This window comes from Anser anser (genome assembly GCF_964211835.1).
Source record: "Anser anser genome assembly, chromosome: 1".
NCBI lineage: Eukaryota > Metazoa > Chordata > Aves > Anseriformes > Anatidae > Anser > Anser anser.
Window position 1 is genome coordinate 100841573 of NC_139720.1, and position 131439 is coordinate 100973011.

Consider the following 131439-nt stretch of genomic DNA (forward strand, 5'->3'; position numbering starts at 1 on the left):
AAATTTTCTTTAGTTTTGTCTGTTCAGAGGGAGTCTGAATGTGGCAGGGTATACCTCACTAATGACCTAGCCCCAGTGTGAGGCAGCAGTTAATCAGTGAACAGTTCTCCCCCTCTCCCCAAAAAGTCCCGAAGAAGTGAGGGTGAATAAAGGAAGGTTGCAGGTGCCACACCATGCCATGTGATAAGTGAAAAATTCTCCTGTATGCCACATGCCAAGATTATATGTGTTCATGGTACCACATCTCCAAACAGACACTGGAATCAAAGAAAAAACTGCATGGGGCAAGGAAAAGCTATTTTGAAAAACTGAGTGTGTCTTGGTGCCCAGGTTGTGAGACAAGAAACAGAGAACTTCCTGATCTGCATGTGTGTTTCATTCATTATCTTTAGCATTCATGGTCATGAAATCTTTCACGATCACGGCCTTCATACACGACTCTCTTATGTAATGCAAGTAGCCAGAAGAAGGAAATATTTGTTCATACTACTATTAAACTGTAGAAATTGTTGCCACAGGATGGAATCAAACCCCAAATCACATCAAAATTCAATGTGCAGAATGAAGAGTATTTCTGAAAGATTCTGAAAGGATTTTAGAACAGTTTTAAAACACCCTGTTTCTAGTTTAAATCCAGAGTCAATTAGCAGGAGTAAACAGAAGACAAGAGGAGGGATGGATTCTCTCTCATAAGTAGTCCCTCCAGCTTTTTTCTGAAGCCTCCCAGACCAGACAAAGTAAAAACCACAATACAGTCAGACAGACTGGGAATGGTATTTATATATTTATTTTCCCCTGTAAAAATAAAAATGAAGAAATGTTGCAGAATTTATCTTTCAAGGTCTTTCTACCTTCCTGGTGTTGGTTTTTTTTTATTATTATTATTATTTTTATTTCTTTTTATTCAGAAAGCAAGTTTATTGACACAAGGAAAACTATAAATTCTACAGTCATAACTCTTACAGCCAGGTCTGTGGGGCTTCAGCTTCCCTACTACTTTCAGTATTAATGCCTCAATCTCATGTTAGAAATGCAATGCAAGTTAAAAGATGACAAATACCCCAAAATGACATCTTAAATGAAATAAAAATTATATGATTACTTGTAACTATTATTTTTATATATTAACTGTAAAAAATAGCTCTGAAGAGCTTTTTATTAGAGTTTAACAATCAAGATAACAACTCTAGCTGTCCTTAAGACACACTCCTGTGAAGGCAGGCACCTTACATATCCCAAGCACTCGATTTAAAAAAAAAAAAAAATTGAGAAGACAGAATTTTTACTGTAATAGAGCTCCCTGGGAATGTTTGCTCATTTCTGAAGCTGATCAGATCACTGAAAAGTGTTGTTTTTAAGAGAAGTCTGATTGTGAACTGTATCGGGGGTTTCAGTTGTGTAAAGTATCATGGCTTTAGTGAAATCTTCCCAGTAAACAGATTTCTGGGCTGGTAGCTGCCGAGCAGTATTTCTGACTGCTCACACTCCTCCTGAATGGTCGGCTTACAACTTCCCAAACACACATCCATGTACATGCTTGTGCTCCCTTTAAGTGTTGTACCTGGACTTCATAATTTTGTACCATTTCCTCTATGATGTAAACACGCATGGCAGTACTTCGAAAATGTCTGTCTTTAGAAGACCACCAAGGAAGCCTCACAGATAGGAAAGAAAAAAAAGAAAAAAGAAAAATATAAAAAAAGAAAAAAAAAAGAAAAAAAACACAAATGGAATAATTGCAAAGATTTATTTAGCGCATTCTGTGCTTGGCACTTAGAAACAGAGTTCCGTGCATAGGGCAAATCTTTATACACCTTTTTCTTCATACATATTTTACATACCATTTTTATTGCCCTCTTTTATATTCATAATATTGACTCCCCCACTAGGCATATAAATACATTTATCTACAACACCTCACAACAAATCTCAATAATATCTGTATTCTGTTACTTGGTATTTGCATTTTCACACAACTTAAATGCATAGCTTGCACCAAGCTACAATTGTTTTCTTATTTTTTAAGGATTTGAAGAAGAAGAAAAAAAAAAGGAAAAAAACAGAAACGAAAGTTGTCGAAAGGTAATGATCTATTTTCTATTTGCTTAAACAGAGGTCACATGGCAGGCAGGAGGTTGGAGAATACTCAACCTCATTGTTACTGAAATGCTAATGGTTTTCTATGGCAACTCTTGCATGCAAGGTAAGGGAGGCCAGCTGTACTGCTGTAGAGCAGAGCTCTCACTTCTCATTGCTCTTCCCTGTGAGCTCAGTCTGGAGAATTTCCTCCCATTGAATTGAGTGCTAGAGGACACATGTTCCCAACAGATGCTGTCATTCTTTTGGTTTGGATGCATCCCTTTGGGTAATGTCAACAAGAGCTGAGCTCTCTCTCCCCCTGTGCATCTTTCCAAAGATGCTTGTGTGAAGCTTCCAACTCTGCTTATGTCTGAGGTTCACTTAGAAGTTAAAACTTTTCTCTCTCCTCTCTCTCCCATCTCTCTCTGCAGGCTGAGTGCTGGTAGACTTGACCCTCACAAAGAAACCAGCTGTCAGGCAGAGCTGTCATGAAAATACAGAAACCTTTTTGGGAGGAGAAGCTCCAGTTCAGCAGTGCCAATCCTGTGCTACAGTAGGAGAAGGGGTCACGGGCTACTGATGGCTTCAGAAACAGGCTGAGTGGCTCCAGCAGTGCGGAACAGTTCGGGAAGGGAAAGGCCTTTAAAGCTTTGGCCCCTCATGAGCACTGCTGCTTCGAGAGGACAAAATCTTGGGAGACTGCCTTTGTTCAACACCCAGAGAAGGCAACACGAGGACACAGCTCCCTCCACACCAAGAGCTCACACTAGAGTTAATGCATAAACTGTATATTTGGCTGCTTCACTCCAGCTTCTCACGAAGTCATGCCCTTCTCTCTGCAATGTCCAGAAAGAGCAGATGCTCCATGGCAGCTCCATTGGCCCTGGGTTACAACAAGCTGCAATGGCTGTCAGTGGAAGCTTTCCACAAGGCTTGGTGGTGCATATCTAGATGGTTGTGTTCTTATTTATCATTACATTAGTTCCTCTATAAGCTTGAAGGCAAAAAGGTACTGGGGTGGGTATGCCCATGGAAGCAATGAAGGTCCAACTACCTTCGATGCCATGGAGAGGCACAGCTTGTTAGACCATGTGCACAGACATCTGTGAGGAGGAGCCCTGAACAGCACCGTACTGTCTGTTGTCACAGGCATTGGCTGTCTGTTGATTGCCAGAGGGGGGGCTGATCATGTGCATCCCATGCTCCATCCCTGTTGAAAGGTATTGCCTCTCTCCGAAGGCCCCCCCAGATGGGGAAGAGCAGAGTAAAGTGCTTTGGGAAGTGGTGAGTTTCTCTGGACTTGCCGCCAGCCTTGGGGAAGCTGGGAAATTGTATCCATAGAGGTTGTAGGGATTGTGCAGGGAGAAGGCATTGTAGGAGCTCTGCTGCATGTGGCTGCCACCAAACATGTGTGAGGAGGAGGAGGTGGATGCAGGGTTGCCTGCTTGCATGACATACTGAAACTGGGAGCTGGGGAAGGACCCCAGCTGGCTGCCGTAGGCCTCCATCTTGCTGTTGCTGGGCAAGGAAGAAGGAGTAGGCATTCCTGAGATCAAAGATGGAGTCCTCTGAGGCATGAAGGTTTCGGAGGGCTGTGAGGCAGAAGCAGTGCCGCTCTGCAGCCGGTTGTAGCTGCTCTCACCGAGGCCCGGGTAGCTTTGCAGGGCAGCCATGTTGCTTCGGGCACACGGGGGGTAGTCGGACAGGTTGAGGTTGCAGAGCTGACTCTCCCGGCAGCCAACGTTGAAAGTGTTTGGGGCCAGATGAAAGGCTGGAGGGGAGCAGGATGGAGAGAGAAGGTGAGAGGAAGCAGAGGGTGACGGAGTCCCTGTGCTGGAGGTTGTTGGGGAGGTGCCTGTGCTGCCTCCTGCAAAACAAAACACATGGGAGTATGTTCAGAGCCTGGGATCACATGTGCAAAACAAGACAGTCTCATTAAGAAACAGCTTAGTTTAATAAAGAAACAAGGGTGGTAAAATGGCCGCTGGAAAACTCAGGCTGTCTTGGCAAGGGCCTTCATTTTATTAATAGCATCCCTTGGTCTTTCCTGCTGCTTTTTTTGTTATGATTTTGCTTTTCAATGGGGTTTTCTTTCCTTGTAAAATAGGAGAAGGAAGCAAGCAAGCCACAGAGCATTACAAGCAGGGGGGAAATCCGCAAGGAAGTACAGCTCCATCAGTCAAGAGATCTGCCTCGTCTCCTCTCCTGGTCTCCAGGAAGACCACCAGTCAGCAGACTGTATGGCCCCTCTACAAACATGCTTTATCATCTGCTCTGGGGGCTTGTGGCAGGAAGTGACTGAAAACATGTTGGACTTCTACACTGTTCAATAGCTTTCTTGGATGGCTCATGGTGCAGCGGTACTGATTTAAGCCAGAAGTAACACTAAAATGAATGGACACGGTTTCGAGCTATAGCCTGTTCCATGGAGCCAATGAAGGGGATGTGTCAGGATTTTTACTCTTGTTTTAACTTTTAAATGGATTCCATATGATGTATCACTGATGTTAACAAAAAATTGATATATATGCTTGTCTGTGGTTTCTATGTATATATATAAAATACATTATTATTGGTAGAGTTATAATGGTAGAGTTAATTATTTTGCACAGCAGGGATGTTCACGTGTTCTTAGTTGGGGAAAGCAAGAGTATGTAATACCACCAGTAAAAAATGGAAGGTATGTGATATGAAGAAGCTGATGTCACAATTCTGAATTTGAGAAGAGATTATTACAGCCAAGATTATGAGTTAGAGAAAGTTTCTTTGGCCAACCAGGAAAATCAGTTCTCTGCTTAAGGGAATGATTTCTGGTATGAAACTTTTTTTCTTTTTTTCTTTTTCTTTTAATTTTTTTTTTCAGTTGAATAATTCTCTTTGTATGAGTTTCCATTTCTGCATTACAGCAACTAACACTGAAGGTTCTTGTAAAAGGAGCAAAGAGGTGCTGGTGAAGTGAGTTGACTGGTGGATCAGTAGTATCAGGGTAACTAGGAAAACAACTGGTAAGACAGCATTTTGGGTAAGGCAGCATTTTGGAAAGGCTAGAAGATGACAGGTGAGAGACTAAGGGATTAGAAAAGAGTGGGTGACTGAAATTTAACCAAGGCAGAGGTTGCACATTGATGGTCCATAGTAAGGGGCAACTTTATCGTGGGTTGCCTTGTGGAAACAAAGCAGGATTTTGAGACTAGTCTAGGTCTGATGCAAAAAGGGGGAGGAACTGAGAACAATGGTGTGTGATGAAAGGAGACGGGGTGATGGTTGGGATGAGATGCACTAGAAGGACAGGTTCTGTGTCACTATATGGTGGTGAGAATTATATCTGATTCTTTCTAACACTTCTAGGATAAAACTTAATGGGTCATTAGGGTGAAAATGTAGCTTTCAGAAATTAATATTTTTTTTTTTTTTTGAAACGAAAGCCGTAAAGAAGAAGAAAGGCAGCCTTGGGTAAGCACAGCCTGGACTGGCTGCAGTGACACAGGTAGCACCAAGAAAATGCAAGTTTCTGTGCTTCTGAGTCAAAAGTAATCATTCCCATTACCAGCCATAGGGATGAATACTTATTGCTATGCCACTGACTCTTTTGTCTTCTTTGTCAGAAGCCTAAAAGAGAAACATTGTGTCAAATCTCTGGTAGAACTAAAAAGAAATTTTCAAATTTCAAATATCATCATGAATTCTTTATATTCTCTTCTTGACAATGCTGAAATGCTCGAACCTGCTACTGCATTATAGCTCCAGAGTTCAAAGATGTTTTGTGTGTTTCTAATTGTGTATTGATTATAAAAGGTACAATTCCCTGGTTAATTTAAAGTCTCTGACAGACGATCTCTGATTAATTTTTTTTTGTGGTAGGTTAAGAGAGTACCTCCTTCAGCCTTTTTCCCTGTCTCTCTGTTATGGATGTTCAACACTGCAACAGGGTCGGCAGAAGGGAATGTGTGCCCCTACACAAGCAGTTTCATTATGAAGTCTATTTTAGTTCTGGCAAGAGGGAGGTAAAAAGGAGAGCATCAATGCCAAGGGAGTCTGAAGAAATTGCTCATGGAAAATTATCTGGGATTTCTCATATGAATGACACCACACTAGTCAATTAACCCACAACTTATCCCAAACTCCTTTGTCTGAAAGGTGCACATAAACCACACTTTGGACTCCACCACAGTGTACTTTCCTTGCTAATATTTCCAGACATCAGTTGCTATCATCATCTGCAGAGCTTCCTCCCTTCAGGGACTCTCATTCCATGAAGTCCTTACTTAGTGCACAGGAGGTGAGCAAGCACAAGCTGAAGCTACTTCAAGGCCATGCCCTGTACAACAGCAGAATCTCATCAGACAACTGCACAGAAGAGCTTTAGAGTAGTTTGAGAAATTACTGCCCTTCAGCTGATTGCAGGTAACTGCACACATGCCCAGACGGTTAGAAGAACAAGCGAACCCAGTCAGTTTAGCCTGCCTTCTATGAACAACTCTTAAACCTAAACATTGGTTAAAGAGCTTTCCTTTTAGCACCACTCACACTGAGCTATGCAACACCTGGCTGCTGCTCATCTCAGCTGAGTTAGCCTCTCAGTCCTCTACTCCAACTCGATCACTGCCATTATCTGACTGTATCAGCTGCCTCCAGCTGTTGGTATGGTTGGGCTCAGACAGACATAATTCAGTATTCCCTGTCTCTGTAAGGACAGGTGTGGCTGAGGGTTCTCAGAGCCTGTGCCATAACTTTCTAACAAGTGTGGGAACCCCAAGATGCTTTGTCTTTAGGATTTTACATTTTCATGTACAAAGTGATTCTCTCTTTGAGTGTAAATGTTTCTTAAACAGCTCAGCATGCTTCCACGTACGAGCTACTTTAGCCTAGGAGGTCTACAGATGTGGGTGGCAGGTTCAGCATGGCCAGCTTAAAGCCTGGAAGCTATATTCAGCCCAGCAGGACAGTGTTTGGCACACAGCCTCAGCTCCACCATCTTCTTCCCCCCAGATGTGAGCACGGCATAGCCTGAAGGCCAGACAGTTGGGAGCCATCAGTGCTGCCCTAGAGAAACCACAGCCCCTTCTCTGATACACACTTGACCGGCTGATATCTTCACCACATGATAGGCATGTGCCTGAGCACCTGATGGTGCAGGATAGGGGCTGTAGCTACTAGTCATTCATTTGGCTTGCAGTTCTCCTGGCACTTTGCTTGAGCTAATAAGCCCTCCTGAGAGGCAGCTTATATTCACTTGGGCACAGAGCCATGCTAATACAGCTCTCCAGCTTTCCAAATGGAGCTGGCTGGGAGCTGGCATGTGTCTGGCCAGCATGGAGCACAGACAGGGGAGCCTGCCCATGTAGATGTACCCTAAGTTACTCCTGAAATGTCTGGACATGTACATATACATAAAGTGTTTTTGTAAAGCATAGGAGAACTCAACTCTTCATGGGTTTTCACAATGTTCTACTCCTGGACACAGCAGTAAATTAATGTGGTGGTATGCATGCAGGAAAAAAAATTTGAACAAAGAAGTAAAATTCCTTTCCCATTCTGTGTACTCATGTGTGTGTGCACTCTAAGTATAGCTTACAAATCTTTCTCTCCATCTTCCAAGTTCCTGTACCTTTGGTGGAAGAACAAAAATTAAGTTATTTGTCCAAAGATGGAAATCTGAGATTGTTATAAAGGAGAGATTGTGCAGATTGCCAGGTGATCTGACAGACTGATAGATTACGAGGCCAGAGGGAGCTACTATAAATCAACTGATCTCATGTCCTTTAAGATCCAGGCCTCATACTAGCCTGGATTTAGTCCTGTTTCATGCAGCACATGCCTCAGTCCTGGTTGATGCCTACTTGCATCTCCAGGTGTCTAAATACCACCAAATCAGGTGTCACTCCTGCTCCCATGTTTCCTGACAACTTTTGTCTTGCAAGCATAACTGACACTCTGAGGTCTTCCTCCCATTCCTGTCTTTCCTGAACTCCAATCTAAAAGCCTCAGGAGGACTGAAAGGTCTTTCTTATGCCACCACTACCCTTTCTGATTTCCCCTGTCACCACTTTGGAAAACTAACAACTTTGATGTCTCCTCCTAGGTCTCTCACTGAGGAATGGCAGGGCCACCTGGTACATGACATGCTGCAGTCTCCTTTCATTCTTTCCCAGTATCAAGGACTGAAAACTTCCCTCTTCCAGGGGAAGGAGAGCCATTTCTGTGTTCACAGTGTAGCTGCCTTTTTTCTCTCTAGAGCTTTTGGCCAATTATCAAATTATGAAACTGCTGGTAAAATCTTTAAGAGGCTCAAATGAGACCCAAAAGCAATAGCATGTTAAATTGTTGTGTTGGTAGGGGAAACAAAGACTGCTTTGTACTTCTTTGAGATATATCTCACAGAAAGAATGGTTACAGTGATAGAATTAAAGGGGAAAATACGTATTATATGGGACAAAAGTCAGGAATGAAAGGAAACTTTAAGTTCAGTAAATCAGAGAAGGATTTTTTAATAAATTTGCCTCAAATTATGGGAATCACTGGAATTAATGGTAAATCTAGAACAACTGAGAATTATATTTTACTTCTCTTTAGCTGTTATGGTTTCTGCAATACAAACTGACCAGTCAGCAAGTTAGAGATAAGACTTGACTCAGACATTCTCCAAAATAAAGTACTTTCAAGATCTAATAGTGAAAACCAACACTTTTTTCTAATGTGGACAAACACTATGAAAAGTTACAATTCAGGATTTCTGTTTTCAATTCGCATTTATATCCAGAGCACCAAGACAGTTTTCCCAAGAGCGAAAACATCCCTTTCCAAGTACCCACAGGCTAACTTTAGCACAATGGTTTCTCATATAAATATAGTTCGTGGGGCCAGCTCCACACAGTCTCAAAAGACTTGTTGGATGTGACTTTGTCTTGTGCATAGACAGCTTTAGAGCAGTATACACACCATTTTTCTGAACTGAACATCAGTTCCTACCGAAATATTTCCTGTTTCTTTTCTTCAGATACAGACAAATCAGGACTGGAGAATGATGAGCCCCCCAGTTTAGCAGAGAAAATTGCTCACCAGTGATAAATATGCACCGTTTCTCACCTGTACAACTGACATCTGGGCAGACATTGATATGTGAGTCACAGAATGGAAGCTATCCCAGAAAATGACTTTGAATTAAAAAGGATGATGAAAAGGACTCCTTATGACACACACCTTTCAGAAAATCACTACAGTAGCAAAGAACTTTGCAGAATATGCTGCAAATTTGCAGCTGAGATTAACTGACATCATGGTGATTCCTTTGGTGGTAACAAAAGTTATCTTAAACTGAATTGAGAACCTCTTCCTCCATTCTTGGTGGAGTCCACGTTGGTCCAACATAGGCCTTGGAAGCTCCAGCACATTAGACAATAAAAAAATTGGTAAAAACAATAAAACCCTGGAAGCATAGTGGATCAAAATTTCTGAATAGAGAAAAAAATGTCATGGCGCTGTGTCAAGCTCAAAGCACATACCATATTCTACTTTTAACAAAATAACATGCCACTCTGAGGAAATGGTGCAAACCTTCAAATTACCTTTGTCCTCCTTTGTTTCATGTGAAATCTGATCGACATTCATGGAATAACAGAGATTTAGGCATCAGTAATTAGGCTTCAGGGTAAACGCCTCTCTGGAATAAGAGCTTGCTTCAGGCTCCTTTCAGGTCATCATGGAGTAGCACAGACTTTGACTCACAGACACTCATGTCACAGCTGGGAAGGTATTTTAACTTATTTTCACTGTGAAAAATGAGATCTCGGAGCACCAGAAACACCCTTTCCCTAAAGAAAAACTGTCTGCATTTCTACCAAGATGGAGCTGGAACCATTTGTTCCCTGTTGCTTTGTTTAAATGAGGCAATCTACTAGCCATGTGAAGTATGCAGCAAAAACCAGCACTCCATCCCAATAACTCTGGCAACAACTGCTGTTTTCAGTCTCCTCTTCAAGGTCAAAAGAATCAAGAAGATAATTGAGACCAAACCCATACATCTGACCCCTGCCAATAGCCTAGACCATTCACAATTGATTTCAAAAAGGAAGCAGCATCCAGATTGTCTTGGTGGCACTGCTGAAAGAACTGATGGCTGCAGTCAGGAGGCAAGTGGCCAAGCAGATGTATTCATGGGCTTTTCAGCTTCCTTTGACATCAGCAGTTCCACTCTCTTGGGAGACACTATTTTGGGGATCTGGGGTCTCAGACAAAGCCAAGAAGAACTTTCTGCCTTGAAGTGCCTCTGATGTCAAGTTCTGGAGGGCTCAGGCTTACCTCCACTTTACACCAACACACGTTTGTGCATTCGTGGTATTGTTTGCAGATGGGTGCAATTAGGGCAGCTCTCTGAACACTACGCCAAACAAGAACAATATACCAAAGGAGAAATGAGTAACAAGCAGTACAGACAAACGTTGGCAAGACAGTGGTGATGCCTGCAGAAACAGGGTAATGTTTATAGACAGAGAAGCTGGAAAAGCAGCAACACCTCAGCTCAGATTATCTGTCTCCCATCTGCTAATACATCATGCAGCCTTAAGATCTGTCTGAACTGACCACTACTACAAGAAAATACTGTTCTTTTCCAGAAGCAAATAGGTGAATTGAACCTCTTCCACATGGAGGAGAGGGAGCCTTTTGTGCATATCCTTGTTGGCATGAGACTGCAGCATTACAATGTTCTCTCAGAGGAAGACCGTAGGAGCTGTCCTCAAATGCCAGTTTGTACACATGTGCTGCTGTATCCTACCAGAGACATCAAGAGCTCTCCTATGAAAGAGGAGCACACCCCTCTTTGCCTCTGCCCTGCCCTATTAGACATATTTCAAGCTTTAGATGCTAAGCTCAACAACCATTAATGATTTTACAGACTGCCTAATGGGTGGCCTACCTACCTGAGATCTCCAAGATAAGATCAATGTAGATGCTCAACTTGATGGAGAACAGATTGAATGTACTGAAAGCAAGCAGTAGAGGGGCATCAGCAAAGGCAAGTGAGGAAACCCCACTTGAAAGAAAAGCTGCTTTGAGAGTTCAGTAGTTGGAGCTAAGATGTTTGACTCTCGTGGATTTGGTGTACATGTATCAAAACAGTGGTTTAATGGATAAGTTAATTTTATGTTCTGTAAACCTGCGGATATACCACATCATGTGACTCTCATACTTGTCCTGAAGTCCTACTTAGGATGCAATTCTTCTCATCAGTACTTTTAATTTTACTTTTTGCCGAAGTCATCAGCTTTCATAGGAAGGATTGGATACTGATCACTATTCTAATATTGTCACAGTGTCTATCTGGTCTCTATGTCCTGGCAAAACTTATAGTCACTGATAGTGATCTGCTCATCTCAACATCATGTGGGAAACTGTATATCGTATAGGAGCCAGCAATGTCTCTTTTTACTCTTGGAAAGTGACACAACCCAGAGTTACTGGAACTCCTATTTTCTTTTTTCCCACTCTCTCTCTGTCTTTTTTTTTTTTAATGTTCCCTGTTAAAATCAAGAAACTGAGCCACATATTTTTAATAATGAGAATCTGGATGAGGTTCAATCTAAATTTTGAAAATATATTCCAATTAAAGACTTTAATAGATTCTTGGCTTTCCCCACATCTCATTGCCATGTGTATTCAATAATCCCAAGCCCCCTTTTTCCCTAGTAATAAGTAGTAGACTGCAGAGCGGGTGACATCATTCTCCAGAAGGTCAGCCTCTCCTAAACTGCTGTTTTCTGATCATCTGTAAGGTTTTGTTTGGGGGGACTTTTATATAGACTGGCTGCAGCTCTGCTCTGACTGTGTCAAACATGGTACTTGTTCTAGTAAACCTGTGATGACTTCTGCATTGCATGCTCCAAAAGAGAGGTTTGGTGCTCAGGAGGGTTCACTGACAGAAATGATATTTTCTCCTCATTGGTAGGGTAACACAGTGACTGCAACGACCACAGACCTGCAGAGGCTTGCTGATGCTCTTGGCTACACCAGTGAGAAATGGAAATAAAGTTTGTGGACCACTAGTGCCAGCCACACCAGACATCTGTGTTACTGGTTGTGGTATCAGGCTCTCCAGCTTGTGCGGCAGCTGAAACCTATCATTGTGTAAATTAGAAAGTTATTTAATCCTTGTACGAAACAGCTGCATACAGTGCTCTGAGTATCAATTCTCTGTGTCGCTGTGGCCCTTGCTCAACATATAGCTCAGGCCAAATGAATGAGCAAAACACTAGGATGCATGTTTAACAAGAGAAAGGATAATGTGGAAAAAATTATAATACCTTTAGATAATTGTATCATGTGGCTGCATCTGGAATATTCTGTGCAGACTTGTTTTTAAAGAAACGATTAAGGACCTGGAAAACCTCCCAATAGAAGAGAAATGAAATGACTGGCTCTATTCACTGTGAGAAGCACGGAAGAGGGACATAAAAACCTATAAAACAATTATATTAAGAAGGTGGATGGGAAAGAACTTGTATTCTGCTTATCTCATTACATCCCATAAAAAGGGATGAATATTCAATTACAGTAGAAAAATCAGAGTCACCTGAATGAAGTGTTTCCCAAAGTTGTGCTATAAAAACATGGAAACCTCAATTACAGGAATCTATCAAGGATGAGTGACACGCAGCTAACACATATTCTTTACTCAGCAAGATAATATAGGCCACGAGGGTTTAGCTCTGATCTTTTTGATTAACTGTGCAAAGTGAGCTTTCATTCTCAGGCATATTCTCTAGCCAACACATTATTCTACCTTTCTTTCCACTGAATTAATTTCTTTCCATCCTTTAAAAATTCAAATGGTAGAAGACCATAGTATAACATTAGTTCCCAGCCAGGAAATTGTCTCCCAGCTGCTTCCCACTTTTTTTTTTTTTTCCTTCTACACCAAAGATTGCATGTCCCTTTTCATCACAGTGTTACATACATTGTACCTTTGCCTGTGCAGTGTCTTATCCACCATGACCTCCAAATTCTTGTCAGTGCCAATGCTTTCCAGCACACTCAGTAGATATGTACACCCTACGTTTTGTTCCTAGACACTTGATATTGTATCTGGCTGAACTTAAAGCCATGCTTTGTTTGAATATGTGCAGGTTACCAAGCTATCCCTATTGCTCTTCATACCCCTGTCCTCATCATTACTGATGACTTTGCAGTCTTTATGAGATTTGCACTTTTTAGCAAATGCAGTTTTATTTGGCTCTGGACCAGTTAGTCCAGGAAACAGTCTTTGCAGAGAAACACTGGGACTGCCCTCACTGGATGGTGTTTTCATGTTTATCATCAGCTTTCACATTTATTCATCAGCTTTGAGATCAGCCTGCCACTCATTTCTTCAAATACACTAATGATAACTTTTTCAAGCTGGCACACGTGGCATTAAGTTAAATGTTCTCTAAAAATTCTTCACACCGTTTATTTCTAACAGGCAAGTCAGATAATCAAATAAATTATATTTATTTGACAAAACTGTTTTAGGAAAGGCAGATAATACTTTTTATTTCATGAAAAAAAATATGGAAGGGGAAAAGATAAGAATCCATAGCAATCCTCAGCATGTAAAAATCCATCTGGAAAGCAGCAAAGTCACCATATCTATACTTCTGAAGTCCCAAGCTTCTGCCCCAGAAAACATTATTTGTCCTACCACAGTAAGGGGGACTCTCCATCCCCCTTAATCAGGGCTGAATTCCAGAGTCCCTGCAGGGAATCTGTTCCAGAACTCCACTAGACTTCATGTAACTGGAGCCTGTTACTTCTTCTTCTATCCACCACAGGCAGCATTTTATTTCAGTGCTATGATGTCCTCCCCCACCCCCTCTCCAGCCCGTACAGCCATGACTTTCTCTTCATTGGTAATGTTTCCTCCTAGGCACATGGCCATTTTTACTGCTCTCATCTTGGCTCGCTGCAGTAAGCATGCACTCCTCTTGAGTTGCAGTGGACAGACACATCTAGGCTTCATGTATTTATGCTGGCCTTTGGTGGCTGTCCCAGCAGCCAGGTATTAAAATAGGGTGTGTTTGTACCTTGGCTTTGCACCGATTGCTGAGACCAAGGGTCAGCATGGCACGGCAGCCACTGGAGAGGGGAGCGCTATGATGCAGGGAGCATTTCTAATGCATTATCTTAAGGTTCTTTTGCTTGGCTAAACGCAAAGCTCAAGAGCACTGTTTTGTAGTAAGTTATTACGTTTTGAGACCGACCTGTGGACACAACCTTAGTTAGGGGCTGCCCTATTCCTAGTGGTCTGTAGTGCAGTGGTGGTGGTCTGCACTGCTCTGGCTGGTCACAGGGTACTGGCTTGCTTCCTGGTTTTTCAGCTGCCAAACTATATTAAAACAAGCTAAAAATACATTAAATATTTTCCTTTCCTAATATTACCTTACCACGTAAGCAAGAGCTGGACTTGCCACTAGGATGTTATCTGATAACCAAAGGGAGGGGAGGGGAGCTGTGCAAGCCCAAATAGGAGGTGAGACAGGCCGGCCAGCCGCCAGAGGAGGGAGGCTGCTTCAGCAAGGGTGATCAGAAGGAGAGGCTGTTATGTTTCTATTTAGGTGGGTGATGAAAACCTTTCTGAATCCCGTCTTTAACCCATCTCTGACCACAAACCCCACCACAAGTGCTCCTCTCCACACATTCCCCTGAGATTCTGCAAAATATCTCCTGCCCCATGCTGTGCTGGATCTTCTCCTGATCCTGCCTGCCCAGTGGGCAGCCCCCAGCCTCTCTCTGGATTAGACCATGTCATCCCCAGGTGGATGCAAGGTCTGGAGGGAAGCTTTAGTTTGATGTCCAGCTGATGCTGAAGAGGCTGCAGAATGTGCTCTGCTACACATGGCACCCATTTATTTTTGACTCTTTAACCTCACAGGTGTTACATCTAAAGACACTTCGGGTTTGTTTCTTTTGTTGCATTTATACTGGGGGAAAGAAAAAACAAAACAAAACAAAAAATATGTTGCACCAATACTCTGCTCACAGTGATGACCGTGTTTTGAACTAGAAAGAACTGCAATGAAGTCAGTGAGTAAATCCTATCAGCACAAAACAAAAATGGTATTGCAGCCTGAAACTAGAGATGAAAGCCCTGTTTAAGAAATGAGAGATACAAAGGGCAGAAGCTATGAAAAGACACAGTACGAACAACTGGAAAATACTTGGCCTACCCAATAATTCTTCCCAGCCTCATACTGACAGTCTTTCCAGCAAGGCCCCCAGGTTTTGAAAGCAAGGCAGTGTGATCTTGGCGGGATGCGTACAGGGCACATTTCTGGTCTCCTGAAGCTTCCAGAGGACATACATTCCTTCCCCTTGGGTTCCCACTCAAATGGCAAACTCTAATTGTAAACGGTGAACAACATGCCTGACATGCTGGAACATTGCCTCTGTCTCTCTCTGCTCTCTTTGTGCTTATCTCAACTCATGCCATGCATGTGGACTGGTTCACCCAACACTGTGCTCCTTCCTGCTCCATGTTTGAGCTCTGAGGACACCAGGGAGGTGATGCAGCTGCATCACACCTTACAATGTACAGCTTGTCCCGCGTTTCCTAGCTGACATCCATCCTCTGTGCTCTGTGTCCTTTCACGGCCATTAAGAGCTCAACGAGGTGTGTGACCCCTCACCCCAGCACAAAGAGAGCTCACTGCTCTTGCACCCTCTTCCCCTGCTCTTTTTGCAGCTCTTTGTGCAGTTCTTTGCATGCCCTTTGTATGCTCACCTTGCTGCTTCTGCATAGTAGTGAAATCTTCAAAGGTGAGGGTGCGCACAGGGGGCCTCCAGAAGGCATAGGTCTCCATGATGGCCTCCAGCCCTGTCCTGTGGAATGGAAATAAAGTAAGGAGAGAAGAACATCAATCAGCTGGCAAGGATATTGGCACCGGGGAAGGAGGGCTCTCATCTTGCTTGACAGGCTGCCAGTGGCCACCAAAAGGCCACAGTGGCATCTGTGAATTTCACAAGCAAGCCTTCCCACACGGGTGCTGGCTGCTAGAGTAAAACAACATTTCCCCAGTCTAAGATTTCAAAAGCTCCTAACAGTCTTTCAGTGCCTTTTTCTTTTTAAAAGGATCCTAAATTTTCATTCTGCTTTGCAGGTGACAGCCAGCTCCACAAGGCACGCTTTTTCGCAGAACTGGCTTCCACACTTTATGGACGGAAGCTGTTGTACATGCAAATGTGGGAGATCAGGGATTCAGCCTACAGAATCAGAGTGTTTTTGTGAATAGCCTTTCCCTGTCACTTCCCACTTCGGGACACTGTTCTGAAGTGCTATTGGAAGTCGTCCAAAAGGGAGTCTTGTTGGTTTGGGATTTTGACTGGAAATGAAGTAAGAGGCTTTTTGTAAAAAAGGTGGTGACATCTCTGCTTTGGGTCTCTAACTCACTGTAGATAAGGTACCAAAGAGAAAAAGCCAAAAATCAAGTGAGAACAAGTTTTCCTCTTAAAGGTCCAGGGTCTTGGGTTTGGTTTTGTTTTCACTGCAGAACGTTAGCTCTGCTGGAAGTGTCTAACTCCACAGGCTCACTGAGGACATAGCTGCGTTACCAGAAGATCCCCATGTTCTTTATGAGACAACACACTGTCTCTTCTTCCCAGGAAAGGTTCTTCTTTGCAGACACTGAATTTTGCTCTGTTTCCCATTCCTTGCCTTTCCCTGCATCTTTTCCCATAGGAGGTTATAGCCCTTGCATGGGCTTAGCACAACTAGAGATGCTTTGTCAAATGCGAGAACATATCCTCTTTCAATGCAAAAGTCTCTAACATCCGCAGAGCCGCCCATCAGATGTTGAGCTGATACTGGAGCTGTCTTTTGCTTCTGAAAATGTCTTTCTGCACGTGCCTCTACTCACTCAGTTAACTTTCCAAAGTCTCCCCGGAAGCTCAGATGCTTTAAATACATTGGAGTTGGCAAACCAAACTCTGTATTTTAAGAGGAGGTTTAGAAGTGAGGTTGTTGCATGGTGTTTATTAGCTGCTAAGCTGTTAGAAGTAGAAACAGAAGACATCTCTGCATAGCAGTCTCACACTAGCACTGAGCACATTACAACAAAACTATTTGGTTAATACAGTGGCCTCTGCCAGCTCATGGAGCTTGGAGACAACAAGGCAGTGCAGAGCGTGAGCCTGTATGCTAAGCTGGGCTCTGTGTGCAGAAGCAGCTCTCAGACTACCAGTACCACCCCCAGGATTTCCTCTGCTCCCCAAGTAAGGAAGCTGCACATGTGCAGGCTCCAGCTGCTTCTTGACATGCACAGCCAGGAAGAGACGGGTACCGATCTGCATCCTTTTGAAACAAACCCCAGCCCAAATGCCGAGGGAGGATTTTCTGGTACCATATAACCCTTGAGCATAAAATGCCCTGAGCAAGTCAATGTAGCAAGATCGACTGCTGAAAGAATCTGCCTTGATGGTTAAAAAGGAGTAATCTGTCCTGAAATGAAAGCTGAAAGCTCCAACCCTGCAAATCCAGCTGTTCTGCATCTGCCACAGGGGTGGTGCAGGGGAGCAGAGAGGCCAGCTCACCAAAGCCAGTTTGCACAGTCTGGTTCAACCATGGATCCCTGTGCACATAACCTATCACTGCACCAGTAGCTGACTTCTAGCTCTGCTCTCATCTAGATGGAGATATAAATACACCTTTCTCTTTTGGGTATAGGTACAAACAATAGATACAAACACCATTAAACTTCTTGGCCTGGTTAATGGTTGGACTTAATTATCTTGAAGGTCTTTTTCAGCCTAAATAATTCTGGTATATGATTTTGCTCCCTTCCCATAAAAAAAAGCCCCTCATGGGCTGTGGCTTAGGGAAACAATAAGCTATTGCCCCTGCCTCTTCTTGGAGCCTGCATCATTCACAGCTCAAATTTAAAATTCCTAGCTCTCAGTCTACAGCTTTCCCTTGTATCAATACAGTTCTCAGAAGAGAACTGTATTTCTAAAAGAAAATGAAAAAAATAAAAGTCAGGAGATAATAAAAAGAGATAAAAGAGTAAATGATAAATAATATACTACTTTCAAGGATCAGAATCCACTCTTTCTATTCCTGCACAGGATGTCAGGGAAGAGAGGGATGCCACCTGGGACCCATCTCCTACTCCTGGACCTCCAGGGTAGCAGGTCTGAAACAGCCCCTGTGCCACATATATGGCTACTGGCCCCCCACATCCCCTCTGTAGCTGCCAGCCTCACCAGATTCATAGCTTGCCCTGCAATGCTCTGGGCAGCTCTACAGCCACCAGTATCTGAAGAATGGCCGCCAAACTCCACAGCAGGCTTAAAGACACCTCTTCACTCTTCCTTCCCCAAGTGAGAGCCCTTTGCTCCCACAGAAGTGTGCACAGGATTGTACATCTTGAACACACATGACAAAACACCCCAAGTGTGTGGGTGACAGCTCAAAGTTATGTCCAATTCTCCTACAAATGAATTTAAGCCCCTCTATAACTAGATTATCTTTTTTATCTTTTCCTTTGTGCAGAAGAAGTGTTGTGGGTGTTTTTGAAATATTACCTGAGCAGAACACATACGTACTGAACTTTCAGATTCTTCCATGGATCAGACAAGATCCAAGAGTCAGCAGCCTCATGTATTGACCTGCTATGCACCTATCACCCCATTTAATGGAGTCTTGCAGCAAAGGAAAGCGCAGCTGTACAAAAACTTATTGGGTGAGAGTGCACACCACTTTAACCCAACTATTTTTGCAACTCTTCAGCATCAATCTTAGCAGTTTCTTTTGGGCTTTGGTGAGAGCTGCTGGTACCAAGCGCGCTGAACATTATCCATGTGGCATCCACTTTCTCTTCCAAAGAACTGCACTGAAAAATTGACTTCAAACTGTCTATCAGGCCATAAAGCTTCCCTTCTCACACCATCTTTATGAAGGAAGTAAAAAAGTATCAGAAGAGGACTCAGTGCCAGCTTTATTTTAATAAGGTCAGTCCTTTAAAAGGTATCCAAAATTTGCTCTTTTTCGTTCATTTTTTTAAATTTATTTTTAGTGCTATAAAGTTTTAATAATAGGCAATAAATGAAACAGTTCCATTGTCTGAAAAATGAAAAAAGATGTACAAGCTATCTGTGCACTTCCATAATCCATCCCATACGGCCGACCTTGCCATTCCTGCTGCATGCAGGATTCAGGTCATCATTTCATAGTTCAGTGGGGAAGCCAAACTGTTGGCTCCAAGCATCCTCCTCACTCTCCTACCCTAGACAAAAGCTCTAAAAGCACTTCCAACACAAAAAACTTTTATTCACCTCAGCTGCCCACATCTGAAAGGAAAACGCTGTTGCTTGCCTTCAGCTTACTTTTTTTTCTTCCATCACCCTGCTGGGTTTTCAGACTGTTGCCCCTTCTGGCTTCCTCCTGGATAAGGAGCTCTCCTAAGCATCCCACTGTCGAATGAACTTTACTCAGTCTCCAAAAATAGGCTCTGGCATTAAACCTGCACCCCCACTACCCAAACATTTGGCTAGCTGATCCCCATATGTCAAAAACACTGCTTCTCAATCTCTTGAAGTTCAGGAAAGCAAACAAGTAATACCTGGCTTGTAAGTACATTGCCCCCTTAAAGAAATATCTCTTTTATCTAGGCATCCTTTCACCACCAAGACCAGGTCTCTTGCTTTACTTTTACAGATGCCTCATCCAATAAGAGGTAACTGAGACTAGGCTTTCTCACACAGGCTAGCTCCCTAACCCACCAAGGCTGATGGCTAAGTTGCTGAACAACATTTGTTAGTCTTAATTAGTTTTATAAACAGTATGACCCCATAATTTCTGCATCAGGCAACGACAGTAAAACAGTATCAGAATAAGAAACGAGTGAAGGAAAATCATCCCTCTCTGTTTCATGGAAAAGCCTCACCACAAGGAAGAAAGGCAATGTCTTAGGGAAGAAATAGCCCAAGAGTTCCTCTTCTCTCATCATGCTTTGTTTTTCCCAGTGTTTGCGTTTCCTTTTAATTTGCTAGCAAACTCTAACCATGGCTCTGTTTCAGCAGACCAATATGGCTGGGATAGGATGCCCTGGAGCAGTCTCAGGTATTCTGTGGCCCCTACTGCTGCCACACTGTTTTTTTAAACTTATACAGAAAACCTTCTGGACATATACACCACTTCCCTTCTTCACAAATGGTCCCTTTCTCAAATTACCCTGTTTCTTTTTCAAAGGAGGCCTACACTTTCAGTGGGATTTTCTCCAGCTACAGTCTGATGCTCTGTAGCTGACCAAAGTTGTGAGGATGCAGGAAGCTGCAGAGCATCTTGATGATTACTGTAATTGACCAGTGATTCTGATGAGATAAAAATTCATTAGGGGAAGAGGAACCATCCAGCATAGCTAAGAAAAATCCCATTTAGTGAAGCCTTTCCACACGCAGCTTGGATCCTAATGATTTTCTCCCTCCTATGTGTACACCGACATACATGTGTCCTCTTTAAAGGCAGCAGCTGAATGTTACAGTGTCCTCTGCTAGCTGACAGCAGCAGTGCAGCCTTAGCCAGACCACTGCTTGTGAGGCAGGCGTCTGACTGCTTATATATGCTTGCAAATACCTTTGCCTGTTTTTTCTTCTGAAAGCCTCAGGCTTCTCTCTTTGATGTGTAATACCTTAAAGATTTTAATTCCTCTTTACATCAGCAGAGAGCCTTACTGAGCCCTCCCCACAGCTGCAGCCATGTAGCAATTTCCTGCCCTTTCTTAAATCAATGAGCTACAAAGATCAGTAATTCCCAACCTTTTCAGGAAACTGTCCAAATTCACTGGGCTAGGACCTTATTAATGCCTTCCATGTTCATCTAGCCCACCATGTACCTGGAACTGCATCAATCCCTCTTCTAAGCACAGCTTCCAGTGCAGCTGCATCTGCACACAGGGAAGACCTTGTACAGGGGGCACACGCTACTTCCCCCACAGAGGGAAGGAGAGCAGCGTAAAAGGCACATGTGCCCAAAGTATCAGAACTAATACGGCAGGGATTAAGTAAGGATGGTTATGTCTTTTCACATAGCTGCTTTGAGATGAGAACAGAGGGCTGACATAGGAAGTCGCCTAGGTCAGTAGGACATTCTCTTTGTGAACATGGACAGTGTACTATTTAAATGGGTGATTGGGGGGAATTGCCCACTCACTGAAGGCTTCGTATAGCAAATCATGAATGAGGTAGCAGTCCTGGTGAAAGCACTCAAGAGGACCATGCAAGTAAAGGCTGAATTATAATGCCCCTGGGGACAGCAAATGAAGGCTGTACACACAATTTGCACTCTGGTCTGCGTGCTCAGAGCCTTGCTTTACAACCCTAGTGTTCTTGTAATGTAGTCATATATGCCTAATTTCATCATTAATTTAATGTTTAAAGGCTTCATCATGCTGATTTAAAGGATGCCCACAACATTTGTAAAACTGAAATATTTAGATCTGTTGCACACTGTTGGAGTCATGAACGGCAGAGAAAGCTGAAACTTTTTGTTTGGGCTTTCTTATTCCTTTTTTTTTTTTTTAATAACACCATAATGTCTTCTAATAATATAAAAGCTTTTTCAATTAAAGTTCCTGCTTTACTATTGTGTTATTAAAATACAAATTATTCTAATAATGTTTAAGGTATTCCACTTAATCTTTTCATAAAAATCCTGACAAAATTAAGCAACACAAAGTGAAAAACTTTGACATCACAAGAGAAAAACTGAAATGGTTTAACACTAGAACATTGTTGCCCTTTTATCCCACAAATCTATGAGAAAGTCATTTTCAGAAAGTTATTTTTTCTTCTAATATAAAGTAAGCATTTGTGCTCCAAGGTTGGGAATTTCCTGTGAAAATTAACATATAAATCTGCCTTTTAGCCAGCATTATGCATAAAGGAAAAAAAAAAAAAGTAGAACCCCTTTCCTATGGCCTTCCGTATTTTGCACAGTATTATCCTGAGACCTATTTGTTTTCCGGTCTATGGTCCCCCATTTTTCCACCTCTATTCTTCATTTTATTAACAACAACAACAACAATTTCTGAGAAACACTACAGTATCTTCACAAGTTCATTCATTTTTCCTAATGTTATAATAATGTGTACTGTAGTGCCATACCAGTAATACACGTATTTATAGCTTATCAGAGAAGCTAAAGAACATTTTAATGATGTTCTAAACTACAAATGGGAAAGTTCAGAGGAATGTGACAATAATAGAAATGAGCATATATAAATACATTATTAAGCTAGGAAAAAAAATCAACAGAACATATACAGAAGAAAATAACCTTAATAGTAGCGATTATTGAAAAGATATAGAGGTAAAAGTGAACATTTAATTAAATATCTGACAACAAAAATACATGGTCACAGAAAAAAAAACAATGTTGTAAAGCAGGAAAGCAATGCTATCTTGACAGGTATGTTGTTTAAAGAGTATCTAAAATATTCTCTTGGGGTTTTGGGAATACAGGTACAAAGTTTCCCTCTGCTTCCAGGCAGAGAGAAGAGTAGCACTGGAGGAGACTTCTGAAGAGAAACAGATCAGTTCAGCTGGCTAACCTGAAAAGTATTTTCTGAGGAAGCCATCACTACATCCTGTATCTGTTTAGACAGTTAGGCAAAGTGAAACAGTTCTTCTGGTTCTTCTAAGAACCAGTCTATAGCAACCTGCTCCTGTAAAACTGTCTTAGTACTGAAAAACACCTTCCCTGGCCTTATGTACATTCCATGTATGATAATCAGGGGAAAGAAAGAAGATCATTAAGGACACACAAGTTCTCCTTACCTGTTTCTCCCAGAATCTCTGAAACCTTTAGCAAAAGGGTTTCTGTCAATTTTTAATCTGGTGATCTATAAAGGAAGAAAAAGAAAATTAGTAGATCTCTTTTTTTTTTTCCTTCAACAAATGAAAATTATGGATGATCACCACTCTTTCTGAAGCCACCTGCACATCTTCCACACTTTTTGCACCAGATTCATGTTAAAGTCACCCTTCCATTGCGCATGAGCAGATTATCCATTTAGAAAAGGAGTGGTGCCACATCGGAAAACTTGTCTTTGCTCTGGGCTCTGAGAACCCGCTGGGTGCTGGAACTGAAAAGCTGTTCCTGAGGGAGAAGCACAGGGGACCTAGGACAAAACCCTCGGAGCTACAACCCATCAACAGTCACAGGTTTCAGGAAGTAGGCATACTACTCAGGTTTGCCTGATATCTACAATATCCCAGCACTCCCAACACTCCCAAATCCCAGCAGCTGGAAGCACTCATGGACCTTCAAACAATGCTGAGGAGAAAAGGCCGAGCAAAGCACAGGCTACAGCCTCCAAAAGACAGCAGCTGGCCACCTGGTCACGTGCACAGCTGCTGTTCTGCTCAGCATCTGGGTGGCCCTTCAAGAGTTTTCTGGTCTGGAAACCATTTTTTTTCCTCCTCTAAACAAAGAAGATGGCCAGACTTAGTGCTTTTTGGGGGGGGAATCTTCCTTCCTGCTTTGTATTTTAACATAAATTCCATGTTGGCAAGAATGGAAAATAGTACTGATATGTTGACCTTGCAGCCTGTGCTATCATGCTCTTCCTCAGCCACTACTTAACCTGCTACAGCATGACAGCTTCCCTGTGTCAGCCTCACCTCATCCCAGATACTCTGTCTCTGGGGTGAAAAGGGACCAAGACACCCCAGATCATGTTGCATTTGAGGTGATTTTGCTGAAACTGCTCAAAAGGGACGAGTCTGATACAGACTGATTTGAAGTAGATTTGCAGGTGGTTTGCTTCTGTCAGAATAAAGCCCTTACTCCTGGATATTAGCCTCAGATCTGGAATGCAGCTCCTATTTTTGCAGAAGCTTAATTTGTGAACTTAATTTCCGCTAGCCTGTCTTTGCAGCTGTCCAGGGACTTGTGTGTACAGAGACAGATATGTTCTGTGGAGTATGGAGTTACAGCAGAGGGAATCCCTGTGGTGGATTTGCTAAAATTTTATGACTGTTTCCAGGGACACTTCTACCAGTAAGGCAAAGTTTTACAACCACTGGAGGACATGCATGTGGATTCAGGGGATTTAAATTGATTTTTAATAAAATAGTTTTTCCAACCTATCTGAATCTCGTTTACTGATGTCATAAAAATGCCACCCCAAAATATATTTTGGAAAAAAAAATGTCAGTGTTTTTTTACAGTAAGGTGTCTTACAGAGATTCTTCCTTTAGCATCCTACCCCTTGCCTGTGAATTTTGTCTTCTAGGTCTGGTTATTAGGGAAGAATTACAGACTTAAAAAGGCTGTCCTTTTTTCTCCTTTCTCTATCCTTTTTCCATGTCTGGTCTACAATTAAAAGTGCTCAGTATTTGTATCAGAGAGGGGAGAGGAGGGGCAAAAAATTACACAGTGCTGCAATGACAGCAAACCTCCCATTGTAGTAAAATACTTTTTTCTTCTGCTTGAATAATGTATTCCATTTTGGATCCTGACTAAAGTCAGTTCAAGGGGACTGAGAAAAATTAGGAGTAGGTTGAAGCAGTCACAGAAGCACCATAAGCATGTATGCTCTCTCTTATATGCAACAAACTAAAAACTCTAACTGATTAACTGATAAACTCTAACAACTCACTGATTAAATGTGACAATCTGCCCTGAGCTCACTTGACATGGCTCTGTCCAAGAATATCAAGTACAATGATGTTCACCGAACTCATGAGGGCATTCTCCAGAAGCTCAGATGCTGTCATGTAGAAATGTTTACCTCCCTATTTTTGATTCAAGATTCCTGTGGAGTTTGTGGCAGAAAACTGTATGAAGTATTTTCCTAGCAGACTTGCTAAGTTATTTTTCTTCTAAGCTGGTTTGTGCCATCATTCCACCTCATGACAATACCTTGCGCAAACTGGACACTACATTATTAACACAGCAAAAAGCTTCATCAACTGAGATTTTGTTTGAAATGGCTGGGAAAAAAAATCCTTTACACAAACCTTATAATGCTGTCATAGCCTCCCATATGGAGGAGGATGGCAGGAAAGAGAAATGGGAAGTGCACAGCACCTCTCACCTGAGGATAAGATAGACAGTATGTATGCACAAACAAGATAAGAGGAGCACGCTGAGCCCAAGGCATGGCAGAGGTGGTGTGAAGACTAGGGGAAACGTACAGAGGGTATGTGCGATTATGTGGATATCTGAATATGTACAATTCCTACAGAAACAATGAAGCAGGCCATGTCCTTCAAAGACCAGGACATCTTTCAAGAGGCCACTGAAGGAAAAGAGGGAGTAAACTTGTGTAATCCACACAAACCATTTCCCAAACTTCTTTCTTTGCTAGTATCTCAAATGCTCACATTTTCCTGACAATTGTTTTCCTCTCAAGGATATATTATCTTTTGATAAGATAAGGATAGACAGGGAATTCTGTAAACTAATGCTAGCGTGGACTAAATTTACATTTTGGGTGCAAAGAAGTCTAGTTCAAGAAAAAGGGCAGATCAGTCACAAAGATCAGTAGCCAGTGCCTCTGCAGATAGGATCCCACTGTGGCAATATCTTTTCCTTACATCTATAGTCAACAGTAACACTCTCCACTGGAAACTGTGCAGGATCTGAATCAAATCTGAATTATGCATGAGAACTTCATTTAATGTGCAATAGATAGACTGCTCTTGCTTATGTTCAAATGCTTTTTTTGTCAGCAAACTGATGACACTCCTTCTTTAAAACTTCTACCTTCACTGATTTAAAAAAAATAAAAAATAAAATATTTTTCTCTGTGAGATAATGGATCTGGACTGGTAGTACTATCATAAAATTGCAGTGCAATCAGGACACCGGGGTTTGTACCACAAGGAAAATTAGCAGCAAGGAAAAGCAAACACAATGCACCTCTTTGTGAATGTTCTCACACACTTATTTTGCAGAAGAAACATCAGTCACCTTACCTCCAGGATGGTTTTCTGGCTAGATACTTCATGTCTATTGACTACTCTATAGCAAACATTTTCTCTTTGTACAGAAAAACATAATGGGCTTGTGAAGTGGACAATGTAACTCACTTCTTGAGCTACATTTCTCAGAAAAAGTTAATGTCTCACAAACACAAAGAACACACTGATATCTTTATGAACACCCAACACAAAAGGAGCTTGAAGGCACACAACTTTACCTGTTGATTTTGGTAGGCTGTCACAGTGGTGAAGACAGTCTCTGGGAAGTTGAAGGTTTTCACCCCATCTCCTGAAGGAACTGGCTTTGTAGGAGAAAGTTCACTGCTGAAATCCTTTCGGATGACATGAACACGGGGCTGGTACTTATGCATTGAATGTAAGATTATCTGAAAGGGCAAAAAAAAAGAGGAGGAAGAAGAGGTAGTGGGATATTTGTTTGCTTTTTTGGGTTTTTTTGTTTTTCTAAAATTTCTGCACTACATCCAGAAGTATGAGGAAGCAGGGGAGGATTAAGAGCTAATGCAAAAGAAGTTACTCTTGTCTTACAAGAACGTATGAGACAAAGTTCATGCTATGTGCAGATGCTGCGTCAAAGCGGACCATTTGAGAGAGAAAGGGAATCTACTGCTTTAGAGGGCCAAGCAACATTTTAAAGAAAAGCACTGAAATAGGGAAAAAAGCTCAGCCATGGAGAGTAGCTACAGCTATGTGTGGCCATCAGGCCAGAGGAGCATTACAGCAAGAGCAGCACCCTTCTCAGTCTGAGATGAGTGAGGCTGGGGCAGGAGGTGCTAACATTAGCTTCTAACTTACATGGCCTTGATCATCAAGTTCATTGTTGGTCAGCTTGAGTTTGTCAAAACTGACCACCTGCCTCATCCAGGTGTCTCCAGAAGCCAGCGAGTCAGGGTGGATGTAAACCCTCGGGGGCACTGGGGAGTCAGCATTGCCAGCCACCATCCACTTGGAGCTGTGGTACACATACCTAAAAGAAAAAGGGGTGATGGCTAAGGAAAGTTGTCACTCACTCACTAGAGGAACAATTTTAGGGCTTCTCCTCCCCTGCCACCTTACCACACACACCTCAAGCTCTCATTTGCAGTCAGGGGGGAATGTGTTTTATTGCAACCTCCTACCTTCTAAATGAAAGCCAGATTACCCCTGAGCCACTTGTTCAGACCTGATTCCTTATTAAAACCACCTTTGCAGTTATTTTCCCTGTAAAACTCTGCCACATGTGCCTTCTCAACTCCTTAACCCTGTCTGATCCAGAGGATAGAGAATACTGGTAAACAAAGTCCTCTCTGAAAATATTAATAAATGCCTCGTAATTTCTGGAAATCTGCACTGGCTGCCATGCCAGAGTGTATAAAACACGTGTGTTCATCCAGACAGGACAAAATCCTATGGATACCACAACAACAACTGATAAAACAGAATTTCTAATTTAAAATGTTACAAAATAGGAAATTCCATTTAGTATTGCAAAAGTAAGGATTAGAGAAAAAAAATTAAATGATCTTTTGTGTTCCTGACCTAACCACCATCCAATATGTGCCATAAATTACTTTCCTACAGCTTTCTCTGGAGATTTTGTTTTTCCTTCTGTCCTGTGGCTCCTTCAGCTTAAGGTATTTCACAAACAGTCCTGCTAACACTTCTAGGTCGTGCCCTACGCTGCCCTTCCTTGGGTCTCTACTCAGCTCTGTGAAGCTATTTCAGTCCTTACCTACAAACAGTGACTCATTTCCTGTATTTTCAAAAGAAATGCAAAGAAATAAATCCATGCCTTTCAGTGCTAGCTTGTTCAATGTGGCTGAATAAGCTAACAAGGACAGAAACAAAGAATAAGACAATATACACATTTTCAACTTTAGCACTGAACCACACTGAAAGGAAGAGACAAAAAAAAAAATGTCTGGGTATCAGGTACCACCCTGATACCTCCCAGGAAAATCACTTTCCTGAGAAACCCTCTGGATGATCTGAGAGCAAAATGCAATATTTAGCATTTGAGGCATAGTTCTTGAATCTCTGAAGTTTGGTACAGTAAAGACTATTTGGGGAAAAGACTTGCTCTCAAGAGTCTTTTAATGAGTCTAGATAAAACACCTCTGTCTGGATAGTATTCTGGGATGCAGACCACCATGAGTTTTCCAGCATAATTTTCTATGGTGCAGAGTCCGTTAATACCAGAAAAATCTCCTCATCCCATCTTTCAGTTCAGTGGTGGCAATTCACCAGAGGTTTTCTCAACAGCTCCATGCTGTAGATCAGGATCTTCAATCCCAGTTGCTGCTGTGCTGGACAGTAAATGCTTTTAAAACAAAAATCACCCAATTCGGTTCAGGCTAGACCTGAGGTGTCCCCCATTTGTTCACTGTCCACTTGCCCATTCTTTCTTGCTGAGGTAGGTAGCTTTAGAGGATCCAGACTCCAGTGACCAAGCCCCTCAGACAGTCACTGTTAATTGTGTTATTAATAACTTCCCATTAAAAACTGATTACTATTCAAAACCACAGAGCACGATCATCTAGTTCCAAGGCCCCTGGCTTAGACAAGGACACTTTCCACTAGACCAGGTTGTTCAAAGCCCCATCCAATCTGGCCTTAAACAGCTCCAGGGATAGGACATCCACAGCTTCTCTGGACAACTGGTTCCGATGCCTCTCCACACTCATAGTAAAGTCTTTCTTCCTAATATCTAATCTAAATTACATTGCCAGATCATATTCTGCTTTTCATCCACCAATACCCCCAAGTCCTTATCAGTAGGGTTATCCTCAATCTACTCATCTCTCAGCCTGTATTTGTTCTTGGGATTACCCCAGCCTAGATGCAGGACCTCACACTTGGCCTTGTTGAACTTCAAGAGCTTTGCATGAGCCCACCTCTCAAGCCTGTCAAGGTCCCTCTGGATGGCATCCCCTCCCTCCAGTGTGTCAACTACACAACTCAGCATGGTGTTGTCACCAGACTTGATGAAAGTGCACTCAATCACCCTGTCCATGTCACTGACAAAGATGTTAAACAGCACTGGTCCAGTACAGAACCCCGAGGATCACTGGATCACCACTCTTCACAGGTCATGAAGACCTAGACATCAAGCTGTTGACTGCAACTCTTTGAGTGTGACCAACCAGCCAATTCCTTATCCACCTAGAGCTGTATCAGTCTCAGATATCAGTCCAAATGTGCAAGAGAGTATATTAAACCTCTGTTTTTTTGTCTTACAATTCTGGCCAAATCAATTAATGGTGTAAACAAACAGCGTGTCCTCCAGCATACTTTTGCAATAGTGTGTAATGGCATATGTCTTTCATATGCTTTCATTGACACTGATTCATCACAATGTTTCTATCTTTACACCTAAAAAGCTTACCTGTATCTCTTGTTATCCACAGGCACAATATCCATGGCAATATAATACTGCTGATGGGGATCCAAACCTGTAATTTTCACTCTCATGGCTGGAAACATTCTCCTAGAAAAAAAGAAGAGTAGAAATAAGGAAGAAAATTGTGAATAAAGAATCTGAAGGGGCTCTTACCCCTCTCTGACACCAGGAGCACACTACTTTACAAAACCCACTTCTTGGCACGACTCCTCTGGGTTTGGTGTACTTAGCAAAGATTGTGCTGGTGGTGCTACGTATCTTCTTTTTTTTATCTTTTTTTTTTTTTTTTTTGCATTTAAGAAAAGGAATAGCAGGATAACAACCTGTGGGTTACAATAAATCACTCCCAGTCGAGCAGTCTCTGCTCCTGACTCCTAGCAGACAGCTCTGTTATACTCCGCACAAATTGTCCCTCAGGTCAGGCCTCCTCTCTAGGTATTTCAGTACACAGATGGGCAATATACATTCTTAGTGCTGCTTTTCTATCTAGAATTATGCTTTCATGTCATACTAAATGCAGGATCATTTTTGTTCTGTGTTTTTGAGAAAATCACATTTCAGTATGGACTTTGACAGCGCTAGAAAGCAAAACCATCATCCTGAAAGATCCTCTTGCTTTTATGCTTACAGATACTTAAAAAAAAAATCCCTTAAATGAATCTGCTTATTAGGCCTATATTTCACACTTAACAAAAACACCGGCCTTATCACCGTGGTTTCCTTGAAGTCTAGTCAGTATTTTGTGAAAAATCTTTTGTAAGTGCTGTCTTTTCTGTGACATATGATCCAGTTCTGTCTTAAGATTTTTCACTTGATAGGTAAGTTATGAAAATTTTCACCAGCAAAAAATTAGTTTCCAGCCTTTCTTTTCTTGTCTGAGCGCAAGTTTAGCTGTGTTGTGTATTGGTCACTGTTCCAGAGGTGTGTATTGCTAGACAATTATTTCATAAGACAATAGCCAAGAACAATGTTAACCTCAAAATATATCAGTATTGATGTAGCTATGTCATAATTCCTTCTTCTTCAGAATTCTCTGGTTGCCAGTAATATAGATGCCATTCTATACTCCTCAACCAGCATGGCGAGTAAATCATTTATGTCATGTGTTAGGAGTTAGAGATGTACACATGCCTGCAGGGCTATGACCCCATTGACATTATGGAGACGCGGTGGGAGCATGATTGATGTGAGGCTCCTGTGATTGAATCCCCATTTTTAAAAAGGAAAAAAAAAATGAAAGACCTAGGGAATTACAGGCCAGTCAGTCTCACTTCTGTACCTGGCAAGATCATGGAGCAGATCTTCCTGGAAACTAGGCTAAGGCACATGGAAAATTAGGAGGTGATTGGTGATAGCCAACATGGCTTCACTAAGGGAAGATCATATCTGAAAAATCTAGTGGCCTTCTTATGATGGAGGTACAGCATTGGTGGATAGGGGAAGTGCAGTTAATGTTATCTACCTGGACTTGTGCAAAACATTTGACATGTACCCCATGTCCCCACTGTCTCTAAATTGGAGAGACATGGATTTGATGGATGGACCACTCAGTGGGTAAGGAATTGGCTGGTTGGTCACAGTCAAAGAGTTGTGGCCAACAGCTCAATGTCCAAGTGGAGATCAGTAATGAGTGGTGTTCCTCAGGGGTAAGTATTGGGACCAGTGCTGTTTAACATCTTTGTCAGTGACATGGACAGGGGGATTGAGTGCACCCTCAGCAAGTTTGTCAATGACAACAAGCTGTGTGGTGCAGTCGACACACTGGAGGGAAGGGATGTCATCCAGAGGGACCTTGACAGGCTTGAGAGCAAAGCTCTTGAAGTTCAACAAGGCCAAGTGTGAGGTCCTGCATCTAGGCTGGGGTAATCTCAAGCACAAATACAGGCTGGGAGATGAGTAGATTGAGGACAACCCTACTGATAAGGACTTGGGGGTATTGGTGGATGAAAAACAGAATACGAACTGGCAATGTGCACTTGCAGCCCAGAAAGCCAACCCATATCCTGGGCTGCATCAAAAGTGTGGCCAGCAGGTCGAAGGAGGTGATTCTCCCCCTCTGTTCTGCTCTTGTGAGACCTCACCTAGAGTACTGCATTCAGGTCTGGGGCCCCCAACGTAAGAAGGACATGGACCTATTAGAGAGAGTCCAGAGGAGGGCTACAAAGATGATCAAAGGGCTGGAGCACCTCTCCTATGAAGGGAGGTTGAGAGAGCTGGGGACGTTCGGTTTAGAGAAGACTCCAGAGAGACTTTATAGCAGCCTTCCAGTACCTAAAGGTGGCCTACAGGAAAGCTGGGGAGGGCCTCTTACTCAGGAAGTTTAGTGGTAGGACAAGGGATAATGGTTTTAAACTAAAAGAGGGTAGATTTAGATTGGATATTAGGAAGAAATTCTTTACTATGAGTGTGGTGAGGCACCAAAACTGGCTGCCCTGGAAAGTTGTGGATGTCCCATCCCTGGAGCTACTTAAGGCCAGATTAGATGGGGCTTTGAGCAACGTGGTCTAGTGGAAGGTGACCCTGTCCGTGGCAGGGGCATTAGAATTAGGTGATCTTTAAGGTCCCTTCCAATCGAAACCATTCTATGCTTCTATATTATATTTGTGACTAATGCAGTATTTCAATGTCTTAATAAAATCTGTGGAAGAGAGTTGAGTGATGTGCAAAAGGAATCAAGAGCCTCAAAGTAGAGCACTGAAAGAAATCCTGTGTTGTTTCACTAACTGTTTACTCAAACCTGAAGTCTACCTTATTTTCTTCTCAGTCCTTATCTGAGAAAACCTTGTGCTGAGGTCCCACAGGACGGTATTATTCAATCGCACTACTTCTGCCCAGAAGATACAGAGCTTTGATATGAGAAACTGAAAATACTGAATGCTGATATGTAACTATGTTCTGCTCCTCTGGTAAGTAGATGTCTCTATAAGTAATGAGGGTAGGTTGAATGGAAGCAGGACATTAAAAGGGAATTAAATATCATTAAAGTCATGATGAAAAAATCCAGAAAAGTGTACAATAAATCTTTGTCCACTGTTTCTAGGGGGCCTCCCTAGGAACCATCATGACATTTTTCCTTCTATTTAGCAAAGAGTAGTGAAATGTCTGAGAAGATTTACATCTCCTCCCAACATTTTTGTTTCTCAAAGTATGGACATAGCCTGGAGGAAGGAAATGGGAAAGTTTGTGAACATCTCCAAACATGTCTTTCAAAAATGTACTCAAGGGATGCAACCATGAGAAGTTATTTTGTTCTTTCCCATCTGGACCACATACAACCACTTGGAGAAGGGGATGGGAAGGAGGAGGTCAACGCTCAGCATTCACCCTGCCCATAGCTCTTCCTTTTCAGGCCATAGAGAAGCAAAGTTCTGATCTATTAGTAACTGAATCTGCCTTGGAAAAGGGCATTCATTGAGGGGGCAGTGAGAACATCACCCAAAGCTGCCAGCACACAGCTAACCAGAGTTATGAGAGACATAAAACTGTCAGAAAAATTGTCTGCAGAAAGCTTTCAAAGAGAGACATTTGTATAGCTGATGGTGTGAGTTTGCTAGCGGAACAATTTAGAGGGGAAGAAAGGAATAATGGATTAGTCTTCAGTGGCTTGAGGACATTACCTTGTTTCTACCACAATGGCTCATTAAATCTACCAAGCCAAATGGGTACAGGATGTGGCATTTTACAATCCAGCTCTCATTAATTGGATGGAGGTGGCTTGGGAGCAGCTTAAGAGGTAGGTCATGTTTCAGAGGATTGATGAGAAATCCAGGATTAATTCTGAGTCTCTGTGGGTCTGTGTACTATATTCGGAAAACTGAACACTGTGTGTTCCCAGCAGCTCTCTCCAAAACTGCAACCCCATGTAATGTTGCAGTATAGCTTATGGGGTTGTTCACTTATGAAATACCTTGTAAAAGATTACCACAGACCATTCAACAGGCTTAGGGGCTAATCTCTAAAATGATCAGAGAGAGCTCAGCTAATCCCACTGCTTTCTCTAATGTTTAAGTGTATTTTAAAGTTTTCTAAAAAATTGCTGTTTTGTTTTTCTGTGGGTGTAAAAGTAACTTAGGTTTCTTTGACATAAGAGTGTGGCCTGGAACTACCACTGCAGGTTTCCAGCAGCGCTGCTGTGTGGAAAGGGAAAAATGGAAAACACAGAGATAAAGAGTAGTGACTGAGTGACATAGGTGGAATCTGGGGTAAGTCCTGGTGCTCTGTTTCCTGTTGGCTGGCTCTTTGTCTCCCTAGGCACCAACCCTATAGAAAATAGAGGGTTCAAAGATTTGGGAGGAATTCAGGTCATTTGAATATGGCTGTATTCATAAACAGTCAAGAACCTTTCATCCAGAATAATATCAGTTGTCTTTATAGTCAGCAGCTCAGACACAAAGGCTGTTAGTTTTCACAGGGAACACACGACATTTCATACAGTTCAGGAGGAGGTTTTATATCAACAGCAGTTTGGGATGGTCAAGTTATTTATACATTAGCTTTACCACTCAGCAGGAAAATTATCTTGCTAAACTTAGGCTGGAAATCTGTACACATACATGCAGCACCCATTTAGGGGAAATATGACATGATATGAAATAAGTTATTTCAATTGATCTAGAAACACTTAGAAGAGTTTTAAAAAGCATTCTTGTAAGAACCATGTGTCTCAGCCTACTCAATTCCTTACTTCTTCTATAATGAGAAAGAGGTTTATTAAACTCTGAATGCAAAGAAAATTAATGATACATATAGATCTTTTCATTAAAATAGTAATTGCTAGCACAGCAGTGCACTGATTTTAAAAACTGTTTGTGAACTTGCAGAGATAGAAAGAAGTTGGATTGCAGCAAACAGCTTTTTGTGTTGTAGTTTAAACTTTTTATTTAACATGAAATCATAGTTTTCCTTTAAGGAAACTGTTCAGAGAAGGAAGTTTACATGTATATCCCCAAACTGGATTCTTTTTCCCAAGAAAATAATCAGTTTCTAACCCTTAGGACTCTCAAATGAGACAGCTCCTAACCCTGCCCCTGGAACTAGCACATGTAAAGCTTTTGTCAAGTTGAATCTATCTACAAAGTTGGCATGCTCTGAGTGGGTTCATGGGCAAGATTACCTCCAAGTATCCTTTCCAACATAAATTCATTCTCTGTTTCACAGTTAAGTTTTAGAGAGGGCATCACTCATTAAGTGGTAAGACATTAATGGGTACCTGGCTGGTTGTCTCAAAATACAAGTGCAATTCCTTGAAGCTGTTCAGACACTGGAAATACACCTGTACAGACAGCTTAGTGAGCTGAAGTCAGATGACAATTTAAAAGGATCAACACAATTTACTTTTCAGTTTTCATGACTGTTCAGCTTAATGATTTACACACCATGTAAACAAAAACAACTTAAATGGGATTAAATTTGCTTAAGGGTGACATCTGCTAAATGTAAACCATAAAATGAAGATATATATTCTTCAGTTGTACTAAAAGACTGTTTGTCTTTTGCTACAGACTTATTGACACGAACAGAAAGATTAGTCACTTCCCAGTCATAAAAAATGGGATTAAGAAACTCTGAAAAATATTCAGACTGTTTCAGGCTTACAGATTAAGTGTGCATAGTGTTCATGCCTGAGTTTACAGTGTTACCTGAAGTTATAGCTATTTTATACCTCATATTTCCTTGTCTTTAAGTCTGGTGCCAAATGTATATTTGTTTATAAAAACAAACCTGCGGAAGTGAAAGTGAGGGACAGGAAGGGAAGGGAAGGCAAGAATGCTTCCTTGTTTCCCTCTGCAGTGTGAGAATATGTAGAGAAGATATTTGTGTTGAGAGGAAAAGCTGATGCAGGGCTGGGAGAAAAAGGATTTATTATAAGGCAGAGGGAGTCCAGCAGATCTTCCCAGCAGCTCCCCAAAGGGACGTTTTCTAGAAGCTGGAGAAAGCTTATCTGGTCCACTGGGCCAGGGCCTCTGGGCAGCAGTCTGGTAGTTGCATCCTGCCAGCCCTTGCTCTGAGAAGTCCTCTCCACAAGTCCCTTTAGCATCAACAAAGCTTTGAAACAAAATCACTGGTTTTTACTCTAACTGAAGAGGAACATGGGGCCCTTCCCTCCTTCCTTCCACTGGAAATAAAACAGCCATTCAGTAGTGTAAACAGCCCTAAGTACATGTTTCAAACAACTCTGGCTCATAGTTTCTGGGAGGGAAAGAAACTTCAGTCAAAATACCATTTAACCTATCAGGAGGCACTGAAGAGTCAGGAGATAGCAGGTCACCTCTTCCATTCACTGCTGTGGGTTTTTTTTCACTCTTATTACTGAGCCTGGCCTCAGCACCCAGGTTTGAGCCATCCCTCAGCACAGATATGATAACTTTGATAAGACTCATGTGTTATTTCCCTCACTGCTGAGAAGAAATCCTGAATTTGCTACAGGCAGAACCTATGTCCCCAGAGGAATACCTCTTGTCTGTGTTTGTATGCTGTCAACCATCTCCATAAGAGGTGGCATTTCCCTTGCAAAGCAGTACTCCAAACATTCACTGCAGTGGAAGTGCACCCCTCCCTCAATAATAATTGCACGTTTCTTTCCCGTTTGGGCAGCACTTCTATCAGCAGTTAACTGTTGGACCTGCAGCTCAGATGACCATGGTCTTTAGCTAGAGAATGTGGGGAGGGATTCAGATTCCTCTGCTAATGTTGCCAGCAAGCATGCATGCATGGTGGAGGAGAGTAGAGAAAAATAGTTAAATATGTTTTTAGGAATAGTTGCTTTACATCAGTATGACCTGGGGCTTAAGGTGAGTTCATTTTATTTTGTACAGTCTAAGGATGCATTTCAAACAAAAAATAGGTAAGAAATTGCAGTTTTGAATGCACTGCAGCTGACAAAAAGCCATTTGCATCTTTCGCACAAAGAAAAAAAGGACTCTTGTTAGAAGAATCTTTTTAAATTCTGAATAACAGAGTTATGGTAGAAAGAAAGAAGGGAAAAGTTCTAAGAGAACTTTATGAAAACAGAAAAAAAAATACAGGTTTATAGAAGCAGATCAAAAAAAAAAGGCATCTATAAATACAGCATCAAGAAGGAAAAAAATGAAGCAGAATTAAATGTGAATGGGAGTGGGAGTTTGAAAGCTAAAAAGTGTAGTATGCTGGACATAAGCAGGATATAGCTCCAGAAATATGTTTGAAATGAGAATGTAGGTTAGAAACTAGCATTAAACAGTAAGAGTAAAAAGACAATGTGAGGTCAGGCAGGAGCCAAACAATGCCTTACCAGTTACATAAAATTAAGGAGCAGCTGTAGTCATAGGCAACTGAGTCTGTAATTATAAAGGCTTTCAAAACAAGAAGGTCTTGCAGGACTCAGACAGGGTTTCTGTAGGGAAAGTGGCAAGAACAGAAAAATATTCCCTTGGGAAGGAAAAATTTGCAAAGAAGCTGCACATCTCTCACTATTTCAATAAATAATAGGAAATCCTCGGGAGATAACAATGCAGCTCTCTTTGCCAGAAATCATGAAATCTCATCTATTGCATGCATCATGAATCATGCATCTCATATGGAGAAACAGGACTGCCAGACAGCTTTCACCCATCACAGACACATCCTCTCTGAAAGAAGGTTTAACCAAAAAAAATTAAACATTTAACTTGTGCATTTTTTTTAATCTATAAGAACTGTCACAAATAAATAGATGTACTAAGTAACGAAATCATTAAACTTTGTGATGGTTAAATAAGAAACGTAGTCTGCAGAAAAAAAATCCCTTCCCATACTGTTAAACTAACCTCTGGAGAAGAATATCATCAAACAGAAATATATATGTATGTTTGGTAGCTAACATAGAGTTTGTGTGGGCAGCCAGTGATGAGCCTGATGTCCATGAGGACTAAAGTAATGATAAACATCTCCTTTCACAGAGAAAGAATATGATTTAGGATTGTAATGAATATATTATTTGTTCTGTAAGTTAAGCTCTGTATTATGCTACAACTTTTTTTGTAAGTGGAAAAATTGTCAAGACCGGAGCTTGAAAAAGCTCTCAGGCTTGGCACTTGAGAATGCCATTAATGGTGTTAAAGAAAAAATTCTTGAAAAGATAAATATTTCTTGCAGTTCTTACATATTTCCCTGCATCTATTCCCTACCTACATATATATATATATTTTTATATATGTATGTATTGTTTTGGACTTCTTAAAATAAAGTTAGTGTCTCTGTCTTCCCTAACATGTGCTGTTAAACATATCTGAAATGTGGCTAAAATAGAGACTTAGATATTTCATCAGAAAATGCAACTAAACAAGACCTTCCCCAGAGCTTGTAAACTTCTCTTCAAAAACATGAAAATCAAAATATTTGAGCCAAAAACTTAGAAAACTAAAACAAAGTATCTTATATTGGACTAGTTGAAGAAAAAAAAAATAAGGTAGGGGAAGCAAGTACGAATATGAAGCGAGATGCTTCTTCACTAAATGAAAGCATTTTTCCTGGTGTGGGGAAAATGGAATTGGAATTGCAGTTAACTGGATCTGTTTTTCAGCTGCATCATGTTCCCACATGGAAGGAACTAAGTACATCTCACAATAATCTGTAATCAGCTTCCTGTTATTACTGTGCAATTAGGGATATGTATCTATTGTTCATTATGATGATATGCAATGTGGGAAACTGTATTTTTCAAACAGAAAGGCAGCATGCATGACAAGTTCCATGAAAAATTGCTGACATGAAACATCTCAATTCATAAATGTCAGAACAATAGTTTTATATCACAAGTGTCAAAATACATACTTGAGACTGTTCCAAGCAACAAAATAGTGGTTTATAGCTTGAAGACAGCAGAAGAAGAATTTCAACAAAAATGTTTTTGCTTTTTTTTAAAACAAAAACAAAAAGACAGCAATTTATTCAGTACTGTAATTTTCTAAAAACTTTGTAAGAAAATATATAATCTTTTTTTTTCATATGTGTGTACCAATCAGACCTAATAGAAATTCTTTTTTTTTTTGAACTGATCCAAAGCATTTAGTTTAATTATTTGATATCTCCCCAGAATATTTCAGTTTTTTTGTTGTTGTTGCTGGGTTTTTTTTTTGTTTGTTTTTGTTTTTTTTTTTTTTTCCATAAATCCTTCCTTCTCTATAACCTCTGCAAATACTCTCAAGGCTTCTGCGAGAAGATGTTGAACAATTTGTAAAACTGCAGTGGAATTGATGTTTCAACTTTTTTGGTTACTTAAAAAAAAAAAAAAACTGTACATAGCATATAGCTTTTTAAGATTCCAGAAAGGTTAACTACTTCATTCAGAAATGTATGAACTGCTGAACTGCTGAGGTCATTTTAGGGGATGATTAGGAGTCTGAAACACCTGTCATATGAGAAGAGGCTGAGAGAACTGTGCCTGTTTAGCTTGGAGAAGAGAAGGCTGAGAGAGAAGCTTATCAATGCATATAAATATCTGAAGGAAGGGTGTCAAGAGCATGGGGCTGGACTCTTTTCAGTGGTGCCCAGCAACAAGACAAGAAGCAATGGGCACAAACTGAAATGCAAGAAGTTCCAGATGAATATGAGAAAACACTTTACTGTAAGGGTGACAGAGCAGTGGAACAGGTTGCCCAGAGAGGCTGTGGAGTCTCCTTCTCTGGAGATATTCAAAACCTGCCTGGACGTGATCCTGTGCAATGTGCTCTAGGTGATCCTGCTTGGCAGGGGGGTTGGACCAGACGATCTCCAGAAGTCCCTTCCAACCTCAGCCATTCTGTGATTCTGTGATTCTATGACCTTCATATCACTAAGTTCTGGGTATTTTGTTGTGCGCTGGTGTTGATGGGATTTGAGATATTTATGCTGCTCTTAAGCCTGTCCACTCCATTTATTGTAAGAGAATGAACTATAGTTAATCCAGCAGGTAACAATGTATTCTTTTCATCTTCAGATGCAGTGTAGTGCAGGCAACAGGAAGGAGGGAGGTGATTGTCTCCCGCTACTCTGCCCTCGTGAGGCCCCACCTGGAGAACTGTGTCCAAGTTTGGGGCCCCCAGCACAAGAAAAATATGGACCTATTAGAGCAAGTCCAGAGGAGGGCTGCAAAGATCATCAGAGGACTGGAGTATCTCTCCTATGAAGAAAGGCAGAGAGAGCTGGGTATGTTCAGCCTGGAGAAGAGAAGGCTCAAGGAAGGCCTCATTGCGACCTTTCAGTACTTAAAAGGGTCTTACAGAAAAGATGGAGAAGAACTCTCTACTCAGGTAGAAAATGATAGGACAAGGGGAATGGTCTTAAACTAAAGAGGATAGATTTAGACTAGACATTGGAAGGAAATTCTGCAATGTAGGGGTAGTGAGGCACTGGAACAGGTTGCCCAGAGGAGCTGTGGATGCCCTATCCTTGGAGGTGTTCAAGGCCAGGCTGGATGGGGCCTTGGCCAGCGTGATCTAGTGGGTGGCATCCCTGCCTATGGTGGGGGGGTTGGAACTAGATGATGTTTAAGGTCCCTTCCAACCTGAGCCATTCTATGATTGTATGAAAACAAACTCAGAACCAATAAATTTGGTTCTTCCAGTGTCATATTTAATGATACTAGACAGATTATTTAACCTGTTAAGTCTCAATTTCACCCTCTATGAGAAAAATGAAAATTAGTAGTTTTCTTCCCTTCTGTTTTGACTTCATTAGTGAAAAGATGTTGGATAACAGCAAGTGTTATCATTTCTGTTACTTTGCCTTTTCCATTTGAAACAAAACCAGCAGCCCATTCTGTATTGATTCAAAATGTTTCATTTGCTAATGAGACGACACATAAAAAACCAGGAGCTAATCTGGTTCTCATAATCTTTGGGGATATCTGGGTTGTTCAAGAAAACTTTCCTCAAATTAACTGAACTTCCTGGGGCTTCTGAACACTAGTGACCACTTCACAAGAACATAAAAGAGTAAATCCAGCAGTTCTGGCAAATTCTGAGATCACTGACATGAAACTTAATTATGAACAATCGAACACTGAGGTTGTTTTTTTTTCCCCACAAAACTACGGAAAAGTTGCCTTCTGCATTTCTGTGGATTGGTGGGAAAAACTCCTGCGATAGACACATGGTTTGCTCTCGTTAATCAGCCCTGTCCATGGTGCTGACTTTCTTCGTAACAAGATTATTAGGAATTAAAATCTCATTAGGTGGAGGTAAGGATCATTACATTAATGCAAACATGACTAAACAATTTGGAATCTTTAATAGCTTGAGGGATCTAGAAATTTTCAGTTTTTTTCAAGTTGTGTTTTGGTAAGCAGATTTCTATCCATCATTTAATAGTAGAGAGCAATGAGGATATTATACTCAGCTAAACATGGCAGAGTGAGTTTTATTTAAAAAAAAAAAAATCTGGCTTATTAGTGGCTCTTCCTAACCGCAGCTGGCATGGGATTAGTTGCAAGAGCAGAGGGAAACACTAAACTTGCACATTTTTGATACAGGAAGTCATTAGCATTTTATCTATTTAGAACTGCAGGAAGACATTCCTTTGGTGCAAAGGTGAATTTGAATTAAGCTAGGCATGAGATTAAATCAACTGGCTCATGAAGTGCTATGGGAACTTGAAAGGAAAATCAAATGGCTCTCTCCCAATTCATAACTCATCTAAAATTCAGTACAGCCAGCAGCACAATGATTATTTCCTGTTTTATTTGCTCTAAGGAGAGTCTATCCTCAACTACTTCCTGCAGCTGCCAATTCTCCTTTGGAGATACTGATTTAAGTAGTAACATGGAACTATTTTATCTTTAAAAAGATGGTAGGACATACAGCTGTGAAAATGTGACAACCATTCCCCACTCACCCCCACCCCCCATATTTATTTCCATGGACATATAAAGAAGAAAAAAATCTTTCTTTTTTCCTCAAGGAAAAAGTTTTTTTTTTTACTTTTTTTTTTTTTTTTTTAGCTAGACAGAAAGCCAGATATCTTACCTGCCTGCTTTCGTGATAATCATCTCTGTCCCAATGTCATGAAATCTTTTCCACAGGTCAGCACACTGCAGTTCTACCTGGATCTCTTCCATGGATGAAGATGGAGGAGGCTGAGGACCTGTTCCACCAGATGTAAGGTCAGAATGGGAGCCAAATGAACAGGATGTCCTTTCTGCCAACACCTCTGTGTCTGACCCAGTGCTCTGCTCTGAGTCTGTAAAATAAACATACCAGGTAAGACACTGTGATTCTACCTACTGTGAGTAGAAAAGGGAGGGAAGAGGAAAGCCAGTAAAGGAAGTGCTAAAGAATGGTACAATTGGCTTTGGTATATATATATATATACCGTATATATATATATACGGTTTGTTGTGATTTATGAGCTGATTTTTGTCTTTGGGTTTCCAACATGACATCTGGCATTTTTATAAAGTTTAGAAACAGCTGAAAAAAGACCCTCAACATAAAATATAAATAGTAACAAACACCATCACAATGCCAGGAATGGAGCACAAAATATAGATGAAAAAAAAAAAAAAGAAAAAAAAGGACTGAAAAAAATAATAATTCAACCCATAGTTTTAATCCAAGATTAAATTGTCTCACTGGAAAGCTACATTCCATTTAATTGAACATCCTCCCACACTACTATTGAAGAATTGGTTATGTTTAAATATTTTTCCCCTTTTAATACTCTTGTCATCAAAAATAATGAGCATTTTCTATTTTGCTATTTGGCAATACCATTTTGGAAATCTGTTTTATTTGCTTTTATAATATTTTTTTGGAACAATGACATTTCCTGGGAAAATAACCATGCAGCATTTGGTGAGGAAAATGCTCTAGGCTATTGAAGGACAAAAAGGAAAGATAGTAAACATATGGAATATGTTACCAAGGAAAGTAATTGAAGCAAACCACATAAAAGACCACATGAGACAACCACCTCCCTTTATGGGGGAGAAGAAGAGAAAGGCTTGCCTAAAAAATAAGCAAACAAATAAAAAAAAATGAGGTCAGACTAGTGTAAAAGCACAGGCATGTTGAGCCAGGTAGCCATTTCTTTGCCAAAATCTCTCAGATATATATTTTAGATAGGTATGGTATATATATAAATATATATATATATATATATATATATATATGGTCCTAGATCTCATATGATAGGGCTACGGTGGAATTTTGCTAACAGTAGTGTTACTTTGCAACAGGGTGCACACCTGAATTACATCATTATTCACAATACATTCTGCAAAGCAATGCGCTTACATTTGGAATTTGAGTTTTAACAAATTGGCACCAGTATTAAATAGATGATTGACGGAGCAATAAAATGGTGTGAAGTGCTCAGTCAAATGGATCAAGAAGAGCTCTGTAGCTTTCAAAAATAGAAACAATGCCGTAGAGTGTCCTCACTGATCACCAAAACACAAGCATCACAGTAAATGAATAGAACAGCTATCATATAGAAACTTAGGGAGATAAAAAGTAACAATCTATGTTACAAATGTGGTGAAATCACCCCGGCTAAAATTTCTTCCATATCAAACAAGTGCCAGAGACTGTCCACTAACCCTGAGGTCATGCAGGTTGGGTCTCAGATTTACAGAGTTTCTGAGAGTTTCAGTGAAGAGTGCCACAGCTAAGAATCTGGTGAAGATGAACCCCTGCAGAACCCCAAGCCCCAACTCCTGCCATGTAGGAATGTTTTTGGAAAATTTGTACTGCTGCAATGGCATGGACATAAACTGTTCGGCTGAAGATATTTGAGAAACTTACAGCCCCGAGTACCACCAGGAAGCCTTTATCCTCTAGAGAATCCCAGGAGAATATGACACTGGATAATGGACTTGCTTGAAGGATACTTTCAGTAAACTTTGACAAGAAGTTTCTGCATGTATAATGTAGAAATTCTATAGGACATTGGAAAGGTTTGGTATGCACTGCTCTCAATCCATTTTTGAATATGTGGTCCTTTATGTCTCCCACTGACATCTAAGATGGGCTGAAGCTGTAAGAAGTCCACCCCTTTAAAAGAGTAGCCAACCAAGAGAGGACTATTACATGGAGACCAGTACTCCATCCAAAACTGATATCAAAGACACAATCTAAGATAAGATAATATGAGATAACCTGCTGGGGTTCTGTGCCCACAAGCTAGAGGATCAATCCAAGATTAAGGAGGCATTAAGATATTTGGTGCTTGCATAAGAAGCCCAGTGACGCAGGAGCAAAGTTATACTTACCTGCTTCCTCTAGCTCAAATGATTCCCCCTCAAAGGGTTGAAGGGGATAAGCCTGAGTATATATCACTGCACTAAGGACATTAGTTTTTGTAGTGATGGTTAATCACTTTATCCTTTAAGAAGAAGCAAGATAATACTTCTCAAATTACTCTAAGACCTTTTTGTATGATTACTCATGAAATGAATCATTAACAATTGTCTTATATCTTCTTTAAGCTCCTAAGAAAGTGAAGGTAAACTACCATGAGGGTCTGAAGAGACTGAACCTAGGGAAAAGCTTCTATTATGGAGTCCTCCTCCTGCAGTGAGGTACTCAACTAAGGGTTTGTATACAGAGAGACTATTTTAGGCTACACCATCTGTGCTTGGTTCAGGCACTCACAAACTCTGTATGTCCTCTGAAGCAGTATAGTAAATGGCCAACAGATGGCACCTGGCTAGATACTGTATCAGAATCATTTCAGCATTTCCCAGACAGCCTTTCAAAATGGGCATGTGGATGGAGTCTCAGGGATCCCTGAGAATTGACTGGAATTGCATGCTGCAGAAAACTAAACATCACAGACCTAAGTCCCCTCTCACTGACTTTATGCTGACATCACTAAACTGACTTCAGCAGTCTTGGGAGACATTTTTGACAATGATGGAAGTGAAAGAAGAGGCACATCCTTGAATATGAATTGCCCTGTTGGCACAAGTCAATAACTGCAAAAGGAATTGCCTAATTACTAATATGCCAGTATCTACCCAACTCTGCAGTACCACACAAAGGAGGGGAAAATAAAATAAATAAATAAATAAATAGAAACTTTTGTTGTTGTTGTTCCAAGGTTGATTATTTTCTGCCTTGAAACGTGATCTATAATTACTTCCAGATTAATGCTCAGAACAGCAAGTACCCCACTTTACTCCAATTTTGGAAATGAAAGAGATGGAATCTCTAGCATTGCTGCTTTTAGTTCAGTCTCAGTAGCTCTGTGGCTCTTAACTGGAGTCTCTATGTAAGTTAGGATTCAAAACTGATGAAGAGACAGGTAGCAACATCTGTAAGTGAGCAACATGCAGAGGGGTGCAGAGTGAACTAATCTCAATGCCTCATACTTTGTGGTGGCTGGCAGCTAGCACAGCTCAAGCCACTCTGCTGCACTTGCAATAAAGCAAGACAGGAAGAAGATCTGAGTTTTGTTCTGACAGTCAAACTTGGAGGTTAGTTTTCTTCATGCATCACTTTCAATGGGATGCAACTTCACTAAACTCAAAGGCACTACTTTGACTTTATATTGGTGTAAGCAGGGGGGAAATAACGAATAGCTCCTGAAGTTAAAAAATAAAAATAAAAAAATAATTAAAAAAAAATGTCTGTGAACTCACTGAGGAACAGGTTGTGGCTGGTACTACATATTGTGTCCAACTGAAGGACAAACAGAAAAAAAACTGAAGAAGCTTTCTATAGCTTCTTCCGGCTCCAAAGGGACAAGATAATATTCCTTGACTTTCCTTAACAAAGTGCCTTGTAAAAAAGGCAGTATTCTGAATCCAAAGTCTAGCCATAGGGAAATGCAGAACCAACATGGACCGGTTCCCTTCAGAGTTAGGAGACCTCTTCTGACTGCTGCCACAGGAATTCTGGTTCTCTGGTGCCGTGTTAGGTTGCAAACTTTGTCACTTTTGGCATATGTTAGGGAAATGATATTTAAAAGAGTTCCACTGTTTTCTCTTGCTAGGATAGAGTACAGTCCATGAAAAAGGATGCCCCAAAGCCAAGCTCTTCCATTGATTGCAATTAGCAAAAGTGGGAGTAGATGCAGCTGAGGTTTCTAAAGCTACGGTATTACACTGGACTTTCAATTGAAATACTCTCAGGTCTATATGTTCCTTATTGTTTTTATGGGCATCCATGAACTTCCACCTTCTGATCTTACATACCTTTCTCTACCAGCTCCTTCCTCTCACCTGAATGTTCGAAGAAGGACCCTTCCTGCTGCCCCATAGCTGTTGAGGTGAACATCTCCAAGCTCTTGCTGACTGAACAGTTCACATCACTCTACCACTTTCATTTTCCCCTTGTTATACATCTCTTTCAAAAACATCCATCCATTTCCATTCCTGCTGTTTTTATTTATTTATTTCTGATGTTTCCGTCATTTATTTCTGCTCTTCTGTGGAGTGGTATGTGGCCAGAAGAAAACACAGCCATTTTGGTCTGTGTGGAGAACAATCCTCTGATCACAAGGGAATGCCAATGATCAACCCCTCCAGACTATATCACTCTCCCCAGAGGTGATACAGAGTAAAGTTTATAAAATTTTGCTCCTTGTTACAGGCATCTTGCTGGACAAACAAGCTGACCAGATGGTTTTGATTGTGGGACTTGGCCTGATCTGTCAAAAAGAGACAGGTTCTAGCAGGCACTATATTTCAAGGAGCTTCAAACTATCTAGTGTGACACTACTAAAAAGTTAGGGAAGAAGACTCATGGTTTTTGGAAATGTTCAAAATAACTTTCTAAGACCTGAAGCATAACTTTCTCTCACTGCCACTGTGCTCAAGGCTGTTCGCTTTCTATTGCCCTGTTGGATGGCTTCTTGTTATCTCTTGTTACCTCACTAACCACATATCTATCTGGTGCAGTTTAATAGTGCTGAACCTAGAAGAACAGAAATTTCTTGGCACTTTCAGCAACTTGCAGTCTATCAGCAAGACCCTAGGGTCACTTTCAGAGCTTGTAGGGATACTGTGGCCATTGCTGAGATTATATAGGAACAGCCAGTTCAGATTTTTCTTTCTTAATCCCTTTCCCATTTCTGCTATCTCCAGATCACCCTGGGAACCCTCAGCTCATGATTTCTTTTGTTCCACAAATTCCCAGGCTTCTTTTTGGCAGATAGGAAGGAAAACACCATTCTCAAAAGCATAGTGACTCTAAGATCAGCTTCCCCATTGAGTGTCCCAAGATGATGGCCAATAACCCCAACCAGCTTCCTGCACCAACACTATGTGTCCTGGGATAAAAGCTGTCTTATACAAAGCAGCAAGCAGCTACTGACTGCCTTATTTTTACAGTTCAGCTGCCTAGTATTCCTCATGTGAATTTGCTCTATTTTCATCAGTCTCGTACAAGAGGCAAACTGGTATGTGAGACATTAAAGACATTAATTTTCTAAGCAACTTCATACTTGGATCTTCAGCAGAATTTTCTCTGCAGCTGGAACACAGCAGGGATACTGTGCCCCATATTTAACCACTAAAACAAAAAGAGTTCAGTTTAGTCTTTGACCATATCATGCAGCTCGTGCACTCAGCACATATTTTACTCCAAGGTATCAAAGAATGTAAACTACAAGAGTGAGAACAATGACAAAAACTTTATATACATAAAATACCACCTACCCAGAGAAGCCCAAAAGTCTTATTTTCTTTCTCTGTTTCTCTTTTTCTCTCTGTTTCTTTCTCTCTCTCCCTTTCTCTCCCTCTCTCTCAGTTCCCCCCTCCCAAATTTGTGTGTAGATATCTGATGTAGATCCTGTCAGATTCCATTAGCATAAAGATTTCTCTTGAGTGGAATGTGGCAGCTGTTACAAGCTGTTAGAGGTTTTTTTTTTCAACTGTTTATTTTAGTTTGCAAGGTTTGTGAACATTCAGTACAACAGGTGGTCCTTCCTTCATTCCTGCAGTCAATTTTCTGGCAACCAGGATCTGCAGACTACAGAGATGGTACAAAATCACGAACATGCAGAGCCAGATAAAACTTGGGGGTTGACACTTTTTTATCTATGAAGTCAGCCGAAATATTAGAGAGCTTTGCTCTTGCAGATGCTGCTGCTACCCAACAAAGTCAGTAGCATGGGAATCATGCATATAGATGTATGAAATTACTGGGATCTGGATACAAAATGTAACAATCCTATGGAAGTGAAAGTGTAGAAACACTAAGTCTGAACAGTCCAGAAGAGTGGAGGTTGGCCCGGCCATGGTGTGGTGGTTGCTGATGCAACGACTTCAGATATACAGATGGCTTCTCCTTGATAACTAACACTTGGGTGAAAGCTAAGCAAAGCCCTCAGTAACCTCAAAGTTACACTAGAAGCTGTGCAACAGCAAAGGCAGCAGGAGCAGCCGAGGTGAAACAGGCTGGGGTTCAACAGAACTATTCAGATTAACAGGATTGCATTTTACAAAGGTGGTCCAGCAATAATATTTGCTGCAGGCAAATAATTCTAAACACTTTCTGGGTGATTTTAACCATATGCACGTGCTGCACTAAGCAAATAACACAAAGATAATTCTGCAAGTGTCCTTACATATTGTCTTATCCCCCTCAATTGTTTTCCAGTCCTTCACCTCCCCTACCATATTAGTTGTGCTTTCTTTGAGCATTAGGTTTGTTAACTACATGCAGCTAGAACTTGTAACATTTTTATTAGTGATAATACTAATTTTTTATTACATTATTGATCACAAGTTGAAATGAATTTCAGGATTTACCGGTCTGAGGGCGGTACAAGCATGTCCAAACTGAGAATTTCATTGATGCTAATGCTACATTGCAATCTCAGACAGCCTAACACTGTATTCAAATAACTCATTTTCAGCCTAAGACCCTTTTATGAAACCACAGCAAGACAAAATGGCCTTAACATCAGGAAAAAAAAAAAAAAGCACGCACACACCAAGTCAAAGCTAGAAGACAGAATTATTTTTTCATTGTATGGATGGGAAACTGTGATATAGATAAATAAAGAAACCTGATGTGGTCAAAAATGAAAACAATTAAAGACAAGCTAGTTCTGAAGTGAAGAGTTCCTCTGGCATTTTGACACTAAAGTTTTCTTCATCCTTCTAAATCATAATTTTAAAAGGTGTTTTCATAAGACGGCCTGAACCAGTGAAGCTTGTGAAATATACTCAAGCGGATGTCTCTCCTTACTGAAATAAAGACTGAGTATAAGGCCTGTATGACAGGGAATGATTACATATGTATAAGTTTATCTATGGCAAACACTACTAGTGGAAGACTATAAAAGCAAACACAAAGACAAAAAACACAGTGGCTTTGGCTCTAAAAGCAAGTCTTGCATCAACTTGACTTTATACTGCCAAGAACAGACTGCCTCTGCCTTGGCTTATTCCAATTAAGACTCAAAAAAGATACAAGCCCCAACAAAGAAAAAATCACCGTGATTCACTGGTATGCTCTGACTGCTCTACTACACTCCAGCAATGCAAAACAGCTGTAAACCTGGTTTAACCAGCAAGTTAAATTGGGTTTATGGCTTCTCAGTATTGGCAAAGAAGTACAAAGCAGCTGGAGTTTACTAGTACACTTAGCCCTGGGGGTTCACCCTCTAAAGTTAATTCTTACTCCAGCCAGGAAAAGGAACATCAGTCACAGTTAAACTTTAAAGTGATTTTTAATCTCACAATCTATTGTTTTGTTTTGTTTTGTTTTGTTTGTATGTTTGTTTTTGTTTTTGTTTTTTAGGATACAGAGATAAATGGGACTTGCATATTTTGCCCACATACAGTTTAGGACCAGGCAGTCAAAAGTCCAGCTCCAGTTTCAAGCTTGATCATCTAAGGATGGAGATGTTGGCTGCTGGGCTCTGAAGTCATCCTTGACAAATATAAATTCTAATTAGGGAAGTGTAAGCTAGGTGACCAAGACTGTTCTGAGTAGTGTCACAGCACAGGATTTCTTTGAATACTTCTCACCCAATCCAAAGAAATTCTCTTAAGAAAACTGCCAACAACTCATAAGTCTGTGCTTTAGACTGTCCATTACAAGCAAAATATCTCATTGAATGGATGTCAAAAAAAGCCTGTTTTATGAACTCTCCTATTTCTGGATTGAGCTATCTTGTTTGCTTAGAAGTATTTCATAAGCATAACCTTTCTCGAGCAAAGGTTTCTGGCAATCATGTGTCAGGAGAACAAACACCAGTAAGTAACGAAACTTGAACTTGGCATATGTTGTTGTATTATTGTCTTCCAGAAAACAAAAATTAGCTTAGGTATTCAGTATCTCAGACTATTTTTGAAGAAAATGTAATTTGAAATTTCGGTATAGAAGAAACCAAGAGAATCCTAAAAGTCCCTGAGGAGATTCTCTGCAGCTGTCACTCAGTATTTCCTTAGGACAGGAAACAACCAGCACAGCTTCACTGAACACTGCTCAGTACCAAACATTCAGAAAGGCCATTCATAAAATGGAAAGAAAAAAAAAAAAGTATGCAAAGAAATAAGATTCAGCTAAATCAACAGATAAAATAAAAGAGCATAAAATTCAATAAAATGCAGAAGAGCACAGAGAATGGCAACTTTAAAAAATATAAGAAATACTAGGGAGAAAGTGGGATTATTAAAAGAAGAGGGAGGTGAAACCGATGACAACTTTAATCTGGACAAGATCCTGAACTGTATACACTACAAAGAATTTGTCTGGCCAATGTCCAAGAGTTTGTGTAAAATTAAAGAGTGAAAATGCACTTGAAAGTTAGGGAGAGCTAAAAACATGAGAGACCAGGCATTAGATGTATTATATGCTGCGGCCTGTAAACATAGAGTCATTATTCTTATAAATAAAACCGTACAACAAATGTTTAGAGACCAGCCTAAACCAAAATTTTGGCCCTAAATAACCACAAATTGTGCAGGAGTTTGAAACTAGATCCTAGCCCTGTGTCAGGCCCCTCCCTGATGGGAACAGGCACAAGCTCTGGGACAGTCTGTTTCTGGATTCTGTGGCTTGGACTTCTCTCTTCCAGCCGGAAAAAAAAAAAAAAAAAAAAAAAACAGAGAGAGAGAGAAAAAAAAGAGAGAGAGAGAGAGAGAGAGAGAAAATCATTTGTGGGGAAAAAAAAAAAAAAACATAGCTCAGGGCACCATTAGCACACAGAATTAATGCTTCAGAGGTATTGATTCTCTCTGAGACCGATGTGATATTGCCAAGAAATCTAAACTGACTGTGAAGTCCCCAAAGTATTGCCATCTTTTTTGTAGGTATGAATATAGCCCCCCCCAAAAAAAATGAAGACTAACATTTTAAATATATGCTAGCTGAAGGTATTTTGTGGCCTACAAACCACAGAGAAAGAGACGTTACATATGTTTCCCGATACCATGGTGGTTATCATGACAGCAGTATCAGGGATCCAGCTGGCAACTTCATAATGAGAAATGTCCAACCCTTTCCTGAGTCCTACTGAGCTACTGGCACTGTCATCATACAGCAGTGAGTTCCACAGTGTAATTATGCACAGAAGAAGAGAAAGAGTCCTTTTCCACTTTAAAAATGTATTGCCTTTTTAGTTTGAGTGTCCTTTTGCCCCAGTGTTATAATGAGATAAATACCACTCTATATATTTCTTGTATTGCCTTTCAGGAGGAAATAATTAGGAAATTCCCATGGAAATGGTTTTGCAAAATGCAGCTTCATTAAGCTGAAGTTTTGAGTTTAAATTGTTTGTTTTGTGCACAATCTAGAATTTTCTTTTAGGAAAAATAATTAGCAGACTGGTTCTGTTGAACTGATGTTTGGATTTGTAATAGTTCCACAAATCATTAAACTCATTTTTTTCATCCACATGCTACTTTATCCAAGCTTTCTTTCAGACCACTGACCCACCCACACACTCCTTTCTGAACCAGACTTGGGAGACTATCTGCCCTAGTGCAATTCTGATTATCCTCTATCTAAACTTCTCAACCATAATCCAATATTTCATTCATAAGGGAGCACTTCCATAGCTCTTAGTATTTTAATTGTCCACTCTCTGAATCCATTCTATACATACACACACACGGAGACAGGTAAATATGTGTATGGGGTTGGTTCTTAAAAATGCATTTGGCTTTTAAGTTAGTGACCTGCCACTGGCTCACATAGCAGAAATTATAGTATTTTCATTGTACTTTCTGTAGGGATATTTCTTGCAACTTAGCATTCTGTTCACCGTTTTGATCACTTCTGCAGAGTGACCAGATGTTTTCACTAAACTATTCACAATGAGCCTGGGTTATTTTTCACAAGTGATAAACATATTCCTCCTTTCATTTGCTTCACGTAGAACTGACTTGCATCCATACCAGATAATTTTCCTTCTTCTGACTCTGTAGCTGTGTAGGTAGGGTTGAGAGAGAAGTTTTTCCAGAAACACTTGAGTACAGTGCTGACTTTTTAATATCTATGATTTCAATACCCATCAAGGAACAAAAATTTCTTTACAAAAGAAAGTGACAAAACAGGGAAAGGAATTGGTACCATTTTGTGAGAAACAGAACCACCACAGAGACTGAACAGGTTACAGCACTGCATTATGACAGTATGGTGCACAGATTTTGGCATTACGTGTTAGGGCCTTCAATCCAGCCTGTGTTATGAAAGGCAAACGTGTCACATAAAAACAATTTAATTTGAAATCTGAAACACACGTGGCAAGACATAAACAGAATTTTCCCTTCAACTATAAACAAGAAGGTATCTCATATCAGTTTGAAACAATTATCTTAGTAACTTAAAAATAATCAGGGATCTTGCAAAAGTGAGCAATGCTTGTGAGGATGACATCATTCAAAAAGAGAGTTAAAACTGTAAACACTCTCAAGGTTGCAAAAATTGATGCTTCACTTCATGTCTAAGGATTGGTATCAGACAATGATGTTAAAGAACTTCTTAATGGTTAAAGTGATGCAGGGATAAGCGGAAAGACAGATGTAAGCAGCACATCAACAGCAGCTGTAGTTGGTAGAAGACAGGTAAAGGGATGCCAAAAGTGACCTTGGGGTAAGAGAGGGCAGATGAGTTGACTTCCATACTGTGCAATTTGATCAGTCAAAATAATCCCATGCAATTCTGGGCTGCGCATACAGAGACAATGATTCCACGAGAGCCAAGATGTGGCTCCATTTAGCAACCAAGATGTAAAGAAATCCTGTAGCTAGAGACTGCCCTTTCATGTACAGCAGAGGAAGGAGGCACTGAGTTACATTCCTCCTCAGTCCAACAGAAAGGCAGGAAGAGAAAGGGAGAGGGAACAAATAAACTCAGGCCTCATGCCCATGCCCAGCATGCCAGACAGTACTTCTGAGGTGAGCCAAAAGCAAGTGTAATCTGTTCCCCAATAGAGCCACAGCACAATGAGGTCATGGCTGAGAGAGACTTCAGGCCTGCCCCAGCTCCACTACAACAACGGCTTGGAGGCAAAGAAGAGAAAGGAAATAAAGTTTCTTGCAGTACTGAAGTAGAAAACAAGGTAAAGTTTCATCTCTCCCATCTGAGCACCTTGTGAGGTAGCACAAAACACATCACCCACACTCAAAGATTATCATCTCCCAGTCAAGCCTTCGATGGGCAACTATCCTTTGCAAAACACAGGGGAGAATCAGGATGGAGCACTGCATGGTTTCTGAGTACTTTGCTCATAAAAAAGTGGGGAAAAAAAACCCCACAAATGTTAAGAACAGAGGCAGAATAAGTTTTAGGGACTAAACATAGTTATTTTCATAGGAAACAATTTAAGGAATTAAATGTCCAAAATAAAGCTGGTTTATAAATGATTGCCATGCATAAATACTAAAGGAAAAGAACACCAAAGGGACAAAGAAAGACCAAGACTTTTATTTAAGAGGCTATAATCATATTGGGAGTGTATGCCTACACTAATGTTTCAATTCAGATCGGGAGAATGTTTTTGAAGCCAATTTCATGATCATTCCCAGTCACTACTCTTCAGTTCACATTATGGAGGAGTCTTGGAGCACATGATATTAGTTCCTTCTGGGTGAATCTAAACAAAAAGAGGTCCTTCAAAAGTACCCAAAGCATCTAATGCTAATTTGTACCCTGTCCACAAAAACAATTAGAGACAGTATAAATTAACCCTCCTCAAAAGTCATACAGCATGGATATCAGGTCTTGAACACCGAGCATTTCACCCTGCAGATCTGCTCCTCTCTGGCTGCATGGGTTGTTAATGCAGACACTGCTAGTAACTGAGTTATGTAGAAGATCAAATTCTAAAATCCCATAGCTTCCATGTACTTCACTGGGGAAGGAGCAGCACAAAATTGGTGTTTTATCCTGGAGGATAAGTTCATGCAGTCTTTCCTTTTCCTTTAACATCCGTGCTCCTTGGATGTGTATTTGTGGCTTGGCTTTTTGTCTTTTCTTTTACTGTCTTCAACCCAAACTCCTTAAGTCACATCCTGACATACTCTGCCAACCGCAGTCCCACACATCAAAACCCCTACATGCAGTGGAACTTACTGATTCCAGGAAGTGCACACGGCTGTACTTTGCTGACTTCCACTGAGCCACCCTGATTTACGCCTGCCGAAGTTATGGTCCCGAGAGTAATAACACCTACACTGCACAGTTGTCCCCCATGTGTATATGCTATTATCCCTACAACAGATGCACTATCGTGCATGCACACACATATCCCAACATCTGGCAGTCACAAGCTAGCTGTAATAACTCCATGAACACCATTCATCTTTACAAAACTCACAAACACTTCATCTATATGTGCACTAAAGAGGTGCATAACCTCTTCCACTTCTCTGGAAGAACTATGTGCTCTTAACCTGGCATTCACAGTCACACATGCAGAAATACAACCAAGCACTTGCACTTAGTCCTGAAGCACACGTTTAATCTTTCTGAATAACATGGTATGAATGGCTCTTGACATAAACACTTCACAGATGTTGCACATGATGTACATATATATATACCTCCTTATTTCTCAGCCATACCTGTACATGTGCCTACATGACCTTACCAGCTATGAGGCTCACATTTCCACTTTCTGGCTAGAAGTCATGTCAGAATAAAACTGATAAAAGGAAATGAAGAATCAGTTGCAAACATCCAGATGCAAATTAACTTAAAAACATCCCACTGCTTAACACTAAAACTGGTACTTTCATTATTCAGCATTTCTGGATGTTGGATATTTCCAATCTGTTTTACTTTGCATCTCTCATCCAAATCTAACCTAAATGATATATTCAGGGAGAATGTGGGCAAAAACTTCTGATAGTTTGGGTTAGTGTTTTATTAAAAATACTTTAATTCAGAATACCTTTGCCTGCTTAGATGTCAGTTCTCTGGACTGGAAACAATGGGATGTTCCCCTGTGATCTTCTCAACAAACTCTAAGTTACAGCAAAATAGGCTGGACAGCACACAGTCTGGAAGCAATGAAGTTGTGTAGGTCTCAGGTTTGCCCAATTTCCCCACCACCAATGTCAATGCGTAATAACCTATTGGCTTCTGTGACCTCAGATAGTATCCTTTATGGATGTCACAAACAGGGATAGTAATTTTCTGTGTGTATGAATACCCACACAATTTCAACCATGCAGAACTAAACTGTTTCAGAACCCATTCTTTTAAAACCTTTAAAAGCATGTACTACACTTCGAAAATTATATGCATATTTTGAGTTTATTGAGTTTTTTCCCAACCATCTTCTCTCTAAAAAAGTTACTCTTTTTTTCACAGTGGGAGTAGCTGGCTGTATCTTACTGCAGATGAAAAGAAATATAATACATTTTACTGATTTTTTTTAAATACTGCTGAGAAAATGAGGATGAAGTTTTCATGTGGAAAGGAAAAATTCAAAATTCTCAAAATGTTTTATCTCAAATACAGATAAGAAAGTAAATATTCCATTTATTTATTTTTTTAGAAGAAAACAACAAGAATTTCTGTCTTCATTAATTTCTACTTTAGCTTTCAAGGCTTGAGTTTAAAGTAATGAAGTTTCCAGGCCTCAAGTCTGCAAAAATCCTTTCCAGCTAAATGAATATAGTCCAATATGACAGCAGTTTCTCAGTATTCTAGGCATCTTGGAGTATCAGCTCTGAATGATATGATTTGTTCCACATATCTCACTGTGCTGTTAATTATGAAAATTAAGGGTAGGTTTAATGATAATTTCATTAACTATTTCACTAATAAACAGAGATTCCAGATAATGCACTGATTTCACAGTCTTCTTGCACCTTGCAAAATTCCCTGTTTGGCCTCACTCTGTAGTCCAGCATTAGAGCTTGCACACTGAGAAACTTGTCCTGTGCTTAGTTTTCCATCACACACACACACAAAAAAAAAAAAAAACAACTGTGGCACAAAGAAAACTGAAAGCGTGCAACTGCATTAAAAACTGCATTAAAAAAAAAAGAATGAAAATTCAAAATAATTCACAAATTCAAAATAATAAGCCCAGAGATGGAATAATAACCATAGATACTAACACACCAAGAATCCTGATATCTATCAATCCTACGAGTGCTTGTTACCATTTAGCATATTCCTTATGAAAGATCTTAATGAAAAAGGCACAGTTTTCTGATATGCAGATGATCCCTCACATCCTTGCCAGGTGTTGCTGTAGATTTGTCTTATTGGTCAGCTCAAAAGTCTCTCAGAAGAGCAAAGAGGAAAAGGAGAGTTTTAACTGCCACTGAGTTTTCATTATTAGTGGAGTATAAGTGCACAGGCAGCCAATTACTGCATCTCTTTTCAGGCCTCTAAACATATTACTTCATCACTCAGTTTATTATCTCTGGTGTTCTTGTGCATCCTCCCATGTCCTCCTTATCACTGAAATGCTGTCATCTGTGTCTCAAAAGTTCCTTTTAGCCCTTTCTCCCCTAAAGCATGCAGTAGTTTAAGAGAAGCACTAAACTACAATAAGAGATCCATCGGTTCTCATGGAGAAGAGAGAAGGAAAAGACAGTCCTCCCCAACTCATCACCTTCTCTTCAATCATACTTCCACCACCTTCTTCTTGTGTGGTAAGATTTGATGTGAAAAGCAGCCCAAGCTTGTCTCTAATGCTGCTGAGCTTGACCATGTGGCTACAGGAGGAGGTAGCAATTTCCTTTCCTAGTGCAGTCACGAAGCACCACAGTGATGCTTCAAAGCAAATCTGTGATCCACCCCTTCCAGCCTGGAGCCCATCGGGGTCTGAGAAGCAGCTGGGCTGCTCTTCAGTGAAATGCATTATGGAAGGCAGGGAAAGAGAGAGGGGGATTGGAGGAAAACAAGGGTAAAACAGAAGTTAAACAAATGTACAGAGTAAGAAAGGAGAAGGAAGAGGCTGGGGTTAGGATAGTTCATTGGAATTGGCTTGTTGACACTGAATGATGTAAAGCTTAAAGAAAGGATAGTTCAGAAACCATTGCAACCCTGTACCCTACACCTTTTTCACAACCAGGCTAATGCCCTTAATGCGATACAATTCTTTTTTTCCCCTTTCTATGGTGCTTATCAGACAGTCTTGCTTTTTATTGCTGGCTGCAGGTCTGACTTGTTCAAGCAGATCAGATCATTTGCTGCTGCGTGTGTCAGGTAAGAAGGGACCTTGCAACCCATCTCAGCAGCTGGCTTGCCTACTTCCATTTCATGTCAGAGGAACATAAGAACAAAATAGTGAAATGTGGGGTTATTTCAAGAGGTTTCCCTTTGTTGTAGGAAGTACCCAGATCCTGGCTGGTGGGTCTGTTCTTTGTTTAAATCTTACAATGTTTAGGTGTAAAGAAGACAGCATTAAAAAGCTTTTTGCCCGTCTGCAAACTCCCTCTTCACCCAGCTCTGAGCAGTCAGGATATCGCAATGCTTCTCACTAGCAACATGGTGCAATGTAGATAGGTTCTACTGGGGCATGGAGGAAGCAAAAGCAAAAAGAAGCAACAACAACAACAACCAACAGCAATAACAAAAAAAAAAAAGAGCCAAATAAAATAAATGTGGCTGGCTGAAATTAGATGGTTATTTTCATGGCTGCATCTCAAGGTGTCTTTGCAAAATGGCAGTTTTGCAGCCACAGCTATCTTTTTGCTGCTAAAACAAGTCAGGATATTTAGAGAAAGGTAAACTAATGCACTTTGTCTACCTCCTACTTGGAAAGTCGGAGCAAGGAGTTTCCCCCAGAATGCAGCAAAGCAAATACGTTACATCCCTTCTCTGTATGATCTCCTCTGCAACTGGGGCAAAAGCCATGCAACACTATTACAGCAAGTATTTTACATAAAGATAGCTTAACTTCCTTTTATGTGTCTTATTGTAACAATGTGCTTTTCTTGCAGGGAAGACAGAGCTGGAGAATAACGGACTCCACTGGTTACTGCGTGGGAGGAATCGAGAAGGTCACATTCATGAGCCATACTTTGTGTAATAGCTCTGGTGTTTCTAAATTGAGAGGCATCACCAGATGGCCATGGCCATGGAGGCTTTTGTATTACTTAGGTAGCAAGCATGATGAAGGCTTTTGTCTGTTTGTTTTTGTTGTTCTTGTTTGGTTTGGTTTAGTTGGTGGTTTTGCTTTGTTTTTTTTTTTTGTTTTGTTTTCTTGAGTAAAGGACACCTTATACTGAATGGAAATCACAAAAATTCGGTAAGAACCTTCCACGCAGAGAAGTCCTTCAGAGCATAAAGCAAGTGTCCTGTGCAGTATATTGCTAGAGCAAACTGAGGTGCCCTTCCCATTTCCATCCCACCCTCCACCCCTGCATTCATCTACCCTCACACCCTCAAAAATTTCACAGCCCAGGTCTCTTCTTCCAGCAGCAAGCAGCCATTCTGCACTCTCCTGCCCTGAGGGAGAGGTGGCAGAGCGCTCCCCACTCCTTGACATAGCCAGGAGCACACATTGTCCCCCTCAGTGAAACCTGAGCCACAGTGATCCCTCCTTTGTGCAAGGCTGACACAAAGAGCTTTCCCACACCCCAGGAAAGACAATGGTCTCCTCTGCAAGTAGCATGGGACACAACACTCCCTCTTCCACTTCATGCTACAGCACACCCCTACACAACCAGCCAGTTATAGCATCATGCTGTTCCCATGGTACCATGCACCTAAACACGTCATGCAGTAATAAAAGCTGTCAGCTGAACATAGAGAAAGAAAAGGAGAAAGTATACCAGAGAGTGCTACAAGACAGCTGTTCCTGCCATTCAATAAAGGCATTAGTTATTTGCTGATTTGCAAGGCTCTCCCTCCTTTATGAAACTCATACAAAAACTTCAAAGTCCTGCTCAACAGACTTCAGCAAGTCCACACAAAGCTTTGTTCTGAGGTCCACCACAAGCTTGCTTCTTGCCTCTCTGCCCTGATACCCAGTAGGTGTCTCAGTACTATCAAGGATGAACCACGGAGAAACTGACTAGGAAAAGCTATATTGGTATATTAAAAACTCACCCTAAGAATTTGCTCTCTGAAACTTTTCAGTGGCATAGTTTACATTGCCTACCTCATGAAATTATCATGTGAACAGTTTTCTGTAGGCTTTGCATCTGTTGTGGAGCAATTTTGGCCCTGGTAGGAGCTCCTATATGAGTGGCTACCTGGAACCAGGCAACTGAGAAGCACACAGAAAGAGAGCATCTCCACTTCAGAGGACAAGACCGGCTAACTGCTTTGTGAAATAGGAGGAGAAACAGAAACTCATCAAAGTCCTCATAAAGAGGGACTAGTGTGTATGTAGGAAATGTTACTCCCTTTGAGCTGGGCTTTATACAGATTCTGGTGTGCTGATGTAAGACCCTGCAACCCATTAGCTACATTCTAAAGGCCTACTGATGCTAATGTATCTTCAAAACTGAGACTAGATTTCTAGAAAGAATTCAACCAAACAAAAGCTGAGATCTTAACAGCCTACCAAACATGGTCTTCCATTTTGTCTGCATAACCGGCAGCATCCTCTTCCAGTCCGAATACTGTTTGCCACGTCCATAACCTTAAATGGACACTGCACATATGCAAATAAAACACATAGCACAACATTCACATATTTATGGGGAAAAGAAAGAAGGAAGGAAGGGAGGAAGGGAGGAAGGGAGGAAGGGAGGAAGGGAGGAAGGGAGGAAGGGAGGAAGGGAGGAAGGAAGGAAGGAAGGAAGGAAGGAAGGAAGGAAGGAAGGAAGGAAGGAAGGAAGGAAGGAAGGAAGGAAGGAAAAGCTAATAATTATTGCATGAATATTACACTTTTCCTTTTTTAACATAAATATACTTTTCTACGAAACTCAGGAGGATGGAAAGAGTAGAAGGGCCTAAAGTCAAAATGTTTATACTTAAACACACTTTTATATAAGTCTTAGGGCAAAATGGATGTGAGAGCATTACGTAAGAAGTATGTTGATACATTTATATGCATGGACCAGTACCACTTTCTGCAATAACCTAAGAACAAATCTGCTAGTAGAAGATAGTAGGCATCAATTTTTTAGTTTCTATCCGTGGTCTAGTATTTAGCGCCAAAATAAGTAAACATAATAATGTCCTATTGAGGTTGCCAGTCAAGAGTTCAAAGGAAGCCTCTAGATGTTTGGGTTTTTTTTGTTTGGTTGGTTTTTTTTTTAAAAAAAAAAAAAGCTCAGGTCTACCATCTGAGCTGAAAAATCAGTTGCTTTTCACAATGCCATAAGACTTGAGAAAAGCCATGTGTAAGTCAACTCACAGAGGATAATATACAATGTTAATGGTTATTAGAGAAGAAGATAATTAAATGAAAATAAACACTTCATCTGTAATGCTCATTCTAGAAGACTGCATGAAAAAAAGAATGAGACTGAACGTTGCTAAGAGAGACACCTCAATTTATGTCCAGCTCCGACAGGGGCCCACTCTGCCTGTGAGATATGTGTTGAGCCATTACCAGAGGTTACTCATAGCTAGAGGTGTGAGACCCAGGCTCATAAGGAGTGCTGGAGCTTCCTCTGAGTTTCCTGCATAATACATTTCTCTGCAAGGCTCTGAGCAGTATTTTCTCTTTGACTTTGTTTCTTAAAAAAAACACGTACAGTCAGTAACTTTTCTCTGCATTGTGAAACTGATGCTGAATGAGCAAAATCTGTGCCTTTTTTTATGATAAATTCATAAGCTTTGTTAGTTTTGCCATTTTGTTTATTACAAAATCATTTTTCCTGGGACCTAACACAGTCTTGCCACAGTTACATTTGTTTACAACACCATTGCAAGGATAAGCTTCCATTTGTCACCTGATCCCTTTGCTGCATCACATCTCTTCACTCTACTCCCCTTTTCTATAACACCATACCAATATGAAAAATATTCACCTCTCAAGGACCTGCTCAACCTTTTCTGTCCTCACTCTATATCCACAGAAGCCATTAAATTGCTCAATGCCAGCATTTATTTCCAGCATGCTATGGGTCTCAGCAAGCACGTCTATGCCTATTCTTAAAACACATTTTGCACAGGGGAAGAAACATTTGCACATCCAGGTCATTACTCACCCTTCAGCTCTTCCTTCAGACTTGACTACACCATAAGGACTTGAAACCCATGAGATTAGTTACAGTACTGCTGTGCTCACGACGATCACCTACTGAACTGATCAGTGTCATCAAATGGGGCAAATCCTCTGGCATAACAATACCAGTTGTAATTATATTCTAAAGTTATCTCAGCACAATCCTACACACAGCCATGCTTACACCAGAACAACTGTGTCTTTTTTTGGCCTAGTTTACTTGTCATTTCCATAAACACACATGCATGCAAGCAAGTGTAAGTGTATAAGATCAGCTGGAAAAAAAAAGTAATCACCTCATCTCATCAGTTGACAAGTGACGTGGTGATTCTGGGGTCACACTGTAAAGCACAGGCACCAGGGGGCAGAGCTGAGACCAAACTTAAAGATTTTACTCTTATTTTCTGCCTTTCACGCCTGTTTCCCTGTAATATTCCACTGATGCAAAACCACTATTTTCTTGCAGGAGGCAATTTATTTAAAAGATGAGAATAACTTCCAAGTTGCCTCAAGGAAGTAAGGAGATGCTCCACAGACTTCAGCATCCTTTTGTGGTTTCCCCGCTCTCTCTTTATACAGGACTGCACAGAGGAGCTTGGGAATCGAGCAGTAACTCCAAACACGAAAACCTTACTGCAGTGAATACTTCTTCTGTCCCATCCCCAAACACTGACCCACTGAATGAGTCTTGTAGACTGCCGATGAAAGGACTGTGTACTACTATTTCACACTCAGCAAGAGTGGCACAGCACTCGACTTCAGAGGAACGAGAGTATGTGTATCTCCACCTATAAAATGTTTGTTTAACTGCTATATTCAGCTGCTGGAGTAGAGCAAAGCAGCCTTCATGCCGCTTAGCACCTGACCTACTGTTTTTCTGATTTTGTTATATATCTTTAACAGTATCATTGCTATTTCACACTTTATTTCTTTCACAATTCTTACCCTGTCTGTGCACTCCTGGTGATTTACTGCTTGTGATTTCCTCCCATTTATTTATGCACTCAAATACTCCACAGCTTTTTATTTCAAAGGTTTGCAGGGCACTCAAATGAATCTGGCAGAAACGTACAGCTCTTGAGAAGAAATTTCATACAAATCAGCCATACAGGCCAACACAGCCTGCCTAAGAATGAACAGAGCTTTCAAACTTTATAGGCAACATGTTTGCCTTGATAGTACAAACCACGAGGAAGCAAAAACCCCTGTAGAAACACAGGCTGTTTTAGTGCAGGTTCCAGTAAGTGCTTTAATTTCTGCATACAACTTAGAGCAATTCCACGCAGAATTTGTCACAGAGAAGTATTATATTCTGGCTTCTTCAATGAGCTCAGGCAGTTTCATACTTATTTTAGCCCACCATTGGTTTGAGAGGACTTCCACTAGGGCTTCACATTCCCAAGCACAGAAACAGACACATTTACTTCCATGCAGTGACCTTAAACCCCAGTCAGGACTATTTCTTTTTGCCTGTGCCAGGAGTGTCCTGAAGAAGTCCACGCTGAATCACACTTACCAGAATTGCTCAGATCTGAGCCATTCCCTCACAGGGTCCTATGATTAATTCACAGCTGCTACCTCCCAAGTAACAGTAAACCTATTAACATTCAACATTGTCCAGACTGCTTTCCTGTGTAAACTCAAAACCTTCACACAGAAAGCACAGTTAGGCTTGTTAACAACAAGTGGGGACTTGCACAAACCTTCTCAATGCTTGCAGTATCACTATCAGCATTACAGGAGATAGAGCTGCCATATATTCACACAGCAGCTTCACCTTGTTAATGCTGGCACCAACTCAATACCTTTTTCAGGTACACATTTTCAGGATGTCCTGCCCTGCACAGGACTCTCCTGGGTGTGAAAACAAGACAAGATCCAAAGGGAAGTGATCTGGAAGCCACAGTTGACAGGAGGAGCCTAGGCAGTAGATCCTCCTCCTCGCCTGTGTCCCTTCACACTCTTCCCCAATCTCTTGTAACAGGCAACAGCAAGTGGCAGCTGCTGATGCTGCCTAAGGCTGCACGCTACCTGAGCACTCAGCAAAGAAATGAGATGGGAAGTTTACTTGCTCTGCTCCTAAAGTCAGAGCATCCAGCAGAGGCCATTACAGGAGAAGCACAGGTGAATTTTAGGTCCAACACAATTACAGTCTCAGTTAAAGTAACCTTCAGACTTCCTAAACTGAATGCTCCACTTTGATATTTAGTATCTTAAAAACCTGTTCCTTACAGTCATGCGACTCTCTCCTTAGAGCACTTTTTAAATGAAGCAAACAAAGTATGATAAGGACAATAAGGACAAGGAGAATACAAAGAGAAAAAAGGTGGAAGAAACGAGATGAAAAGGACCTTGGAGGGTATAGCAGATGGAAATAGAATATGTGGTGGTGCTATGGAGAGAAAAGTAATATAAGGGAGGGAAAAAGAAAATAAAAACAAAAAGGCAAAGGCATAATTAAAGAAAGGAATAGAGAAAAAGTAAAGCAAAAAGAGAAAATCTGCCCACACGTACACAAAATAATTCAATAACTGCAGACTTGCTAACGAACAAATTGAATCACTGAAAACATTCTCAAGAATTTCCTATGTGGCTTGGAAGCCAAGTTAAACAAGTTAGGAGCCACCTCTCCCGCACAGGGAAGACTACAATACTTTCTATTTACTAAAATTAAGACTTCGACTACAGGTTTCCCTAAGAGATCTGTTGGCTTACACACACACACACAAAATAAATAAATAAATAAATAATCTCTTAAGACCTTCCTGAGTCTGGAGGTTTTCAGAGGAAATCGGTAGAAACACAGCAGATTTCACAGAAATAAGAAAGAGGAAAAAGCACCAAAAAAAAAGAGACTGGAAGAAAGCTACATGTATCAGGGGAAGAAGCCACTAGCAGAATAAAATAGAGTAAAAAGCTCTACAGAAAAACATTACAGAAGCTTAACTCAAACAAGGAAGAAAAATAAACATAAACACATGAAAATGACCTTAGAAAGACATATAAACATGAAGAAATAACATAAAGGGGGAATAAACTATAGAAGTTCAAATTCAGAAATGACTGACACTGCTAGATGGTTTGAACAGCTTCCCAGAGTTCCCCAAGTATAATTTCTATGCTTTCTTGAGATTCCCACATTGCACAATACATGCAACAACATTAGGGTGGACATAAAGCCACATATGCTGGGTTATGGAGGAAACGTATGAAACTCTTCTAATCTCAAATCTTAACCCACCACTGTATTTCCCTGTATACATTTAACTCAGTGTGAAGTAATTCCAGTTCTCTTCTGAATCACAACAGTTACATCTGTCAATTTTGGTGGCATTTTTCCTCATTTGCAGTGACGCTAGAGATTTATAATCATTCTCCATCATGCTATCTTTTTGCACAGGTCATAGCTCAGTTACAGAGACAGCAAACCAAAGGAGAATAATCTCTCCAGTGCAATATCCAGTCTCAAGTTCACATACTCTTGCAGAGAACCTACTCAGCGAAAGCCAAGACTTTAGCTACTGTCCTGTGGAAGCTCAGGTAGAAGCAGTTATGGATTTATTTGGAACATACACAAAGCAAATGTTCAAGAGAACAGATGACAGCATGAAAACACTGCCATACCATTGGTCTGAAAGTATTGTATACTGGATGTTGTGCCTTTCCCTTCTGCAACCTCTGTGCCCAGAAGAAAAACTATGAGGAGCAATTCAGAAGAGTTTCCTCATGGTCCCTGCATGGAAGCCCACTGGCACCATGCTGGCACCCAGAACTGACCTCTGCTGTGCTGAACGTGAACAGGTTGCGGGACTACCAGGAGAAGGCTTGGCTGGGACCCATGGTCCTCAAGCATCTTTCTCTTGAAGAGAAGTCTATAACCATGCTGTCTTACCAGGCTTCACAATTGCCCCACCCACCTTCATGTTGCACCAGCTGGGAACTCTCAGTAGAAGTGTTTAGGAGCATTTGCAAAATGAGATAGTGACTGAAATTTCCAGGTTGCATCAAATGATCTCTTTATCCAAGCACCTTCAGCATGGTGCAGAAGCATGCGACCATGAACTGCAGTGGTCTTGCTTACGCCACATAGCTACCCATATAACACAGTACCAAAATAACTTCAGAAGTCCTGCCCTGCCTTTGAGTGGAAAAGGTGAGATAAGTATCTGACATCTGGTTTCTTCTTTAGTTTTTCATTAAGCTTGGGGGAGAATTAGGCAGGGATCAGGTGACATTTCTCCTGCAGTCCCTCCTCCTGCTGCCTGGAGAGGAAGGTGGAGACGGACCATGACACAAAGTTGGTGGACCATGACACAAAATTCCTGTCATCAAGCAAGACAAGAAGCTAGCTGGTCGTCTGCTGCCCAACCACAAAGACTTGTGCGTGTGTGCATTTGTACCTACAGAAAAGGGTCCTCTGAGAAAAGGAAGGCAATGGGGAGGCTGGACATTCCTGAACCCTAATTTGTTAATACACAGAGTCAGCACTTTTCTTGACTCTTTGCTGTTCTGGTCCACACAATAAAGTGATGGTAAAATGAAACTATGGCAGAAGGTGGTCAAAAATGCTGATGAAATAGTGTTTCTTCAGAAAATTCAACTTTTTAAAAGAAGAAGCCTGTCATAGAGTTATAATTATTATTCATAATGGAAAATAAGTCAAATTCCCTGTTTCATTTTGATGATTACAGCCCTTCTTGTACTGACATTTGCAAAAAATATCAGTATTATCATGTCCATATATTTTCCTGAAATGTCTTGTGTATTCCCACATAATAAAATATTTTACTCAGTTCTACACACAGTGATGTAGGAAAGACAACAACACTATGGAGTAAGAATAGACACCAGAAACAATCCTGCGGATGGAGGGAAAGGTGAGCAGCTCTTGTTCACTTTCCTCCATAGCATGATTTTGCAGGTACCCTGCTCTGCTGCAGAGAGTCTATGTGGACACACATTGGTTAGTGTGAAATGTCCTGAAAGAACATGACCTCTCTGAAAAGCTAACACAAAGGCAGCAAGGGCACTTGTGTTCCCCACTCTTCAATGATTCCTCATTTCAATCCATTACATTTCTCAATTTATCAGCAAAGCAAATCTGGGAAGGTTTTTTTGTTATTGTTTCTCTTGGTTTTGGTGGTGGTGGTGGTGTGGTGTTAACCTTGTAATCTGGCCTGGGATTTGAGAACCAAGCTGAGTTCCTTCCACTGAAACGGATTTTATTCTTGCAATTGCAGCAACACTTTTCCTGGTGGGAAAGTAACCTCCCTCACTTCTCTCATAACAGAAGCTCTCCTGCAGCAGCAGAAGTAGGAAGCTACAAAAAAAATACTTTTTTTTTTTTTTAAGAAACAGAAATTAGTCTAAGAAAAGAAGTGGTTTTCCACAAAATAGAGGTATTTGAACCCAGTGCTCCTCAAATTACAACAGATTTGTAATTTTAGCACACGTTTATGTTTATTTGTTTGCTTATTTGCAGAGGTACAATTTATAAGCTGCAGCTCTGCCCTCTGACTAAGAATCACTCTGAAACGGCCTTCATGGCATAACCACAGAAGTAAACAACAGTTCAGAAAATACCAAGTCATTACCCCCCAATTCCTGTAAAAACCTGTATGAAAGCATAATCTTGAGATAAACAGACAGTCCCCTCTGTAAGGGTACACTCATGTAGCCCAGAGTCTGAAGAGTATTTCCTTTGCCGTTAGCAGTAAAAATCAGCATTTCAGTGCCATTCACAGTCATTTCTTCAGAGTTCCCAAAGCAGAGAATCCAGAGAACCCAACAACTCCTCCTATAGAGCAGGCAGGCACAAGTCAGCCCAAAGACAATCTCCTGTACTGCTGCCTTTTTTTTGTTTGAGTTAGTGAGGGTTTTTTTTTAGCATGAGATTCAACGGAACTGAAAATATCTCATAGCACAAACTCTGCAGCATACTGTGAGTAATTTACAGCTGCCAAAACCTTCTAAATCAAATCCCATGAGGGATTCTGGGATTATTCTTTCTTCAACCCATGCATGTTAGAAAACAAAAATGGCCAGCAGCCATCGTCCTCCTCTTTCTCTGAGCAGAGTCCTGCAGCTGGAGCAATGTCATTAGAAGCAAGGCATAGTTTAGCAACACAATTATTCCTTTTTTTTTTCTTTTTTTTTTTTCCTTACCAAAGGAAGGGAGAATTTGAGAGGTGAAGTATGTGGTCTAAATTTTCAGTACTGAACAATATCTTGGCTATAAAATTACTTGCAATTACAATTCATCCAACTGCATGCAAAGGCAGCTCAGACTTAAGTTAGGATTTAACGTCCAACTGGTGTTCTGTCCATACATTATTGGTGATTGTGTTCGATTAGAAGAGGGTTTTAATGCAAACAATAAGAAATGTATAAAACACAATACAACTCAAATATGCACATGAAGCATTTCAGGTTATTGCTCCAAAATAACTCACAGGCAGTTTCAGAAAATCTGTGCCTTGATTTATAGATTGAGGAAGTTGTTTCTAAGGAGATTTTTTGCCTGCATTTTTCAATTTTCAGCTTCCAAAGTGAAACCTCAGGACTATGTATGAAGGCTAGTGCATGTAAGGTGGGGAGTTCACCTTCCATAAAATTTTGGAGTACATCTGGGTGAAAACCAGGAGAAGAAACAAAATATTAGAAGAATTCCTTTACCATAAAGAAGACAGATACAGCAGATATTAACTAGGCTGACAAAATGCTAGTTTAGGTAGGTTACCAAGTGAAAATAGCAAACTAAAGCAGAAAAGCAGCAAAAAGAAACAATGCAATGAGAGGCATCAGGAGGAAAAAATTGATTTCAGAAGGACTTGGTGAACCACAAATGTCACTTTTCATGACTTGAGGGCAAAATTCCCCACCCAGTGCCATCAATGGGCTTGATCAGTGCAAAAGGAGCCCAAGAAGAGACGTGCACAATCTGGCTCTGCGTGGGGTCCTGTGGCAGAGCAGACAAAGGTGGCGAGGAGAACAAACAGGGACTCTGCCAGCAGGGCATCCTCAGATGCTGCTTGCTAGAAAAGGGGCTGTGGGGACTCAGAGGAGAAGCTTCACAGTAGTTCCCAGGGTTTCTTCCCTTCATTTCTCCCCACCCACTGCTCAGGCCAGGTGCTAAATATGGATTTAAGCCTCTGCACACTTCAGTTTCTTTACAGCAGTTATTCCAAATCGCTTGTACTCCTAATTAAAGTTATTTTGTGCATGCTGACAAAAAAAAAATGTTCTGTTCTGAAAATCTATATGAGCACTATATTGCGCAGCCTGGTTCTGAACTCTTACTTTCCTATTTTTCCAACATGGTAATGTTTTCCCTAGCTAAAATGTGGTGGGGCAGGCTCTCCCTTGTGTTGTTCCTCTTCCGGAGGACAGAAGGATTTCAGCCTCAACTTCTACTCTGCCTTGGAAGACTGGAGCAGTGACTTAGTCCTGCAGAGCAACTTGTGACAGTTAGTTTGCTTACACTTTGTGTTTCCCACAAATGCTGCTGCCAGTGAGAAGATACCGTCCCTCTTCCACTGCACGTTGTGAATGTACAGTGAGAGATGTTGGCCAAATTTCCATGGGGAATGAGTCCCATAACCAGGTCTTGTTGTCAGTTCCTCAACAAAAGTCAAACTTGGGTTGGTTTTTGGTTTTTGGTTCTGATTTTGTTTGTTGTTGTTGTTGTTGTTGTTTTTTTGGGAGGATGTTGTTGTTGTTATTGTAGTTGTTTTTCTTTTTGTTTTAAGAAGCTTTTCATTGTCTTTGGAATCCCTCAAGCCAAAAGCAATTTTCTTCAGAATTCTTAGTACCACCACCCGCATAGCTTGTGGTAAAAGTTCATATACTTGCAAGGTCCTATTCAGATATTTTCAGTGCATCAGAAAATGAAAAACAATTAAATAGATGAGGAAAAAATCAGCAACATATTAGCTAAAACTGACTTGCAATTTAGATACATCAGCAACTGTTGGTATAGTTAGCACAGAACACATTTCCAGTTCAGGTTTAGTTCTGCTCTGTAATTCACTCTTACATAGTCAATGTGACCCGAATTATGCCTTCTTAATGCCTTCCTCATACGGGAATAATTTTGCTCTGCCATCTTCTCAACCCCCTGTTCTCTGTTATATTTTTGGCTACATTATTCTTCATACCCCTCTACATGAAGTGTTTGGTTTTTCTATTATTATTTTTTCACCATGAAATCTTCTGTACATGTTAATTACAGTGATATTGATGCCTCTGATCCTTTATCAGAACAGTAAAATGCACTTTCAAAAGAAGGGCTTTCTGATGAGTGTCTCATTTATCCTCCTCCCTCCAGCATCAATGCATTTTGAGGAGATTGCTGTCTTGCCTGTATTAACCCTTCTTTTATCACCAGAAGTTTGTCTGGATGTGACCTGTATTTGAAGAATCCCCTCTTTGGCTTTAGAAAGGATTTATTAGAAACAATCATATAATTAATGTTAATAAAAGAGGCAAAATTAAACTTTACAGGGAACTCTCCAACATATGTAAAGAGTATTCTATTTCACTTTACCCTAAATCTACTCCTTATTTTTTAAACCAACCTCAAGAAACCTGATTTAAACTGGAAATATATATATATATATATTTATATATATATTCATGCTGCTTTAAAACTTATCATCTTTACAAGAATTCCTCTGCAAGGGACTGTCTACACAGAGACATCAAGGGAAATTATACTGAACTAAATGAAGTTGTTAATTTAAAGGGAATTTGCTAAACTTCATTAAGCCATTTATGGGGCTGAGAATTAAGATGACCCTGATCTGATTTTACTTGCTGTATCTCTAAAGACAATTTACATGATATTTCCATGTAAATTAGTTAATATATTAAAAACTAAAACCAAAAACTGTAACACAAACACACTGTTTTAACCATGACTATTTCAAAGAATTCTTAAATCCTGTCACCTGTGATGGTGATTATATATACTTCCAACTTCTTTCAGCAGATCAGAAACCCATTTGTCACATGAACTAAATGCATTGGATGGAGGAAGGAGGAAGACAGGTCAAAGAAGAAGACTGCAAGGTGGTAAGCTGCCAAAACAGGTAATTTCATCCACAGCTCACTCCTTGCCGAGGTCACAAGGATCTTTGGAAATGCAGCAGCAGGGAGGGATTTCCAAACAGAATCACTAGATGTTCTGATGGTCCCGATGTGGTCAATGAATTCCTTAAATTGGGCTACCACTTCCACAATTCTTCCCTAGTCCCTAGTCCCTTTGGGCATGCATTGTACCTGCATGATTTCTGTACAGAAGGCATCAGACTAGTCCGGCCATGCATCACACTAAATCCACAGCTAGGTTTTTGTGCCTGCTGTCCCACACTCCTGACATGTGGACATGCAACTTTTTTCCAGATCTTTTTGACATCTTTTGCTTTCTTTACACTGTCTCTTACCACCTTGTGAACATAATCCCTGCATACCAAGTTGTCTCTATATTAACAGTGTATATGGAAAGTGTTGGGCTGTTGTTCAAGTTTCAGGTGTTGGACACATTGGAGTTGGCAGATCTGTGTCTGCCCATGCAGCTTCCCTTCCAGCCTATGTATGTCCACTGTTACTCACTCTGGAAGACTTGGGAACCTTTATAGTTTTCTTGGTAGTATAAGGATTTTCTCTCTTACACTATAGGAGTTATACACTATAGCTGCAGTAAGTGGCTATAATGGCTAAGGGCGATGAGAAAAGACCTAGGTTGTGCTGTCATTCATGATTTACGAGGAAACGCAGATGTGTGTTGTGAAAAACTTACATTCTGGATCAGTTTTAGTTTATGCTGTTTTCTAAGGTGAAATGAATGAATATGAGCAGAACATGCCTATTTCTAAAGCGGGGGGTGGGGCGGGGGGGGAAGAGGAAGAGTTGAGGTGTGTTTTTCATGAAAGAGAACTGGCAGATGTTTGCTTTTTAAAGAAGCAAGGGAAAAAAACTCAGAAAATCTACTCGTTTCCCTATATTTTGTTTTTCTGTGCACACATAAATGTATGTAGATTCATATGCAGTGACACCACAAACATCACTCAAACCAAAGAATGCAAGGGATGCTCTGGTATCACCCATTTCCTTTACTCTAGATCTTGTCTTCTCCTATGTAAAAGGAGAATCAGCAATAGTTACCCCCAGCTGCAGCTGCATCTTCCAGAGGAGGGAGACTGCTGTTTCTGCTGTTCAGGACCTGCAAATTGCTTACTGAACCCTCACCTTGCCCATACAATCAGCTGAACCATCTCCTCCAGTTTTGAAAAGTAAAGAAAATTACCCTTGGGCTAAGAGCAAGCCACACTGAATTTCAGAATTCACTCAAAGATTACAGTAGAAATCATGATGCTACCCTATTTAAGCATTCATATAATACATTTCATACAATTACATACTCACATTTTAAACCACTTCTTGTAGAAGAAACAACTAAATAAATAAATAAATAAAGCTATAGTCTATGTTTTATGCACAATTTTTTTTTATTTTTATTTTTTTACTGCAGAAGTACCTGGGGCTCTCAGTTCAGTCATGATCTCTGCTACAAGCACCAGGAATTTTATTCTTAAAACTTTTCTCCCTCTGTATTACCAGAAGCTGTTACTAGAACCAAGAATTTACCCTTGCTATCCTATTTGTTATCTTTTCTCTCTACGCCGGGTAGTTGCAATTCTCCAGTATCTATGCTTCTAAAGACTTTTGAATGTCAGAAATATTTTCTGTTGCCCAGAAACTGCTTTTCAGAGATTTTTTTGTTTGTTTTTTTTTTCCTTCTGGTGGGGTACTGACCAAAACGAACATGAACCCCCCAGGTGGTTGTCACTTGTAAGTGAACATTCTCCCTATTTCTTCCCTTTCTCTGCCATCTTCCTCTAACACTGACCTTGAAGAACAATGTTTTCCTCCTATAGGTGTATAAATACATGCAGTTATAGTGGTACTCTGTTGCCCAGACACACTTAGACTGAGGCAGACAGGAACAGCAAACTCAGGACGAATTCAAACTTACAGAAACCACTTTTGGTTCTGCAAACTGAGCAAACATCAGGATCTCCTCCAGAGCCTGAAGACAGAGACAGCACGCTGCAATACATCGTGGGTGATATGCACTGCCAGTCCCAGGTCACCAGTGCATGTGCAGGAGCAAAGAATGAAAGCCCTGTGCCCCTATGAATGAATAACAGCAGGATCGAGAGCCCCTGGTCCAGCAGCAGCTGCAATTCTAGTATTACAGAAAACTCTCAGCATGCACCAAAGCTTCCTGATGGCAGGTGTGACTGCTTCCATCCAGATAATCACTTTCATAAAAATAGTTTGCTTGAGGGACAGGGCAGAAGATTAACACTTTTTGTGGTTAATAGTTTAAGGGTCAAATCAAGTTCTCAGGCATGACTGAAATCTGGTTAGAACTGCACAGGTATTTGTATTTAGAAGTGATTCATTTCAATGTCCCTATACAATTTGGATTTGCACAGAAAAAAGCTAAGAGTCCATAGGAACTGATAGCATAAGTGAAGCAAATGGCAAAGGAGGTGATTTTGGCAAGAGTTTTGAATTATCTGAATGAGTCAAGGGTGAATTAGCCAAAACCAGCAAGGAAATCTGCATTAGTAAGTAAGTGTAAAATGTATCAGGGAATTTACAGGCATAACATTCTTCACCAGAAGACAGCAATAAATGCTAGCTGATAGCCTATAAAACTGAGAATGTTGAATTAATAAGATCAACACACTCAGATACACTTATAAATACAAAATAACAATTGCTTATGTCTGGGACTCAGAAGTAAGGCTACATCATTTAAGAATGATGAAGAACATTTATTTTTATTAGTAACAGAGGAGGATGCTAGATAAATTCAGATCGGTCCCCTAGGAATAAGTATTTTCAACTTGGCAGGCTGAGACCACTTGTGCGCAACAATTCTAAATGATTTGGCTGAAGAGATCTCTGGCCTGCTGTGATGGACTTGAATGCATCTTGCAAATGCAGGGGAATGCTAAAAGACTAGAATAGTGTTGGTATTCAGTGAATGGGATGAGAGGAGTGTCTCTGATGATGAGCCTGGTACCACTTCTGGGCAGAAGAATGCTAAAGCTAGTAAGGGGTCCCATTCATAAAACAACCAAAGAATGAAGATATAAATAAAGCTACATCACATGATTTGATGGAACATAAATCTTGTCAAATAGGGCATGCTAAAACAGGCAAATGCAAAATTATATATTTAGGAACAAAGAATGAAAGCCAAACCTACCAAGTGAAGACTGTGTTTTTAAACAGTGCTGTGTCTGGAAAGAGTTTGGGGTCACAGTGACAAGAAACACACTGTAGACACACAATGCAATACTCTGCCAAAACCAAGTAACAATGTTTAAAGTGGGTAAGGGGAAGCTGAGGTAGTTTTAATCCTGAATGCAGTACAGTGTTACTACTTCTGGAATTCCGTATGCAGTGCTGTGCACAAATTTTCTAAAGGATGTTTTAAAAATTAATGGGATGGAGAAAAGAAAGAGCAAGATTACTTTAGGTCTGGAGAAAATGCATTAGAGAGAAAGATTCAAGGAGCTCTGCCTGCTTCATATACCAAAGGACGACAGGGCGAGTTTGTTACAGTGCAGGAATATGTTTACAGAATAAAACATGAAATAGAAGAGAATTATTTCATTTCCTGGAGGCAGGAATGGCAAGGATCAATGCAGAAAGGTGAAGCCCTTTTCAGAGGGAGAGACATCTGTCCTAACAGCAGGGTGATAACTCTTGGAGCCAACTGCTACAGGCTGTGCTGAAATGCCCACTTTCTGAAGTTTTCAGGTGAAGCCAATGTGCTTTTCTAGAAGACACGCTTTAGCCAAACAAAAATGTGACCGAGTAAGATGCTGCAATCTGTGATACACGGAAAGGTAATGAAACAATCTAATGGTCTCTTTGGTCCTTATGCATCTCAACTGCTTCTGTCTCTTATAATTAGGAGCTAGCTACAGAATCACAGAATCGTCTAGGTTGGAAGAGACCTCCAAGATCACCCAGTCCAACCTCTGACCTAACACTAACAAGTCCTCCACTAAACCATATCACTAAGCTCAACATATAAACATCTCTTAAAGACCTCCAGGGATGGTGACTCAACCACTTCCCTGGTCAGCCTATTCCAATGCCTAACAACCCTTTCAGTAAAGAAGTTCTTCCTAATATCCAACCTAAACCTCCCATGGCACAACTTTAGCCCATTCCCCCTCGTCCTGTCACCAGGCACGTGGGAGAATAGACCAACCCCTACCTCGCTACAGCCTCCTTTAAAGTACCTGTAGAGAGCGATAAGGTCGCCCCTGAGCCTCCTCTTCTCCAGACTGAACAATCTCAGCTCCCTCAGCCGCTCCTCATAAGACTTGTTCTCCAGACCCCTCACCAGCCCCGTCGCCCTTCTCTGGGCTCGCTCGAGCACTTCGACGTCCTTCTTATAGCAAGGGGCCCAAAACTGAACACAGTCCTCGAGGTGCGGCCTTACCAGAGCCGAGTACAGGGGCACAATCACTTCCCTAGTCCTGCTGGCCATGCTGCTTCTTATACAAGCCAGGATGCTGTTGGCCTTCTTGGCCACCTGAGCACACTGCTGGCTCATATTCAGCTGCCTATCAACCAATACTCCCAGGTCCTTCTCTGCCAGGCAGCTTTCCAGCCACTCATCTCCCAGCCTGTAGTGCTGCCCAGGGTTGTTACGCCCCAGGTGCAGGACCCGGCACTTGGCCTTGTTGAACTTCATACAGTTGACCTCAGCCCATTGGTCCAGCCTATCCAGATCCTCCTGCAGAGCCTTCCCACCCTCGAGCAGATCGACACACACACCTAACTTGGTATCGTCTGCAAACTTACTGAGGGTGCACTCGATCCCCTCATCCAGATCATCGATAAAGATATTAAAGAGGACCGGCCCCAGTACTGAGCCCTGGGGGACACCACTAGTGACCGGCCTCCAACCGGATTTGACTCCATTCACCACAACTCTTTGGGCCTGGCCATCCAGCCAGTTTCTAACCCAACAAAGCGTACGCCAGTCCAAGCCACGAGCAGCCAGTTTTTTGAGGATAATGTTGTGGGAAACGGTGTCAAAAGCCTTACTGAAGTCAAGGTAGACCACATCCACAGCCTTTCCCTCATCCACTAAGCGTGTCACTTTGTCATAGAAGGAGATCAGGTTCGTCAAGCAGGACCTGCCCTTCATAAACCCATGCTGACTGGGCCTGATCGCCTGGTTGCCCTGCAAGTGCCACATGATGACACTCAAGATAATCTGCTCCATGAGCTTCCCTGGCACTGAGGTCAAACTAACAGCCCTATAGTTCCCCAGGTCTACCCTCCGACCCTTCTTGTAGATGGGCGTCACATTTGCTAGCCGCCAGTCTACTGGGACCTCCCCTGATAGCCAGGACTGCCGATAAATGATGGAAAGCAGCTTGGCCAGCTCCTCCGCCAGTTCTCTCAGTACCCTCAGGTGGATCCAATCCGGCCCCATCGACTTGCATACATCCAAGTGCTGTAGCAGGTCGCCAACCATTTCCTCATGGATAGTGAGGGCCACATCCTACTCCCCATCCCCTTCCACCAGCTCAAGGCACTGGGTATCCAGAGAACAACTGGTTTTGCCGCTAAAGACTGAGGCAAAGAAGGCATTAAGCACCTCAGCTTTTTCCTCATCCCTTGTAACTAAGTTTCCCCCCGCATCCAGTAAAGGGTGGAGTTTCTCCTTAGTCCTCCTTTTGGTGTTGATGTATTTGTAAAAACATTTTTTTTTATCTTTAACAGCAGTAGCCAGATTGAGCTCCAGATGAGCTTTGGCCCTTCTAATTTTGTCCCTGCACAGCCTTGCAATAGCCTTATAGTCCTCGTGAGTGGCCCGCCCTCTTTTCCAAAGATTATAAACCCTCTTTTTTCTCCTAAGCTCAAACCACAACTCTCTGTTCAGCCAGGCCGGTCTTCTTCCGCGCCAGCTCTTCTTTGGGCACGTGGGAACAGACCGCTCCTGGGCCATTAAGATTTCCTTCTTGAAGAGTGCCCAGCCTTCCTGGACTCCTCTGCCCTTCAGAACCACCTCCCAAGGGACTATGCCAACCAGTGTCCTGAACAGCTCAAAGTCAGCCCTCCGGAAGTCCAAGACAGCGGTTTTACTGGTCCCCTTCCTGGCTTGCCAAGAACAGAGAATTCTACCATTTTGTGGTCACTCTGCCCAAGACAGCTCCCGACCACCACATCTCCCACCAGTCCGTCACTGTTTGTGAACAGAAGGTCTAGCGGGGCACCTCCCCTGGTAGGCTCTCTAACCAGCTGCATCAGGAAGCTATCTTCCACGCTCTCCAGAAACCTCCTAGACTGCTTTCTCTGGGCTGTGTTGTGCTTCCAGGATATGTCTGGGAAGTTGAAGTCCCCCACAAGAACAAGCGCTGACGTCTCCTTGGATTTTCATTAAAGTAACAAAGAAAGCCATTAGGGCCAAAGACCATTCTTTATTCCACACTAAGATACTATGAAGCTACAGGCATCTCAGTTCTTTATGAGTCCCTGAGCTCATTGAACCTAGAGGCTTTTGTATTAAAGCATTAAACTAGGAAGAGGCTGTTGGCTTTGGATAACACTGATGACTTCAAGGGAGCTTCTCGGCCTATTTGGGGTGAGGCTTTAACCTTCTTAGTATTAAAAGAAAAAAAAAATAAAGAAAGAAAATATTAACTAAAAGTTCAACGTGCATTTTTCCTAATGCCATATAATAGCAAATAGAGAAATGGTGGATATTGCTTTGTATTGTAAAGGAAGATGTTAACATTGTTTAGTGGTTGAAAACAGTAAAATAAACTAGCTAATCAGAAAATAAAATAAAAATAAAAATAAAAATAAAAATAAAAATAAAAATAAAAATAAAAATAAAAATAAAAATAAAAATAAAAATAAAAATAAAAATAAAAATAAAAATAAAAATAAAAATAAAAATAAAAATAAAAATAAAAATAAAAATAAAAATAAAAATAAAAATAAAATCCTACAAAAACCAGTAGGAACCATCAGTATGTTATTAAGCCCACATTTGTCGCCTGCAGCATATCCCTGCTGCTAGTGAAAAAGGTTTGAGGTGCAGTATTAAAGTACATTTTGCACTTGTCCTGGTTTTGGCTGAAACAGACTTAATTTTCTTCATAGTGGCTGTTATGTTGCCTTGTTCTGGATTTAGAAGAAAAATAATGTTCATAATATAGTAATGCTCTAGTTGTTACTGAGCAGTGTTCACAATAAGTCAAGGACTTTTCAGCTTTTCCTACTGCCCAGCCAGCGAGGAAGTGCTGGTAGGGGACACAACCAACACAGCTGACCCAAAGTGGCCAAAAGGGATATTCCATACCATGTGGTGTCATGCTGAACAATAAAACTTGGGGGAGTTGGCAGGGGAAGACAGCCGATGCTCGAGGACTGGCTGGTCATCAGTCAGCAGGTAGTGAACAATTGCATTGCAAATCACTTGTTTTGTACAAATATATATATTACTGTTATTATTACTGCTGGTGGTAGTGTTATTATTTTCCCTTCCTTTTTCTGTTCAACTAAACTATTTTTATCTCAACCCATGAGTTTTTACCTTTTTTTCGTTGATTCTCTCCCCCATCCCTGTGGGGGAGTGAGCGAATGCATGTGTGGTTCTTAACTGTCAGGTGAAATCACAACACTTGTGTTCATTTGTATGAAAAATAACAAGTCATTACAGTGAAAGAATGTTATTAAAGCTAGAAAGACAGAAGTAATCTCTGAGTTTCACTACAAAAAAAACAAAACAGGAGGGATCAGATATCCTATTGAGATCCTCTGAGCTTCAAAACCAGGAGGAGTTTGGACCAGAAATAAAGCTGAAATAAAACTGAGGGGTAAAGCAGGTTCCTTTGCCTTCAATGCAGAGGAAACAAATTCCACAATGCCCTTCACCTTCCCCCACCAGTGGCATGAATCCAGAGAATCTCTGTTGACAGAAGAGGTGTCAAATGGGAGTGCATGTCTGCACCACATCCTATGCTAAAGACATTTTTTTTAATATATTGATATGAAAAAAAAAATGTAGCAAAGCCTGCAAGAGTAATGTAATGATTGCATAAAGTCCTGAATTTGGTTGCATTGCTATTCTTCTTTGCATCCCAGAGCATTTATTGTTCTAGCTTATCCTATACTCTCCTCTGTAGGCCCAGATGGAAAGACCAAAGAGAGGTATTTTTCTACTTGTACATTAATTAGGTTTTACATCTTGCAATGTTTATGGCTTTGATGTGACTTTTTAAGCAAAAGCTTACAGTGGGCTTTGCGTGGGCAAATTTGCCACATTCTCCCACTTCATGATTTCATCTAAACCATATTCCAGAAGCTCTGGTTTTAATATCCTATTGCATTTTTTTAGTTCAGAATCACAGAAAAATCAATGCACAGGAAAACAACACCCTCAAACTATATAGAGTGCCTCTGTTAAATAACCATCCTCAAACTCTCTTGATCAGGTCTGATTTCCTCTTTAAACTCCTTTAAAATCTCTTATGAGCCCTGGATATCTCTGTAGAGCATATCCTGCTTTCAAACATGCTTTCACAACAGCTCACAGTTTCAAGAGACTTAATAACAAGCAGCACTTCCCCCGTCTGGGCAGCAGAAATCTCTCTAGCAAGGCAGGGTGCCTTCCTTGCCTTGACTTTCAAAGAGAGAAAAAGCTTTTGGGACACCCAAGGTATTTTGCACTACTAAGTTACCCCGGATGATGAGGCCCCTTCCATCTGTAGGAAATAAAACTCTGAGAGGACACCCTCCTCTTGGCAATGTGCGGAGACACCATCTCGGACCGGGCACACTGCCACTTGGGTAAAGGCAGCGCTTTAAACCATGTCCTTCATTTGATTTGAAAGATACAGCTACAGATGCACAGGCAAACAGCTGCAACTTGTGTAGGCTGTCAGGCAGGACAGCAGACAGCATGCTGGCCAAACCAGCAGAGCTTTTAAAATAATGATTCCCTCCTGACCCTGGTATCTTCTTTTGCAAGCACCTTCCACTGTAGCGGTCGGTACATTTTGCTAACAAATAATTTCTGCTCACTCTATTTTGCAATTGTGCTAGGACTCCAAAAGGCACAAGATATATGTTTGGAGATCTGAGAGGGTAGTAATAGGGCATTTAAGAGAGAGATGATGGGCAGAAGAAATTCAGAATGATTAGCCTGGAACTAAGTGAATGTTACACAGTATGAAACTGAGGATGCAAGAAAGTAAACCACATATAGTAAGGAGCCTAAAAAGTCATCTGAAGGTTTGTCATCTCTTCCATAAATAAGAAGGGATGGATATCTGCTATTGTAAAAGGTAGCATTGAATTGGTTATAAAAGTATCAGCTCAACGGAGTAGAATAACATACTTAAAGTATTTTAGAAAAGCAGTGGCTGGAAACCTTGCAGAACAGATGAACCAATTCAAATAATGTCTTTAAACTTTAAATGGTTGACCAGCTTTGGGAAAAGAGTTTTATAAGAAGAAAAAAAAAAAAAGAAAATTATAATAACACTACTGTGCAATTACAAGAACCTACTTTTCAGATCAATTATGAAAGCTGCTTGAGATGCAGTATGAGAACAGATATCATATTGCTCCTCAGGCCATCAAAAGGAAAAGGAGTGGCAGTTTTATTAGTCAAATATCTTCTTTTCATCCTAAAAGAGTGGTGTTTGAAGATGGCAGTTATATTCTGATCAAAGACTTCTGAAGGATAATTGTAAAGAATGTGTAGTCCATACCATTCCACCCACAGACAACTTTCTTCCTCTTTCTTTCTTTCTTTCTTTCTTTTTTCTTTCTCTCTCTCTTTCTCTCTTTCTCTCTTTCTCTTTCTCTTTCTTTCTTTCTTTCTTTCTTTCTTTCTTTCTTTCTTTCTTTTTTCTTTCTTTCTTTCTTTCTCTTTCTCTCTTTCTCTCTTTCCCTCCCTCCCTCCCTCCCTCCCTCCCTTCCTTCCTTCCTTCCTTCCTTCCTTCCTTCCTTCCTTCTTTCCATTTCCTTTCTATTTTTTTAAGAATATTTAGTAAAATTGAAGATAGGACAGACAATTTTATTTGGTTCATGAATCCAACCCTTGATAGGTCATAGTGATCAGGATTTGCTCAGAAGAAGGTAACAAAGCTAGTCGCCTTGTTAGATCCTGATAATGTTGGAAGGTGGTAATGCTCATAGCTCAGGGGATATCAATTCAGTGAGTAAGGGTGTGTTTAACCCCACTTACTATCATCAATCATGTTATACGTGTTCCAGCACTGATGTGTTCCCTGTCACCAAAATCTTGTTAAATAATGCTACCTTGATCTCTCTGGAAGTATTCGTTAAATATCCTCACTCCTTGTGCTTAGATTTTAAAGGCTGAATTTTAAAACAAATTATATTAACTTCAACTGGATACAGCTCTGCTTATAAGCCCGGAAAAGAAATATTTCAGTTATCTAACAGAAAATATTAAGCTCATTGAAATAAGAAAATCCTGCAGCACACTTATAAAGCAAAGATTAATATTAAAGTTACCAGTAAAAATTTAATAAAGCCAGGAACCAGTGAAGAGGTCCTGATGAATCCCATTCAGTCTGAGATAAGCAGAAAGGTTCTAAAAAGTTTTGTGAAAAAATCTAGATGGATTGGAGGGACTGGATTTCCCACAAATCTGTAAAAGAGAACCAACCTAAAGACAAACAAAATGCTATGTAAGGGAAAGATGGTGGACAGGCTTATTTTTTGTAATATGTATTTTGTAAGGTAATATGACAGTTTCTTTAAAAGGGATGGCAAGGGACATTTGGTAACATGTTGAGAAGAGACACTGGGTGATTTGAGACCAAAACAGTTATTGATTACAGGTCAACTCTCCAAAATCCAATAACTTCTAAACCACTTGAAGGACTTCTTTCCCACAGAATCACACAAGAAATACAGAATTCTTGGATAACCCACTTAATAGATGGAAGGGAGTAATATTATTGAAAAAAAGAGGCAGCAAAAACAGATGGATTATGACCAAATGCTGTGTCATTAAACCTATTTATCAAGATTGTGCATCTTCCAGAACAAACAAATAAATGAAAATTTTAAAACACAGAGAGCTGCAAAGCTTAGAAATGGTATGGGTTCAACATCTTATCTCTGGGTATAGAAGTGTATCTGATTAAATAGAACGGGAATTTATAGTCAAATAATTACAACTATGATTTTGAAGATATGTTGAGGATTTGCATTATGCTCGATAAAGATCCTACAGCTTGTCTATTTGTGGATTGGATGTCTTCAAGGGGAAGACAGTTGACCAAAGTCTTGCCAAAAGCTCACAGCTGTTTGCTTTGGCCACAAGGCCACAATCAGAATTCTCAGGATAAAACAACTAGAAGATGGATCAGAGGAAGGACCTGAGATAACTTTTTTTGAAACTTTCTGCACAGGATGCCTCATAAGCAGAATTGTTTGAAACATGCAGGTATAGCTCAGCTTCTATACATAAAATTGTTAGTCAAGATAAAAGAAAAGTGTTTCATTTCTGTATTTCCCCTCCAAAAAAAGGTCAGATACAAAACTGTTGGGCATTAAAGGTTCAGTGAGATACCTGTATGGCTCAGATCTTTTAAAATATAATGGTATATTAATCTGGTCCAATATATAAAGTTCAAAATAAAATAGATTTTTTAAAAACCTTAAAGAAAAAAAAAAAAAAAACACTTGTGAAAATGAATATACCACCTCACTTTCTTTTCCTGTTTCATTGTTTACTTGTGTGTACCAGACATCACTTTAAAGACTTGAAAAGCTGTTGTCATGAATTTCATCTGGCAATACACAGAGCCAAAACCCAACAGCTTGGTACTATTGAGGCCTCCCACAATTGGAAGTCTTACAGTCCTAAGAACATGGCATATTATTTCAGAGTTCAGTCGAAATAAGGAACCCAGCTGAAGTATGTTTTATACTTGTGGGCAAAGCTATATTTGTAGATTGATACAGAATGAGAACAGCATGAGGAAATTTCTGAGATCACTGCTGCGTAAGAAAGAGATTAAGAACAACAACAAAAAATTTGAAGTCAGTTCTTTATTTGACCTACCTTGGTATACACAGATAAATAGGAAAAAGAAAGTTTCCCTTCATCTTTCTACATTTACCATCTTGGTTAGAAATAAACCATTCTTCACTCAATCTAATATATATATATATCTATTTGCATTATGACAGCTGTCACCCATTTAGATTAACTCTTTCTGAAAAGGGTGTCAAATCTTATGAAGAGATTTGTGATAACAAAGTAAGAATTCCTCTTTTCTATCAGCCATAGCCATCAGCAATAACCACATAAGAGCTCTCATCTGGCATTTTTGCCCTTCTGAGTAACTGCCATATATAAACTCAAGGAAAAAAAATGAATAATTCAGAAAATATTTGTAATTCTAATGAAGAAGTAGATACATCAGCACAGAGAATGAGAGTGGGGGAACACATAGGCTATTGATCTTGCCAGTATAATTTGCTCAAAGAAAACTTTAATTAAATATAATTCTGCATTGAAGCAGTAACAGTTCAACATATATTCTGTAACGGTGGCTTTTCCCACTGGAGGACCTCTTGAGAGACAAGATTCGTTTCTGCCATCCTGGTTTGTACCAAAGCCCAAATATTCTGAGTGGACCTGACAAGAGCCCTAGTCCCTGTGGCAGGCAGCAATACCCACTGGACCCTCTGGGCTGCTCCTCACATGGAGTTCACCTTGTGCAGAAGGAAGAGAGGATATTCCTCTTGCTGCAAGACCCTAAGTGTGAAATGATAAAATGTGGAAGATACCATTTCTCCTCCTTTAACCAGCACTGTACTTTCCCGCTTAAAGCTGCAGCCTGCTAATTCTGGAAGACCTTGGTAAGAGAGATGGAGAACACCATCAAAGTCGCATTTCTAGAAAGGAGTCAGGATAAGATACTTGTAAATACAACTTCAACTCTTTGCTTACACAAAAGACAGAAAATAACCAGGTAATGAGTCCAAGTCCCTAACCAGTACTTTCTTTTCATGTCCATTAATGAATAATACTATTTATATATGAATTATTATATATAGGCATAATAAAATATCATATTAGAAATAAATTATTCATTTTGCATGTGTGTGTGTTTTAATGTTTGTTAACAGGCATAATTCTTACCTTATGTGAATTGTGTCATGCTAATGTTTTCATGAAGCTTGAATATTTTGTTTTGCAATTTCTGTTTGCTGTAGTTGTGTTTTGGTGTTGTGTTTTTAGTTGTCTAAATAAAAAATTGTCTTTGTTTTTGTTTAATGGAAGGTAAATATCTTAGGAAGTGCCTGGCCTAAAGATTATGTGCCAGACAACATCTGGACAGAATTATCAACAGTAATGTTGCTGTAGGCAAGATGGTCTAAGAGTATAGAGAAAAAGCAGAGAAAGGGAGATCTGAAACAAAAAAGAGACACTGGACTTTTAGGGAAGAGATACTAGGAAACCAGCTGAACAGAAAGAAGCTTGAATTGGCCAGGAATAAGCACAAAGGAGCAGACCAAATAAGCTATCTGTTTTAATAATTGATACTTCTTCCTAGCCAGGCAGGCACATCCTTGACAAAATGGATACCTCTGTCCAGGAACCATTTTCTGGGCATTTCATCCCATTTTTCTTCTCTGTCAAACCCCAGGGGTAGTAGAAGAGATCCTTTATTGTCTTAATAGACCAAGAAATTAAAATACAGTAGATGTGCAAGGTCAGATTAAAGTCATGTCTCAAGCTCTTTTAGATTACTAACAGGAAGTCATAGGCACACAGAGGAGATGCTGCACAGCCTGACCTCATCTGTATGGCTTTCACTGTGCAATTCTTGCTTTTATTGAACAAAAATAAAAGGAATTTATCTCAGATTACACAGATAATGCCTATCTCACTGCTGTTCTGCCCAGTTGGCTACTGCTTTCATACTTCTGTCTTTCTGGGTCAGTCTCACATAGTATCAACAAGTGAAAATTCACTCAGGTCACTGGAATTGATTTATAGCCACAAGAATGTGGATTTTGCCTTTGTTTTCCTTTGTACTACTTCCCCACTCCCCTTTCCATCTTACATTTTCTCAACAGTAATTTTTTAAAGATTTTTTTTCCCTAGAACTCTGAGGCTTCATGTGCCTGGTAGTGCAAAGGCAGATACAACTGACTTCAAAGAAAGGCCCAACTGCAGAAGTGGCTTGTGTTGTATGGGTTTGGCCTGCTGAGTTCATGAAAGCAAAGTTTCATCTGTTTTTTGGATTGGGCTCTTGACCTGCCATAAAAATAAATGATATCTTCTACAGTTATTAAATGGTAGACTGTTTCTTGTTACTACTGTTGTAGAAGTGTCTCTTCCATATGCCTGTCATTAAAAATAATAAATTGGGCTCCCTTATCTTATGGAGATCTCTTACTTTACCCCCTTGTTTTGGTCTCTTGTTCATTTCCATTTATTGTTGCTGACAGACTTGCACAGTTTGGATTAAAACAAACTGCAGCAGCCCTTCTCCCTCTTACAGAAGAAACACTACCAATTCACACCTTCTTCTGATATGTGCTTTACCAACTGTGCTCTAGGAATGTGTAGTGGGAGTAATGTAAAAAATCCTGCATAACATGGGAGGACTTCCATACAAAGATGGTATTCCTGCTACTCTTCACTATAGTTAGAGCATTACTCAATTTCTTTTTTAAAATGCTGTCATTTTGTGTTGCTTTTTGCTATTTAATTCTTAAATATATATGTTATATATATTTATTATATATTCTTAATGCGCCATGAAACTGCAAATGTCTATTTGTACCGTGCAATAACTAAGCAGGGTCTTGAGTGTTTTAGAGATTGAACACCACCAACTGCAAGGTCACTTTTCTGAAATGACCAGTTATCAATTATTACTAATATTTTCCCTGCAGTCACATTACTGATATACAGCTGATACCTAATAGCAGTCTTGGTCCTCTAGATTTAGTTCTTATGCTTCCTCCTACACTGAGCTTTGCCCTTCATAGTGACTGTACAACAAGACACAGAACTCTTTTTGATTATTTATCAAATAGTTGCAACAAATTCAGCAGACCTCCTTCAGTTTCAACATGTAAATTGAAAGAATTTCTTATTCTAAGGCTGGGAAATCACAGGTTTTGCTGCACCAGAGAAGAAATCCTTTATCATATCCCACATCCAGATGACAGCTATTAAGAATATTGGCATTAGTTTCCTTCTAACAGACAATCAAAAGCCAAGTGCTGCAAACACATACTAATGGGTATGGTGATTAAAGCAGGACTTACTCAAAATAGCATGGGAGCAACCTATTCAACAGGCAATGTGACACTTTGCACTAATGTCAAGGTCCACAGAGGTCCACAAAGACACCTCACACACCCCACTGATGTTACACCTTTAACTCTCATGGTTAAAAGTCACTCGTGCACTTTTCTAGATAGCAACTCATCCAAAGACACCTTCCATCTTGAATTTTTGTCATTTCCATTCTTTTGTTGTGGTTAACTTAGTCCCTTTTTCCTAAATTCTTCTTCTGTGAAAAAAAAAAAAAAAAAAAAGTAAATTTTAAAGCCCTTAGTTCCTTTCTGTTTGACAAGGCACATTAAGCTATATTTTAGATTGTCTTCTTAAAGTAGCATTATGCTGTTTTAAATCAAATTTGAAAAGCAAAGCTTCTCAGGGTATATAACTGATCACTGTGGTCATATTTTTCTTTTATACTAGCCACTATGATCCTATTTTCATGTCAGAAATTACACTGTTTCTGATGTTCTGGTAGTCAGACATTAAAATGCTCTAGGAAGTCATGTTGGAGAGTACAATACGAATGTATTAGTCACTTACATGTGCTGAAATGTTATCCAGGAACATTTCTCAACTTCTTCTATATAATTAGCCACTCAGACTCCTCGAAAAAAAAGAACAACTAATTCATGGACCAAACAAATACAATCAACAATGGTTTTCCCTTACAATCAAGTAAAAAAAAAAAAAGTGGGGGGGGTGCAAAATATTTTACTTTTATTTTTTACTTCCATTTTTCACATTCTGCTTTCTTGCTCTCAGCTGTAGTTGTGTTTTCAGTGTGTTTGGCAAATGATCCATAAGCTCAGTCCCTCTGCTATCAAATATAAGAACTTAATCTTGCTACCATTAACTGGAATAGGTGTGGAAGCTGGCTTAGTTGCAATTACATGGACAGTCATTTGAAAACAAACAAACAAAATAAAATGTAAATTAATATTATCCATGGTTTTAGCTCTGTTTATATTGAATTCATCTGCTGAGCATTTCTTTACATTTCCTCTGTGGCATTTCCATGCATTGTTCCACTCTCTCCCTAGTGTTCAACCAGAAGGACAATGGGAGAAAGTAGTTCCATATTTCAGCTCTCCGTACACAAATGGAACCAGCCCAGGCATTTCTTTTTATTTTATTTTTTATTCCCCAAAAAACTCCCAGGGCAGGAAAGGAATGCTGGATCAGGCCTGTCCATAGTCGTGTGTTCCCGAGCATCCCACAGAGGGATGTTGTTGCTATTATTTTAACAGCAGATCTTTGCTGTTGTTGCTATTTTAATGGCAGATTTTAAAGCTTCCGCTGACATTGGTACAGACCCTGAAGCTCAGCTAGAGAAACAGAGGTGGTGAGCAGATGGTGATACAAAGGAGGAATGTTGTATCTATAAATATACTGGTGAAATTCATATCCAGTGCTCCATGGAGGAGCCAACAAACTGCACTAAACCCTTAATGCAGGGTTTAAATTAGTCTTATGTGGTAAGTGGGTTCTTAATCTGGGTTTCCCTGCCAGGGAGATTTTCACTCATGGGATCTAGCTATTTATAGAAAATCACTGGAAAAAAAAAATGCAAGTTTATTCTGCATTATCATTAGAAAAATGTTAGCATTTACCAAATAAGGGGAAACATTTCCCTCTGACTTGTCAGAGCATCTAAAGCATCCCAAGGGACACGGCAGTGGTGAAGGCACATCCATCTCCAGGAAAATGTTCCTGAATGGACTGTGTGAATCTACATTAAGACAATGTTACAGTGAATCAGTTGAATGTGTGACAACTCAAACCTTCTCCCAGAAAAAAAAAAGCAATTAAAATGATATTCAATAAAACTCAAGACTGTTTTGATGATACAATTTAATACTCTGAACTTCTCAAAGCAAGAATTAAGCCTGAAATACTGCATTCAGATGGTATTCTTAATTTTGCCATATTTAAGTACATTTTAGTTATAGGATGATGGGTCATACATACAGAGTTTTACTTATCACTTATTTATATATCACTGATGGAATACTCAAATGCTGCCTGAAACAAAATGAACAGGTTCCTATACATCTTGGCTTGGGGCTGACAGTTCAAGCAGCCTGTAAGTGGCAGGACCTGAAGCCAAGCGCAGCTCCTTGCTGTCCTCACCCCCCTTCACCCCCACCATCAGGACGTGCAATTTCCTCTAACCTGAGCAGCACAGCAGATCTGCAAGACATGTCATGGACATCTGTGTGAATCTGCAGATCCTAAACCAGGAGTAATGAGTTTGGTCATTTTGTTTATATCTCCAGGTGCTGATTTGATGGCTAATCATGGTATGCTGCACTTCATTAACTATTTCTCTACTTGTCAAATATTATGAAAGGAAATCAAGTATTGTAAAAAGGAAATCATTTGTTTAGAAAATCTTTGTCAGCAGCAAAAGGGCACAGAGGATCAGTGGGTACCATTTTACCAGCAGTGCATTAGCATTACGCAATTGGTTTTGTTTCCTAAAGTGGCACTCAGATCTAAACATTGAAGAATGAATCTGCACAAATAACAAAAGCTGTGTGGAAGTGTGAAACTTTTTTTTTTCACTGTCCTTTCATAAGCACATAAAATAACTCTAGCCTAAAGCATCTCCTTTGAACCTCTAGCCTAAAGCATCTCCTTTGAACACTGGAATGAAAAATCTAAGAGGAGAGATTGTTCATCTATTCATCAAATACTTTGGTTATATTTCTTTGGAAATGAGGCTCACAGGGTTCCATCAGCTGGCCAGTTTTCCCTTTCCTCTTAATTTTCTGGACCCACAGGTCCAGATTGACTCACTGGTCGGCTTCAACCAAGTTTGACAGAGGGACAGAGGTCTCAAAGCGATACAATTTCTGCAAATTCTGTGAAAATCAATGGCTAAACCAAAGAAAAAAGAGTACAAATTAACACCCCAGCTGAGAGACCATCTTAGCTTCTTGCTCTGTGTACTCATCCAGGCAGGACATGCCGAGACAGAGAAAATGCTTATTTTACAAGGTCTAAATACTAACATCTTGTCTGTGCTCTGCAAATGGCTCTCAATAAAACAGCTGCACTACTACACTAGAAGAGACAACTGGGCATAAAGATTGCTTCACTTCTCCATAAATTTCCTGCAAATTAAGCCCAACAACTGAGTAATAGCAAAACTCCTTTTCTCAGTTTTTATCTCAGGTTGATACCCAGAAAAAAAAAAAGAAAAAAAAATATAATTTCTCACCTAACAGCTCAGTCCCCTATTATTGCTGTTCATCATGTTGGGTCTGATGGAATTTTGTGCACTGTCTGTACCCAAATCTGCCAGATGACAGTGGGTTTACACTCAACCAGCTCTAGCACAATTTAAAGTTAGTATGCTAGACTAGAATTTTGCGTTATGGTCATGCATGCTAGTATCATACTTAAAATCTTAATATCATTTTTGAAAGTATATATATATATATTTTCAGTTTCAGGTGCAATTTAAGCTTACAGGTTCAAGTAAATGCATGAATTGCATCTGATGTATTTTCCAGCTCCCAGTGACTTCAGTGAGATAACTTTTCTGAATAAGGACATACGACTGGACACAGTTTCACTTTGCTTAACATTCTGTCTTGTGCTGCCACCATGGAAGGTTTATAAAAACAGGCAGTTTCTAAATGAACTTAAGTTCCTGCACCAGAACTGTCAAATATGCAAAATTAGATCACACACTAAGAGAACTAAAATCAAAGTCCCACTGGCATTCAATGGCAAGCAACAAAAGGGCTCAACAGTTTTATGTTGAAAGGAAAATACAGAATGAAAATAAGGAATCTGATTCCTCACCTCACAACTACAATCATTTCGATACACATCGTTTTAATGGTTAGTTCTGCTTAAAACTATGTACTTACAAGATGAAAAATTACATTCCTCTCTGACGGGTCTGTCTCTTCCTGTAGCTACACATCTAGAGTTTCTATAATTTAAGAATTAAAGAAATGTATTTAACTCTACATCCTGTATTGCGTACTTTGTGCCACTGACAGAACTCTGTGCAGTTTCCATTTCCCCTACAATTAGGCGCTGATCCTACAAACACATAAATATGAGCTCACCTTTCCTGCTGGGAGTGATTTCAGTGGGAGACTCTCAGCAATGAAGGACATGAATACATTTTGGCAGCATCAGGGCCTCAGATATCAAGGAGGAAACTGGCTAACAGAAACCACCTTTGCAAACACAATGAGGGGAACAGGAAAGATCCCAGGAACAAAAATTAAAGTTTAATACACTTTTAAACGCCAGCCAGTGTATTTAAAGGGAGTGTTGGCAGAAGTTGGAAGATTTCAGAACAGATCAGGCTTTCTTAAGTGCAAGTCGAGGGTGTCCCTTTAAGGATTTATGGCATGGCACAGACCAGGGTTTGCTTAGTTTGGCTTTTACTAAACTATTATTTTCTTTTGCTAAGAGATTCAGCTACTAAAACCATAGCTTTTTCTTCTTCACAGCTGTTTGCTCCCATACCATTGAATATTTTCCCTCCAGCTTTTGCCCTTGCCTTGCTCAAGGGATGTAAATGATGCAGGAATTTCTGCTGCTCTGCTTCAGTTTAGCCGAGTGATAATCTTAGGCAAACGCTTGAAATCTGTCTTTCATTAAAAGAGGTTTTTGCACTTCTGTTTAACATGGGGAATTTTTTGAATTGCCCTTCTAAGAGAGAATTTCACCCCCACTTTTGCCTTGAGGGAAACCCTTACTGCCACAAATGTATCTGCTGGATCCATGGGAATACTGTTGTTGTTGAGAGGCTCCCACCAAACACAGCAGACAGTTTGACATTCGTGTCCTAGGTCCTTACTTTAGTTACTTGCTGCAAACTAAAACGGATAAATTGATGGATAAAACAATGCTTCTCCCACTGAAAAACAAGGCAATGCTTTGCTGCCATAGACAAAAACAGGTGTTCAAATTCCACAGTAAAATGAATGCCATTGCAGGAAAGAAATGGAAGTTGCTTTCATTACCAAATGCCTGAAACTTCTTCCAGAGTAGGAGTCTCCTACTTCTAGCCATCAAATATAGTACTAGTATTGAATAGTTATTGCCATAGTAAACTGTAAGTGCAAAACAGGAACATAAAAGATAGGGATTTCTAAAATGTTTAAAATAAGTTAAAAGTTTAAATTCAGGACTTTAGTCGGCCCAGAAAATGATTAGACTACAATCTTATTCAAATATATACATAGATATACACTCAAAATATTATTAGTATAATATACTTAGTATCTAATATTAAAAGTCTACCTATATAGAGAGACTTACACACAACTTAAAGAAAGTGTATGACAAGTAAAATGGTATGTGAACCCAGATGATTTGCTGTTCACTCTTGGACGGTCACTTTTACTGAACTGGTAAGTGCAACAAGAACTTCTTTCCTGCAAAAAAATCCCAGTTCTTAACAAAAAAAAATCAGAGAGAGAGAGAGAAAGAGAGAGAACGACATTCACTAAAAATGGGTAATATTAGGTATTTGGAAAAAGTCGTTGCCACTGTTAACCTTCTGTTTAAATACAATAATAGAATGGGCTAGAGTTCTCAGCTGTTTGCTGAATCTAGCCCAAAACAGGTATCTATGGATCCCTCTGAAGAGAAACAAAAGAAATTGAAAATTTAAAATAAGTTTTTAAAAGTTGTGCCCTCATTAAAAAAACAAAAAAATCTATGTCTAATTGAAGAGAACAAAACTGTTAGATCTACAGTTTTGAAAATGCTGCATGCACAGGGTTCAATTACTGACTGATTCCTGCTGTTTTCTTACTAAATCAGGAAGAATTTTGGGCCAACAATTTGAATTGGGAATTCTGTTACTTTTAACCAAAGAAGGAACATGAAGAGAAAGATATAACGGAGCTCTGCAGACTCAGCCCTCTTGCTTCAGATTGCTGTCTGCATTCACAAATGAGAAATTACTGCTTTCTATTCCCTTGCTTATTTTTAAGATATACGAGATGTAAGGGTTTTTCTCCCAGTATCCGAGATAGATTAAGGGGAAACATATCTCAGGAATTTTCCACTATATTTCACAGCATATTCCTTTATAAAATGAAGATCTAACCTGTGATTCATTGTGCACTGAAACAACACAAGACCTCTGTTCTACTTCAAAAATCTGTACTTTCATTATTTCTTCATTCTTCACTTAAGGTTTCCCCTGAGCTGAATTCCGAGTTCTTGCTCCAATATCATCAGGGGTCCCTTTGAATTTTTTACTAAATGATGTAAAACTCAACCCACAAGTAGAATAATGACAAATTCTGGTTGAAGTCCCCATTCTCCTCATGACAGAGATAGCAGGGAAGAGTTAAGAACATTTGACATGCTGTGCTCAAAGCAGCAAAGTCTGGCACACTAAATGAAGATCACATCTCACTATGTACATGGGAAAAAATTTAGCCAACCACAGTGTAAACGGCTGGTGTAAATGCTGTCTTATTAAAGGAAGGTGACTAACCAGCAACACCTTCAAAATATTATTCTTTTTACAACTGCAATGTCCAAAAGCCCTCAATGTGGATTGACACTCCACAGTAATGTTAAACGCAAGCAAAACAGAAAATTGGGCTGTTCCAAAGAGTCAACAGCCTAAGTATGTGTAACATCCTAAATGCTGACAATGAATCATCTCTTGCCTCACAAATAATGTGAGATAAGCATCCCGAGTTATAGAAGAAAAAGTGATTTACGTCATGGCTCAGACTCAGAAAATATTGACTGTGACTCTGTCATAAAGAAAAAGGGAAGGGGAAAACAAGGGGAAAAAAATTGTAAGGAGAAACACTTGCATTTTTCAAGAAAAAAAATAACCAAAATAACTAGTATATGCTTCATTTGATGACCATGTTAATAATAAGCTTTTCCTTCCCATTTATCTGTAGAACAAACATCACTGTGTCATTGCTATAGTGAATAGCAACTATTTGGTTCAGGACTACCAAACATTTTCATGAATACTCAGCAAGTGACTGAATTTTCATAAATAAAATAATTAAGGGTCAATTCTTGATTAAATATTTTCATTTGGCTAGAAATTATTGTAATAAGAAAACTTTATTGCTATTCATAATTCTTCATTTATATTATGAGGCCATCATCAGTCTACATGAAAGAGCAACATTCCCAATAAATTCTGCTGCTGTACAAAAAAGATGCCTTCGTCCTCCCTCCACCCTCACCCCCAGGAAAGACACACAAATAAATACAATAACAAGCAGAAATTCAGAGCAGAGGGAGAGCCTGAATCATCTGTAGTAGTTGATTGTCGTAAGTTTAATCGCTTCCTTAACAATAATAAATGTGCTACGCATAATTTAATTAGCAATCATAAACTGCCTGTAGGTATATCTATATAGTAAGTAGCATTGCAAGAATGAGTAACACATTCTGAAGGGAACTTAATAACTCTTCCGTATGCTGATAATTTAAATGTGAATAATATAAAGAACAGAAATACCTGACTTTTATACACAAAGAAAATCAATATTGTACAGCCAATGCACCAGCATGATAACTTAAACCTAAAATAATTTCATGTGAAACATAAACTCCTATGGAGTTCACTGTAAGGGAAAATGATTAATTTAAAGGACTCCAATTTCTCCTGAAATGCCTGATTTTTTCACATCAAAACACGGACAACAAAGACCATGAGAAGAAAACTTAATTGGTTGTGTTAGTTTTTTTGTTTCCTTCTTTCTTCCCGAAAGCTTCTGCCTCTTTGAGAGGTTTTCTCTTTTTCCACAGGCCTCTTACATATCTAAGCTATACCAAACGATTGTGCATTTGTCTAGTATAATGTATTCAGTTGCTTTCCGACGCCTTCAGAAACTCTTTTGGACCATAACTGTATATTGCATCTCAAGGAGCCATGCCATTCAGTATTTTGGGGGAAGAAAACATGAGACTACCCACATGCAAGCGGTAAGTCTGAAAAGTCTCTAATTTCTCCTCGTGCTGCAGCTAGCTGCTGGGGTAGAAAATGAAACCCTGAACACTCCCTTTCTTCCTCTGACCTTTTCTGCCTTGTTTCTCTCTCTTCTTCCCAACAGCACTCCCTTTTTCCAAAGTTTTTTCTGCCTTTGCCCCTGTTATCTCCTCTCCCTTATTTCATGACCATTTTATCCCTGCGAGGCTCATGCACAAGCACGTCTCGTCGTTGGAAGGAAGCTACCACAGCGGCCACCAGGTTCATTCACTGGCACGTGACATCCCTTGTCTCTTGTGCCACATGGCAAGAGGACAGAGGAAACAAACACCCCAGGCATTTTCCATTCCCTTTTGGGACTCATACGCTGTTTGGTTAAAGGCTACAACTGCACCAGGTTACTTGCTAGCGTGTCCTGTGTGCAGTCAACCCTCTCGCCATTTTTTTAAAAAATCAATTATTCCCCAATTACTCTGGATAAATGATGCTCAGCACCTTAATGTTACTCAAGCAATCAATCTTGAAACACTCTTAATAACATGCCACCTTACAATCAAATCTTTCATTCCAAGGAGCAGAAGGGGAGTTTTTTCCTCAAGCTTCATTATGTGGCTGTATTTCCACAAAAGCTATTAATTATTGACCATTTCTGTAGCTGCACACTGCTGGCAATCTCCACAGCCACCCTGCCTTTTCCCAGCCCAGGCGCAATTTCCTGAGTCCTGGAATAAACAGAATTGGTATGTACAGAATAATCCCAACAGTCTCTGCAAGGGCAAAGTGAGCTTTCTGCCACTCAGCCGGGGCTGCAGGGACCTGCACAACAGCACTCTGATGTTACAGTCATGTGTGGGTAATGCTCTGCAGCACTGAAGTGAGTAACGTGACTGCCTTGCCACTAGGCAGATGGAGACTTTGCTGGAGCTGTTTGATGATAAATGAAGACTTTTTTTTTATTTGCTCCAAGGAGCCTGGCACAGGAAACCCCAAAATCCTACCATAATAAATCTTCTATTTATCTTTTAAATTCTGAAGCAAAATAAAAACCATTAGGCACCCACAGCCATGCATTGTATTCTACATTTTCCGGTCTTTCTGCACCCCTCCAGCATAAACAGATTAAGTTTTCTGAAGCAAAAAGACAGCTTCTCAGTTTAAAAATAACACCCTTGTCGTCTTGTATGGAGCACTACTGTATTATATTACACAACAAAAAGGCAAGAACACTTAGAAACTGCAAAGACGGGCATAGTCAGAAGCCTTTATCTGATCCAGCCTGACAGTTTTCATTCTATCAAACATTTGAAGGAAAACTGAAGATGAAAGGAAAACACGGTCCTCCCACAGCATAAAAGTGGTCATCCCAGCATTAACCTCACAATCACAATTATTTTATTCTAACAGACAGTCACAGTATTCCAACAGACGAAGAAGAAGCTCCCACAAATAAGACACAGTGATCCCAATCCTGACAGCCCTGGTGTGGGGAGGCTACTTTCTGGCCATAACTGCCCGGAACGGGCATCCCAGAGCAGAAGAGCCAGAATCAAGCTGGGGTTCCAGATCCCCATGGCAATTGCACGTTCTCTGTGCCACTGAAAACAAGATCACAGAAGCTGAGCTCTCAAAAGTCAGCACCATAAAGTGCTTTGAAATGTAGATGCTGAGCATCTTTCAGGATTTAGGCCCTAGTTTATCAGCAGCCTAATAAGTCTGCTTCCACATAACCTTTGCATTATTATATTTTGCACTGTCATAGGACACTTTCAGTGCCTTTGTTCATAATCTGGCAGATACCTGATAAATAAAAGAAGAAACTCAGGGAAGATCACATATTTGTAAAAGGATTTATCAACCAGAAATTTAGGATCGCACAAACCAATTATTGCATGATATTTTATTACAAGTTAGGGCATCAGCAGCAGAATCCAGACTTCATAGACAAAGTCTGCTTTAAAAAAACAAACAAACAAAAAAAAAAAAAACAGCAGGAGTGTTTCTGTCAAGGTCTGAGCAGGTACAAGGGAATACTCAACAGGTCTTCCCCTACTGCCATTTCACCCTGATAAGAATGACTGCTTAAAACACAACAAACATACATTTTCATTTCACCAGTGCAAAGAGCATTTACATGCAAAACTGACAAAGGGATGCAAGGCAGCTCTGGGATAATTTTTTCATCAAACTAAGTGATGATAATAAAAATCATGACAGTAGCACCTATGCACAATTAATAACTGATCTTTTAAAGAATCACCTCAGTGGGATGGAGGACTGTCAAGTGGGGCAGATTGGTGAAAAAAAAAAAATCCATCTGTGAATCTCTCCGTCTGTTCCCAAGCTCCCTTCCTCCTCAGCAAATCCAAACCTACAGAACCGTTCTGCAGACATTTCTGGGATAAAACAGCAAGAACCTGCTTTTGAAGACTCCCTGACCTATTCATCCTGCGCACCGTATATCATTAAATATTACCATATATTTCCTTAGAATTATTTTCTGTTTGTAAGCATCCACACAGTCAATCAACACTTTCAATATCTTAATTAGGAATACTGCTACTAGCTGATGTAGCTTCTTAAGATGTCTCTGATACACAGTTCTTTACTCTCATTAAAAGCAAAGGCATTCTGATGTCTTCAGTTTCCCCTTCAGTTTTGGGGTAGATTTCTGATCAGGCAGTTCTCTATTTTCCAAAGCTTCAAAAATGACAGGCTTGGTTTTGTTAATTCATTGGTCATGGGAAAAATGTTCATGCTAGTCAAGAGTGAGTCCAGTAACAGCGTGGAGTTGCAGAACTGTAAGTCATTCATAATTATTCTATGTGCTCTGGCCCAGTGATTTTCAAACTACTTTTGCTGTGAATTCCAATAAAAGTGCTATAGGATATAGCACCTTTATATGTGCTATACATGATTTGCCCCACGTTTGTTCTTTTATTTATCGCGTATCTGCCAAATTAAGAACAAAAAGCATTGCAAGTGTCTTATGACATTGCAAATTCCCGTAATTTGTGTCAGTTCTTAAACAACTGGTTAAATACTCTTCCCAAAATCTTTTCCAAGAACTACATGTATGGACACCACTGAAAATGTCCGTTTAACAATACTTGACTATTTTCCATACTTCACAAAACCCAGAAGCCTTAAGAAGAATGAGCAGGTGCAGATAAACAGCAGTGAAACTGTCCACTGTGACAGGGACTGAATTCCATACTGCCAGAGTTTAGCTGGACTTTTTTTCATTTTCTTTCTTTTTTTTTTTCTTTTTTTTTTTAATACAGTGAATTGACCAAGAAAACATGTCTTTGGAGAAATGAACTTATTTATGCAGAATTTGGCAAATAACAGTGTTAAAAGAAGAAAAACTGCTAAGTGGTTTAAAATGCCCAAATGCTTGATTTCATTATTACCTAAATCAAAATGTCATATTTTTCCATTGCAAAATAATTTTAAAATGTATTTTTACATGTATTTTAAAATTAATTTAAACAAGGAGTTTTGGGGAAAAATGTTAAATATGGTTGCATAATTCAAAAATGTGAAGCAGTTTGATTATATAAAAACAAATTTTTAAAGATTGACTAAAACCTGAATTTTTCTAGGAAGGAAAGAAAAGAGAAAGAAAGAGAGAAAGAGAGAAAGAGAGAAAGAGAGAAAGAGAGAAAGAGAGAAAGAGAGAAAGAGAGAAAGAAAGAGAGAAAAAGAGAAAGAGAGATAATTTTCACTTTCTTTTAGTTCAATCTCCACATGCAAAATCCTTCAGTGATGCAGCTCCAGGCAGGAGATCCCCCCCTGAATTCCTCTGGTGCTGTGAATCAGCGTGTGTGCTGACCCAGACATTTGCTATGTCCAGCCTACCCTCTAGCAGCTGTAATTTTGCACTTACACATATACAACAACCATTGGACAATTTATTGTCACAGGGGGTTGTTTCGAACAGTCCTTTCACCATCTACACAATACTTTCAGATAGATAGCTCAACTGAGCAAATGGCAAATGGAAATATTATTGTAACAAGTGCTTTTGTCACTTCTTGGATTGATTTACTAATTCATTGTATTCTGATCTTGCAGAATACGCAATTAAAAGATGCCACTGGCATGAATATTGCTGCTGGAACTTGAACTGGCACTGCATTTCCTGTCAGTTTTCAAATTTCTTACTCGGCTTCCAAAGTGATTTCCATTTAATGTTACCATAACACCGCTGTATCTTTCCATAGCCCTTCTCACCAAAGTGTGCTACAGCTATTACCACAGGGAACACTTTATATTCTGAGAGAGCAGGTGCTTAGCAAGCAGGAAGGTTGGAGTTGTCACCTATACTAACCTGTGTTGCAGCTAAGCAGCGAAGAGATACACAAATCTATTTGGTGAAGGAAAAAAAAAATAAAGAAATATAAGAGAAAGGAAAAAAAAAGGAAAAAATAATCTCAGCCTTGCTCTGGGCAAGGCTGGGCACTAGAGCTCTGTGGAGCCCCCAGATGCTTCCCCGTGCACCAAGGTGCCCACCGCCGCTCCTCCTGGGTGGACAGAGCTGCCACATCCTGATCACCTGCCTGAAAATCCGCCGTGCTTTTGCTGTCTGGATTCAAGCATAGCCTCCCAGCCCATTACTGCAAGGTAACCACATTGTTCAGTAAGATGTCAGAAAGCTAAGAGCGAGTACAAAATCCTGTAATTCCCTTAACAGGCACTAGCGAGCTTAGCCTCTGGGAAACTATTGATCTCTAAAACTTTGTCAGTTTTAGAAAACTTATGCCTCTTTCACTGAGCTTGATTTTATGTCACCAGTTCAAACTACAGATCTCAATACGGACATTTGGGGTGATTTAAATTGCATTTGAACAGATTTTACTTACAACAGGAACTGATGTAAACGCCATATGAGCTGTTCTCAATACATCCAGAAATTTTCCAAGTGCTCTCAGATTGATTTTAGTACTTTTTTAAACTACTGTATGCTTATTAATCTAGACCAGGATGCAGAAAAAAAAATACATTAAAAAAAAATCTTTGAAGTTTGAAGACATAAGACTGCAAGCGTAGAGTCATACCAGAAGTCAGCTGATTAAAACAGGAATACTGATTTCTGTGAACAGGGGTGACTTGAGCGGCACTGACTGTGTTGTAAAACAATGCAAATGCTCTTTCCTGGATGTAGCACTCTTGGAAGGTATCTTTCGACTTTTCCATCTGAAAAAAGCATCAGTTTTCCTTAAAGACAGATATAGATAAAGCAGGACACTTCTGCCTGAGGAAAGGCTAGCCGGGCTGATATTTGATATAAGCGCTCAGTCCCAAGTGGGAGGAGGGAGAAGTGATTGATGGTTTGTAAGGAATTACTTGACTTTTGCTTGTAACAGAAGCTTTTTGGATTCTCCCAAAGTTCTTGTCAAAGACAAGAAATGTCTTTGGAAATAACAGCTTTTCCCTTCCCCGCAGATGCAACAAACCTGCGTAAGAATGGTGTAGATATAAAATACCTTTAAAAGAAAGGGAGACATTGTTTGACGCGCTGCCTCTTCCCGAGTACTCTGCTGCTCTGCCAGGTTTGTCCCCGGGATGCTCTCTCTCACCTGCCGCCCGACTGCAGGGCGGGCAGTTCACCTCTTTGCAGGACGAGCTAAACAGACCCAGCGGCAGGAGCTCAGCGATTCAGCAGGACGCGCACCACCGCAGAGCCAAATCCTTCCCTCCCGATGACTCCTCGGGCTCCCAGGTCAGCGCTGACCGCACTTGTCCGGACCCCGGACCCTGGCTGGGAAGGGCACAAGCACCAGCCCTGCGGCCCGGGGGATTGACGAGGGTCGGGTTTTCACATTTCCTACCATGGGATGCGCAGACACTGCCCCTCGGTACCCCCTTTTCGAGAGGGAAGCCCAGCAGGTGGAATGAATTCACGCACACGCACGTCTGCTAGAAAGTCGTCGGGTAGATAAATCCCCTTCTCGAGCATTTCTGCTCAAAACTAAGCTAAGGCTCTCCGACTTACACCTCGGGGGTAGGGGGCATTTCTCATCAGCGAGTCTCAAGCACCACAATTTGGTATTATTGATAATTTGGTATTATTGATAACACCAAATCGCCCCACCGCAGGAAAGAGGTGACAAAAAGCCCTCTGCCAGCTCTTGAGACCCTCGCCCCATTCACCGAGCACTCCAACAAAAGCTTCAGCGAGAATCTACCGAACCTGGCCGCTCCCTATTGAGCAGCCACTGGTCAGAAAATGGGGATTCATCTACACGAAGCTTCAAAAGCACGTATATTTAAACAAACAAACAAAAAAAAAAACGCATTTCCTCCACTCTTCCGACGCGCCTGCCCTCTCCAGCGGGTGGAGGGCTCCGGGCACCCCGAGCCCCGCATCTCCGGGCGCCCCCGGCCCTCCGCCGGCCCCCGCTCCTGCCCTGGCTCCTCTGCGCCGTGCGGGAGGAGCGGGGCTCCGCAGGGGAGTGCGGGCAGGGCAGGATGGCCACTTCTGCCTCACCTCCGGGCCGAGGCAGAGCTTCGAGCCGCAAGAAGAGGAGCGGAGGGCTAGCTCTTGCCAGCAACGCGAGGCTCGCTCAGGCTCTCGGACTTCGAAGCGATGCTGGTCTTACGGATGAGTGGCTGTGCTAAACACGTTGCAGCTCCTTCCGTGCATGCCGGATTGTTTCCCCTCGCTGCAAAGCTTCGCGGCAGTTGATTAACGGCGCTTCAGACAACACACGGAACGAAAAACCATTTGTAACGCGATGTCTTCGCAGACCGACAAAAATAAAACTCTAGAAAACGTGCTGTGTTTGGTTTTTGTTTGTTTTTTTTTTTTTTGTAACCCGCGTGTTCTTTTTTTTTTTTTTTTTTTAACGCGAAAAAAAAATAAGGATGGGGTGCGTGATGCGAAGGCTGGACTGGCGAAATTCGTTTCCGTGCACACCGCCGTGTTTCTCCCTTTGTGCGGAACGTGAGGGCGAAAAATTTTGTATTTTTATTCCCCACCCTGTGCTCTGCCTCCGAAGCGTGTCTTCCCACCGCCCGGGAGAGCAGCCGCGCTTCGCGGGGGGCTCCCCTAGACTGGGTCGGAGGGGGGGAAGCCTCCACCATCCCGCGCTCCTTTCCGCTGCTTCGTGATTAAAATCCGCACACGTGATTAAAATCCGGCTTTATCCTCCTTTTTAAACGAGCCTCGTAAAACAGCACGTTAGCTCTGGTGACGAGATTCACGGCCGGGGCGTAAATCACTCGGATGTGCTGGAGATGTTTCTTTTACAAACCCAGGCCATTTACCCGCTCGCTCTTCTCACCTCTCCCCACGCCACCTCCAGCCCGGCACCTTCCCCTCGCCTCTGCCGGGAGGCTCCCGGGCCCCTCCCCGGGCAAAGCGCTGCTCCCTGCGGCCGTGGGGCATGGGGAAACCCGTGCGAGACGTGGCAAAGGAGCCGGAGCCGTGCCGTAGAGAAATCTCCACGCCCGGAGCAGAAAAAGGAGGACGAAGCCTTCGTCTTCCTCGGGTGGTGTTTGGTTTCCTGGGGCGAATGAATTTCGGCTTTGCGGTCCCTCGTCAGCTCAAATCCAATTTTGGGGAAGGGTTCGATAAATCGGGCTGGACCGATTTGCTGTTTCCCACGCAAAATCAATCCCTACTTTTCCAGTGGTCCCTGTGATCCATGGGGCCTCTCTGTAAACCCGCCCGTACCAATAATATTTTCAGCATAAAGAGCAGCCCTGTGGTATTTCCTACGCTACCCAGAGCAGCGATTTTGAGTTTCGATCGTTTGGGACGCTAGAAAAACTCTCCTTTCTAATTTTTGGCATATCGCTGGAGATTTGGCAAGATTTAGATACTTTAGGTGTAAAGTTTGCTCTTAATTGGGTCTTGTAAAGATGGAATTTGGTGGCTATTATATGGCCGCTAATCAATTTTCACCCAGCAGCAAAAGTACGCTGCGGAGGCTTTGGGTTTAATGAAGTGACTGCGCAAATTACAGTCGGGAACTTTATTTAAAGTCTATCAACCTCCTAAAAAATGATTTCTCAAACTGTTCTTGATTTCCTTTGCTTTATGAAAAACATCACGTTTGCTTTCTAAGGTTTCAGGCATTTTAGCAGCTATTCTATCCCGCTCCCCAGTCTGGCGCAGAGGGGAGTTTTCCGTTCCATTTTTTTTTTTTCGAATTTATGGAGAAATGAGAAAAATTAAACTTCTAGATCAACAAAAAATATATATATCCCGTAGAGGGTGAAAATGAATGAGAAACGACTCTAAAAATAATAATAATAAAATAAATAAAATGAGGAAGACTAATGCGCCTATCTGCTCTGTTATTGCAAAGCCGATTTTTGTCGTTTCGTTGGCGTATTTGTGATTTTGGACGAGGAACAATCTGAAGCCTTTTTTTTTTTTTTCCCCTATTTGGCGTTTGCTCTTTTGATCCTTTTTGTCCGTTCTCCTTCATGCCCGTCGCTCCGCTGAGCGAGGGGTACCAAGCGGAAGATTTTACCTCCGTCTCCTTATGACATGCACGGGGAAGAGCTGCTGCTGTTACAAGCAAAATGAAATGCCGTTCCTTGAGAGCGGAGCGGGGCGAGGTCTCCTCAGTTCCCGGTCTTTCGCTCCCTTCAAAAACACTTAACAGATTTTTTACAACAGCCTTTTTTTTTTTTTTTTTCCTCGTCGATCTCTCTGTTTTTCACGGCGGGCTGTAGGCAGCTGGCACAGTAATGTCGCGGGGAATCTCATGCAAAAATAACGTATATAAAATATAGCATATATATATATAAGCATATATATATGTATATATATAAAAGGTATTTTGTTCTCCGAGTGCGGCGGAGTGGATTTGGGGCGAGTGGAGGAGACCGCTGCCCTTTCTCTTATGGGGCGGCGAACAGAAATCGCTTGACCTCCCCCCCTCACCCCAACTATAAAAAAAAGAAGTAAAGAGAAAATATTTGAAGTCCCCTTTTCTCCGCACACCACAACTGCGGGAGTAGCGCTGCTGGCTCCGTCCCTTTTCGCAGCGCTCGGGAGCGGGGCGGGGGACCGGGGGCGATGGGGACAGCCCGGGGAGAAAAGGACAGAGGTCGGGGGGTGAGCAGCTCTAGGGCTTTGCTCTAGCCAAATGATCGCTCCACGCTACCGGCTCCCTTTCAAATAAAATAGTATTTTTAATATTACTGTTTTTCAAGGGGAGTCTCGTGCTCTGTCCCCACAAACATCTTGCAGCCGGCCCAGGGTCCGCGGCCCCGGCGCTGCTCCCCACGCCCCGGTTCCTCCCTCCCCCGTCGCCACCGGCCCCATCCCGGCCGCTCCGGTCAGCCCCGGCGAACCCGATCCCGGCGCTGCGGGAAGGATCGGGCACCCTCCCGGGGGGATGTGGGGGCTGTGTCCCCCGACCCAGCGGGCACCCAGCCGGTCGGAGAGCTCCGGGGCAGGGCGAAACCCGTGTCCCGGGACAGACGGGAAGCACCGCCGCGACCCGGCAGGCGCGGAGAGGGAGGAGAAAGGGAGAAGGAGGAGGCGGGGGGGTGCGCTCCGCTCCCGGGAGATCAAGGAGTCGGGGGGGAAAGAGCCGCGGTGAGGAGGAGAAAACTCCCTGTAAAGCTAAAATAATATAACGGTAATGGTAATAATAACAGAACCCGAGAAATCTCCTCAAAACGTGTCGTCCCGTCCCGTCGTCCGTCCCCCCCACCCCAGCCCCGGATGTTCTCGTGGAGCCGCAGCTCGGCGGAGCGGGGGCAGCCCCGGCCCGGGGAAGGGAGAGGGGCTGGAAGGCACTGAGAGGAGAAAGGAGTTGCACTAACCGGGGTTGAGGTCCAGGCACTGAGTCGGGTCTTCATTGTCCCCTAGCTGGCCATTGGGGCTGAGGCTTTCCATGGACAAATCCAGCCCCTTGTCCTCCCAGTCTCGGAGTTTCCTCTTTTTATTTGTCCCAATCAAGGCTTCTACCGAGAAAGCGTGCGCTCGGGAGCTGAGGGCCACCGCCGATCTTCGCCTCTCACTCATCTTATCCCCCAGCCCGGACCCTTGGGCAGATGAGCAACCAGTGGCTGGGAGCGCAGAGCTCGGGGACCAGAGGCAGAGCCTCTCGCCTCTTTCTCCCCCCACCCCTCCCCAGCTGCACCCCCAAGAAGAACCAGCCTTCAGTCTCCTGAAGGAACTACATGAGGCTGCAGATACTCCGTAGGCAGAGCCGGGAGGGTGTGCACAGCCCAGGTCCCCAGCACTTGCTCAGAGGGGCTGCAGGCTGGATTTCATCTTTTTTTTTTTTTTTTTTCCTTCTCCCCTTTCCTTCTGTCTCTCTCTGATTGATCCAAACTTCTGTGTTTTTTTTTTTCTTTTTTTTTTTTTCCTCCGAGAGTTGGGCAGGCTGCGTGCGCCTGTCAAGGAAAAAAATTAAAAAAAAAAAAAACGTCCCCGGCCAATCGGAGAGAGAGATCGGGAGAAACCCAAAAGCTGCAACCCAATGGGGAAGGGAGGGAGACTCGGGCTTCGGGGCTAGGAATTTTGGCCATCTGAGTCCTGGAGCACCAGCCGGGAGAATTAACTCTTTGAAGAGCGGGGAGCTGTTAGGAAGCACATAGCTCTAAATGCAGCGACGGAACAGCTCCGGCACTTCTCTCCGCCGCACCCACGTTTCCTAGGGGCTTCTGGTAACCAACCCCCTCTCAAATTATATATATATATATATATATAAACAAACAAACAAACAAAAAGTACTCGAAAGGGGCTGGGGGTGTTTTTAAAGCGTCATTCGTGCCGTGTTTTCCGAGAGCTTGCCGGTATTTGGCACTGCAGCGGGGACTTTTGCGTGTGTTGAAGCGAAATTTCAGCACGGTGCGTAGCCGGGCTGCGGGGGGGCAGACACCCAGACCCGGCAACACCGGCACGGGGAGCCTTTGGAAGGAGGGGTCGTGGTCTTTTATTTATTTATTTATTTATTTATTTATTTATTTATTTATTTAGCTCCATCGAGAACAAATCGTCTAGGTACAGATCCCGGGCAGCTGCCTGGATGGTATCCAACATTTCATTTCGGCTCCCTCTCTTCGCTCTGCCCCCAAACCCTTCGGGCTGCTCACACACCCCTGGGTCGTGCGGGGCGCTGGGGGATCGCAGTGAAAAGGAAAACGGGGCTGCATTTGGAAAGGGGAAGGAAGCACCGTGATCGGACCACCGAAAAATACAAGCGAAACACCGTCCAGAGAAAACGTAGTGGGGAAAGCCGCCGGGAGTTAAATCGATCCCAAGGATCGAGTAGAGAAAGGTTCAAAATAAACAATAAATAGTGATACAGTAAGGGTCGGAATTAGTATGGATCGAACGACTCTGGAAAACCGGGAGAGAGCGCATGGCAGATTGAGGAAGAGATTTTTGGGGGTCGGTGGCTCCCAAATGCTCCCCGAAGGCGCGGAGCTGCGCCGGGGCAGAGAGGAGGGACACAAGGGAACGGGGTAGGTTGGGGGGTCAGTTCCTTTACCCCAGCCTCCCCACTGTGTTTGCGGGGTGCTGCAGAGCCGCCCGGGCGTCTCCCCCCGGCCTGAAGCGCGGGGTGGCGCTGGCACGGCCCCAGCCTGCCGGGGCGAGGAATTTTGGGGCGAGAAAGGAGCGATTTCTTCGGGAGATCCCGGGAAAGCTGAGCGTCGTTATCTAGGCCGAGGAGCAGGTTTTGTGCGTCCCCATCACCAGCCCTACACCCCCTCGTCCCCCCACCCCCACCCCCGCCGCTCCTTTCCCCTCCCCTCTGGAGCATCGCCTTTGACAGGTCGCTCGCAGAGGGCTCGGCGCCGGGCACGGCGGCCCCCCGGCACGGGGGTGCCCCCCAGGAGGGCCGAGGGGAGCCCGGAGAGCCGTGCCGGGGCGGGGGAGAGGGGAACGAAAGAGGAAGGCTTTTGGAAGGAGCCCGCGTTTTAAAGCGGGCTCCGGGACCGGCCGAGGAGCGGGGAGACGGGGAAGGGCGCACGGCTTTCGCCCCGGTCCCTCGGCTGCGCGTCCCACGGCGAAGGAGTGTCTCCCAAACAAAAACCCGTTTCTCTATTTCCGAAAGCCTCGGAAACACCCGCCTGGGAGACGGACGGCGAGGGAGGCTTTTATAGAGGCTGGAGGGAGAATTTAGAAAGAGAGCCCAAGAAAACAGATGATTATTTATAGCGTTTTAGCGAGAGGAAATGGTGTTGGAAAGGCAGGGCGATATAAACGAAATTCGGGGGCTGATGTAAGAGCTCAGAAACACAATTTTCCCGGGTTTAAGTGTGGTTTTACGGGTCGACGGTTTAAAGCAGCCCCGAGCCCTTTTCAGTCTCTTACCGCCGGCGCTGCCATCCGTCCGTCTGTCCGCCCAGCCGGGACAGAGGGACGGAGGCTTCGCAGCAGAAACGCGACCGAACTCCCGTGCCAACACGCCCCCTGACCGGTAGGCCCCAGGGAGCAGACCCCTTTGCCGGGGGCTGGAGGGCAGCTCCCCACGGTGCCGGCAGCGGCGGCCGGGGGCGAGCCTCTCCCTCCCCGCCGCCGCCCGACGTCTCTCCCGCCCGCTGCCGGTGCCGGCGGTGCGAAGGGCAGCGGAGAAATGCGCCCGGGGAAGGGACGGGGCTGTCCCCTTGCAGGAGATTTCTGCCCGTGACCCCCCGCTGGAAATCCTTGGTCAGCCTGGAGCCGGCCTGGGCTCAGGCGCGACGCTCAGATCCCGCTCTGACCCCTGCAGAAGAAAGCACCCCCTTTGCCTGGCCTTTATTCCAGACCCGCACTCGCAGGGGTAGCTCCCATTAAATCCAGGAAACTGCTCCCTGGAATAAAGTGGCGGGAGCAAGGGTCGCAGGGCCAGGCCCTGGGGTTTATAAAGAAATCATTCACTCCTGCTTCCCGGTTGTCGCCGAGCGAGCCTGAAAATATTTGTTTATGTATGGAAATATTTGCAAAAGAGAGAAATAAGGGGAGCCGGCTGCGGGGTGGGAGTGCTGTCCAGATGTTCTGCTCGCAGAGCCTGAGCGGAGCCAGTTTCAAACCCTGCCGCACAACAAGGGAAACGTTATCGAAGGTCCTTTAGCCAGATCTAGGGGATTTTTTTTTTTTTAAGTTAGTAATTGAAAACAATGTTAAAACTAGTCAGTGGGTGCGGGCTGAAGGCTGTCTGATAACGCGAGCGAGTGATTTACTGGACTTCAACGCAACGCCGATCGTCCTTCTAAAACGGACCGGAGGATTTCGGGGCTGGCTCTCTCGTAAGAGGCGAGTGTAAGGCGAACAGAGTGGCTGCCTGGAAACGCGAGCGAGGTGATGTTCCCGGGCTGCGCGGGGTCATTTACTGCGACTGCGAAAAAAAAAAAAATCCGCCTGCAATTTATTTTTATGGTCTGCACAAACGGTATTGTTGCGTATTATTAACTAATTCATAATTATACCCCCATTACGCCGTCGATTCGTTCCCCTCCCCTCCCGTTCCCCCGGTTTTCTCAGGCTTGGAGAATTGAACCACCGCAAAATATTTACAGTCTCGAGTGTTTTTAAATGGGCTTTGTTTGTGTTTTACAGAATAAAAATCTCTATTAGTGTTTAAACAAACACCATGCCAGTCTCTTAAGCCTTCCAGATGTTTGCAATAAAATGTCAGGTTTTGCCTTTGGGACTCGAAATAAAATTTAACTACCTTCACCCTGTAATTATTCTCTTAGCTCTCCCTTCATAAATTTATCTGCTTTCTATCAGGAGAGAAAAAAAAAATCCGATTATACACTTGGGTTGTAAAAAACAGCCACTACTTTCCCTCCATTTTACCAGGACTTCTCCCTCGCTCGTTTGGGCACCACAGCCCAAGGCGCGTTAGCATTATTTCTGGCTCTCCTGCTTTCCGGGCGGCAGAAGGAGAGCGGGCAGAGCAGAAGCGCATCGCCAGCTTCCCTGGGCGTAAGGCAGCAAAATGCCCCGTGTCCCTGGGCCTGCCCCTGCATCCCAACCCGGCCACCGTGTTCCGGGAGGGGACGGGAATGGGGAGCTCAAAGTGTCCCCGGACTTCCTCCAGCTCCAGGCATCACTTCTTCGCGGGCACTGATCAGACCTGACTGCGTTTCGGAGCCTCCCCGTGGAGCTGTTTGGAAATAGGCAATTATGATGAATAATTCAAACAAAGCAGGTTCCCCTCACAAAGGCGAAGGTCCCGGGTAGGGAGCCCTCTGACTTACTAGCTACTAACTTGGAACAGCGAAGGCAGGGTTAAAAGCCATGCATTTTTGTATTTACCACCCTAAACTTCAGAACAACTCAGATCGATAAGCGAGGCTCCCGATATTTTTTCTTTCTTCATTTTTTTTTCTGCCTACAAGCCCTCTTCGTTCGGCTTTCAGGGTTGCGGAGTGTCCGCGGTTTGTCAGCTATTGCTGCTCGAACAAAAAACCCCATTCGCTTCCCCTGCTCCTCGCTCCAGGAGCACTGCAGTCCCCGACACAGCCTCGGGGTGCTCCCTCCTGGGACTCCCCGCTCCCACCCCACAGGCGCCCCGGGGGTGGCTGCTGCTGCTCCCGTTGCCCCTTATGTTTTAATCCCCCCACCCTCCTACTCTTTCCTCTGCAGATTTTCTACCTGCCCCGTGCTGAGGTCTCCCTTGGCAGGTGAATTCCCGTGGCCGCTGCTCTCGGGTGGCGAGAGGCCAAGGGCAGGGCCGGGGGCAGCAAGCCCGGAGGGGAGCGGGGGTCTCCCCTCCCCGGGAAGGCTACGGCGCAGCTCCCGGCCCCTCCGAGTTCGCCACCCACCTCGTTACCTTCCTGAGACTTTTATCTGTCCCCCCAGGGAGGGCTGGCACGGCGAGGTGAGGAAGGCCTGGCGCAGAGGGGAAGGGGAGGTTGGACTCCGCGGCCTCTCTGCTCCCCCCCTCGCCCCCCGACCCCATCCGTAGTGGGTCTCCGAGATTTCCTGGTGGCCTCCCATTCCCCTGCCCCTCATTTGCAGGTGTACTCAGGGAGGGAAGAGACTAAAAGAGATCTCAGAACGGTCATTGGTGTTTGTTTGGTCGTTTTCTTTCTTTTTTATTTATCCCCCCCCCCCCCCCCCCCCAAGAAATAAACCGCCCTGGCGGGGATTTGGAGGAGAAAGCCTAGAGGGTAAAGGGACCTTGGAAAAAGCAGAGGAAAAACCGGCAGCCGGGCTGTATCTGGACAAGATCCTGACCTAGGAGCTTTAGCCAGATTTACCATCAGAGCCAGGACACGTGAGCCGACCCCAAGCCACGGGAGATTTTCCGCTGGGGCGGCCCCCGGGAAGGCGGCGGGCCAAGAGGCAAGCATCTCACAGGGGCCGGGGGGCTTAGCACGGCTACGCCGCTGAGCACGGTCCCGTCCGGGGAATGGGGCCGGGGCTGCCCAAGCGCAGCCGGCGTGGAGGTTTCTGTCCCGAAGTAGCTGCTCCCGGCCGAGCTCTGCTTTACCGCCGTGGCAGAGGGAAAGAAAAAGGGGAAAACCCACGCCGACAGCAAACAGCACTTTACACGGTGGTGCGCTGAAGAGCTACAGGTTATTGCCGCTATTACAATTTTGGGTGGATTTTTTTGTTTTGTTTTGGCATTTTATTTTTATTTTATTATTATTTCCCCCCCCCCAAGCGCCACGCACACCTCGTCTCCCAAGCCCACAGGCACGGGGGACTCGCTGTGGTAGGTAGGGAGAGGTGGCGGTTCTCCCACGCGTGGGGTCCACGGCACCTCGCAGCCACCCCAGCTGCAAGGGGACAGACCAAGCGAGCCTTCCCCTCACCTGGCAGCCGCCTTCCCCCCCTGTCCCCACACCTAGAGCACGCCAAACAGACGGCGACCCCAGAAAACGCTGCGGGTTTCGCACACAATGGCTCTCGTATGGGGCACCGTAGGCGGACAACTGGCCCCTTGTTACCGAGACGGGATCCGAAGTCCGCTTTTCCAGGGAAGAAAGCCGAGCTGCACAGAGCATTTCAATGTGTGTTCAGTCAAAAAAATAAATATAAGAGGATTATTTTTTTTCAAGGCACAGCTCTTTGAACCAAGAGAGGTCTGTGCGCTCCCCTACCTCAGACATGGTGTGTTATACTGTAAACAATCTCGTTTAGCGCCGATCCTAAAACTCGGCAGACTTTAACGGGGCTATTCAAAAGAGCGGGGGGCAGAAGGATGTGATCACTCTGCTGTCGAAAGCAGGCATTTTCCGCGCCCTGCTATCAGCGCTAGGCACGGCCGCAAAAGCAGGAGAGCAGTCCCCGGCCTTAGCTTCGGGCAACGTATGCGGCACAACCGCAGCCACTTCAGACCCCGCTTCTTTCCCTCCACGTGAAATGCGGCCGCTGTGTAAACCAGGCACGCCAGAAACCCGGCTTCGATCCGCACGGGCCGGCCGTGGTCCGTCGGGGCCGGCCGGGACGGGGCGGGAGGGAAAGTCCGCGGTGCCCATCACCGCCGCGCCGGGCCCCAGCCCGGGCTCCCCTCCTGCACCGCAAACCTCGCTCCGCGCCCGGAATTTACCCAGATTTATTACTATTACTCGAGCTGTGATTGCCGTTTTTATTAGTTTCCAGTAACCAAAAAGCTGCCGGGGACTGGGCTATCCAGGACGAAACCCTGGGTTATCCCGAGGCAGTCTGCTTCTACCGTTTGCAGTGTGGCTTGCCCGCCTGGCAGGGCGATTTTTATTCATTATTATTTTTATTTTTATTCCCCCGCTTCGAAGATCGAAACCTTTGAAACGAAAGGAGAGCGAACCTTTCCTCCCCGCGGCAGCTCGGCCGCTCCCGGGGGCTCTCAGCAAACAGGGAATCCCGCTCGGTGCTGGCTGCTTTTCCCCCGGCTCACTTTCTATCGCCGTATTGATATTACAGACGGATTTATCTTCTCCTCCGTCTCCCGGAGGAGGAGGCATCACCGCAAAACTGCGACCCCGAGACCCCGGAGCGTGTGCGGCCGGCCCCGGAGGACTCTCCCCTCTGCAAGGCCTCTCCCTGCCCCCGTGCACGCTCCCGGCGCGTCCCCACCGCCGGGGCACGGAGTTACCAGGGACGTGTGGCAGCACCGGAGGAGGGGCAGGAGGGGTGAGACGGGGAGACGGGGGGACACGGACCCCAGTCTGCAGGGGGACACCCCCCCCCACCCCCCCCGCCCGCGGTGCAGCCCTTCGGGTGCTCGGAAAGCAAGGTTTTGCGGGCGGGAGGCAGCAGCCAGCTGCTGACCACCGGGGCCAAAAGCTGAGACCCCTGTGGCGGGGAGAGCGAAGTCCCCCCGGGAAGCAGCGGGGGGACAGCCCCGGAGCGCTTCCCGAGGCTGCCTCAGGTGGGCGCAGCCGTCGGGGGGATCAGTGAGAGGTTTGCTTCAGCAGCGGGGGGGCTGGCTGGGGAACTCAGGCGCTGGCTGAGGGCTGGGTAGGAGATTTGGGTGGGACAGAAGGGGCACAGCGATTTTAGAGGGGGGCCGACGGCTCCGACCACCATGGCCTCCCCGAAGGGGCGAGCAGCCCAGCGAGGGAGACCTGGCTGCGGAGCTCGGCCCCGCTGTCCGTGCAGGAGGACGTTCAGCCTCCCGCATCCTTCGTGCATGGATGGCAGGCGGTCAAGAGGTGCTGCCGCCGGCTTTGGGCTTCGGTGAGCCGGGATCGGCGCGGCTGGAGCTGCCGCACAGCAACCAGCCAAAGCCAGCCTGTGCCACACTGCAGCCTCGCTCGGGGAATAGCAGCCCTGCCTTCGGAAAACAAAAAAAACACAATAGCAATTAAACGCTCGTCTGAGTGTGACTGCTTCTTTGGCAGGGGCTGACCGGAACCGGGAGGCTTTCCCTCGCCAGCACACACATTTGCCCCCCGCTCCCCCCCTGCACCCTTGGCCGCCCCGCCAGGGAAAAGCTCTCCAGGGGCTGGGACAAGCCCCAGGCCTCGGGTGCCCGCAGCTCCCCCGGGGGGAAATGCGCAAGGGGGGACAAGCGTGGCCTCGTCTTTAAAACAGCGGGTCTGAGCGACAGCCAGAGTCAAAGATGTCCCCGTAACAACAAGGAATTGAAGTTTTCTTCTTTACAGATGTGTTGTTGCAGATCAGACTATTTGCTAAGATCCCCCTGTGTCTTGATAATGCTGCCCTGCTGCATTTGCTCGCTGTCCGTTGATGTGGTTTCTCTTCTTGCCTTTCAGGATTATAAAAGTCTCTCTCTCGCCCTCTCCCTTCTCTTTTCTCTCTAAAGCCGGGTTTCAGAGGAATGTTGGCTAAACCTCCTCATCTGCTGCTTTCTTTCCCCTGTGATGGCAAAACCGGCGTCATTTGTGGACTTGCCCAATGCAAACATTGCATTAAGAAGTATTTCAAGGCATTTTATTGTTGCTCTGCAGTCCTTTGATGTGGTCTATAGGCACCAATTGTTGATTTCTCCCTACGACTCCTCAGTGTCAGCATCTCGTTTCTGTCGCTATACCCCCACCCCCTACTTTACTCCCCCCAGCTCCCTGCCCCACTTCTCCCTTTAAAAAATACATGGTTTTGTACGGTCCCGACAGACCCTCCCAGCCTCCCTCGCCACTTCACCCGCTGGTCAGCGCTGTCGCACCTCCCATTTCCCAGAGGAGGGCCACCTCTAGCGGTACCGGGATGCCTTCTCCCCCTGTAGACCAAGGATTTCTTCGCTCGCAGCTCCCCACCGAGGCTGCAGGGGGGGGGACACCCGTGCCCCTGGCTCCCCGTGTCACGGGACCGCGCACGGCCGCGGGATGGCAGAGAGGTTTTCGTGGTGCCAGCGGCTCCCATCGGTGCAGGCGGCTGGCGGGGGCTGCTGGGGTCCAAGAGGGAGCATCCTCCGCGGGCAGGCGGGGAGCAGCCTCGGGAAACAGCCCCCCAGGGGCACGATGAGGGGGATGCAGGGAAAGTGGGGCTGACCCGAGCCGACACCTTCGGCATGGAAAGGCAATGGAAGGGCATTGGATGGAAGGGCAGAGACTGCCCAGGGAGAAAATCACCCGCGTACTGGCAAGGTACAAGACGAGCAGCGCTGGCACTGCACTGCCGGAGAGTCGGCCCGGGAGGCCGGCGCTGTTTTTGAGATGGCAGAGTGGCTGGACCAGCGTCTCTGGGGTCCGTCCCCCCTTCTTCCTCGCATTTGATTTCCCTTAGCCAAAAAAACGCCCGCATCCAAGCTCCGCACGGGTCGGTCCCTGCCCGGAGCCAAGTCCTGGGGCAGGGAGGGGGCGGCCCGAGGAGCCCCCAGGCCCTCCCGAGGAGGCAATTGAGAATCTCCTGCTCCCGTCCGGGAGCGCTTAGCGCTGCCCCTGGCCGGAGGGACGGTGAGGTTGCCAGAAATGTGATGCTCGAGGTTTTGTCTGGGGCGACCGCTGCTGGGGAGGACTCACAGAGACGGGCACGCACCAGCGACAGCAAGGGGCACCACCAGGTGCTCTAAAGGAGAGGGGCTGGTCCCCTCTGCCGCCTCGGGTGCTGGGCCTCGCTGTGTCACCCCCGTTCCCATGCTGTCCCCCAGCCACGCTGCCAAGAGCTGCCGGTGCCGGGCTCCTGGCAGGCCGACGTGCGCGCCCCTCGCCGAGGCATCGCGAAGGGAACATCGCTCGCACGCTCCAGCCAGACCCATGTGCACTGGCAGAGACTTTTCCCTTGTGAACAAGCGTGGATGTAAAACTTAGCCCTGAGCAGATGTTCCCGCAGCCAGGCTCGTTTGGAGAGCAAGCCCCCTTCCTTCCCTGCCTCCTCATTCCTGCGCTCTCGGCATTTACTATCTGCCTCCCCGCCCCCTCCCCAGCACTGCCCAATGACCTCATTCCCTGCATGTTTGCCATTACGCGCCGAGCTACCCAACCATTTTTTAAAAAATTAAAAAATATAAATTGCTGCTTTGTGAGATCAAAGTAGAGATTTCTGGTGCATCTGGAGATTGGAGAAAAAAATTGGAGCAGCAACAGTTGCACAACTTCAAAGTGTTTTTAACAATGATTTTTCTCCTTCCTCTCCTCCCCAATCTTTCAAGCATCAGATAAAGACAATGGGCTCCGTGGCTGTTTTCCAAAGAAATAACCTGCCTAAAGGGCCATACAAAATCTCAAGTAGACAGGAAACACCTTACACGGCTTTCTTCTTTCGATCAAATAGAAATAATACAAGACTCGTCTTTCTGCTCGCCCCAATCCCTTCGCTACCAAACAGCGTCTGCGGACTGTGTTATAACGTGTAGGGAAACGAGTTTCAGGCTCGGGCTGCGACTGAGTCTTTATTCTTTTATAGAGGCTTCTAAAAACCCTGCACATGCCCCATATAACACAACAGCCGAGTGTAACCCAATAACTTGTAGGAAAGGAGCACAAGGGAGGATTTCACCAGCAGACGTCGTCGGCCCGACAGGGGATGGAGAGGACAGAGACAGGGTGCAGCACAGGGACTTTTGTTCCCTTCATTACGCGGGATTTGTCTGCCCCGGGACCCTCGGGATAAGTGGTCTGAACACGGGAGAAAAAGGAGGATGAGCAAACCACTCTCGCCTCCTGCCAGCCGCGGTGGCCTCTTCAGGGGCTCGGTGGCCTCCAGTGCCATCCCATTAGCCCCTTTCCAACGAGAAGATCCACGACACTTTCCTACCCCGCTAATCCTTCCCCCAGAGTCCCTTAAACCGCCGGGTGCTGAGGCGGGGGGCTGGAAACGCCGAGGCCGAGAAGGACAAGCCCGCCGAGGCGGCTGCAGAGGCCTGGAGGCTGCACTGCTGCCCGGGGGACGGCGAGGACATGGCGGGTCACCCCTCCCTGTCCTCCCGTGGCCGCTGCTCTCCACCGCCCCTGGCTCCGGCCGTGCAGGTCGGCCTGCGCGATGCCGCTCTGGCACCACCCGCTTTTATCGCTTTTATTTTACGACTTTAGCTCCTCTGGTTTCCGCGGTTTTGTGTTTTTTTTTCTTTTTTTTTTCTTTCTTTCTTTCCCTTTTTTTTTTTTTTTTTTTTTTTTTTTTTTTTTTTAGCGCACGTCCCGGGAGGACGTGGTCCAGCCGCGCTGTTACGGGATTAATCCTTGCTGCTGCAAAGATTTCACGGCTCCCTGTCCCCTCTTTAGGTTTCACCGCTCGGTTTCCAGGTTCGCACGGCGCGTCCCAATAAGCCACGCTTCAGGAGGCCTTTTCGTTTTAACCCCGGACTGGAAAACAACTCGGCACACGTTTCCCCCTCCCACGAGAGCGGCAGCCTCGCTCCCCCAGCCTTCCCGCACTAGCTGGGATGGAGCACGAACCTTCAGCTTGATCACGAGAAAAAGCTCCCGAGCTTTTTGGGATGGGAATGTCCGCGGCAGCAGAGCTGAGCCCGGCCGCAGTTTCACGGCTAAACGCCGAGCGGCTCTTCCTTTCGTGGAGCGACTTCTCTTTAGGGTATTGCCATTTCCCAAAACACGTCTGTCTAGAAACAGAACTGGGGTGGTTGCATGAACTCGTCGTCCAATACACGGTTGTGAAATCGCTCATGTCCCGCTCGCAACCGCGGCTACATCACGGAAACGGGGGAAATGCCGGTGGAAAAAAACGTAACTGTTTCGGAAATCAGATCGTGTTTATTCCCGGAGAAAAAGCAACATCAAACTGGTAGCCTATTCCAAATGCGCCTACAGGGAGACGAATGTTACATCCTTTCACACCATCCAGGAGCTGACATTTCTCGTTTACACATTGACACGGCTCGGGAGCTTTTAACAGGTCGATGCCCATGTATACAAATATAAATACAAATACATTTCCATTATAGAGGCCCTCTGACTTTTGACTGCTGTGATTGGGCTTTGGTTTGGGGGCCTTAGGTGTTCAAGAATAAGACGGATCTCTCTGTGTTTCATAACTCAAATAAGAACGAATCGGGGGTGGAGGGAGGGAGGGAGGGGGATACCAAAACAAACTGGTAAAAGAATGGACGTATACCTGAACACTCACTGATTTAATCTAGGCTGCCTCTCCCAAGAAGTTCAACCCCAAAGGTAGACAGACAGACAGACAGGCGGATAGACCGGCAGGCAGGGGACAGACAGACTTCGCAAGTGAGAAAAGGAGCTTGAGCTCAGCATGGAAAGGGCTGGCACAATTCAGAGAGCAGAGTTTACTCGGATTTATTTATTTGGATGGAAACATATATCGCGTTTGCAACCACTGTCTCGCACAGAGTAAAACCGCACCAACTCTTTCCTGGCGAGTTCAGAGCAAGAAGGAGGACGCGGAGTAAACTGATGCTGAGAAGCTGGCGGCTCAGACACAGCGCAAAGAGGGGTGACAGCCCGGGGCCACATCACTCATACTCACCCCTCTGCCTGGCCAGCGGCTCGTGGGGACACCGGGGACACTGCTGCCGGGATGCCTTCAAGCAGCAACCGCGCACGGACAGAGCAGCCCACGGCACACACGCACACGGAGGACGCTCCCACGCACACACACACGCAGCGACACGCGGGGCCGAGAGGCGGGCGAGCCCCCGCTGCGGGCTCCGGGCTCCTGCGAGAGCAGCGCGGGGGGTGCCGAGAGGGGTCCCGGCGGCACCGCCTGGGTCCGGCTGCCCCCCGACCCCGCTCCCCGGGCGGGGAGCCGCCGCCTCGCCCGCGGGCGCTGGCACCTGAGGGCGGCGGCGGGGGGGGCTGCCTGGCACCTTGCCCCCCGCCCCGCGGCGCTGCCTGCCCCCTGCCTGCTCCCTGCCCGCCCCCTGTTAAGCAGCCCCCGCCTGCTGCGCGCCCCGGAGCTCCCCCCCGGCATCGCACTCACCCTCTGTTACCAGCAGCTTTACGCGTCCCTTCCCTCTCTCTTTATTTTCCTTTCATTGCTATTCATTTATTTGTATTGCTTTTTGTTTGTTTGTTTGTTTGTTTGTGTCACACGGGATCTTAACTCTAATTTTCGATCTGTTTGCTATGGCAATCGATCGCTCAGTGTTTCGCCCGTTTTCCGCGAGATCAACCGCGGTTTTCCGAGGCATTTTTAACTCCTTCTTAAGGATGGAAGCGCTTCCTCGGAGCCCTCTTAACAGCGCTTTTGCCCGACACTTCGTTTAATCTCTCTGCCCAGACAGATCTCCCAAACCATCCTACAGCACTGCAAGCCTTAGAATGTGGAAGGAGTCAAATTCTTATAAATACGCCTTTCCCAACTCAGAGCTGCCCAGCTCGCAAGAATTAGAGGGAAAAAACTAAACCATATGTGTACAACGCCACATTCCGTATCGCACTATAAGATAAAGAGCTTTGCAGCACTGATTCAGTGGAAGTCACTACAAAGAAAGCCCAGAAAGATTATATCCGTGTTTGGGAGGCACACGGCTGCTCGGAAAAGTTCTTTTGGGCACGGCAACGCTTGGGAAAAGCCGCTTTGGGCGTCGCAGTGGCCTGAAATCAGGCAGAAAAGCGGCTCGGCGGGGCCGACCCCCGGGGCGCCGGGAGGAGCGGCGGCGGAGATCGGGGCGAGCCGGGGTGAGCAGCCGGGGGCGGGCGGCGCCCGGCCGGGGCGAGCCGCGGGGCGATGCGCAGCGCCCACGGCACCGCCGCCGGCTCCGGCTCCCGCGGCCGCCGCTGGAAGCCGTGGGGCTTCCCCGGGCTCTGCCGAGGGAAAAGCAGCAGGGGGCCGCGGAGCTGGCTGCGGCTGCTAGAGCTGTACCGCTCACGGAAAGGTGTCAGGCGCTCAGGGCTTCATGGCTCGGAACAGATCACCTGCCTAACCATTTTCTGTTTCCTCTTTCTCCCCTAAACTGGTTTTGCTCGTCGGGAAGTTGCTGCGATTTTCCCCGCTGAGATGCTTGAAAAGCAAGAGCGCTTGCAAGAGCACAGCGTGGAGCCGCTGCCCACCCGCCAACCTGTGGTCCCAGGGGGGCTGCAGGGCCCGGGGTCTCCGGACAGCCCCCCTCTGCCCGGCTGCTGCCCCTCTCCACGCCGCGCCGGGGCTCGCAGACCTGCGGCGCCGGGCCCCGCCAGGTTTAGCATCGCTAAAAACATCGCCCCAAGCCTGGGATACGCGGCCGGGAGCAGAAGTGGCTTTCCAAAACCTGCGTCTTTGCTTGTGTTTCGAAGGCACAGCTCTAACTGTTTTTTTAGCTAGTCGGCGGGGAAGGAGAAAAGCCAGGAGGAAAAGGTCGCGGATGAGAGCAGAGCCCGTCCCGCAACAAAAGAAGACGTGCTTCTTTATCTGCCGACACCCGCGTGGTGCTGTGGCGGAAACGTGCAGGATCAGGTGTATTTTGCCCTGCTGATCCTATTTAATGCCCTCTCTTGAACGTGAAATAGTGGAAGGTCTCCCGAGCAGCGCAGCACGATTCTCCTGCTCTCCCCGCGTTAGGGAGGTGTCGGCTCGGGCCAGCCTTCGGCTCGGCTTGTATTTTGGTGCTTAGGGTAGCAAATGACCTTCGACGAGCGGATGTGACCGCGCCTGCACAGTCCCCTCCCGCACGCTCTCAAACCGCTCGGCCACCGAAATCCTCCCCGGCCTCCGGTTCGCTTTAGGGAAAGTGCTGAGGAATAATCCCCGGGAGCGCGTCAGAGAGATGGGGCCTGAGCCACGAGTCGAACCTCGTAGCCCCTGGGGGGTTTCCCCACCCCGACGGCGGGGCAGAGCCTACCCCGATTTCTGCTCTGAGAGCTGCGGGAGGGGGAGGAAGGCTCCCTTCAGGCTGCCGACACCTCGGGGCTGCCTCCGGCGCATCGTCCTAGGAGGGGCAGGGAGGGAGAGGACAAAGCGATGCGCGACTCGAGTGCCGGGGCTCCTCCGGGTGGCTTTGGGCGTTTGGGAGGGCTGGGAAACGCTCGGGGCTGGACGAACACCCCGGGGCCACGGAGGAGCCCGGGGCGGGGGTGGGGGGGGAGGACGGACACGCAGCACAGCCTCAGTGCCCAGCGGGGGGCTTGCGTGAGCCTGGCAGAGCTTCCGTGTCTCTCGGAGCCCCACCTCGCCTCGCATGCAAAGCCACAGGAGGGCCAGGAGGGGAGGGGAGGCCCCGATTTCCCCCCCCGCCGCCCCCGAGCCCCCTCCGCGCCCGCGGCTGCCCCCTGGCGCCCTGCGCCGCGCTGCGCCCCCCGGCCTCTGGGCGCGGAGCCCCCCGCGCAGGGGCAGCTCCCTCCCGCCCGCCCCACCACGGCGGAGCTCCCGTGGCACGTCCGCAGCCCAACCTGTTTTCTTCATTGGTGGCTACTTTCGGGACGGCGTGGGTGGGGTAGGGGTGGGGAAGAGAGCTGCAGCAGCAGCAGCAGGCAGAGGCTTACCGCCCTAGAGACATCCACCAGCACAGCGAGGGCCAAAACTGCTCCTAAAAAAAAAATAAAATGGAAAAGAAAAAGAAAAAAATACCAAGCCCCAACTGTTTACTATTCAGGAAATTTAGTAATTATTTTTCCCCTCCCTGTAGTGGCATTACCCTTCTTTTGATATTAGATCCTTGCTAGAGGCCCTCAATTTCAGGCTGCAGGGAAGAGACAAAGAGCAAGGAGCTGCAGCAGAGATGGTAGTGCAAGCTGCTTTCGGGATATTTTCAGGCATTTTTGAAGCAGAACAAAAAGTATCAAGTTAGAGTGGAATAGCCTACAGGTTTCTGTGAAGCAGACAACTTTGATGCTTTCATTGGATCCGTTATTTATTACTCCGGATTGAACTGGCTGCCCTCTGGCACATTTCACTATGTTTATTCATGCCACAAGCACCACTAATAGTGCATCTCAGGAAGAAATACTATAACTCAAAGCCAAGTGAGGGCATCTTCAACTGGAAGGCTCAAAACGCTTAGCAAATATTAGCTTAGCCTTCCTATACCTCTGCAATGCAATCTCATATGCCTCATTTTATAGCAAAGAAAACTGAGACAAAAAAAGTTAAGCAATTTGTTCAAGGACGTCAAAGAAATAAAAGGCAAAACACATTTTAAGATTTTCTTTTCTTAAGAAGAGAGCAAAAATCTTCCCATAGAAATAACACTAAAACAGCAGAATACCAGAAGGCAGACAACAAAGACACAAAGTAGATTAAAAACTACAGACCACAATGGCCTTGCTGATATACATTTTGTTGTTTTATATGAAGTCGTGGAAGAAAACATTCTACAAAGTTGATAGGAGATCTCTATTCTAATTTTCAGCTGATGATATTCAGTTGAGGATACATTAAGCATTTTATTAAACTGAAGAGAGCTAAGACAACTCCCCCAAACCTTCCAGCATCCATTAAATCTTCTCAGGCCACCCAGAGATCTCCCTTGACAACCCACTCATCATCCACTGAAACATCCTCATAAACCACAAAGACGACATTCACACTTCAGCTAATCCATCTCTTCAAAGGCAAGCAGAGAGGAGAGTGAAGCCCTTTGAGTCAGGGCTTCGCTGGCTTAAAGAAGGAAAAAAGTGGAGTTTCCACTCCAAGGCAGTCTGCCAGCATGTGATGTGGGTAAGCAAAACGGATTAAAATAGCAGTGATGCTCACCACCTCAATTCTGCTGTTATTTTGTACACGTATACAATAAATCTGAAGTCTATTTTAACAACACTGTGTCTCCATAGGAAGTAAGACCCTTAGAAATAAGAACCCTGCAAAAGCACATTTCATCTTCAGTGGAGCCAGAATAACCTGCTCTCACGTATAGGTCAGCAACACACCTGAATCCAAGATCTTCAGAATCCCAGCACATCCCTGAACCATTTCTGCAATGGTTATTAAACCCCAAAATGGCACTTTCCCAATGGGTCACAGCAATCCTATGCAACATGCAGCCTTCACGCCGTCCATGTGGTATATTCATCTATTTCACAGTTTACTTCTAGGGGGCTCAGGTTGCTGGGCATAAGCTAGGAGTGTTGCAACTTGGATCAGTTTTCTCAATGGTAGCAGTAATAATCCTCTGCCAACCAACATTTTCCCAAAGTCCATCAAGGCCCTTCTGCCTCGTGGGTCAATGGGCATGCCTTGAGAATGCACGTGCTCTGAGAAAGAAATAGGTTATTCATTCAGGTCCAGTGCACTCAGCCTGCAACTAGACAGTACGTCTAGTGCTTCTTGAGAGGTGTTCTTGACATGATGGGGAGGCATTTTCTGTGCATCAGAACTACAGTCTAACTGTGGTCCTTTGAGTTGCCTTGTCCACATGGACTCCACATATGTCCCAGGAATGAATGACTGGATTCTTTTAAAAGAGGTGCAGCCATTAAAGTTCAACATTCACTCTGCACAACTTTCTTTCTCTTGCAAGAAAAAAAGAAATGTAACCTATTTTTAAGAGCAAGAATCTCAAGAGCAACTTTCTGATCAGGACAGAAGGCAGGACAACCTGCACATGCGTGTAACAAGTCTTCAAAAACCACAGCCACTGTAAAGTAAATCACAATTTTTCCTTCTATTCTCTCTTTTTCTCTTCCTCTCTTTCTTCCTTCTTTTTTATTTTTCTTTCTCCCTTTCTCTCTTTTTCTCCCTTTCTCTCTTTTTCTCCCTCGCTCCCTCCCTCCCTCCCTCCCCTTCCCTCTTTCTTTCTCATCTACACAATTTCAAGTTTTAAGGGTTGGCAAGCAGTTCCATCAGTATCAGAAAATAGATGAGGGTAGCTTAAAAAGAATGGATGCCACACCACCACTCACAGGTTACTCGTGGCCCACAAGCCTAAGCAGAAACAGAATATTGCTATTTTTTCCCATTCTTGCTGTAGGAACATCTGCCAGACAGACAGTGAAGGAATAAATGTGGGCAAAGAAAGCCCCAGCCCACTCAGGAAGATCTTTCTTGGCTTGAGTGCTCAGTTCAAGAGCCACTTATTGAGGTCTTTGTTATTCATTCAGCAAACACCATGAAGAGTGTCTTGAAATACATCTGAACAACTGTTTCCAGTCACAATAAAAAGTCAGTTCCATAACATTCAAGATCTTTCTTTACTCAGAGAGGGGTATGGTTTAGGGAAGGAAACATGAAGGTAAACAGGGTGAATGAAGTCAGAGACCACCTACACCAGAAACATTGGATAACATCAGAGAGTAACAATGTTGATAAATCTCATCTGTACTTAGCTTAACAATATGTTTTTGTAGATGCTGGGGTATCATGAAAGAAGTTTTCACCAAAGACAGCAAAAAGAACACATGTTCAACGCGTCTAACAGAAGTTTCATTGACTTTCTCAGTACCTGACCATTGCTTCATGTGGATGGATGACAATAAAACCAGACTATGACTGAAGACATACTTAGGAGAACACATAGGACAACTGATGTTGTCCACACAGGATCTCGTGCTTCTGCTTTGTACAACCTGAAGTTCCCACCTAAACTGTGAGCATCTTGTTTCAGAATGATTTACGGCAGTAAGAGAGATGTGATTCCACCTTACTCTGTTGTAAGCTGCTGCTTCCCAACTGTGGGAGTTAATCCATTAACCCTTCAGATTAGACGCACACAGTCTTTATTTACACTGATTGTATAAAGGAAGCAGATGGCTTACTTCATCACAGACTTGTGACTTGTCATGTCAGCCATATGAATGAGACTATGACCATGCTCCCATACCCAGGCTTTTACAAGCATGCTGTTACTACCAAACTTTTAATAACTTGTAAGGACTTCAGTGTTGGAACTCTTGTCCTGACATTTCATCTTGCAGATAGGCCAAATATAGCACATCTGGAACTGATCGAACCTTCTGGTGTGGCATAGATTTGCCGTTCCTGCCTCACAGCCATGTTGGAGTGCTGAGAGCATGACAGCACAACAGACATTAAGCTCAGTGCTTTGTTTCATGTCCACGGTCTGTATGAGACCACTCATGTAGTGTATAATCTCATGTTCAAGTCATGGTGTTCTGCGACAGCAATTTACCACAGCAGTAAAATCTCTACCCAGATTTTTAACTGTCCATTGCAACCGGGCACTTACGCTCATCCCTCAGTGTAGGTTAGCATTCCATTTTATATGAAATAATTGTTGAAAACAAAGCTGCCTAAAAGCAAAATAATCATCCAATTGTGGTCTCTGCATAACAATATGGAAGCGTTGCAGGTAGAATGATTTTTCATTGGCACAAAGCAAAATAAATACTGTCAAATCTTTCATAATATGAGCATTAGCACATGCAAAAATCAATAGTAAAACAAAAAACAATCATCATCAACAACAAAAGCATATAGAAAAGATGGTGAGAATCAGCACAGAATCTTTTGTGACAAGAAAGAATTTTCTGTTACTTCAGATGCCATTCAGTCACCAAAGGACTATGAGATAGAGAGCTTGGTTGGAAATTCAAAGTTAAACAGAAGTCTTGTCTCACCATCTATTGAGCTGAAAAATAAAATAGAAAAGCTTTAATTAGATGGATGAATGTCACAGAATATCACAGCTTTTCCATAGCATTTTCACTGAAATTGGCTGACACAAACAGTAAAGTCCCACAATGGAAGGTACTTCCGAAACAATGAGAGGAGATGCCTGGGTCCTTCCAACACTTTTGACTACACAAAAAAGTGCCATTCTTCTTATAGCTATTATTGCCAAATTTACCCAGGCAGAAGAAACAGACCAATAATTTAAATGAAATTAGATAGTCCAATATAGGAGATGGAGGGTTTCCTAGCATGAAAACATCTCTTCTGAGCAGAAAACCTTTTCCACTAGACTCCCTATGCTACCTCTTTCTCTCTGTGAAGCAGCTGTTTGTAAACAGGTAGCCATCAGCCAGTAATGCAAACAGAGATATCAATAGAGTGAAAGATACATCTGTTGTGCTTAAAATAAATCTAGACAAGCTGGACCACTGAAAGAGCATGCTCATTAGACATAAGACTCAAACCCACATGGGTCCATATTGTTGCTATTACCAGAACCACATCCAGACCCTTTCTGAATTTTATCGTCATCTTAGAGCATATTTCCCAGTAAATTTCATGGTCTAAATTGGGAGCACAGAACTGTGACTCACATACAACATCTTCTTGTCAGTGGTAAGAGGACTTCCTTGGAACCATTGTTGGCAAAGACAAATGTCTCAAGCGTATAAACATTTTAGTTAGATCTTAATAAACAGTTATTTGTTGGGGAGTTGGTGTTAATCTCTATATGTAAGTGGACCTCTTCAGTTATTTGGAGACGCTGGGTCCATCTCTGTTCTGATACTGTGGTCCTAACCACCATCGTATGTACTTCCCATACAGTAAACATACAGGAATGAGAGAGGAAGAGATTTAAGTACTAAGACTACAAATTACTGCATGTATTCAAGGAAGAAGATCACTGAAGAAAGGGAAGCTGAACAAAGAGCAACACAGAAAGCAAGGGTAGTAAGGATACATCTCCATCTTTCAACTCTTCTTTCTTCAACCAGGAAAGATACAATTTGATCTTCCACCCACCCAGTCTGGGATAACACCTGAGGTCGACTTCCACAGCAGCACAAGCAGCATCTACACTAGCACCATGACTGGGTGCAGGAGTATCCTTTTGTAGAAACTCCCCATTGTCCCCACTTACTGCAATTCAGCAGGCATCAGAGAAGTTTCATGGTTCATGAATTGGATGAAACCAAACAAGAAAATGCATTTCATGAGTGTACCTACTGTACTCCAGTTGTAAATAAACCCATGGGACCAGGCTAGAGTTAGTGTGAAACAAGTCCCTCTGAGATACATCACATCAGGCCCTCCACAAAAACTGTTTTGCTCTAAAGAGCTGTTCTGACTCATCTGCACTACTTTGTTAAAGTAAGTACTGCCACAGAACACCATTTAGAATGGGTGCTTACAAAAACATTCTGAAGAGGAAGCAGGGAGTTCAAAGAAGAGCAAAGAGATCACAGTAGCTTGGTATCAAACAACTTTTACTGATAGTAGCAAGCACATGTTGCTTCAAGCTCAGCTTCCTCCTGCCAAGCTCCTTTGGATGCCAAGTAAATGGTTCAAAGAACGCAAAGAGGCAGTCAGGCTAGGTCCAGCCAGACCCTTAACCTGAATGCCAAGATGGTTAACTTCCCAGAAAAGACATGCTTTCAGAAAACTGTAATAGGCAGCACACACCTGCAAACACCTACATTATAGTTGTCTCCTCTCAGGGGACTCTAAAGATCATGGTTGTTAGCGGTATTGGGATTACTCTACTGTGTAGATGCAGCTTTTATTTTGGGAATTCCTGGGCAAGAGCTACTAAAATAAAAGCTACTAAAATAAGTCAACAATTGGTAGGTGAACATATTCATTTTACAGAAGTCTGAATTTCCTGAAGAAGAAAAGAAAGGCTTATTTCCTTACTCCAAGGAAATAGGCCAGGCAAGTAAGATTTGTTTAATTGATAGGGGAAAGAGAAAAAAATATATATATATTGTTAAGCTAAAGAGAAAACCCTGAATTTGATTGAAACATTGCTAAATACGTTAGGTACAAAGCCTGCACCAACCAAAGGGCTCTTCTGAAGCTTTTCTTCCTGCTCTGCCCTAAGTGATTTTCATAAAAAAACAAAACAAAACAAAACAAACACATGATTGAGGCACTGAAACATTGTAATTATCCACAAAGTCTATAATATACTTCTGCTTATAAATAATTATATATCTATGTAATTGTGTACATACAACACAAAAAATAGTTTACCACCCAATATGTTCTTTCTAGCCTGCAAGACAAAGATTACCGATCATAGCTGAAAAGATTACCTGGATCTGGGCTCTCTTTCCAGCTGTTATATTAGATATTGTCCAGCAGGCTTCTCTTTTGATAGATTCTTTAGGGTTGCTTAGCAAATGCAGTAAGCTCTGCAGGGCAGAACAATTGAGAATTATCTGGGTCTGGGTATCAGTTATCTCTCAGATGCAATTTAGAATTATTTAATTTCATAATGATCCACAGACTGGGCGGGTGAGATCGGGGCGGGGGGGGGGGTGCCATGCTAGAGAATGACAAAAGTAGACTAAACTCAATAAAAACTTGCTTTAAATAATTTGCTTCATGCCTTTGACAGTCATGATACAGAAATCCTCCACTAAGAAATGAGGAAGCTACAAACTTTGACAATCAAATAACTTTGGATGTTCTTTGATTTCACCACCAGATATGGAACAACTACATTGTAAATACTTTCTTTAGTCATAATTATATATTCTTATAATTACTAAAACTGGCAGTTGTGCTTAGCCAAATCTAAAATTGCATTTTATTAAACTGAACAGTAGTAGAGGATATGTAACATGTTGCCCTCCTCCTCCAAAAAAAAAAAAAAGTATTGAAGACATATGAATACTCCTGTTTCCTCTTTACTGCAAAGGAGATGTGTTGAATGCCAGCACCAGGTGTTAGGTGAATTGACTATCATATGTGTATAAAGACCTTAAAACTGATTTGTCTTTTGAATACATGTTCCTGTCTTTGCTACTGGAAAATGAGAGGTAAAAATTAGATATATTAAAGATTTTCAGTATCTCCATGAATACTATGCTTGTTTCTCCTGAAGAAGCAATTGTGGGACCTTTGCTCTAATCCAATCCAAATGTCACAGCAAAAAACTTTATGACAATGCTGGCATGCCGTAGTAAGTGAACAAGGCTGTGTTGAGGAGAACTACAACTGGAAGGGGTATTTGCTTTTCATAATGTTATCTGGTCTAACTTACAATGCCAGAGCTTGAGATTCTGTGTGAAAGAAAGATCATTAAAAAGTGGAAATCTACTTCAGCTGAACTGTCCTATTCTTTAGTCTATCAAGTCCCACTCACTAAATATAGCTAAACTCGTGACAGCTTGGCTAATTAGCTGTACACTGTGTACAGACAACATTTTAACAACTTCTATTCATTTGCCTTTCACATTCCCTTGTATATGTTTTGTTTGGACAACACAAAAAGTAACAAAGCCAGCTCTCTGTTATTTATTTTGATTTACTTTACCATCTTCGTCCTTTTTTTTCTTTTCTTTACTTTCTCTGCTAAGATTGTACCACAGAAAAGGGATAAAAAAATTGCAGAAGTGAAGTATGTCAAGTTCTTTGGTAACTCAGGTTAGAGTTATGATACAAGCAGAAGAGTTATATGAACCCAGTAAGCCTTCATCTTGACATTAATGAATAAAAATAATTGTGAGTTGTATGGTAATTTTTTTTCTTATTTCCCATGCAGACTGATATATATATGAATCTGTTGTGAAACACTGGCCAGTCTTACAAAACTGCCTGAATATGCACAGCAATAACTGTGCATAACTGTTCCTGATGTACTACAGCTACTTCAAAACCAGAGACTAATTATGAATACACTTATTCTTTTCAGAGGACTTGTCTACATTACATTTAGTTTCCCCTCATTCTCCCCATCTTCTCTGCTCCTCTAGTCTTGACTAACTTTAGAAACTAGCATCAAGTTCTTGCCTCGTGGTTCTCTTTCTTCAGATCCTTAACAAAAAAATACAGGTCTCAGTGCAGATTCCCAAACACGCAGACCACAACTTTATGTTCTGCAAAATTAACTAATTCTTTCTGAATCACCTCACTATGATAATTAAGTAAATTAAAACTGAACATCATATTTATTTAAAAAGTCTGTATTGTATAGAAATCCCCCATTTTTCCAACTCAGTCATATAAGCCTACAGTCCCCCATGACAAATGCTACAGGCATATAATGGTTATGAGCTCAGAGTACAGAGCTCAATTTACATTACAGTACAGCAATTTCATACACAGCACTGTTAAATATGCTTGCAGAGGATAAGTAAGGCTTTTATTACATTTTAGCATGTACTAGAATCACAGAATATCCTGATTTGGAAGGGACCCACCAAGACCATTGAGTTCAACTTCTGGCTCCACGCAGGACTACCTAAAAATCAAACCATATTTTCAAGTGTTGTCCAAACACTTCTTGAACTCTAGCAGGCTTGGTGATGTGACCACTTCCCTGGGGAGCCTGTTCCAGTGCCCTTTCAGTGAAGAACCTTTTCCTAACATCCAGCCTGAACCTCCCCTGATGCAACTCCATGCCATTCCCTCAGGTCCTGTTGCTGGTCACCAGAGAGGAGATCAGTGCCTGCCCCCCCACCCCCCTTTGTGAGGAAGCTGTAGGCTGCCATGAGTTCTCCTCTTCTTTAGGATAAAAAAAAAACAAGTGACCTTAGCCACTCCTCTTACGTCTTGACCTCTAGACCCTTCATCATCTTCGTAGCTCTCCTTTGGACACTCTCTAATAGTTTTACGTCTTTCTTACATTGGGGCACCCAAAACCACACACAGTACTTGAGATGAGGCCACACCAGCAAATAGTAGGGCTTCCCTTCCTTCGACTGACTAGCAACGCTCTGCTTGATGCACCTCAAGGTATGGTTGGCCCTTTGGGCTGCCAGGGCACACTGTTGACTCATATTCAACTTACTGTTGACCAGAACCCTCAAAGCCCTTTCTGTGGGGCTGCTCTTCATCCTCTCATCTCATAGTCTGTATGTATATCGGGATTGCTCCATTCCAGGTGCAGAATCCAGCACTTGCTTTTTTTAAACTTCATACTGTTGGGAGTGATTGCCCAGCCTTTTAATTTGTCAAGATCTCTCTGCAAGGCCTCTCTACCCTCAAGGGAGTCAACAGCTCCTCCCAACTTAGTGCCATCTGCAAACTTGCTTAGTATACCTTCAAGTCTTGCATCCAAGACATTTATGAAATTTTTAAAGAGAACTGGACCTAAAATGGAGCCTTGGGGAACCCCACTAATGACTGGCCACCAGCCTGATGTAACCCCATTTACTATAACCCTTTGAGCTTGACCTGTCAGTCAATTGTTTACTCATCACATTATTTTTTTGTCCAGCTGTATGCTGGATGCTTTGTGTAGAAAGATACTGTGAGAAACAGTATGGAAAGCTTTGCTGAAATCAAAAAAGATCACATCTACTGGATGCCCTCAGTCAACCAGATGGATAACCTTGTTATAAAAGGATATTAAGTTAGTTAAACAGGACTTTCCCCTCATTAACCTGTGTTAGCTATTACCAGTAACTGTGTTGCCTTTCAAGTGTTTATCTATCAGTAACTCCCAGAATGTTCTTCTCTGTAATTTTACCAGGCACTGAAGTGTGACTGACCAGCCTGCAATTTCTGGCATCTTCCTTCTTGAAAATTAGGACATTAGTCAGCTTCCAGTCAGCTGGGACCTCTTCAGATTCCCAAGACTAGTGAAAACCAATTGAGAGGTCTCACAATGACATCAGCCAGCTCTTTTAGTACCATGGAATGAATCCCATTGGTCCCCATAGACTTATATGCATTTAGCTCGAGCAGCAAATCCTGAACAAGTTCAGAGTCTGCTGTGAGTTTAGTATTCCTGCAGTCAACAGTCCTCCAACTCAGGGTTCCAGGAGTCCCAGGGCCCATCATTGCTGTCAAAGACGGGCAAAGAAGACATTAAACATCTCTGCTTTGTCTATGTCCCTGTTTGTAAGGTGACCAACCTTACCAAGTAACGGACCAATGTCATCTCTGGTTCTCCTTTTGCTAATATACTTAAACAACCTTTTTTTTTGTTGTTGTCCCCCGCAGTACTGGCCAGGTTCAACTTTTACTGAGCTTTGACTGCACAAATTTTCTCCCTACAATGGCAAACAGCATTTCTATAGTCCTCCCATGTCGCCTGGCCTTGCTGCCAATGTCCACAATATTTTCTTTTCTGCATAAGCTCTAGAAAAAGATCCCTGCTCAGCCAAGCCGGCCTTGTGTCCTACTTGCTTGACTTCTGACATTTTGGAATTGCCTGATCCTGCAGTCTTAAGAGATTGCTCTTAAAAAGTGACCAGTACAGATGGACCCCAATACCTTCTAAAGCAGAATCCCATGGGACCTGACTAATAAGTTCCTTGAGCAGCCTGAAGTCTACTCTTTCCATATCCAGGGTCAAAGCTTTGCTGGAAGTTTTATCACCAAAGATTTGAAACTCAGCTACTTCATTGCCACTGTGGCCAACATGGCCACCAACCACCACTTCACTCAAGACACTCTCTGTTCACAGGCCACCAGTCCTAGTCAGCTCCTTGGTACCTGTTCTGAGAAGTTATCATCAATGTGCCACAGGAATTTCCTGGACCTGTTTGTATCAGCTGTGTGGTATTCCCAGTTAATGCCTGGCAAGTTGAAGTTACCCATAAGGACAAGGGTAGCTGATCTAGAGTTCTCTCTTAATTCTTTATAGAATAATTAATCAGTATTGTCAACCTGGCTGAGTTGTTTATAGTAGGCTCCCACAATGACATCCACTTTATTTGCTTGTCCCTTAGTCCTTACCCAGAGGCTCTCAACTGTGGCATTGCCAAATGTAAGCTCCGTACAATTGAGTCCCTCTGTTACATACGGTGCAACCCCCTATCCCTCCTGAAGAGCCTTAAGAGTACATCATAACACACCAGTCACAGAACTCTTTCCACCAAGCCTCAGTTATGCTAACGATGTTATAGCTCTGGGACAGAGCCAAAGCTTCTAGTTTCTCTTGCTTATTCTTTATGCTATGTGCATTAGTATAGAAATATTTCAAATGTGCTCTAACGTAGCCAGCATCTTGTGGAGACTGACATAACTCACCTAGCACATCATCCCTCAAACTTTGATGTGCTGTCCCATAGTTTATCACTGGTGAGCCTCAGTTTATCCCTTACACTCTTCAAGACTAGTTTTAAGCTCTTCCAATCAGCCCTGCTAACTCTTTAGCAAAAATCCTTTTCCCCCTTTGAGAAAGGTTTATCCTGCAGGTCTGGTGTTGTATAGACCATCCTGTGATCAAAAAATCCAGAATTTTGCCAGGGACACCAGCCTCATAGCCATGTATTGATAAGCTGTGTCTGCCTGTTTCTTCCAATACCATTCCCTGCAACTAGAAGGATAGAGGAAAACACTACCTGTGCTTCTGAACTTTTAACCAACTGGCTCAGGGACCTACAGCCTCTTTTGATCATTCTTGCTGTTTCTTTTGATCTCACTGCAGCTTCATCACTGCCTACATTAAGAAAAAAAAAATGATAATCTGAGAGCCATATCAGGCTAGGAAGTTTTCTGGTAACACCTTTAACCCAGGCTCCAAGGAGACAGTAGACTTCCCTATGAGTTCGGTGTAGTTGGCGTATTGTGACTCTGTTCTCCTCAGAAGCGAGTCGCTAATGACAATAACCTGTCTCTTATTTGTTAATGTAGGTGGTTGTGATGCAGGGGGTAGGTTGACCTGCCCTTGGCGATCTCTCCAATGTAGATGGACCATCATAGACATCATTGTTTGAGCATCCTTCAAGTTCCATGGCCTCACACGTATTGCATAAGGGAACCCGAGAAAGTGAGGTAGGCGGGGAAGGAGTTTGCCTGCTGCCCTAAGCAGAAACCTGTTTCCTCATCTCTTAAGTTACCACCGTCTACCTACCTGGTGGCAAGAAGGTGGTGAATCCTTTGTATCTTATGTTATGACTGGCTGATGCACCTGTCCCAGGATGGTAGAGTACAATTCCACCAATTTCCTTCTCAGACTCCCTGATGCTCCTCAACCTGCCCACCTCCTCAGAGAGCTCTGCCATTAGGCTGAGCAGTTTCTCTGCCTGGCCACACCTCCAACAGTTGCACTCACTGCTGCCCTCAGACACTGACAGAAAACTTGGGCACACCCTGAAGCTTGAGACCTGGATGGCTGTGTTTCCTTGGGAGCTCTGTCTGGGTAACTGCGCCAGATCCAGTGAGTGCAGAGGCCATAGGGGATGCAGAAGACATAGTTTTCTGCTTGAAGGATACCACTGCTAAAGCTCTTTGTGAGAGGATTATGACCATCAATTCAACTAACCATTTGGACTGGTAGAGTGACAATGCCCTTCCTGCATGCTCTTCCATGCAAACTGCTGTGCAAACTGCCACCCCACGCCTTGTTTGCCCTATGTTGGGGTTGCAGTGCTCCCTAGGGCTGCCTTCTGTAGATTTTGGAGGTTGCTCCTGGCCCCACCCAAGCCTCATCAGTTGCTTTCACAAGAACGATTAACCCCTTCCAGAAGGAGAATAGTATCTCCTTTTGACAGCTTGCCTTCACCACACACTCCCCAATACACAGCATGGCCCATGGGTCCCATCCTGTGGGTCTTGTGAGGCCTAGGATCAGTAGATGCTAACATTCTCCCATTACTGCATTTTCTTGAGGCCCAGTAGTGAGATTTCATAAAGATCTATTCAATCTCATTTTAACAAAATATTTTACCATAGTTCTGGCTCTGACCTCAGCATATTTTTTTAAATAAGTGATTTTGTAA

General features: G+C 42.9%; 1 protein-coding gene across 1 annotated transcript; it reads right to left on the reverse strand.

Annotated features, from left to right (window-relative positions):
• Positions 1-1736: 1736 nt before the first annotated feature.
• TBX15 (T-box transcription factor 15) lies at positions 1737-103587 on the reverse strand. Its single transcript, XM_083851057.1, has 8 exons — positions 103072-103587; positions 41389-41602; positions 29414-29515; positions 26845-27016; positions 26250-26417; positions 22879-22943; positions 15833-15930; positions 1737-3946 (listed from the first exon to the last, which is right to left on the reverse strand). The coding sequence occupies exons 1-8, from the start codon at positions 103271-103273 to the stop codon at positions 3162-3164; spliced, it is 1806 nt and encodes a 601-aa protein (XP_083707183.1). The 5' UTR covers positions 103274-103587; the 3' UTR covers positions 1737-3161.
• Between the last annotated feature and the right edge of the window lie 27852 nt (positions 103588-131439).

What these genes read in the sequence shown, in the direction of transcription:
- TBX15 (XM_083851057.1), bottom strand. Translation starts at nt 103,273, where the DNA reads ATGAGTGAGAGGCGAAGATCGGCGGTGGCCCTCAGCTCCCGAGCGCAC. An exon ending in GTGGATAACAAGAGATACAG is followed by an intron (nt 27,017 to 29,413) that starts GTAAGCTTTTTA and finishes TTTTTCTTTTAG; the next exon opens with GTATGTGTACCACAGCTCCA. An exon ending in AACTTGATGATCAAGGCCAT is followed by an intron (nt 26,418 to 26,844) that starts GTAAGTTAGAAG and finishes TTGCCCTTTCAG; the next exon opens with ATAATCTTACATTCAATGCA.